Source organism: Lepeophtheirus salmonis, chromosome 4 (assembly GCF_016086655.4).
Source record: "Lepeophtheirus salmonis chromosome 4, UVic_Lsal_1.4, whole genome shotgun sequence".
In the NCBI taxonomy this organism is placed as follows: domain Eukaryota; kingdom Metazoa; phylum Arthropoda; class Copepoda; order Siphonostomatoida; family Caligidae; genus Lepeophtheirus; species Lepeophtheirus salmonis.
Genome location: NC_052134.2, coordinates 52,841,613 through 52,965,236, shown reverse-complemented (window position 1 = coordinate 52,965,236; position 123,624 = coordinate 52,841,613). Strand labels below are relative to the sequence as shown.

The window sequence follows — 123,624 nt, the reverse complement described above, 5'->3', positions numbered from 1 at the left end:
GAGGAAAATAGAATGCTCAGTGCACTTTACAAATACTATAATATCAGGGCCTTTGGAACCGGAGGTCCCCTTTCCCCAAAAAGCGTTAAACATATATTTTTTAAGGGAACAAATCGAAGGATGCAGCAGTCGCATCTCTAATTTTGAAGGCCGGGCAAGTCCCTTTCTAGATCTTCAGGACGCATCCAAATCGAACACAAAGGTCCTATCATTTATAAATATTTATTAAATATTATTAGCTAGTAACGTCATCAATCAATCACAATCATCAATGATTTACTTTTTATAAGGCAAACAAACTATCCACGTTTATCAAAGGTACTTAAAGAGTGTTGTAAATTTACTATCAGTGATGTCATCTTGCGGCTAAGGTATTGAAACAAAATTAAGTAACATTAGATTATTTACTTATTTGTTATTTATTATTGAAACTTTGTCAAGAACCGACTACAGGGATGGAACGATGTTAAATTACATATTATAGAAAGTTAACACATTAATGCATAAATGTAGAGGTCTTACATCTAGTAAATTCAGTCCAAATCTATACTTATCTTCAGGAGTTTTTATTTAACCTGTGACTGAATGTTACAAAGTAAACATAGAGATTGATTAATAAGGAGTTTTTGACGTCATCCATTGAAAAGTAAAAGTAAAAAATCACTTACTATATGTATTTTGACAATTTTTCTATCGATATTTCTCGTAGACTCACATCTGTAAAATCGATATAATGTCGTATAATTTGCAAAATTACTTTTATGGTGTAATTTTAATTGGAGGAATCTTTTACTATATTTTATATTAGGTGGGGGAAGAAGTAATTCCTTTTTTTTCGCTTTATTTCAATGATGTATAAGGAGTGTTAAAATAATCCGATTTTAGCCAAGTATTCCCTGTTCTGTTCGATAACTTGTTGCCAACGAGAATACAACTTCATAATACCTTTTTCCTAAAAGTCCTTCTCCCTATTGTCGGAAAACTAATTTTACAGTCACCCAAATGTTTTGGCCATAGAGAGAAACTGGTGGTAGTCACTTTGTGTCAGATCGGGAGCGTAGGGTGGATTCCTAAAAACTTCCCATCCGAGCTCCCAAAGCTTTTGTGTATCATCAAATATGTGTACAGCCTGGCGTTGTCTTGATGGATCATAATTCCTATTCTATTCCAGTTTATTTTTGCATCCAGTCTTCTGCAAACGATTTTATTATGTTCAGCTCCTGTTCAATCCTAAAACTGTTAACATGACGGTGTATCTCGATATTTTCCATGATTTTATCGACATCTTTGACGACTTGCCTGCCGGTGCATGGTGCATCATTCACCTCGAATTAACCAGAACAAAATATCTCGAACCCCTCTTGTGCAACACGAACCAAAGAGTATTAGCCTCCAAGCACATTGCAAATTTTCTTAGTCGCTTTCCACGCGTTTTCCCTTTCAATTAGTAAAAATGTCAGATATTGACGCAGGATAATTCACGACTGAACGGGCCAAGTGCCATATTCTTCAAAAAGCGTTTGTAATATACACTTACACTTTTACAACGCCTTATCGTATAATCCGACGTGACCAATAATGAGCAAGATATACTTATTAAAAAAAGGCCGAAAAATATTAAATTACTTTTTCCTCCAGCCTATTATTATTTTATTATGAGTATTTTTTAATTTCCTTATACTCAAAAATATATATTTCTTAATTTTTATTGTGAACGAGATGAATCATTAATTTTGTTAGCTTTTGAGTGGTTATGAAAACAATCTTTAAAAAATGCTTACTTTTAAAGCAAACTTGTAATTAATCATTAACACTCTTACTCAAAGCATCCTTTTTTAAGCAGTTTGACAATATTTTGATACAAAAACATTAGGATATGTGCAATTGCAAATATATAATCAATGGATCATTAAACAGAAAAAATGGACATTTATTACTGTTGATGACCTGCAATTGTTGCAGATGATTTGCCTCGAGAAAAAGTTGCTATAATCACGTGCTTTTTATTTAAATATCAAGAAGAAAAGTCAGTCAGCTACTTTAAATTTATTTTAAATTATCAATTTCTCACCAAAAACTTTATAATCTAGATTTTAAAATATCAGAATAACTTCGATTCTTACTGATTTTGCAAAAAAAAAAAAAAACACCTGAGCGTTCGTAGAGATAAACAAAGATTATATTTTCATAAAATTAGAAAACCATTTTACGTCATAAAAATCTGTATCATTTTTGGTATGTAAAAAAAATGGTAATGGTATCCGGAAAATTCCCCCCAGTAAACTCCCACCTATATTAACAAACCAATTTCAAATAAAAAGATAAACTAAGTCGATTTTTTGCATATCAATTTTTATTAACTTTTCACGATTTTCAAAATCATTTAAAATAATCACAATATATTGGTTACAATCATGTTATCGTTTTCTTTCAACAGGCAGAGGATGGCTTGCAAGCTGTTAAATGATCTCTATGCGATTAATATATGTTATTAATACATATACTTGTAATTGGAAGGATGACATCGTCGGTTTCCTCACAAGTTTCTTCTGGAAGTTTCCCAAACTTTTCAAGGATGAAGAAAAGTTGATGCGCATAGAGATCATTCAACAACTTGGAGATCATCTTCCGCCTTTCAAAGAAAACAATATCGTGATTGTAACCAAAATATTGTGACTATTTTAAATGATTATGAGGATCATGGAATTTTTGATTATTTACGAGCTATTCCTCATAATATTGGTTTTTGAATATTTATTTATTTTAAAATTGATAATATATGGTTATGTTTTTCTATTATCTCATGTTTAAATTTGCTGTTTATTTAGAAAATATATAGAAAATACACAGTTTATAGACAATAAATATGCAACAAAATCGACTTACTTTATTTTTTGTCTTTTTATTTGAAATTGGTTTATTAATATAGGTGGGAATTCTTCAGGGGGGAATTCTCCGAGAATCGGCAAGAATTATTCCCATCTTGATCCGAAATTCTACTCAGAATCACACACTTATAGCTCCACAATAAATCATCTGAGTCTTTCATGCACTAGTTATTATTTTATATTTATATGTTCACTCTTCAAGAACGTACCGAGTGGTCCATTAAAATCTGAATACGGAATTATAAACTTCAACAAGATATAATTTATTAATTAACAATAGAATTTCACCAAAAAAATTAATAGTAAAATGAATGTGTGTCTGAGCTCTCTTAATCATTAATGTAGCCGCCATTAGCAACAATGATGGCTGCTACCTGCGGTGGGGGGAAGGCCTGACACCCACTGGGGATATAGACTCTGTCATGGCGTTCCAGTGGGGACTGACTGTGGCTTTGAAGGTCTCAGTGTTTGGATGACTGACACTGCAGGTCTTCTCCTCGAAATGCAACCCAAATGTGTAGTCGAGGGGTTAGCATCAGGGTATGTAATCAAACTATACTAATAAATAGACAACACTCATGCCCCAAAAGCTCTTATTTGTGTTAGTAAGGTAATTTTTAAATTGTTAATATGGGTCATTCATAAGATATGCCAAAGAACACACTATACATGGAGAATGCAAACTTTATATTCATAACTATTTTACTAATTGAACAAATAGCCATGAGTTGGTCAAAAAAGGAAGGGGGGGAAACGAGTGTATGTGATCGAAAAAAAATCATTTAAATAATGAAACCAAAAAAAACAGTCCGCAGAGTTAATCAAAATATACAGGGTGTCCACGATAAATTGCAACTACTTTAAACTTCATCCAGATCCATAATGTGGATATTCGGGGTTAAATCATAGTAATATAAAAGGTTGCATGAACAATACACTATAACTTCCACCACAATCGTTTTGACAACAAGCAATAGTAATCATGGAACAAGCAAGGAGAGACGTCATCCTCGAATTGGCTTGCGCGGGACACAAGCCCTCTGCTATCCACAAGCTTCTTAACTACCCCAAGACCACGGTGTACCGGGTCTTCAATGCCTGGGAGGTTGAGGGGAAGGTCTGCCACAAGGCCCACAACATGAGAAGTGACCAAATCCGCACTCCCCGCTTCCTTGAAGGCCTCCGGAAGTCCATGAAGGCTTCATTAGTTTGATAACCCTGATAATTTAATCAACGTCTGTGAGAAGAGAAGTTTAACAGTCATTTCATTTACAAAGAGATATGAGAAGGCAAGAAAGTAAATAAACACAAATCCAACTCGGTGCTTTAGCAAGGATTTGGGCATAAATTACTCTAATGCTGATTTGAAATATAATTTAAAAATAAAAACTCAAATTTAACTGTATGTATTATTTACTAAATTGATCCCACTGAATGATAATTTCACAGAAAATAATACAGCCTAATAGCAATAATATAATCGCAGCTTTTAAAATTTCCAGTTCCATCCGAGTCCAAAGTATTTTCACGAAACCTATCCCTAGTTCATGACCGACATGATTTTTTAACGCCATTGTGAATAACATTTTATCTTACATGTCTGGATAAGAATATAAAAGTATTTGTATGACATAATTTGATAGTTATTAGATTTAGCCATGCTCAGTATTAATGTCTGGCTTTAACTTAACAAATGAATATCCCCATAGATGAAAATAATATTATCTGCTATTATATAACTCCCACGCAGTTCCTGAGCCTTACACGCCCTCGCTCATGAGCACAGGTACTTGTGTTTAGATTGTATACTTCAATGTTCTCTCCTCAAGAATGAAAAAGAAATATGTACATAGAGACAGCAAAAGGATTTTGATTGGCAGTTCAGTATAGTAAGGATGTAATAGATTAAAATCGTTTCTCTGATGCAATAAATATCAGTTATGGCAAAGGGTAGTATCTAATACCTTGAGATATGAGTGCCACAGCACTCACCCACAGCAAGGAACGAATTAAACTATTAATGTAAATTATTTTATAAACCATAAAGGTGTATCATAATTTCAACGTCTTCAGTTAAAGGAAAAAAGTTGGTTTTTTAACTTTTTATTACTCTATCGGCAGAGTTCCTCTACGTTAAACATCATTTCTCTATTTAAAATTGGCAATGATAATTGTTGTAAGAAAAACAAACCAATATGACGTCTTATTATATTTTATTTTAAATTTGTATTTCATTTTGTTTTAACCCCACCTTATTGGTTTAAAGAAAAGAAAAGTTTCCTTTGAAAATTAACATTATCGATTTGTATATTATATATTGTACATCCTTCCTTCTTTCCTCGTTCAGCGGTACACTTTTTGGCCCATGATAAGGAATGTCCCATATATACATATCCTATTCTACATAGTATTAAAATCATTTATGCGTGTGTGTGTGATGTACGTCCCGCTTACGAAAACAATGATAAAAACGCATTTATTTCAAAAACAGTGACAGATACAGACTTTAGACATAAAATAAAAGCTGTTTAGAATTTAAGTTGCGTACTCAAAGCTAAGTTTCATTACGATCAAACCAGATTCCTGGCCTCTGGAGGGAAAGTTTGATTTTTTCATAGAACAAGATTCATTCCCCATGCCTCTAAGTTTTTAAAAGGTATGGGTTGTTCAATTCGAAAGTGCATTAAAAAAAAATCCAAAATCCAAAAAACGAATTATTGTACTAACGGAAAGAGAGAGAACGCATATTAAATACGAATTAAAAAAAGGAATTAAGAAGAGGAGGAGAGAGTTAATCTTAGAATGTATCTTCAATCTTCATTATGGTTGAAGAAAAAACATGGGAAGTTAGCTATGTCAATGACAGTAAATGAATCACAAGGTCAAACATAGAAAAAATTACTTTATATGTACTAAAATCAGTATTTTCACATGGTCAATTATATATTGCACTTTCAAGAGTGTCGAAAGGGTGTGTAGGTTTGATTATATTTACATCAAATGGACAGAAAACAACAAAAAATGTTGTATACAAGGAGGTTTTACAACGAAATTTACCTATTATATAATGATATTTTATAGTAGATCGTTTTAGTTTATAATTTTAACATAAAAAAACAAATATAAATAAAATCTTTTTAATTTTTCATTGGGTAACTTAGAGATAACGTGTTCTTGCTAGTCTATTATTAATACTCTTTGATAAAAAAATCTCCCCTTCTTATTTTGATAAAATATTTTAATGTTTTTGCTAGTATATTATTAATATCCTTAGATCAAAAAATCTCCCCTTCTTATTTTGATAAAATATTTCAATTACATTTACAATATCAAACATTAGAGTATATGAAAGACCGAAGAAAGTTGTAGGACTTTTCATTTTTCCTTCAATTACTCCGAGTTGAGCCGCTACGACTCGTTAAATTATAGCACCACATACTTACATTTATCAGCCATTGTTGGAGCCTATTTATAAATTATAGTAGTCAGTAGATATGCAATATGAGGAAAGTGTTAATCCATGTTTCAGTTCTGACCCCTTTGTACTGAGCGTTACAATACCTAAAGATTTGCAAAATTGTTGAAATCCTCTTGAGCGTACTTTATTAACTATCTTTGGTTTAAATTGATTTAAAAATGAATAATTAACATAATTGAAATATAATTACAATATTTTCCATCCACTAATACTATTTTAAATGTAGATAATTCTCGTTTTTATAGCAGCAAATCATTTGTGCATGACGTTTCATTAGATCAGCTACAATCATCTGTGACTGTGCAGAAAGGCAATTTCTTATTTATACTACCAATGACAAATTAACGGGCCGGCTAAAAAACACACCGGATTTACATGTATGATTCTATCCCTCAGTCTATTATATATTTAAGCAATTATTATTATTAAGGATTTAATAAATCATTAAGACACCAAATGTTGGACCGTTTAACTTTATTAAATTACTAGTTTATACCTTTTGTCATGGCATATCCTTGTTTATAATTTAAACTCATATTTATCTAGATTCAAATATCAATTTGAACGTCTTTTTATGGAATTTTTTATTGTTTTCTCCATTAAGTAAATCATATGTTAATAAAAAGTTTGGAAACACTTTTTTTTTTACCATTAATAGAGTAATTTGTACGACTTTATATATTTATGTTTGAATGTTGTACCTGCATCTCAGGCCTCATAAATAATTGTATTCATTCTTTCATGTGGGATATGAAATCATAAAAATAATATGTACGGATATACAGTGTGCGTAACTGAAATCTTAAAGAGCATAAAAAGTTACAAGTTTGAAATTTCTACAGAGATTTTATGAAGAAAATTTGCAGGTCACTATTTTAATATTTTTGTTTTGATCGAAATCATGGAACAAAAAAAAACGATACAACATCTATAACTTGCTCCGGCCAGGATCGTTGCCAACAAGGTGGGCTGCTCCCGAACCAGTGTGTATGCAGTAACAGAGGTATCTACTGGGGCTAGGCTGGAGGGGAGTTTTTTTGTTTGAAAAAATTTAATATACATAACTAAGCTTAACTTTCTATTAATGGCTATGCATTTTGCAATATTTTTCTAAAAATTTTAATTTTTTGACATTCTTTTCGAAAAAAAAAAAATTAGAAATTTTAGAAAAAAAAATTCAACTTTGAATTTTTTTTACCAAAAAAATTGATATTCGAATTTTAGCTTTTGAATTTTTTTGTGAACAGTCTTTAATTTTTGAAATTTTTTCCAAAAAATTTAATTTTAGGTAAATAGCTTTGTTTGTTTTTTTTGTTTTTTTCTAAAAATTTTTCATGATTGAAATCTGATTTTTGAAATTTTTTTCCACAATTAAAAAATCCACGAAATCAGATGTTACCACTGACCGAGTTCTAATGTAAATTAAGTCTACTGAAAAGTTCGTATGCTGATGCATAGATTTCACCACTAAAATTAAATCATTTGATTTACATATTTATTTATTTTATAACAGACTTCCAAGGATTTTTATTCCTAAATAGCATCTACATTCTATGAGGAAAAAAATTAGCCCACTCTGAGATATGTGGTTAACTCCCTTGATTGTTTTGGCGTGGAGTTACTCTAAAGAAGATTTCTTTCATAGCGTGAGGCTTTGTCGGACTATTGAGATCAAATGTCGTTACCTCTATTGTAGATCTCAACCTTTCATCCAAAAAGAAATTCAAAAAAGCCCAAAATCAGTTGGTAGTAAGCCAATTCTTCTCAACTCTGTAATTATTAATCCGTAGCTCCCAAAAATACTTTACAACTTAACAATGGCCATTCAAATTTGGCTAATCAATGTTTTAAATACAGAAAGGAGGTAAAGAAATAAACACATCTGCAGTTCACAACTCTATGATGACCTCATTTTACTTTTATCCATATTTTAAGGTCAATTCCCTTTAAAGGAAACGTAATCACTCCCAAGAAATAGTACTTATTACCCATTTGCATACTAATATTTATGTACTCGATAGAGACTCAATTCATAAATACACGGCTATGTTCGACCTTAAAGACCTATTTAAGGTCATTCATTACTCACCTTGCAAAAAAAGGAGGGGGGGGGGAAATGATTATAATTAAAATGTCTGATTATACATTTTTGTTCTAATTTATTAATGAGTAACTAATTTCGTGCTCTATATTTTCAAGGCTCTAAGTACAACGTATCTAAAACTTTTAAGACCTACATGGATGCATATTCATAATGTACTTAAATAGTATATACATATGATGCTTTCATATAGGACTAATTTTAACCATTAATCACGATAAAGCATGATTTTTAGCATAGGTATTTGTTGGTTAGTCCAAAAAATATATATTTGTGAAGTTTGTTTACCAAATATTTGCATCTTTTATTTTTTAGAGGTATTACATTCGTGACTGGCTTCAGATATTTAAATGGATTAGCCTAGAGGTCACATCTGGCCGATACAATAAAATGATGGCTATAAAGTATACTCTAATTTACGCGTTTCCATGGAGTACGTTCAGACAGATCAGTCTGAAATTATATAAGTAGACGAATAAAATAACCCAGCATGCTCCTGTGATATTTTTTTGGGCCTCAGAGGTAATTAAGAGCCTGTTTTTGACCGCAATAAAACCTTCTAGTCTTTTATCTTTCCCATCTTCTCTTCTCCCACTCTCTCTTTCTACATCCCTCTCTCTGTCTCTTTTCTGCTACCTTCATTCTTTGTTTCTATTCCCTCTATTCAGCCCTACAACGCTGGCGTTCTTTGCTAGTATATTATATTGAAGGAAGTGATCCGTCTAAATAAAAAACTAAGTATAGCTATAAAAAAAATGAAAAACTGTTGATGCGTGTGATTATCTTTCTTCCGTTTTGTTCATTATTAATAAGTCGTGGGTGTGTTAACATCTCCCTCCAGAAGTCGATTTCTTATCTATCTTTGGTATAAATTGATTTTAAAATGCATAATAAAATAAATATATATGAATTTGAATATAATTACAATAATTTTCTTGCACTAATGTTAATTGTATTATAAATATACTAGGTTCTCTTCTTTATAGTAGTAATTCATTCTCACTTCATACCATCATACAACAAGGACCTGATATTAAGAAGGGTATTAATTCATTCATACCATATGTCTCACTCCCGCCTTCTCCTCGCCCTTTTATACAAATCCTATCTCTAATTATATTATAAAAAATATGTTTCGATATGTTTGTAATTATATAATAATAAATAACCGTTCCAGCGTCTTTCTATGACTGAAAGCACGCTGAACATGAGCAAGCATGGTAAAATATTTCACAATTCGAAAAAATTGTTCACTAAAATATAAACAGTTCTCGGAAATATTTTAAACTTAGAAAAAAAAAAAAAAATGGAATCGTGGACAATGCACTGGGGAGAAGTTATTTTCTTGAATTCAATGGGTGTACGTTCACGCCCAGGTGATTCCTCGACAAAGATATATTCTTTATGTATTTGGATGTCACCAAAATATTCCTAGGTTAGATGGAGTAAATCTAATACTATAATGTTAACTAATACTTAATCAGTGCAACTCCATCTAACCAATTAAAGGGACATTAAATAATAATATTAATGTTTACAAAAATTAGATGCTCTTTAAAAAGAATCTCACATATAATATATGTAATATGTCGTTCTTAATGGTTTAAGAACGAACTTCTTAACCTGAGAGTTTTTACAGATATAGTAGACACGGATAATTGAACTTGGGATTTAGCTAGAACTAGTGCTAATGTCTTGTAATACCTACAACTAAATTGTGGGTACATAAGATTGTGTTCATTACAGAATAATGAACTAAGGCAATAAAGTAAGACAAATATTGATGAAATGTTGAGTGATTATGTTGTTATCAATAATTGACATTATTTGTATGAAATGTTCGAATTGATTCTGTACAAAGCTATAAACCAAATGGCAAGACGCCTCTGTTACCTAGAAAGATTAATAGTCTTTGTAAAATGGCTTTTTATAGTACCAAAGATGACGTCACGTCATTTTATCTCATGAAGTATGTAACATTTTGCAGCAATCACCTTGTTAATTCAATGTGTCTACACAGATAGTTATAGATCAATATTTAAGCATACTCAGACAATCACTCAGAAATTGCTCACTTTGACATTTTTAGTGTGAAAGTGGTTCATCTTTCTAAGCTGGTATGAAATAAATATAGAAAATTTCGTTTCTAGTTGGATTATACAACAGCTTTTGATGATTATTCAGCCTCTCTTTTTGGCGATAAAATATGCATATATATGATGACATCAGGGTATAATTGTATGATCAGATATGCAAGGGAGCCAGATACCGACAACAGCCAATTAGGGGAAGGATACATTTGGCGCAAAATTTGTCTGTTGAATAATTCCCGTTGAATCTTGTTGCAAATGATGAATACATTTCCCCAACTTGATTTTCCATATATGTAAGAGGTTTGGCGTAATATCAGTGGTGGTGATGATAAAATGCCTCAATCTTACAAGACTCTGAAGATCTTGCAAGCTTTAAATTTTCTTCAACTGCTAATTTGGACGTATCTTAGTATGTTGAAAACTACCAATACTGATCGAAGGCAAAAATTAACGGAAGAAAACCTTTCTAAAATCTTGATTTGTCGATATAATATAACAAAATTTATGAATTTATTACTTTAAATTATTGTCATAAAAATATTTTTTCCTTTATATACAAATTAAGAAATTTTGAATCTTTGGTTGTTATTATTCAAAACCTTAGAGCTCTTTTTTTTCTCATTTAGGCCAAAAAATAGCTCAAAAATCTTAAATCGAATAATAAATATCCGGGGGAAGTTTATGAATTTTTTTTTTTTCTAAAAATTTAATTTTCTGTGAATAGCTAAAGGTTTTTGTATTTTTTTACAAAAATTTAATATTTGAAATTTTAATTTTTGAAAACGTTTTGTGAACAGCTCTGGAATTATAAGAAAGGTTATATGATAATTTTTTTTCTACAAAATTTAATTTTTCCATTTTTTTGTGAACATTTGTAGAAGTAAAAAAATTAAATTATATTATAATTATTTTTCTACAAAATTTAATTCTTGTAATTTTTTTGTGAACATCTGTGGATTTAAAAAAATGAATAATACTTGAATTTTTTTTCCAAAAAATTTAATTAGTATGCTAATTTTGGTCCAAAAAGTGGCTTAAGAATCTTAAGTTTAATAATATATATCCAGGGGAAAACCTACCAATAAATTAAGATCCCAAAACATGTCTAAAAATTTTACGTCCAAACGAGTAATTCACTGGTATTTTTTAGATTGATGTTCCGTATGCAAGTATTACCCGCCCCCATCCCACGTCAACAACATGGTAGTAAAAAATATGCAGTATATGAATGAATCCTTTGAGTTAATTAAGTCTCGAAATAATGGATCAATGTGTAATCAATTCAAACAAATGCCTTTGTTACACTTAGAACTACCATAAACGCGAACACGCTTAATAAAAATAATTATCATTCATTGATGAATACCATGAGCTATAATTACTCATAAAAATATGTAGGACTCTAAGGAATAGAATAATATCAATCACAAAGGTAGGTAGGTAGAGTAGACCGAGGCAATATAAATACCTATAAAAAAAAGTCAAGTAAAAAAATACCTATTTGTGATCACTTTAATAATGTACGAGGATAAACAATTAGTTACATTACAGAACAAATCTAGGCTCTCTAGCTTACGTACAAGTCGAGAAAATGACACTTGAACGTGATTGACGAATTTCCATTCGAGCACACCAAACAGTTGGGCGTCTCCAGGACCACCGTCTACCCTGCCAGCAAGTCCGAAACGTTGGAGAGGAAGAAGGGCCCTATCAAAAAGGCCAAAATTGATCTGGAGGAATGAAAGAAAACAGCCTAAGCCAATTCCCTTAAGTCCACGAGGCCCCATGGAAGAGATCTTCGGGTTTGAAACCAGACTCTCCAGAGAAGGAGCAAAAAATTGGTCGTAAAAAGCCTTGTGAGGGTTGACAGGCCACTTTTCACACTAGCAATGTAATAAACCATCTCCGTTGCAAGACTCTTTGAATGAGTCTTTTGAGCATTTTTGAAAACTTTTTGGACAATTTTGGCCACCCTATATCCCTGATGCCAATCTCCTCAACGACTCCTTTTAGTTACATGCTGAGGGGAAAACCTGCAGTGTCTGTCATCCAAACATTGAGTCCCTTGGTGCCACTGTCAGTCAGCACTTGGATAGATAACTACATCTGGAGCGGGTGACAGGCCTTCCACCACCACCTTGAATCCATAATTGTCGCTAAGGGCGGCTACATTAATTATTAAGAGAGCTCCGATGCACATCTATTAATAGTATTAATTTTGTAGAAATTCTATCATATCTTGTTGCAGTTTAAAATTCAAAGTGTTCAGATTTTAATGGACCACTACTAGGTATCTCTGGAATCTGAGGGCTCGGATTCTTGGTTGTAGTAGAACTTTACAAGAAAATCAAGAATTTGTAATTATTCTTTTTGTAGTAGGCCAGTTTCTCAATAATTTCCGGTATATGTTAACATTTTTCTATTATTTTTCTTGTTTTTTTTTAGAGGTTTGAGTTGTATTTTGAGTAAGGAAACTAAAAAGAAAAGGATATACTTTTAAAATAAGCATATTTTCTGCATAGTTTAATGCTCATTCCAAATATGGGTTTACCCATATATCATGTGGGAATATCCCATTCTGAGAAAAGGTAATGGGAAGGTCAAAGAAACTTCTTTTTGAAGCGGGTTTGTTTCAGAATCATTATCAATCATGGTTTTGATTCCACATATAAAAGAGTAGATTAAAGAAATTGTTGCAAGGGATATTAATAGGACATTATTTATGGGGCCAATGAGGCAACATTAGGAAAGCAGTGTCCTGGACCATCTATTGTCAAACCTCCTCATCAAAGCAATAAACCGTCGAATAAAAGTTTGGAAGCATATTTGAAGGCCTCTATAAAACTTTGTTTGAGACACGTGTAATAAAAAACCTATTTTAAAATGTCTGGTCTGTTGACTCGAGGTAGTAATCCTCCAGTCTAGTAAGCTGACATCCACCCCGTGTTCTTGTTTAATTTTTATCTCTAAGATAGTTTAGACTCTGAGAATCCTTGAACAGTCGTAGAAGAGTCTATACAACTCATTTCTTTTTCTACTTTACTAAGGGAACAACTTTGCCTAACCATTTCTGTTTTGAATTTGAAAAAAGCTTCCGTATGATGTTCTATGGATTATGGTCATTGACGTCCTCCCTGGGCCTGTCATACCCTAAGTAATATAAGGGGTATTCACAAATCACGTGCTCACTTAAGAGGAGGGAAATGCACCTTAAAACCACAACTATCCTTACTGGGGAGGGAAGAGGGCTGAATTAAAAGCCCATAGACTGGAATAACTTGCAAAAATGGAATAAATGATATCATAAGGGACAGAGGATAAATTTTTTAATAGAATATTTTCTAACAAAAAATCATTAAATACGAACTTTTTAAAAATACCATAAAAAACTTGCCCTTATTTCAAAAAGGTCACTATAAAAATAAAGAATAACAATTAAAAAATATATATATAAAAAAGTGTAATCCAAAGAAATATAGAAAAATATAATATTTGTAGGATTGGGTGGGATACCATAACTAAAGGACTCTAGGGAAAGAGTGGACACTCAGTAGAAGAAAAGCAGTGATGAAAATCCGGTGTGTCTTTTAGCTGGCCCGGTTATTTTTTATTGTTATTGAATTGGTAATCTGACGAATGAATTTTTTTCCCTTTGCATTTCTCATTATTATTTAATTCTTGAGTAGTGAAAATCATTTCCTAAATAGATTCAATTATATTCAAAACCGGTTTGAATATTCGGATGTGCTCATATAAGACGGAGCGTAACCCTGAGGATAAGTTGCAGAGTTATAATCGTAAGTCCACGTATTTTTTTTATATTGGCCATCAAGGCCTATCTATAATTCAGTTTAATAGTAGGACTATAAAAAACGAAAATCATTGAAATCAATAATATATATACATAAACATACACACGTCTACTAAAAGAAAAAGACACTACAATTTTATCAAAGACATAGAATAAAAACAAAAATTAACATATCAAGCAAAGATAAAGACAAAAACTTAAAAGACTGAACTCTAGAATTTGTTTATAAAAGGACTATCCGTTCTAAAACACGAAGGTGAAGTTTCACAACGGATAAAACACTGGAGATTTCATAGTCCGAGGAAGCACGTTTTGTTTACAAGATATGTTGATCCTTTGTAATAGTTCCATTAATAATCTTTTCCTTTTTTCCGGAGTAAAAGGCTAAAAAATCCTACTTTTTCATGTTATAAAAATCAAAATGTTTCTCTATAAGTTTGCCAATGACATTATAAATTGGAAGGAGCGTCTCGCATTCAAATAGAAAATGATTGCTTGTCTCGTCCTTGGTCCGACAAAAACCATATATTCTTGTATCTCCGTAAAAAAGCTTTGCTTACTTCTAGGTACCTGATAGTATTCTATACTTAAGCCATTTTTCTGATGATGATAGTTAGTAATTTTTTATAACGCTTATGCTTTTCTTTACAGGTTACTTTATTGTCCTTCTCTCCAAGTATTTAACAAAAGGCTCCCGTGTGGGATTTTCACTGGATTTTCTAAGATCCGACGTAGTAAGAAAAAACAATGAAAGACGGATCGGCAATGTAGGTCTTGGAACTGTTATATAACTCCAAAAAGCTACCTTGTACAGTTCAAATGTCATTTTATTTGCCAGCTCAACTGAATTTGCTGTTTCGCCTGCATAATTGACTCCACTTGTCCGGATCTTCAATTTTTATATCCTTTTCTCCTTCCTTCTTTGTCATAGCTGGTTGTAGCTGATCTAATGAAACGTCATGAGCATTATTCTCTCTCTCCTCCAAAATATTCTTTAAATTATCAGGGTTACCATATTGATTTCCGGTTTCTTTTTTTTTAAACATGCCAATTCTATACTGAATTTTCATCGTTTAAGGAGAACATGATTTTTCCTTCTTGTCGCTGATAAGCTTAAAATTGTAAGCTGCATAATATCTATTTGAAAGGTCTTAGAGTAGTTTGAATTACTCTTTTGGGGATTAATCTAATTATTTCTTATAAATAATAGTTTCCTTACGGTTTTTCAAATGTGGAGTGCAGCATACAATAGAAATAGATCAGTTTCAGATAACAAATGTCCAGACTTAACTAGTAGTTCATGAATTTCCCCTGGGAGAAAACTACTTAGGATTACTTTTGTGGGTTGAGCATTAGCTATACAGGTTCGTTGTTAAATCTAATCTATAGTCACAATAATTGTTTTTACTTTCTCTTTTCATTTAATATGAGGTTTACCAACAGACGCTCGTTATTAAATTTGAAGCCTCAGCTCATATTTAATAACATAGACTTGACCAATATGATGCAAGATTTCATGCAAGTGATGTAAATCGTTAGCATTGTGAATATGTTAAAAACTACAAAAATCATCATGGTAAACCTAACTATTTGAGGAAAGGTTTGTAGGACATGAGCTTAGATGTCATTTCTTGAAATTGAAAGAGCTACCAATATTGATTTTTTTTTTGTATTTAGAAAAACGGAAAAGATATGGAGAATAATGTCGTTGAAAAAATAAAACTCAATAACTTGTTCATTTTTGCAAAAATTGCAAAAATTATCTAATAAAATTTTCTGGAAATTGAAAATACATTAGTGCAAGTTTTAGAAACTTTATGACCAAAATGTATCGTTCTGTGGTATATCATCTTAAAAAATTGAAAATTGATGCAAAATGAAAAAAGGAATAAAATTGAAAAATTATTCAAAGAACAAGATATATTTCAGTTAACATCATTTTATGATTTAAATTTTTAAAAACTTTACTTTATCTACAAATTAAATATTCTATTGGAAATCCATTTTTGTGCAACTGAAGAAAAAAAAATAGTGCAATTTTCACAGATTTATCTTTCTTCCCCATAATCTTATTTGATTTTACCCCCCCCAAAAAAAAAAAATCCACATCCCCTTCTTAATATGACCAGTTTCAAAAGATGCACCCATGCAAAATTTCAAACTGCCGGGTCAAACGGTGTGGATACCCTTAAAGGACACAGACAAACTCCATTATAAGTACCATATATGAAGAATTACTAACCTAAACTTAATGTATTTCACCAAAGTTCTTAAATAACATATAAAAGGGATCTCCACCTGTCTTGTCTAAAAAGTCCTATATATACCCATTCATTTCTGTGCAAAATAATAACCCATAATTAAATGAGTTACCTACGAATAAATTACCGCTCTATTTTGTACCGGATGACCACGAGAGGTACACCAAAAACGTCCACAAGGTCCAAATCAAGGCCAAAGAGGCCAAATGAATTAGTTGAGGTAGTTAGAGGTACCATTGAAGGCAGAAGAGGCAAGGTTACCGTAAATGGACTTGTTTGTGAATTTGACAGTAGCAAGACCACCATGCACCGCTTGTTAAGGCAAGACTAAAACATTAATGCCTACAAGAGAACTCTTCGTCAATGTTTGAAGCCTTTGGATAGAGTTAAGCGTGTGATCCAGTGCAAATTCTCCTCAACAAGCTTGAAAAGAAAGAATCTTAACCTCCACACAGGCCCGGTTGTTCCCGCCTGGTCTTTGGTATTTTTGGGTTTCAGAAGTCCGATACCCAAAAAAGGACCAACTGAAGGCCACCATTATTACTGCTTGAGCCAATCTAGAGCCTAGCTTTGTAGTGAACTGCGGTTCAAAGGTCTGCAGCAGGCTGGAACTGGCCATTCAGGTCATTGATAATGTAAATAAGATTTCCCTTGATGGTTTTTATGAATTAAATTTTCAAAATTGTATGATGTTTTGACAAATGTAACAATCTTTGTCATTTTCAAAAAGTGTTGCATTTTAGACGGAAGAGTTTGTGTATATTTATTGAATGTGCGCTTTTTTGTGGGACAAGCAGTTGAAGATCGAAAGAGTGATTTAGTGAGATGATTTGAAAATTATATACGCGTCTTATACATACAAATTCCAATGCTGACTACCTTCAATTGATCATCATTCCTGGCTATATAATCATATATTTATTCTTTTCTTTTTTTATTTGAACCATCATAGTTTCCTTATCATCAAAGACAAATATATTGCAAAGCGTTGCAATTTAAATTGTAACTTGGATTTGAACTTCTACGCAAATATTTTTATATAGGAGTTGAAATAATTTTGCAACTTTGCAAATAGGACAACCATTCTTTTGCAAAATAAAGATAATTATGTATGTATACAGTGGAGGAAATATATAAATATTTGATCCCGTGCTGATTTTGTAGGTTTGCCAAACGATAAAGATTTCAAATGGGATTTAGGTCTGAATAATGGCTAAGAGGATGAGCACAGTCAATGTTTCACATTAGTTAGCTGAACGTTGATTAATGATTTTTCAAACTTGAATTGAATGTTAATAAGGAACGAACATATCCCTATTATTAAAAAAAGAACAATCCAGCAATTTTAAAATTTAAAAAAAAGTTGAATGACGTCATCAAAGATCGAACTTTATAAGTTTTGGGACTGATATTCACTACCACCCCGAGCACAACCACCTAAAAAAAGGAGGCTAGATTGCCCAGGTTTGATCTTAGGACCGTAACAAACTTCAAAATTTTAGGACTGCTATATCTCTAAAAGTACGTAAGTATATTCAATATTCATATAATTGAGATGGAGGAACAAATATGCCTCTTTTTTTTTTAATACACAGAGCAAAAATCAGAAGGACCCAGTATGATATGATTGATTAAAGTAATTATATTATAAATAATATGATTAGTATACGTCTTATCGTTGTATCTGTTTTGAACCTCACAAAAAATCTACCTATTTTATACTAAGTAGTATCTACGTGATCGATAGGTCTCAGATATATATTCATTCAATCTACCACTAACCAAGATCATAAAAAAATGAATTAGATGTATTTTTTTAATTATCTTAGGAGAGGGGTGTTAATTCAAAAAGAAAAGAAAACACCTCCGACATACATTGTAAATTATTCCAAAAATAATTTGTAATACCTTTATTTCCTAAAAATTTTTTAAAAATTTTTTTTTTTTTTTGAAAAAAACTTGTAGATCAGTTATGAACCATGTATTTAAAGTTTTAAAAGTAATGCAATCATAATTAATATTTTATTAATTAAAAAACTCGTTGAAATGTTTAAATATTTATTCTACTTGCAACCAAGGTATGAACATCCAACATATATAATAAGGACTGGGTAGTTAAAAAGAAAACAGTAATTTCTAATGACATCACTGGGGTATAAAATCATTAATATATAAGGGATGTAATAGTCCTAAAATTGTGACTCCACATGCCGTCTTAAATCTTAAAGACGTGTTCAAATTAGACGTAAATAAGTTTCATGGAACAATTTTTGCTGAATAATTTGAGAGGAACAGATTTTTGTCGGAGGTAAATTTAAAAAAAAGAGAGAATATGGAACTAGAAACAGAAAAATAGAAAATAGATGCTTGAGACGAGATTTTGTGGAAATGTCTTGTTAAATGGACTTCTTGGGCCAAATATCTAGGAAAATTGCAAAAGAGGAGATGAAATCACTACTACACAATTATGAATGATTATGGGGAGCGATTTGATTGATTTCTATCTACACTCGTTCAAGTACAGGGAAAATAGCATAGTTCAAAATAATACTATTCACTAGTACAATTTGGAGAATGTTTTGGATGAGTGTAGCTTAGCCGTCATAAAGTTTCATTAAATTAGCTGCAAGTAGCTCTGATGCCAAGAAATTAAACATAAACCCCACTCTGTATTTATCAATGATATAGGCAGGAAATACTCCGATGTCGATCCTCAATTCTACTCCGAGTCCATCAAGAACCTACTCTTATATCTCCTCAGCGTTACTCTCCGTATGTTCTTTAGAAAAATTAAAAAAACACATTTATTCAGCTAGTTACTACAAAAAACCTTCTTTTTGTTTATTATTTAATAGGTCGTTAACATATCCCTCTGATGTATGCATTATTGTCTATCTTTGGTGTAATTTTTTTAAATGCATAATGAAATATATTTTTATGAATTTTAATATAATTACGATATTTGTCCCTGCACTAATGCCATTTTATATGTAGAGGGTTCTCCACTTTATAGCAGTAATTCATTTTCTCCCCCTCCCCCTCCGAAATCATATAACAGGCAGCTGACAAGTGTACCATAGTTATCACCTTCTCCTCACATTCTTTTTTCATTACAAACTACTCAACTCTAAATATATCGATTTTGTAGGCTGAAGTATTTGCTCAGTCTAGTCCCTCCTATGCATTTCTTCATCTATGCTTCGACTTTACTATTTAACACGCTCTTACTTTTATCGTATAAAACAACCTATCCTTTGAAAAGAAACAGAATAAAATTCCCAAAAACAGTTTGTAGTTACCTCTATTCTTCTTGACTCACGAACTATTGTTCAATAATTGTTCGGAATTGTTCACAACTTAACAAGAGCCTATTCAAATTCAACCAATCAACGTTTAGTAGACTTATATGAGGATAAGAATCAGAGACATGTTTTTTTTATCTTTTTAATGTCCCTTCTATTGCATAGATGGAGTACCACTGATTAAGGCTAAGTACACATTATAGTATTACATTACTCCATTGGACCAAGGAATCTTCCTTGAAGTCCATATACATTAAGAATATTTTCTTCACTAGGAACGACAGACAACCCTACGCACATTGACTTCAACAAAATAATTACTCCCGAGTGCGTTGAGTTAGTTCGTTCCATTAAATGTTTGTGTTAGCGAAGTAACGCCGTTATAGACCCTGCTTGAAACAGTTGAAATTCCAAGGTTACAAAATGAATTTTGAATTGATGAAATAATTTGATTTTTTTAATCTCTATTGATTGAAAAATAGTTATAGCTTGTTTTGTCTTGACGGCCCACATATACCTAACAATAAGTTGTTATTTTTTTAAACTCGAAGACATTAGGTTATAACAATAGAATGGATGTACTACAGAAACCGAATCAGACATTACATATCCCCTTGGAGGAAATTGAGAACATGAAGGCCGAAGAGGAGACAAAAAGGAACGTCAAGTTTGCAAAAAAAATAATAATATTAAAATAAAAGGAATGTGCAATTTTATTTTTTTATCAGTTAAATGAAATTGTTGCTCAACGAATTTATTTTATTATTTTATCATGACTAAAGCAAAACTTGTGGCTAAATGAATATTCATGTATGTACTAGATAAAAAAGGACGGGCGTTAGGATATTCCAATCTGTGTTGGAATAAAGACCAAAGTTAATAACTGAGGAAGGACTAGTTCTAGTAATAAAGAGGCCTGGAGCAGTTGTGCGGGCCTCTTTTCTTTCTATCCCTTTTTGAAAAATTCACAGTTTTTTAAACAACCTTTTCCTGAGAAGAAATAATATTTGCCAGTGATGTCCTCATAAATCAATCTTCAAGAATTTTACACAGCATTACCTATATTGAGTCATGCAACCTTTCATTCGAAAAGAAATATATGCTTATTACTTCCACCATGTTTTTTAAATTAGTATGAGTGGTTGCGTGTATTGTCAAAATATTTCTTGACAATCCCACCTATCTGTAGTATACATCATATTGAAAATTCTACCAATAGTGACGTGATAGACCATGAGTGATTGTGTATTTTGTCAAAATCTGCCTGTCTTGTCCTGCAGTCAGTACAATACATCAGATTGAAATTTCAGGCAAGCCCGATTACATAATGATCTATCCTTGTATTTTTATTAACCTTGGTGTATCCCTACATCAGCTATTCAAATATGTATTTTGTGTTAATGGGATAACCCCGTGTTTAGTAAACTAAATTTAGACCTTAATCAGATCTATATTAAGAATAATGACAAATTATTTTCATACATGAAAGATGCTTAAAGCTTTACTAAATGAATGAGTCATGAGCGTTGTTTACTTATATTAAGCGAAGCGTCAGAGAGTGGCGCCATCTTGTGCCCCAATAATACAACTCCTTGAATGATAAATATTATTTTATATAAAATATAGGGATGTTACTGAAAAACTGTAAAATGTATGTTGTAATCTCTTTATTCACTCTGGCATACCACCTTGCGGATAATACTTTTTAATAGTTTGATCATACCCTATCCAAATGGTAAACTGATATATAATACTATAGTATTAGTGAGGCTCTATAAAGGGCTCTTTACAATTTAGGAAAAAATTTCAGGGACCAATAACAGTGAATAGACCTATTTTAAGTCCCATATTAAGGACCAATATAACCACAATGTTTTATGTAGGTGTACTATTAATGAGTTCGTAATTATTTGTTATACACCTCATTGAATATTTTATTCGAACAAAACATCATAAAGTATATTTCAAATAACTTTCAAATGATGTATTCAAGTAGACCTCATGACTCACCAAGGAAGAATTTTAGTTCCATCAAGGTACATGTGTAGTACAACTCGTACACAAATTCAAACGAACAGACTATTTATTTTCTACTTGGCTATTAAATATTACGCTTTATGAAGGAATGTAAGAGATCTGTTAGGAGGATATACATAGGTAAATAATATTATTAAATACTAGGACGTACCCGTAGTATATATTTTATTTTAAATTATTTTATTAATATTTTAAATAACTCCAGAATTTAGTAAAACTGGTCGATAGACAACTAAATAATTAGAAATATGTTCATCCTTGAACCAGAATGAAGATACAAACTAAGACTAACTCGCTATCCTCTTCCTAATTCCCTTTCTTCGTCAGTACAGTAATTCGTTTTTTGGATTTCTGATTTTTTTTTTTGTACATTTTCGAATCGACAACTCATTAAACAACCTTCAAAAAAACTTTGAGACACGGAGAATCGATTTTGTTTTTTTATATAAAATCAACTTATTGAGAAAAAAAGAAACTTGTCCTCAAGAGGCCAGGAATTTGATCCAATCAGAATGAAACATAAGTTCAAGTACGTAAATTATAATTCTGAACAACTTTTATTTCGTGTCTAAAGTCTGTTTCTGTCTCCATTTTTGGAAATAAATACCCTGGTTATGCGTTTTTATTCGAAGACGAACATACATCTACTATAATGTTACATTATAGTAGATGTATAGTATACAGAGTGGGAACCCAAAACTTGCAGGAACATGACTAAAATTACGAAAAACGTCATTTTTATTGAATCAAGAGAAGACAACTCAACACCAATTTGTAAAATGTTTAAATACTATATTTAGCAATACTTTTTATTCATTATGTCTCCCTTCATATGCAATAACAGCCTCGACACGCTGGTGAACAGATTAGCAGCCCTAGACAAGTCAGGGCGAGCCTATGGTTTAACCCACTGTCATGATGGTAGCTCGGAATGTATCCAAATTTTGATGAGAGCTGAGAGTGTTTCTTCAAAAAGAAACAAAACTACACTTCAAGCCTTAATCTCAAGTTGGTTAATACTTATGAATCATTTATGTCATTGTAATTTCAAATCTTAGTGAGTCTGGCTTACTAAATTGGTTATTATCATATTGAAATGTTACCAATGTCAAGACCTCCACACAAATAAATTAATGACAGATTTTAACTGAATTTATAATAGTTCTTTCTTTTAAATTGTATTATTATAACATATTAATATTCTAATATTTCTTGACAAAACAATTAACAATTAAGAACCTTAAAAATATTCTGCCTTTTGAAAATAAATTATTTACTTCCTATTTATTCTCCATTTAATTTTTTATTCGATTTAATTTTGCTGTTGCATCTTTTCTTATTTCTATGTTTATTATCATTCACCTCGGAACCAAAAATTTTGCCCATGCAATTAAACATTTTACATCTAATGAGAGACATGTATTGGTGAAAATGATGATCATCTTCACATTTTGATTCCAGAATTTCAAAAACTTACATTTTCATTAAAAAATGTATAAATATATTTTTTTTGGCATGTTTTGAGGAAGTGATATCTTTTAAAATTGACTTCTTTTTTTTTTTTTAATCTCCAAAAATATTTCAAATGCAACAGTGCAAGTTATGAGTAAACCTACACCAATCTTTATTGTTATGAGTCTGCCGTTCTTCATCACTTTCGTATGTCAATAAATATAATTAAAGTGTTTTCCCTTGATATGCTAAAATATTTTTACATGACTTAGACGACACTATTTTACATAGAAAATGGGTTATATACCATGAGCAAAAATAAATAATTGGTGCATCTTCCCTAGGCTTTTCAGATGTTTGTAACGTTAAGATTGTTAATTGTGAAAAAATATTGGAGGACACAGTTTCAACTTTTTCTTCATCCAAATAAAATTTATCATCTAATTCCTTTAGTGAGATGTCGACAAATTTTATAGCTTTCAAATATTGGCTCACACTTAAATCAATATTCGTTCCGCATTACCTCTTGTAAGGTTCGAAGCGAGCATCAATGGTATCATAATTAATATGTACAAGAAGAACATAGCTCCATAAGAACCATAAGAATATATATAGTTATGAGTACTTAATAATGCTCTCTTACCCACCTGTTACACCAAGGAGATACACGACAAGAATGAGTTTGCTGGGAGCCGCTATTGACATTTATATTCCAACAATTTTGTCAATTTTACCCAAACTGACATAAAATACCTTGTATATTGTTTTGTTTTTTTGGTTTTATTATAATTTTTGTAAATGCTTGAGCATTCTTTTTCAGGTTAATAATATATATTATTATATACTTGATCTAAGGAATAAGAATATAATCAAACTACGTCTCATATCTTCTTTTAAAAAAGGGAGTATGTATAGGGTTGTCTAATAAGGTATGTAAAAATTATTGAAAAATTACAGGCGTTTAGGTCAACTCATATTAAAAAAGAAAATAGAAAAGGAAGTACATTATATAAAATAAAAAATAATGAATGTGACTTGAATGAATCCTGCAATTAATCATTTTATAATAATTGCATTTAATTATATAAAATCCTCAAAGATTAGCTTGTTCATCATATACGATTCAGTTTCTTTTTTTTTTTTTTTTTTTTGTTACTGGTTTGATTGGTTTATGGAATTCAAAAAAGCAGGACACCTTGCTCAATAAAACAACCTGACTACTAATAGTAATAATGATAAAACTGAAGTACATGGGAATTAAGAATATACATGGTTGTTCAGGTAAATCTGGACCACCTTTAACTGCATCCTGATCAATATGGTAAGAAAATAGAGGTTTGAAATTTTATTTATAAGTTATAATAATACAAAAGAAAAAAAATCATTCAATATGTCTCCCATTTTTCCCTGTCATTCGCTCAATACGAGGCCTACAGAATTTGCAGGACTTGACCACGTCTGCGGGGAAACTTTGTTCCAGACCTTGATGACGGAGGCCTTCAAGGAGTCGATGGTGTAGTGTGAGGTGGCAGATACCTTCCTATTTAACTCCCCCTAAAAGGAGTAATACGTGGGATTCATATAAGGGGAGTTAGATAGCCAGGTGTGAGGCTGTCAAAATGAGATCTTCTCTTCTTTCAACAAGTATTGGAGCTTTGTGAGAGGGGACCGAGACTTGTTGAAAAAGGACATCGACGCCATAGGCCTCAGCTTTCATCCAAGCTATCATTTGGTACCTGTTGGCACCTACCCTCTCCTTTGGCTCAAAGAAGATTGGGGAATGCCACCCAAGGGTTATGATGCTTACCGGAAACTTGGATTTAATGACGTGTGGGAAAATAAATCTCTCTGTGGCAAACTATCTGTCGTTCTGGATCTTATGGGATCTGTCGACAGTCCATTGTTTCTCATTCGAATAAAGGATGATTCGCTTGCCATTGGTCTTTAAATCGTTCAGCAATTTTCTTCCGAGGGTAAGCCGGGTGGCCTTCATTTTGTCTGGAAGGATATATCTTTTTTAGAGGGGGTATAACTTCATCTTCATGTCAGTGTGTATGACCCTGGAGACTGTTGCAAGGATTACTTTTCGCTTTTTGGAAAGAAAGTTAATCCTGAGTATCATGAATATCTTCAAAGGAGCGTTTCAGGCCTACGAGGAATCTGGAAGTAGTGGGATTTTCTTATATATGTCCCTTCCTCCTTAAAGCCATTGTAGACGTCGTAGACTGTCCTCTTTGTATACCAGAGGATATTCTTGATGTAAGCTGGGATTTGTCCCGCGCAAGCAAATTAGATGATGATATTCCTCCGGAACTTCTCCATCGTAAATAATTGTTTTGAATTCAAAGTTAGGAAAATAACTTAAACTTAACTCTTAATATCTCATTTTAAAATTGAAATAACCAATTTAAATGGTTTCCTTATTGTTCAGGATGGTTTGGAATTTCCTGAACGACCCTGTACTGTGGTTTGAACACGCTTAAAATTTATTATTTCTCCTTCAAATATAAAAAAGGCTTGAATTTCACTGTATCTCTATACATTATTGACGAATCCTGATATTTTCCGGGGTCCCACTCAAGTATATAAAACTTCCCGGAATATGATGAACCTTTATATGATCTTTAGAGAAATATCTCATAAGAAGAAAAGGAAATATTAAGGATAAACATCAGACAAATGATGCCATAAATGGAGCAGAGAATCCCATTTCTCCTTTCATCCTCCATTAATGAATATGCTTTTGAAGGAGCCCATTTTATATTTTATAAGAATAATTGTTATTTATGTACTATATATTATTCAGTTCTAGTCAGATATTATAATAATCAAACGAATTTTGTTCCTCCTTATAAATGATGTCTAATTTTTGTATGTATATACTATATATATATATATTTCGTTCCAAATTAAAACAAAAGATGGCGAACATGTATGTACATAATCATTAATTTTGCATACTAGTGGCTGAATTAGATGCAAAATAAAATATTGCACGGATATAATTTATACCCATCAACGGTATGGTGGTAAATATTAGTGATGGGACGATTAATCGGAATCGAGATCGGCATTGGGAAAATGTTATTTAATTTGCGATTCCGATTCTTATTTATTACTGGTATTAAACCATTTATTGATTTTCTAAATTAAGGATTTTTACTAGACAATTTAATATTTGAAATTTCCTTTCATTTTTCAAATTTTTTTCCAAAGAAAAAATTATATTATTTTTTTTTTTGTAAATTCATATATTAGAAATTTATTTTTGCAAATTTTTAAAAAATACTTACTTTTTTGAGAATTGCTTTGGATTTTCGAAATTTTTTTGTAAACTACTGGGGATTTTTCAATATTTTTTGAAATTGTTTTATAAAAAATTTCATTTTTGTGAATAGTTGTGGATTTTTGAAAAAATTTAGAATATCAAATTGTATAAATGAATTTTTTTTTTCAAAAATTTTATATTTTAAATTTTTTTTCCAAAACATAAAATTTTTCCAATTTTTTTACTAAAAAATTTCAATTTTTCAAATTAAAAAAAAAAAAAACCTAAATAATAGGGTGTATTTTTTAACTATTACTTAAAATTTCAAAGAATTGGCATCGCCAATTTTACTGGAATTGCCTTGGTATCGAGATTTTTTATAATCGTCCCATTACTAGTATATATGTACCTATTAGTGTTGCAGTTCGGTCTGAGAACGTTATGATTTTTAGAGTGAGCAGAAATTATTTTGCCATTGTAAAGAAGATTGGTCTGAACCGGTCTTTAGGAAAATTCGCTCTATAACGGTCCAAATCGGTCTAAAAAAATCCCATAAGGCCGAACTGAAAAGAAATTTGATCTTAGATCGAGTCTCAACACTAATATCACAGCGATACTTCACAACCATAAAAATTTTGAACGTATTTTGTCGCCAGCTTTTTATTTTTCTATTGTTCTTAATGGTGATTGGTAGAAATGGAAGTAGCTATTGTTATTAAGCTATGAACAATTCCCAATAATTATTACCGGATGGTTCATTGAAATCTGAACAATTACTAATTTCATAATTAATTAAGGTTGAGTTATTCAAATTAATTCATATTTCGATATATGGAAGCATAAACAACAGCTTACAAAAAAAAACTTGAGCTCTCTAGCTTACATACAAGTCAAGAAAATGACATTTGAATGTGATTGACCAATTTCCATTCATGCACTCTTTGACAAAGGACATCTGCAGGACCACGATTTATACCGTCAGCAAGTCCGAAACATTGAAGAGGAAGAAGGACTCTGTCAAAAAGGTGTGACTGGATCCGGATGAGTTAAAGAAAACATCCCAGGCCAACCCTTTCAAGTCCATGGCGGTTCTTGCAAGAGATATCGTGGTTTCACGCCAGACTGTCTAGCTTTTGGAGAACAATGGATTTATTGTCACTCGGTTTTCTAAGAAGTTCTAGATTTTATTACATAAAATCTTCAATGTTTGATAATAAGATACTTTAACATATTCAAAAGTTTGAATAGTAAAAAACTAATCAACATTTTTCAAGCAGGAAAAATAATTCAGTACACGGCCATATAATTGTCGTTGCTTTGATAAAACAGAACTTTATTAATAATGCTAAAAACATTAATATTTAACATTGATTGGTGCCCATTCCTTTAGTTTTTGATCTAGATACGGGCTTATGGTAGCAGTGGGCCAATTCCTTCCAACTATGGAGATATTATAGAATTGAGAAACAGAGTAATTATTGCCAAAATCCTTGCTAGATACGGAGTACGATCCTTACGATCATTGCTCCTCTCAGGTAATCTAATAAAAAGTCATTAATGCCTAATCTGCTCCTCTCCCAAACAGTCTTCCCATTATTGGGTTACTATATCCTTTTTTCGGTTTTTCTTTCATCTTTACATACTGGCAGCACATATTTAATACAAATATATCTATCAACGAGGACGTAATGTAGCAAAAGATTGGCCATTAATGTATCGTCCTTTACGTTCAAACGGACGTGACGTTAAAATTTTGGAAAATATCTCATAAGTTCAGGTCCGATACATCCCTACCCGAACAATAATTTTGTAACTTCCTTGGACAATGTTGTCACGTCCCTGACTTTAATCACTGTTAAACTCCCTTAAATACAGTAGTGCGTCCCATCAAAACTTGATACTAAAACAAACAAATGTTTGTATATAATTATAATAATATCAATTTGTTCATTTGAACAAAAAAAAATGACATGGAATAGTAGAATTGATCATTTTTCATTGATTAAAGAATCAATAATTCAATGAGTCCTCCTTGACAACAGCTTAAATTATGGAAAACTATATCAATTTTGACATAGGCCATAGATGTGTTTTCAAACTGTCCCTCAGAACATCTAAATTAGCCTCATACAATCTTTGTCTAGAAGAGTGGTTCTCCAATGGGGGTACGCGTACCCCTTGGGGTACTCGGAGACACTCCAGGGGGTACTTGATATCTTGAAAGAATATTATAAAAATGGTACCAAACTCAGGTAACTTAATTTTCAAAAGAAAATTCAAAAATTTGATTTTTGAAAAGAAATGCAAAAATACATATCTATAAAAATTTGTAAAATTAAATAGTTTGGGAAAAAAAAATTGAAAAACTACATTTGCAAGGGAAAAAAATTTTTATACGTAATTATGACTAATTTTTTTTTTTTTACTGAATAGCTATGAATTTTTGAATTTTTTCCGAAAATTTAACATTAGAATTTTTTTCTCAAAACTTTAACTTTCAAATATTAAATTTTTGGGAATAATTCAAAAATCCATAACTATTCACAAAAAAAAAAAAAAATAGCCATAATTTCTCGTAAAAATTTTTCGTCTCAAGAAAAAAAAATTCTAGTAAGAAAGCAGAAGTTCCTTATTTTGTTTGGTGAAGGGGGCCTCCAGCCCACGCTCTACGGACTCCCCTGTAGAGGCATGTTATTTATTTCATATAACACTGGTAAGTAGTACTCACATTACTCCAAAAAATTTCTTAATTACCCCATTTGGGGTAAATTTTCCCCTTTTCCCAGACCACTGCTTAAGATCAATTAAGTCCTGCTTCCCCTAAACGATGAAATAAAATAATTCATATAACTATTATAATAATTGTTATAAAAGAGAGGTTATGTGATTTTAAATGATACATTTAGAGCAGATGTTAAGTAATCCATCATTTAAATGATACACCCAGAGAGTTACTATATTTCTTTTTTCCAAAAAAATCCAACAAATATTTTCTTTAAAAAGTATGAGATAAATTAAGTTTTCTATAAAATATGTATTTGCTAAAATGTTTGTGTTTACAAGCTCCAAACAAACATTGCTAGGTGCTCTTTGAATATATATATATATCATCGCTACAAAAGTATGTAGTATTCCTCAAAATTGATCGACTTTCAAATTAAAACACAGGAACAAAAGCTTTCACTTTCACCTTTTCATGAAAAAGGGCTTACCTTTTATAGGTAAGCTTTCTTTTTGTGATTCTTCACATACTAATTGATCGGTCAAATTGATTCCATTGGAAAAGTTACCGTACTACATTTTTGTCAGAGCACTTCACAGTACGCATGCCCATATGAATAGAGATGGGATTTGTGTAAAGAACGAGGAGAAGGCGGTAGCGAGACATATGGTAATACTGAATTATGACCTTTTTTAATAACAGCTGCCTCTTTCATGACTTTGGAGGGGGGAAATGTATAGAAAAGAACATTCCACATTAAAAAATAGTATTAGTGAAGGCAAAATATTATAATTATAATTAAATTCATATATTAGGTTAAGTAAAAAGTTCTGAGTGTTTTTTCCTAGATGACTTTAGTGAGCTATAACTCACAATTAATATATTGCATCAAAAAAAAAAATTAAATTATTCTTAAAGGTTAAGCGTACACTTAAATAAGTTAAGTTACAATTTTGTGTTTGGTGAAGCCAGTTGTGTGGCACAGTGGTCCAAAATGGAAGTAAAAAAAGAGGAAATTTGAGACATACGACTAAGGAAAAAATGCATAGCAGGCGGCCAAAAAATTATGCTGTTTATGGACCAAATACAGTATCGAATGCAACAGCAAAGCGTTGGTTCCAACGATTCTGGGAATACGGACATGGAAGATGTCGTTAAATTAATGGAAATCGTCAAGTTGTACCGGCATGTGAGCACTTATTCCATTGCCCAAGAGCTGAAGATAAGCCAGAAAACCATTTGGAACCATCTAAATCGAAAAATCCTAATTTTGTTGTTTAAAAAAAAAAGCAAAAACACGCTCAAAACTTTTTATTTCAACTACTATATTTATCTTATTATGCATCTGCAATACAATTTATACTAAAGATAGGTGAGAATGCTTACTTTCAAGGGTGGAGTTAACAGCCCGACAACCTAATAAATAATTTACAAAAAGAGCACAAGTGCTTCCTGCTATTCCATTTTTTTAATTTCTAAATCCCTTTTCTAGTCAATAGTCATATAAGTGATGCAAATCGTCTGTATTTTTAACACGCCCGTTTTTTTGTTTTTTTTTTGTTTTTTTTAGTTAACAAAAGATTGATTTTTCTTTTCCAATGCTGTTGTCATTATTATTTAATTCCTTTTCTACTACAAACAAGCTATCATTGATATGTCAGGACTGTCCACAGGATTATATAGATATGTTCTAGAATGTTTTGAAGAATTTGAAAAATTAAAAAAATTCCTCTGTTCAAGAATTTCATCGAATTCCTTTTTCTTTTGGAAAATAAATCAAAATTTACCTCTGTTTTTTCATTGTAAAACTTTCTTATAAAAAGATAATTTTTTCTCCACCAAGATTAAAATTCCTTCTCTTGCCCCCGCTTTGCGGATCGCCCAGTATATCCGAAACGGGATTGAATATTTGTGTGTGCTTATAAAAGACTTATAGAGTAACCACCATGATTTGTAAAAGAGTTATAATTTAAGTCTTTGTTGTACTCAGAGAAGAATTGAACAATTCTTGCGTATGTCTTTGTTTATTTCCTTCTACAACCTTCACATTTGGCACAGCTTCTTGCAGCTGATTAAATGAAACGTCATGATAGCTGAGCTACTCTCCTTCAAACAAAAAATTATATAAAAAAGGGCGCTCGAAAATATTCTTTTTTTTCTTTAAAAAGTCATTTATTTGGGGATTTTTATTTAGTCTCGTTATACATGAATACCTTCATAAAAACTCAATTTTTTTTAAAGGAAAGAACCCTACACATTTATCTTTGCCCAAGCTACGCTCACGCTAAAACCGGTCCTGTATAGAGAGTATTTACTCCGGCCCCAGCAGAGGATTAATCTTGTTTGCCTAGCAAATATTATTTTGTTATTTCGAAATAATAAGATTCGAAACAAAATTCACAAATTGGGCATAGTATAATTATCTTTTCTCTATGTCCTGTCCATCCAAAAATCAGCCTGGTCATATATGATGCAAAAGACATCGGATTTAGATGGGTTTAGGGCGAATTTACATAACTAGTATTTGCATTAGCTGGGCATATGGCTGTTATAAATGTGTGAGGTTTTTTTTCTTTTTATGAAATGTGATTATTTTGTTTTTAAATAATTCCAGAATTATAGAAAATAAATGCCCGAGACTCCACTTTCATTAAAACTGATCCTAAATCTAATACAACTACAGTTTTATTATCTTTGATAATTAATTATTACTGATTGAGTTATATATTTGATCTTATAAATCAAAAGGTGAGAGTTATTTTCTTATACTCAACCATATATTAGGCCGTGTTTGCAATAATGACTGGGAAATTGTCAAATGATGATTTATTTCAAATATAATTTATATGACGTGTGTATGTGTTTGTAGCTATTTGATAGAATATTGATTTTCAGACATGAATTATGCATATTCATAAAAGTTCAAAGAATAATAAGAGAAGTCAATAGTATAATAAATTATATTATGATTTATTCTCAAGTATCTATTATAAATGCCATGTACAACTTAAAATTCATATAAACAGATTCAAGAGAGTTCGCAGGGGGTGGACGGAAAGGGCTGTAGCCTCCCTCCTCCAATTAAGGAATTTTTGTTTTTTACGAGAAAACTTTTTATTCGAATTTTTTTTTTAAATTAAATATTTGAAACTTAATTTTTCTAACTCTTTTTCCAATATCTTTATATTTTGTGAACAGCCATGCAAGAAGATTTTTTTAGAAGAGAAACATATAATGTGAGCCTTCAACACATAAACAAATTTTTTATTTGAATTTGTTAGTGAACAGCCATGAATTTTGAATTTTTTTTTCCAAAAAAATAATTTTTTACATACTGCAATTCACTTTATAAATTTTTTTCCCAAATTTTTATAATAGCAGTGGATTTTTGAATGTGTTTTTCCCAAAAATTTAATCTTTCTAATTTTTTCCAAAAAAATTTAATATTAGAAATTTAATTTTTCCATTTTTTTCGAAAAATTTAATATTTGAAATTTAATTTTTCTAATTTTTTTTTTCAAAGGATTCATTTTAATTTTTTTTACAAAACATTTAATTTTTTCTTTTTCCAAAAAGTTTTTTTTTTAATTTTTTGTGAATAGCTGTGGATTTTTAAAATTTTTCTTCCAAAAATTTATTTTTTTGCAAAAAGCTTTGGAGCTTTTTAAACTTTTTTCCCAAAAATTTTCATTTTTGGATCGTTTTGGAAAAAAAATCCAAAAACCAAGACACCCTCCCCCCAAAAAAAAACAACAATATAATAATATATATATATAATTGAGCCCTTGAGATAGTACAAGCTACTATGTCTGATTATACTTTATTTAATCAAGCATCTATTATTTTAATAATCAATGATATATTAATACTATCATTTTCATCTATTAAAATTACTTATTCATAATGTATTTAAGAGTGAGAGTAAACTATGTGGGCTTTTGAGCCTAATATTGTGCCACAGAATATTTATTAAAAATTTGTAACCCTCATTAAAAAAATGATAAGTTACATTATTAATATGTCAACCATCTAAAGAATACTTAATTGTTGCATTATCTTTATCACAAATACTATAAATTATTCATTTAAAATGTTCCATTTCATTTTTTTGTAGAAATTAATATTCAAGATTCGAAACATTATTTGACAATGTATGACAACAGAACCTTTCAACTCATCGGCCTTTCCCCAATAATATTGAATAAATCTATAACAATGAATACATAATAATTGATTAATGAATATCCTTTCAATATTGATCATGAATTGATTACTCTCTCCTTTGTGCACACTTTGGTCCCACAAAGGGTCTAATTGTAATTAATAATGGGACATTTTCGATGGATAAAAAAATCAATACTCATATATAGAATAACAGCTCTATTATATTCCTGACAACTAAATCACATGATGAGTGACGTCACTTTAAAAAGTAAATAAATAATCTCACAACTACCAACTCAAGTGAAGATATTAATGAGAAATCCGAAATATCCAAATTCACAATGTCGAGTTCCGATAGGACATTTACGAAAGTGGCATTGTATTCAGCCGTAGTTGCTGGATTTGCTTACGTGGGATACAAAGTCGTCAAAGAAAGCATAAATAAATGGAAACCTCCTCAAGGAAATGGTAAATTGTATGTACGGAGACTTTCAGGTTCGGATATTCTTCTTGAGAATTTGGAAAATGCATTTTCAAACGGGAGAGGAGAATATCGAATTAGGTAATATCATATTAAAACGTCATTTTATTTCATTAATAGTTGACAATTGGTTTTTTTTCTCTCAAGACCTTTCAATGTGAAGGAACGAATTAAAGATTTGAATCTCCAAGCCCTTCAATTTGCAGACACTGTCATGGCACTTGAGAAACCCTCTCCTCCTGGAGTAACACGCAGTCTTAGTTCAACCCCTCTAGGATCACCAAAGCACGCTACTAGTCCTGTAGAATTTAGAGTTTCTTGTCCTGAAAGACTTTTACAACTTCGGGAAGAAGAATTGAAACATCGACTCCAGGATATGTTTCATAAGCCTCAAAAGTAAAATATTTGTTCAATTCATTATTACCGTATTTAATATATAATGTGACACTTCAACACAAAAACAAGCTAGAAATTTTTTTCTCAAAATTGAGTCTGGTTTGCGAGTACATTTGTACTCTTCGATGAATAATTGTATCCCATTTCTATCAACAAATTATTCTGATTAATCCTTTGGAGACGCTATAAATTTCAAATTAATGTAGTAAAAATTCATTGTCACAATATACATATTTCAAATGAGCCATATCGGTGTCAAATTAATTTTCATAAATCAATTGAAGACTCTTTAACCATAGTTAACATTTTTAAGTATGTCATCGCGTCCTAGAAATTTGAATTCAAATCTTATCATTCATCCAAATATGTCTATAAAATATTGAGCTGCATGCATTTACGATATAAAAAATGAATTGAGCATATTTACTCATTTATTTTAAATTTATGATGTAGATTATGTGTGTTAACTCAATACTATGTACTAATATATTCATTTATTTCTAGATTATTAACTCCATATGAAGCCAAATGTTTGGTAGCTTTATTACATACGGAAGAAGTGGATGTTTTGGAAAAGTCATTGGTTACACTCTTGAAATGCACTGCATTCTCTGACAATCAGGTTTGTAATACTACTTTATAATATGTATATAATTATTTTCGTGTTTTTATTTCTAGAAAACACTGAGAGATGTTAAAGTTCTCCGGCAATTGCAACGTTTGTTAATTCATCGAGAAACCAAAATAAAGATTGCATGTATTAAAGTCTTAGCAAACATGGCCTTAAATCTTGAAAACCAGCCACATATGGATGTAAAATAACCCTACAATATATTTTTATACAACTTCATTCAAATTCCTTTTTAGTTTGTCATTCCTTCGTTAGTGCCAATAGTTTTAAAAACCAGGAATGAAGACCTTCTCTTGAACGCTTTGATTGGTATTACTAATTTGATTGTTTTAGACACCTGGATAAAACAGATAGATGAACCTTTCCTAATATTGTAATATACATACATACATATATATATATATATATTATAGCAATGCTCAATTTAGTCCGGATTAGAGATGTTAATCAAAAAAAGAATATTGGAATTACAAAAATGACAAATGACTTTTTCTATAAAAAAAAATGAACCCCGTTTTTATTCGACTATCGTTCGACAAAACTTGAAATTTTTTAACATTCGATTAATTTTCGAATAGTTTAACATTTCTATTCCGGATTTGATCAGACGAGAATGTAATATATTTTTCAACACAGGCGCCAGAGAGGGGGGATGGGAAGTTGCTCTAATCACTCAGATGCTATACCCATTTTAAGTAGTGAAATAGTATAACATAGACCTAGGTATACAATCATATATAGTATTCCCTTCCACTCCCTTGGACATGGAATGCTGGCGCCAGACTTGTTTTTGTTTTTTTCTACTATATAAAACTGATCATTTACATGCAAAATGTAAACATTAGTTCGTAGTATTACATGGCATTCCCGAACAGTTGGGTATATTCTAGGATTTTCTCAGTAATTTAAGTAATCGAATGATATTTTTTTTTATAAAAAATATTGAATCACTCTCCTTTGCACAAAAAAGTACACATTTTGGCCAACATTACATATTAGTTCTTAGTAGCACATGGCATTCTTGAGCAGTCAAATATATTCTAGTATTTTCTTAGTAATCTCAGAAATGCAATATTTTTTTTATAAAAAATATCACTGTCCTTTGTGGAAAAAATAATATATATTTTTGTTTGCATTACATCAAATTTTCCGACTGATATCCCGTTGTGTCAGAATGACACGATTTTCAAAATTTCTATGAGTAATCCTCCCGATTTCTATTGTCATGTCTTGTCTAATCTACTTATTTATTTCAGTATAAGTGGACTAATTCTGAATGATAAAAAAGAGATTCGTCTACAAGCACTTAAACTTCTAGCTAATGTATCTTCATATGAGTGTATGATAAACTTATTGTTGAAGTCAATGGTATTCACATTTTATAATCTTAATAATACTATTTGCAAAATTCAATACTTATGTATCTATTTAAAAAACAAAAAGGTTTTGTTGTCTGTTGGTCGGAGGCTTTGTGAGGTTGAGAATGAAGATGAAATTCTACGAATGACAACGGTTATGGCCAATGCTTTACCCTTTATTATCGAACATTTAGATGAAAGCATGCATAAGTTATTGTAATGTCTCAATAATCATTCTAGAATTTAACTCTTTATTAATTCTTATTCTTTTGTTGATAGATTTGAAAAAGGGCACCTTCCAGAAATGAAGAAAAAGTTATATGATCTCATGAAAACACATCCACACGAAGATATTAAAAAGAATTCACGTATATGCTATATGGCATATAAACCCATGTAGGCGAGTTACACTAACAATATATTTCTCTATTATTCTCTGTAATATTGGAACATAGCCAGTGGTGGAGTAGCTCAAGGGGATAGGTAAATTTTAGCTCCCAGATTGACAATTTTTGTTTTAATTAGTTATTTGTTTGGGAATTTCAGATCTTTATTTTTTTTTAGAAAATCAATTTCAGATCTTCTTTCGATTTGGCGCCCTGGATCCAGAGTTAATTTTAAAGTGAGTGAGCCCGAGACGAATATAAGTATATGATGCCATTTTCTATCTTACCTTCTTACAAAATTGAATTTAATTTCGATATTTTTTTATTATTATTTAAGAGGAGGAATTTCCATTTCTTTCTTAAATGGAAGAAACTAAATAAGTAGATATGCAATTTTATTTCTACGCGGCAATGTAAAATGACTTTTTAAATATAATTTTGTTATATTTTAAACGATGAGTTTCTTAATTGAATAACTAAATTGGTGCCCTATAAATATTTATTGCTGGGGATAGGTCTGGTTTAATGAGGGCACTAGGGGCCAGTTTTTAAAAATAAATAACTTTAAAACTTAAATTAATTAAATACGGAACAATTTATTTAGAAAAGACATATAGCCTTTTCTAAAAAAAAAAAAGTTAGTTTAAAAATAAAAGAAAACATTATTTTCTAAAAAACGTCGATAAGTATGTCAAAAAATAATTAAAAATGGTCGCTTTTTCAAAAGGGCCCCACATTATATTTTATTTCTAAAAATTGAAAAATATTATTAAATTTTTCAATTATCTTTGCCCCACTGACACTAAAACTAGCCCTGTTTAGAATGTGTGCCCCCTACTACTTCGCCACATATGTTAATTAATCAATATTTGCATGTTAATTAAACAATATTAGTTCCTATGTTTTGTAAAGGATTGATAATTACTGTTGATTTTCTATGAACTTTTTCTAAATTCAATTATTTTATGACGTATCTTGTTCTTTCTCTCACCATTTGTCAGGTCAACAACTACTATATGCCAAAAAAAATGCATTTAAGCAATTAAATCTTACTTATTATAATATATTATATATATATGTTCATTTGATATTAATTTATAATTAATTATTTTGTATATATGCGTTTCCTGAAGCTTAAACGTCTTGCTGATATTAATAATACATTCATTATATAATTAAAAGTATGTTTTGATTATTTTATCTTTTGATCTTTGTTATATTTTTGTTTTTTACAAGTTTTGAAAATATAAATGTTGTTCACAGTTCTTAAAATATGTTCCTAATAATTAATTATTATGTAGTTAAGGGCTCACTAATAAATGGACTTAACTTTTAAGATTAATTCAAAAAGGAGCTTTATCCTTGAAATATTGTTATGGCCTTATCTCAAATTGACAACGATATACATGATCGTTATTTGAGGTTAATCTCATAGGTTTAGCTAGCAAATGAGATATTTTGACAATTTTTTGATTAAATATTCATTGAGTTTGGAGTCTCTAAAGAAAAATCCCCAATTTTCAACTTTAAACAAAGTTAACAAGTTCTGAATATGATGTTTAAAAATGGCTTTGAAATATTTCTACATTAAGCTTTGAAATATATTCATATCAATTATCTCTCTTACCAACGCCAAGATCTTAAAAATGCTTTGAATTTTAAAAATAGCGAAACATATTAAAAACTTTATACCTTTTTTTCTGAAAAATCAGAGGCTGATAGAGAAATACTAAGACCATATTTGGAATAAGGGTCTCAAATTCTATTAAGTTCAAACTCATGACAAAATAGGTCCCAAATCATTAATTAAAAGAAACAAATTTTCATGTAGAAATAATTGATGATTTTTTCGGTATAAGATATTTTGGCCTCTAACAGCCTCCCTAGGATTATTCGGAAGTACAATAGGGCTTCATTAAATTTACAATACTCACTCTTTTATGTTTAATTTATATTAAAATTTAAAAATTGGTTCATTAGAAAAAATTAATTTATATGGTTATTTTAAGTATGGGCAGAGTTTGTGGGAGGACCAAGGAAGGAGGCTTGGACCCGTTAATTCCTTCATTTTCTGAAATTTTTCCATTCGTCGTTCATTTTTAAACTGTACAAATTCTTTATGTGAGAACAGTGTAAATGAATCTTCCTACAACTACAATACAAAAAAATCCAGTAAATTCGGAGCTTGTATCGTGTGTTTTTTTTATGTTTTTTTTTCGTTTCCCATGTAGCGACGTAGCTTAAGGGACTTAATATTTATTTGTAGCTTTTCAGTGACAAGATTTTTATTAGGCTCTGGAATCTGACTGGTCATTTTAGAGTTATAATAATTTATGAACATGCGCACATTCATCTCATTTTAGCTCTTGTTGGTTAATGCTTTACATGATCGAAAAGTCTGGCTCGTGATAGACAAATTTATATGAATAAAAAATATTTGAGCTACTTATTAAGTACGGATTCATCAATTTTGCATCAGTTTTTGTAAAGTTAGCAAGATGATCGTTTAAAAAAAGAAAGCAATTTTAATGGAAGACGAAACTTGACAAGACTTGATAATAAATAAATATTATCTCTTAAGTTACTCTCATAACAGCATTTATCTAAGTGAGAGTACTCGGTTTATTAAGTACTCCATCTTTTTTTTTCTGATTGCATATAAAATATGTAAGACAATATCGAAATTTCTAAGAATTTATACAATGCCATGCAAATTTGGATATTTTCCCCAATATATTAGCCTAAGTCTAATGGGATTTGGAAGATCCAAAAATATTATATTACGTTATTTAAAAATGTCAAAACCTTATTTATTACACCTTAGTTTGTCCTAACATGACCGTTCTACTGATACATAATCTGAAACCAATCGGCAATCACTCTGGCACCAAGAAATTGTTACATTATATGTTTACATGCATTCCTATTTGGTTGATTTTGTACTACATTCATCTTATTCTCTTAAATGAAATCCAGACTTTAATAAAATATTCAGCATTAAAAATAAGAAATGAATTGGTATGTGGAAAATTGCACTCCTACCTAAATTAGAATACTTACTTCATCCACGATCATTCCGTAGTCCAGTGATTTGCAAATCATGTCCAGTGAGACATTTCATAGAAAATATTCAATGTGCACAGTAATTGATCGTTTTGCAATATATAATATTTTTTTATTTATTTTAAACACTCAAAGATACTCATACTTATACCCATAATAAAGAAAAAAAATGGTATTAATCTTGGAAAAAATAGTCATAAAACATCACCTTACAGATAATGAGGAAATGGACGACAAAATGAACGCTGTTCATATTTTTTCCCCGTTTCATCTGTTCAAAAAAGATACGGAAAGCGTAAACACCGTTCATTTTTCTGTTCAATAACCAAGCCACCCTATGTTTATAGTATAGTATATACTGACCCTAAAGATTTATTAAATAGGAACATGTATAAAATTTCAAAATACAACTATGATCTTAAGGATTTATTGACCAAAAAATAGGCACATTTTAATTAATCATGTTATTAAACATGCACTCAAGCATTCACTTGAAAATTTCAGGCTGATCAGGTTGTCTCATTGATTCCAAAGAGCGAAACTGTGATACATACAAAAACGGTTAATAATAATACAGCGTTAATTAATTATCCTGCAGCTTTTTTACCGCGAAAACAAATTTGAATAAAATTATCGCAACATTTGACCATTTATGTGTTAAGCAACCTTGTGTCTTGTTTCCTAGAGGCCAGACATAAAAAATGATTATTTTAAGTGATAATATAGTAAAATTAGATCATAAATTATACGTCCTACGGTGTATTTTGACTTAGTTATAGATAATACTTTAATTGCCAATGGGAACGTGGGATTGAATTTATCAATAGATATAGAAATAATATTACAGTTAGTATGATGAAGTCAATTGTAGGCAAATAAAAAAAAAGGATGAAAATATATTATAGCCTTTTTTTATTTATTTGTATTTTTCAAAATGATGTAAATATGTAATAGCCCTAATAAGTACTACATATTATTGATGCACACTTCTAATGAATGAAATAGGCGCTGAATAAGGTACCTTGATTCAAGAAGGATGGGATTTTAATAGAATATTATTAAGAAGTGGGAGTGAGTGAATGAATGAGGGAGGGGAGGGAGGGAGGGCAAGGAAGGAAAGGGCCGGAGGGAGGGCCGGAGAAGAAGAAAATGTTTGTGTGTATAGTATATTAGTTATTACTATTAGTATAATAATATGAAATGGATAGAAGGCGGAGGATGAGTACTTGTAGTATTAGTGTACGTAGTAAGGTATTATTGTATGGTACCCCTGATATAGTCTATGGCGGATCTGGCACGCTCACATACAAGTAGTTTTTCTCTTTCTTTCTTATTCTCTCTTTGTTTCTATTTCACAGATTTTTGCCGTGCTGTTGAGAAGAATAACAAATAAATATAATTTTGAAAGCGGTTTTCTTCTTTCCCAGACTTTTATAATATTTATTTTAATTTACTTCTACTCTTTTACATTAGTATATTATTACTAATTATTTTTTCTCGTTTGTTGGACTCATATAATTGTGTTAAAAATTCGTGAAAATATCGTGTGAGTGAAATTCGTTTTAAGTTAATTAAAGATGGAAGGAGAGGGATTGGAAATGGATTCCTTTCTAAACTATTTCTTAGCAAATCATCGTGATGATAATTTCTCTACTATTCGATACGGAAACTACGAAATTAGGAAACAGGATTTGGAAGGGGAAATCCTGGATTGGACTTTGCAGTACCTTCAATACATGTAAGATTCTTTGATCTCATACCCATTAGTAATTTATGATTATTCATGCAAGATTATTAACTGAACTAACTCATCCTTTGTAGGCTACATCCTTAGCCACTCTTCCCTTCATCTCATCCTCTTTCAGAGTTCATCCCTTGAATTACAACCTATTTCCATATTGGAGTCCATCCATCATTACGATTCAATAAGTCGTTAGTGAGCTCACAGAAGTAGAAGTATTACCTTAATAACCCCCCACCCAAATTCATCCTTCATCCATCATATCTCCCCACCTGATTCTTCTTCATAATTCATACTCAATGTACCTCGTCTTTCATCATTTCTTTCAATGTGGAAAGCGATTTACATAATAATCAAGTAATACATCTTTTATGTAGAAGGGATTGAAAGAATATCCACTTCCAACACGTGCGACAATGAGGCGTATAAGTAGTCTCTTTCTTGCACATGACTACAGAGTAATAGGAATGCTTCTTATATATTCAAATATTAAATAAAGGATGTACTTTAATATGTTGATGAGTAATGGAATTCAAAGTCTCAATGTTCGTCTCTGAATCACTATTTCTTAGGTTCCCCTTGTATAAATATTATATATAAGGGGAACTTAAAAATAAAATAAAAAGTCTTATGATAAGCATTTTTTCTTTTACATTTCCTATTATGGATGATCGAATATGATTTCGAAAAGGCATTGGCTTGTGTTCTTATTGTTTCGTTCATCTGTGATTAATGTATATGTTGTGTACATAGAAGTGGGAAACATACATAATTCTACATATTTGTGTATTATATACACCTTAAGTCGATGAAATATTTGATTTAGATTCATGATATTATTATTGATGACCTAGTATCTTTATAAAACTGCTTTGTTTTTTGTTTCTCCACCTTCGTTACATTTATCTAGTGCAATGGAAGCTATTTGTGTTGGATATAATAGGAGAATTTATTCGTTTATCCTAATATTAATCGAGCATTTACTTCTTTTTTTTTGAGGAAAAATAATCATTTATAGATGGAATATTTTAAATGACAATCAGATTTTTAATTTATTTTTTTCCTTGTCCAAATATAGATACATTGGTAACTTGACATGCCATTTTTCATTATTATTTTTTATGTGCTGTGTTCAAGTTATAACGTGTAGAAGCAACAGATTGTACAAGTTATAAGTCTCATAATGTCTTATTTAATTACAGCATCAATCATTTTAATTAACAACTATATATTGAAGCCCTCATTTTCTTGAGATTTGTTAAAGTTACTAAGGTATTACGTATTTACGAGTAATATGAGTGGGCATTTGAGCTTTATAGTCTGATACATAATACATCATATCAATTAGTAATTGTCACCAGAATAGTTGTAAAATGTACCATAAATATATCGGCAATCTAACGAATATTCAATTGTTGAATTATCTTCATCACATGTAGGACTCTAGATTATTCATCTTAATTATTATTTGCAACATGTACACTTTGCTTGTACGAGTTACAAATTGTACACAATTTCTATACAGTTTTTAGTATACATATGTGGCTCGTCATCATAACATCAAACTAAAGTTAAGTCTGAAATACACTTGTATTTTTGACGAATACTCGTAAATATCTGTCATTCATTTCCTTTTGATTTATTAAAATGACTTATTTATTATGGGCATTTGAACTTTATAATGCCCCAAAAAATACATCTGATCAATTAGTAATTACCATCAAAAAAGTTTAAAAAATCATCATCAATATTTTGATAATCTAAGGAATATTAATTATTGTATAATTATTATCGCAAGTATTCTAAATTCTTCATATAATTATTATTCTTCAAGGAGTATTGATTCTTTTATATAAAAGTAAGTGTATTTTTATGTTTTGGATCTTCGAGACTTATATCAATTAGTTTAATTGTATTTAGGATGATGAAGATTATGTGATTTTTTAGTGATGATTCTTCGTTTTTTTTTCTCTCCCTTCTTCTTTTAAAAAATAGTCTTTGAGAAGTAGTCTCTGTGCTTTTATGTATTATACTTAATCATGTTTTTCTCTTTTTCTTCTTGTTTGTTTTGTTTCTCATTCAAGTGGAAAATGATTGTTGCATCCATATCGCCTTTTATTCCATTGAGTGCGTAGTGTATTGTCATTTATATAATATTCTATTTAGTCAGTTAGAAATTATGTTTGATAATAATGTTGAAAGAATCAAGGAAGGAAAAGCCTTATTACTTTGTTCTATCCAGATGAGATTTTAAAATATCAAACACTTAAGTACTATTGATATTAATACTAATTACAGTAATAGTTTTAGAAATGTTTGCCCTTGGATCGCGATGTTAAGCCACTTATTGTATTTACCTTAAAAGGGCCTTTATAACACTACATTTCTGGTTTTGTAGCTTACAAGGAACAACATTTCATATATAATGTATATCAATAAACCTATTTTTTTCAAACAATAAATCTTAAATAACTTTTAAAATATTAATTTTTTTGAGGTGCTCTTTTTTTTAAGTAGCATATTGTATGTCTTGAATTTACGACAAACTATGATTTTTATCTTTGGGATAAAAAATGTAGAAATTTATTATATTTCCGTAGAAAGGGTACATTTTTCGTCATTTTTTTTCTATTTAAATGTTTTTATTTTATTTTGGAGACAAGTACAACATAAAATTATAGTCTATGCTTATTTATTTTATTTAGATCTTTCAAGGAAAAAAATAGCACTAAATCATGTAGATAGGGGAATAAATATTTAAAAAAAAGCACACTTTGTAAGCTACAAACGCAGAAATTTAGGGTTATAAAGGTCATTTTCATGTATCTTAAAAAGGTAAAAACAATAAATTGTACACCATCTCAATCCAGGGGCACAAAAAATGGAATTTGTATGACTGATGTTATTTTATTAATCTCGATATTCCAAATTTCAAAAATTTAGTTAAAAAGTAGGATATCAGCGTTCTTTTCTAGCAAACTACAAGTTGACTGTATAGTATAGAAATGGTTAATTAATTTGCTATGATATATTTTTAAGTGATCAAAATAATATCATTTTGTATAAATAGAATTCTGTGGATATCTTATTAATTTAAAATTGATATTATTTTTGTTAAAACAAAATAAAATATGTTATTATTTTTCGTTTTGGGTACTGACATAAGAAAAGAAAAATTTCAGAATGATTGATTCTTGCTTTTGTGAAAATTGTGGAGATGTTTTGATTAAATACTCGCTGGTTTAATTGAATCTGAAATGTTTAAGAGTTTGCCAAGGTTTTTTGTTCTTTTAAATGTTACCTTAAAATGTTAAAGTCTAAAATTGATGGAGGTTCCGCCCTTAATAGTAGAACTTCTAGCAGTAGTGCATTTAACAAATTACTTCAAAGGTAGTTAGTATCGTTATGTTTTGGTCTGGAAATCCTGGATCAGGTTGAGGAAGTTGTAATTTTTGAAATTTAGCCCTTGTTTGGTCTGAATCGGTCTCTAAAAAAATCGGTCTTGAATTGTCCCACAAATTAAAAATGACTGTCTAAGAGTTCAATTTCGGTCTGTGACCGAGTCTCAACAAAAGAGTTTTTTTATTGTACGAGTATATATATGGTGCTCATTGCTCCCTCTGTGATATCAACTCTGATATCCTTCATTCAATATCAATATAATATCGTTATTCGTCCCTATTCCAGATCCTTGATCTTTTTTAAAGAGGGAAATTAATGAAAAGGTATTATCTACATACTACTTATAGTTTATTAAAGTACATGGATTCCTGCAATATATAAATTGTTTAACTAAGAAACAAAGAAATGTCATTCTAGGCAGCACCTTCCTACCCTTCCCTTCTTTGCTATATATACAGTACATTTTTTCAATGACGATTTGATTCTTAAATATTTACTTTGCAAATGTGATTCCATAATCAAAATAACTATTATGTAGTTACAACAGTATGTGTATTATGTAGTATACATTTATTATAATAGTCATCACCATAAACATTTGCTTAGGATTCATCATAACCTTTTGATGTATGTACATAAAGTTTTAAACTTATCTGCCATTTGTGCTTTATAGTTCTTTGTTTATTCATTTTCCTATGGAGTGTATTGTACCAATTAATAAAATAAAAAGGAACTAAGGATATACATAGTATATTATTATATTTACGGATTTTATTTTCAAGTTTATCATATTTAAAGGATAATTCTCTCTGACCTTAAATCATAATTATTATGTAGATCTTTTAACTATGTACATAATTGGAGTTTCAACAGAAAATCAATCTTGTGTAAAAATTAAGAAAAGGAAAAAATCCCCATATATGCATTTTTTTCTTCATACTCTTATATCAATATTTAATTGATATATTTGGATCAATTATAGGATTACTATTCAAATTTATGAGATGAGTTCAGATACCCAATAATTGTAGCTATAGTTAAGAACTTTTATTTGAATTATGTCCCTGATATGACTACTTTCAAATAAAATCTATCAATTTATAATTATTTTATCGTCCTCAACGATCATTTTTTACAACTACAAGTTCAATTTGCGATGCAGCCAAAGAGTTAATAAGAACAATTTGTTCATACAAATGAACGATAATTCATCGAAGAATACGCATGTAATCTATGCTCCATTTTGAGAAAAATCATTCTTGCTTACTTTTGTGTTGACGGATTGCATATATATGTACGTTAAACTGTCCCCTTCTACAGTTACTATTTTATCCCTCTGCACAAAGATTTTTTTCTTTTTTTTGCTTCTTACAATTAAAAAAACTGACTTAGGCAAAGTTTGATGCCTCTCATGTGCTCTTTGGGTGTGGTGTAGGTTTTTTTTCTTTTTTCAAAGAGATATTTTTGTAGAAATTGCACCAATTCAGGGATCTTGAACCGTCCCTAATATGATGCTGTTGTTTTTACTCAACGACTATTACTTTAATCAGGGATTTATTTATTATGTTACTGAACTCTTTATCTTTAATAGGTAAAACAAGGAGTCTGCAAATCATTGAGCACATATTAGATTCCTAAAACTATTTCAAACAGGGTGGACAAGGTATTTTTGACTATTGAGTCAAATACTAAAAAATATGAAAATTACACTTTTGGTTTATAACGTTTGTTATGGATCAAGAGGCTTATAAATGTCCAATTTGATGCAAAAATCTTTTTCTTTTTTTTTCCACACCAAAAATGACTTTAGAGGCCTCTTACTTTGTGTAAGAGAAAAAAAAACAATCCGAAAACGGAACAGTCTAAAATACATCCATGTGTCTCACATTTTTGTACAATGCTGATGAAGAGTGATGTTTGTCTGATTATATTCCTATATAATAATGTTTAAGAACATAAGTATATTTATATACTCGTGTTCTTACTCAGTTGTCATTATTTATACAAATATTGATGAATCATGTGAGTGAGTCTATCCTTCTTACCTATTATTTATAGAAAATAGTTAATTAAGTTGTGTTTTTTCGTAAAGGAGCAGCATTTCTGTATATAATATTGTAGTCAGTTATTCATTGCTTTTGCTGTAACTTCTGTCATTTGAATAATTACACAGCTCAACAAAATTTCAACTTTTTCCCCATTTGATTAAAATGTTGTGGTCCTGATTGATTTTACCTTGAGAAACATGCAAATAAATTTTATAACCAAAATGCCACTTTTTCTTCCGTACAAAAAGTGCTTTCTGATAAATATTTTATCCCAACATTCCCAAATTATAGTAATATTTTTCGCCTTTGAAACTCCACAGGGAGATAATCCAAGATCCTTAGCATAATTTTTCATTGTCCTGGTTGGGTGTTTCTTAATGCGGTTTTGAGTATTTAAAAATTAGTTTATTAATAGAACCATCCTTACTTTCAAAGTTCCCATCACATTCCAACTTTTTTTTTAAAGGTAGACTTCTTCCTGGAGACTCCAATAAGCCTTGAAATTTAAATTCGAGTATGACCCACACAATTTAATGTTGATACCTTAAGCCTTGTTTCCCGATCTTATTATATAGAAACAATAAATATTCAAAACGTTTGTAGTTAGTCAATTCAAATCCTCTGAATTTTGCATAATTTGAGTCTGTAAATTTTTAAGTTTCTACCCGGTGTATATATATGTATGCTACCAATGTAACAAAATCCTTTCTATATATGTGACTGACTTGTTAATTAAATATTAGGAAATTTCTGTAACTAATTTTCTATATATCTTGTATGTCAGTGGTAGGCTAACTAATAGTGAAAGGTCCACATTAATGAAATTGTAATTTTTAAAGACTGCATTCAGAAAAAAACCCACATTATTTAATGTTTCACCAACTATTATCAAGAAAACGGTATCTGCAAAATTTTAGGTTCAAAATGCCATTCTGGTATAGCAATGACACTTGTACAATCTAGCGACTAAACAAATAATATATAGCCAGTTGTTAGTTTGATTCTAATACATTTTAGATTAGTGAAACATTTTTGTACTTATCGAGTACTATTACATGGTATTTTGACATATCAAAGTACAAAGAACGTGGAACTCATATTTTATTCAATATGTAACCCTTTGGCCTCAATAATGCATTTTAACCAACTTACCCTTCTACGTATTAATTTAGAATATTTAATTTCGTAAATAATTATAATAAAAATACAATAGGGCATGAGCTAACTAACAAAACATTCATAGTCACAAAATGGTACTGAGATTCCAGCTACCCTCCTACCTATATATGTACGTATTTTGTACATAGTCCCTAATAGTATGCCTAAAATATGAACAACTATTATATATGTAAGCTGTCAATTTTCTACTTTTTGTACACCTTATACCATAGTCTAGTATTCTAAAACATTGATCTAATGAACTTGAATCAACTGTTAAGTTGCTGTAAACAATTTCTTAGTATGAAATAAAGACAGTTATAATTGTTGGACCAGTTAATTCAGTTATTTTTTCTTCTCTTTGTTGAGAAGGAAATATTGTCATTGGGAAATAGAATAAAGATATTACAAGGTGAAGGCGAAAAAAATGCAAAATATATATTTATTTATTTTTCGGAAAAAAAAAATCAAAATCAAGAGAAAAGATTTTACAAAATTTCTAGCGGAGTATATTCATGATTGATTCATTCAATATAATTAATATTGGTCTGGTAAACCAAATATCGTTTTTGGGTATTGTTAGACATATTTTTGACCACTCCCCTTCAATAGTAGTCAAGGGAGTTAAGGTTAGAACTTGTGCTTGCACCTTTAACTTCTCCCATAAATTTGTAGAATGACAGCAGTAGAATTCATACATTTTATTAGCCGTTGACTTGCTACAAAAAATATTCTCCTCTGTGGTATTTGGGACGAATCCATACTATAACGACATGTCCAAGCACTCATATAATACATAACATTTCCATCCGACACCATTACTCCAAGAACCATTATTTGGGTTTAATATTTTGAATGGGACACCTTTTCTCGATTTTGAAAGATATGTAGTTAGTTTTCTCGGTCTACTTGTCGTCTTTGATGCTCCTGAGAAGACATTTTTTATATGCCTGATACAGTTAATCCCTTATATATCTTACTAGTAGATTCTGCATTTTGATTGGTTCCTATACAAATACTTCATGAATGATTTAAGTCTTAATTACTTTGCTTTTTTTTTCTCCCACTCTATATGTTTCATTGATTTTTATTGAAACTATTAAAATGTAGAAATTTCACTTGAATTACTTTATACTTATAGAATCGTTATGGCGGGTCACATGAAAGTTTGTGTTTGTCGTAGAGTTCCCCCCCATACCTGATGACTGTAAGTAATGTTTCTGGTAATTAAATAAACGCTGTTGTTTTTTCGCATGAAATGTTACAATATACCTACATATTTGTCATGGAAATTGTTAATCATAAGGGTGTTGAAGGCATTTACATAGTATATGTCGGTATGATGATGATGACAGGTGTATTCCGTAGCGACGTGCGGTTCATCAAAATTAGTAGTAAATAATGAACTTAATCCTCCTCTCGGTCTCTGTCTCTCAGTTTCGCTTTCCCCCCTTTGGTGGAAACCATAGAAATCCACTGGGTTCTATTCATTTCTTGTGGTCTCAATAGTAATATATATAATGTGTATGTATCTTTGGATAGATATTTGATCATTGTACCACGTTTAAACATTCATAGAAAGTTTATTTTACCTAAAATAATCCCCTCTACCACTACCATCCCCTATATCCATCCACTTGTGTTTGATATTAGTTACGAAAGTTGCATTAAATTAGGAGATTTGTATGGATATGAATAATTCAATTGCCTTCAAGCTCCTTACTAATTAACTCTTCATATGTAGGTATTGTGCAAGGTGAGGGAGTTAGGTATATATGTAGGTAGTAGAACTTCACCATTACCATCACTTTCTTCTAATTCATGAATTTGAACATGTTGATGTATTCTCGGATTATTCATATGTACTTAAATAGATAGATTTTGAGTAGTATGTAATATGACTATATATATTTCGATACATTTGACTCTCAATCTTTCTTTCTGTAAAAATAAAATAATAACAATATACACTGTCAAGTCAAATCTGGATAAAGGAAACTGCTATTTTTCATATGAAAAGTTTACTACAGGGTGGTCCAGATAAATTGAGAAAATATTTGTCTTATAAAGAATAAACAAGATGAGGTAGAACCATAAATGTTTTATTATGTGAAAGCTACATTTAAATGGCATTCAATTATTTATAATGAAATCACCTTCTCTTGATGACCTTGGTCACACAGTGCCGAAAGCTTTGGCAGGCCAGGGTAACCAATCAGGGATCCAGCTTTGCCATTGTACGGGAAATGAAATTCTTCAGTCCTCCCACAGATGAATGATACTTGGCACAGGCCTCATGCTTGACCCTCCCTCAGAGATGTAAATGGGTTCAGTTCTGAGGTGTTTGCAGGCCAAAAATTGGTGCTCCAAAAGTGAAGACATTTTATGGTCAATACATTCTGCAGTATCTTGTGGGGCAGTGCACTGTGTATTCAAAAAATGTAATTTCTTCCTTGGGATACTCCATCCATCCAGAGAGTGAATAAAAGTGCAAAACCAGAACCAATACAATGGTTAAGCTGGAACTGCACGAGGTCGAATTTGACTAGAAACCCGAAGTTGAACCTAAATACTTAAAATTATAACGGTCTCAGAGCGGTCTAGGCTTCCAGAACGAAATCCAACTCTACTATCCACCCATCTCAAGGCCTAGTGAATATAGAGTTTCCTAATGCTATATAGATAGATTGATTGATTTATAAAAAAGGAAAGTAAAATATTGTTATTTAAAATAAGTTTATATTTGCACACCAATAAGCACGATTAAAATAGTTATTTTTCCATTTTTTTGCTATTTTATATTTTATTTTACATAGTACATGTGACGCTTCTGCGTATCCTGTTAAAAGATTAAATAATTTTTCTGTTAGTTGTTCCTTTATATCTACTATTATAGACCTACACCTACCTACCTAGAGGAATGTAGGTAAATTCAACTGTTTACATACTCTTACAAAAGTTATTATTAAATATAGTGTTGATTTTTGAGTATTAATGCTGGAAAAAAAAAGCTCAGGTTGACTATTTCACTATCCATTTTTTGAAAATAACACTAACCCCCCAAAAAAATATATATATTATTTTTTTGAAAACTCTTCTTTTCTTGAACTCGAACTAGAAACATTCGAGAAATAAAGATTATTAGTCAAATTTATAAATACATACATAGTATCACACTCTTAAGGATAGTACCAAACTACATAAAAAGCTCCTTTCTTAAAAAAAAATAAAAAGATTTGATCATGTCTATTAAAAAGGAGAAACAACCACATTACATATATTATGGTGGTAAATAAGGATGTTTCGATCTCAAAATTTTGACATCTTGTCCAAAATCTGAAGGACTCTTCAGAATCGGATGCAAAATTCGTCCCACTGAACAATCTTTGCTAAATGACGTGTTCATATAGATCTTCGCCAATTTTTAAAGGAATAATTAATACTTTTATTAGGCTTAAATTAAGAATAATGACAAACTATTTTCTTGCATGAGAGATACTTAGAGTTTAAGTGAAATAATTCAATTGACTTTCAAACTTAAGTACTAATCTATAATATTAGTAAAATTGATACTTTGTAGAGGGTGCATTAAAATTTGGGATCTTTTTCAAGGACCGACAACAAGGACGAGACGAGGCCTTTATTAAAGACTGATTCCATTCTAGTGGAATTTCAAAAACTAGAGCTCGCCCAAACTCAAAAATTGGTATATTATTATCCTAACACGTCGATTTGAGCTAGAAATCTACTTATCTAGAAAATTCTTCGCTGAATATATATATAGCACTATATCGTTTTTCACTACTCTTGGGTGGTTTTGACCAGAGCACTTAAAAAAATAAGAGCTTCATGTACAAAAAATATACTCAAGTTTTTGACATTTTTTGCCGCCCAATGTTTGGATCTGGTACACATAATGTATGTACTTAATTATAGATTATATACCCAATTTCAATCCCCTTCCTCTCTCCTCCTACCTGTGTACGTATTTACATTACATATTATGGAGAAATTAAGAAATTATTGGTCTTAAAGTTTTGACTATCCGTCATAAATCTTAAGGACGTGTCCAAATCGAATGCAAAAGACGTTCCATAGGACAATTTTTGATAAATTAAGTAATCATATGTTGATATCAGCTAGTGACGTCATAATCAATCGATCTTCACCATTGTTTATACGAATAATAAATACTTAAGGAATTATGGCAAAATTAATAATAACTTTACTATAATATTAGTGAAAATGATGCCATGTAGAGACGTTTTCAAGGACCGATAACAGGGATGTACGATTTTACGTCCCGTATCAAGTACTTTAATACAACCTTAGTGTGGGAATATAGATAATATTCTCCAAACACGAAAACGTTTGTCGACTTGATACATAACTCAAAAGACTGAACTCGACTTAATTTATAATTTTGTCTCTACTCCAACACCATTATTAACTAAGATTTCTATTTGACTGACTTTTAACGGTCAGATTGTCAATAAACTCGTCATGTACTATATTTTTATTGTGCATGCATTGAGATACATTAAATATGTATAAAAATATGAACATACAATGTGGGTATGCAGTTCTACATAGTATGAAAACTGGACTCTCGTGACATTTACACTATCTATCTATCTAAAAGGAATGGAGAGGAGAAAGAGAGGTTAAAGGGGTTATTATTCTTAGATCGATTTTCTGAAAGAGATCATCATACAAAATAATACGTAGGGTTACAGGGGAGAGTTGTAGACTTTTTGTTTTTGACTCAATTATTCCAAGCTGGTTTGATAGTCTGTAACGTCTATTAAAGGATGCTGTATATACTTTATTTGAATTCAAAAGTTTCGTATCCATACGAAAAATAAATCTGCTTATTTTGTGCCGATTAGGAATTTTAATGTATCTAATGGGTAGTACAATGGTCTTAATATATATCTTATTTAGCTAAATAAACCAACCACATTTTTAAGAAAAATTGAAGGATTGGAGCGGACCGAACAAATAAGGACCGGCATAACACTACATAGTTGGTACTGTTATTCATTATTTAATAGATCGTTGGGGTGTTAACATCTCTTTTTCTCCCTCTCTGAATGAGGAATTCTCGCCCTCCTTTTGGTGTATTTAAAAAAAAATTAATAGTATATATTTAAATATGATTTTTCTATATTTTCTCTTCACTGATGCTATTTTAAATGTTGAAGACTCTCCTTTATAGCAATAATACATGTTTTCATTCCAATATCATCGAGTAGGCAGCTGGTGTTAAAAAAATGGCTTAATTCATGGTACCATAAGTCTCACTTCTACCTCTTCGCGCTCTAGAAAAATCTCATTTCTATTAATAGGAATCTTATTTTTACTTATTAGAGAAGGGGAAATGAGCGCATTCGGCTTGTAAAAATGAACTCATTCTCTTAATTAATGCAATCTATCTAACATCTATAGTACAGATGGTACAAGTTATTTTACGCGTAAATGGGGTTATCAGATTATTCCAGTCTAGTAGTCGCTTTCAAAAAATTTAGTGTTTGTGTAGATTCAAGCCCTAAACGGATAAATATTTTTTCTTTTTCCTTCAAAAAACGTTTCCCTATGGACAAACCTTTGACTCTTTAAATTTTAATACAACATACCTACATTTGTTTGCTATTGTATTAATATTTTTAAAGATTATACTAGCTTATAGTTTTTCCACAAATAGCATTTGAATACAACCCCTCAAATGTTGCAAACTAGCCCCTGTAAAAATATGGAATTCGATTTAGAAATACGGAAAATTAGACCAAATATTATTTTTTGATGAATAAGTAACTAGACTTTTCATGATTAACTTTAAATGTGTTTTAGCAGATTAAGATAAATATTATAGACCACTGATCAGTATCATAGATATGATAAATTTTAAAACACCCTTTTTGCCCTACTCTGGCAAAAAAAAACCATCCTTTCTATAATAAAATATTAAAAAATAATAAATAATACGAGGAAAATTGCAGCACTTGTTGCAACCAACTTTTTAATCTCTAAACTAGTGATTCTCAACCTTTTTCATCTCTTGCTGAGCCCCCTTTATTTAAAAAAGCATATCTTGAAACCTTTTGAATCCCCGGTTGGGATTCATTGTTCGAAGAGCGTAAATAATTCTTATTGTTTTTCTATGAGTGATTTTATAATTTTGATAAAATTATATCAACTGATAGAAAAATAAATTAAGAGGTAGAGAAAGAGACGTTAAAGGGTATTATTACTTCTACACCGATTTTCTGAGGAAAAAAAATCATCATTCTAGATAATATGATGTAGTAGTTATGATAATCCTTTGATCATCTAAAAGTATATAACTCCTTCATCTCTTTTTACAACTTCTTCCTCTCATTTTCTCCCTTACCTACTTTTGACCTATTTAATGCTGTACAAATGTACATATACCTTTATACATCCTTAGTCGTTACTTACTCATATAACAATGCATGTACTTCGGAGTATATATCACTCCAACTCTAGTTTCTGCTAGAGCATTATGGTGATGATAAAACATACATAGATCCTTTTTAATTATTTTTCATAGGACTCAAATGACATTAGATTTGTTCATTCAACCTTGTTTCCTTTAGGGGATATGCACATATTTATTTTCTTTCATGGTCTGGCACCACTAAATCAAGCTATAAGGATTTCCCTCTAAACTGAGTCTGAATTACATACATTTGGATTTCATCAATGAATGTTAAGCAATTAGTACTGTTAAAGAGGATTATATATGTAAATTTAGTGTTGTTTTCGGTCTGAAAATGTTATCATTTTTGCTAAATTCGGTCTACAAAAATAAAGAAACTGAAGATTTCGGTCTCAAACAAAGTTTGAGGTTTTTCAGTTCTGAAACTCTTGTACTTCTTTATTATACTCTAGACCAGGAATTTTCAAACTTTTTTTAATGATATACTACTTGTTGAATATTTATTTCACCCAAGTAACCCCTTAACACCAGTGATGTACCACTTATAAATTATTCTTTAAAAATCTCAAGTACCCCCTAGGTACGCGTACCCCCATTTGATAACCATTACTCTAGACGATTGTTACAGGGACATCACATGGCTTTGACATTGCCTTGTGTAACCCGTTCCTTCACTGTGGGGACAAATCTCCTTCTTTTGACCATGATGACCAGAAATTGAATATGACCATAAGACTTGTCCTCTATTTATACTCTTCTGAAAATATGTTATTTTATTTCATTGTTTAACATTTGGTCAACAATAAAGGTATTTATTCCATTTGGAGGTCATGAAGTAACTTAAGAGAAAGATTAACATTTTTTGGGCTATTTTTGTTGAGATATTGTCAGGGGTATGCATAATTTTGAACATAAAATCAGTCTTTGGTTAATCTTCGAAATACTACCCATGAAATTGAGTAATACTGTCATTCCTTCATTTGTTGAACACATAAGCAAAATTGACAAAAATGCGTTAGTTTCATCACAAAAATTAACAAGGACAACTGTAGCTAGCTAAAATACAGGACCGTAATCAACGTGGGGAAAGGCCAAGCCTTCGAATAACTTTTTAGACGTAATGTCTAATGCTAGACATCCATAGTCACTCAAATGAGATCTCCGCAGTTAACGAACCGTAATTACGGCTATCTAGTACACCGAGCTTTCGATAGGTAGTTTCTTGATTCCTAGTTTTTAGTGTTCAAATGCAAAACATGAAAACTAGCCACTGTCTATATTTTAGCAATGGAATGCTAAACATAAAACCATAAGAGTCAACTAATAGCAAAAAAGCACTGATAGATAGCTGTCAAAACTCTATGTAAACATGATAGCTCATAGACGAAATAGTGATATTATCTACTTGAATGTTCCTCCGGATTGTTTGTTGAATATATAATTTTTGGAGGGTACTTCAACTTATGCCATAATTTTGCCCCTTACTTGATGCTCGAAGATAACTAATGAAATACTGTGTTGTATGCATAAATTAAATTAGGAACGTATCCTTTTCTTTATATGTATTCGAATTTGTTTTTGTGTTGACACATCACATATATATGTTAGTTTTGACATAGGTATGCTTCTCTCTTTGAGTGGGTTCTACCGTCTCTCAAATTTATATATAAATTTCCCTTTTTGCTCACAATATATATTTTGCGATGTGATTATTACGAGTAAATATGTAGTACCTACCATTTGAAAGAGTATTTGAAGAGGAGGTCTACCTTCATTATTAAATATTAAGTATTATTTCATTGGCATCTTCCATTAAAAAATTACGAAACCCCTTTCAAATCCCTTCCTACCCGAATAATTTTTTTCATTTACTCTTTCTTTTATATTTTGAAGTAACTTGCGAAATTTACATCATGTCATTTACTTTGGCAATTCTGTTTCACGTATAATTTAATCTGAAGATTGATAGATCTTTCTTGTAATTAGTTACATAATTATTTTTAGAAAAAGGATTATGACAAGGTCCATAGCCTTCCTCGATTATTATGATGTTTATGAAAATGGCAAGCATGTTGTGTCTTCGTACATTTATGTGATGTGCCAATTAGGGTTTCTCATTTCCCAGGGAGTAATGTTTGAGCGGAATCCCTTTAATAAATACTATTAAATTTATGCATTTCATATTGTATTTTAAGAAGAAATAATAAACTATTTCTACCCAAAGATACTCTAAGGAAAGAGGACACAAGCTGGTTGAAATAATAATGAAACAAAACAAAAAAGGTATCTAAATGAAATTCACTCTTTCACAAACCCTCCTTCACAAAATGACTTATCAATGGGGCTTTTGTAGAGCGCGAGGAGAATAAAACTGTTATGTTTTATTCTTCAAAAATACCATCCCTAACAATAACGGGTGTCAAAAGAAGAACATAGCGCAGTTAGACAATTTTAAACCCATCAGAATTGAAGGTGATATTTTTCCCCCAGTGATATGTTTATTTTCTCTTTCCTACACATATATTCCCAATTTTCAAGTATTTTTTTTTATTTTTATCATTATCACTAATTGTGCATGGGATAATGGAGCTGTGTGTTGTAAAATTTGGAGGGAAAAAAACAACCCAAACCTCGGGTTTAAAGTCAAATAACTAATTACTAGGGGTGTCTGCATGGAAATTAAATTTCAAAGGGAAAAATGGATTAAAAAATAATAGATCTAGTTTTATTTTATGAGAAAGGTCTAAGAAGGTCATTTGTTAAAATCAGATTAGGGACAAAAATCTACCCCCCCCAATTAAATCATTAAAGCCCTGATTACTATGATCGATGTAAATCTTTTTTATAAAAATATGAGACATTTGAAATTACACATCTTATACTGATTCAAAAATACCTATTATATTCCAAATTTAGGTGCAGATATGGAATAGTTTAATTAATAATCTATAATTAAATTAGGTTTATATTATGAAATAATTAATCACTCTAGAATATCCAGATTATACCGATCAGTACTTTATCCAGCAATTGCATTTGAATGTGACCTGCCAGGCAAATATTGCAATCCTATAGCCGGTAATGATTGCAAAAATAACAAAAATATTGACTAAATATTTTTTTTGATTAGTAAATAACTAGAGATTTCATGATTTTGAATTATTAAATTTAATTGTATTATACCAGATTAAGATTATATTAAATTTGATTTAATCTGTGGACTGAAATTGCCCCCAAAATTTCCTTTTCTAAATAGAGGTCATAACTAACAATTTTATTTATTTAAAGTCTCTTTTTTTTTTTAGACCCAATTTTACAATGATAATGGTCCTGACCTAATTTGAACCAAATCAGTTCATTATTACTACAATTATAACGGTCTTAGACCGGTCAAGTATTTCCAGGCCGAACCCCAACCCTAGTTACTAGCTATAGAGTAAATCAACAACAGAGTGTACCTCCGATCTGTGAAGGCATAATTAATGACCAACGATACAAAATATTCTGCTTCGAAAAAATTAATTAACTATGTATTATAAATATTCTGTTGTCTCATTTGATCTGCCATACAAAACGTATGTGGCCCCATGTTTGCATTTGGTACACGTAATCCACATATGTTATTATAGCTCATGTTTGAAGTTTCAAACCCCCATTCTACTCTTGTGTGTACTTTGTACATAGTCCCAAATGATATCATGTTCCACTGCAAGAAAAGGTTATCCACCCCTGGACTAGGGCCTTCATTTGATTATCTACATCATATTTCATAAGCTTATTTGTTGTTATTTGATGCATGATTTCCTTGTTGTTTGTTTGTTTTTTCATGATTTCGACATCAGTGAGGCGTGTTTCTAACTTTTTATACAACTTATTTGTGTTCATGGTTAGGAATATCCGTAGATATTTCAATGCTTTGCTGATGAATGCATTTTACATATATTTAGGAGAATGTTGAATGTACATCATATTAAATGGTCATACTTGGTTGTGCAGTATGTAATATATGTATATTCTGTGTACAAGTTGTAACTTGTATAAGACAATCGTACAAGGTGTAATAGATATCATTTCATTTTGATCTAATATATATTTAAGAGTAATATAACTCTGTTGGCATTTGAACTTTATAATGTACTACAGGATAAAGTCTTATCAATTAGTATTTTGTAAAGATGTATCTGTTCAAAAATTGTGAGGACACTTCCAAACTGGACGTAAAATCTGTCCCATCGAACAATCTTTGATTAATGACGTGGTGATTAGTGTTCTGTCGATCCTTATTTATTCGGACAGGTCTTTGGAATTTTCCCTAAAAATGTCGATGGTTTATTAAGCAAATAAGGTGTATTAGATATGTATTAAGATATTGCGCATATCTTGCAAAAAATATTCATGTTTTCATTATAGTATGAATGTACATTATTTTTACTTAGTTATCTAATTTAAACTATCATATAACGGAATAATTAGAAAAAGGAAGAACACTCTCAATGACGTCAAGAGGGATGATTTTAACTTCTTTAAGGACATACGTGTGGTACTGAACTGAATACGACCGGACTGGACAGCAGTTTTAAATAAGGATTGGCACAAACTAGTGGTCCCCATACATATAAATCAGTTACGCCATCATTAATCACAGTTTTATGATGTTAATCATAGACTTTAATTAGTCCTAAATTATGAATAATGGTACAAGAGTAACAATTTTATAGATAATCAATTAAGGAACAGAGTTTAATTATTTAACGATTTTAAAGATACTTCCAAGTTTTACTAAACTAGTTCAAATGGTAAGCATAGATACTTAAGTATAATATTAGTGAAAATGATGTCTTGTAGAGGGCGCTTTAATATTTGGGACCAATAATAGGTGGAAAATTAAAAAAATACTGAGGACCGAAACAACCCTAGTATTTTTTTGATAAAAAAATTTATAAACTACACCATCAATATTTCGACCCTAGAAATAATATTCAATTATTGCATTATCCTTTTCGCAAGTCTTACTGTAAAATTTTCCGCTTATGCCAGTTACAACTTTTACAAAAATCGCAACTTGTATACGACAAATATATATATGTATATAATGCAAAGATATGTACCTAAATACATCATATCAACACAAAACAAACCTTGCAGAGGGCCTTTATATTAATATGTTATATGTACATAATATCACAATAATATGTAGGTACTATTTATTGTATGTAGTAACTTGGAATTCCTTCTCTTACTTTGGCATGAGGATTTTTTGTCCGTTTTCACTCGCACTCCTCCCTCTTCCAACACCTGTTTCTTTTACCGAATACATGTTATTTTATTTCATTTACATCCGACTCTATCCAATGCGCGCCGGATAAAAATGGATGGCAAAAAAAAAAAAAAGGAAAATAGTGAACGAAAAAACCCTTATAATCATCATTGGAGACAGTTTTTCCGTGGTGTTGATCAAGTTGCTGCTTTTGTGATACTTTTTAGTACTCTACTCTGTGAAAGATCCTTAACAATAAGTGTATTCAACATATCCTTACCTAGTTATACATATTTAATCATAATAGAGTATGCTTCGTCGCTTTCGTAATAAAAAAACCAACAAAGAAAGGGAGCCCCCCTCTCCTCCCAGCTCTTTACCTCCATCTCCTCTCAAAGAATCTCCTCCACCCCCCGGGGTACCCTTGAGGAAAACGAAAAAGTCCAGGAGCAAACTTCAGCTAAACAAATTATGGAGAAGGTAAATAATAATTGGTATACAATTTATTTACCATGTACATTAGACTGTACCGTGTTTGAGTTAATATTTTGTTCCCTTGTACAAAGCCATTTTCTGCCGAGAAAAATAATCAAAAAAATCACTTTGTCAATGTTTCTCAAGTCTGTTTTAAAATGAGTACAAGTCATTTTAATTCGAAAAAAATGCATTTTGGGATCTAGATTGACCATTTTTAGTCCTCTTTATACTTGTTCCCAAATATGCTAGTATAAATTGAACTTCTGTTTTTGATTAGTATTTGATCTGTCAATATAAAATAACTTGTGTTTCTCTTTTGAATCAATTAATGTTTTTAAGAATGTATCCTCAATGATTGGCAGTGTCTCTGTTTTATCAAACATAACAAAGCTAAGTTTAACCCTATAAGGTGAAGTGATAGTTGTATAACAAAATAGATGAATATTATCTTTGATTTAAAAGTATTAAATAGAAGGCGATAAATGCTAATTATATGGATCGGCATATTAATATAACTTTCTGGCTTAAAACAAATTTTTTAGAAAAAAAAATTATATTTAATTTTTGTGCTTTATTTAGCTGTTCTTCTTTTATACTTATCTATTTTGTACAGTAGAAATCCGATATTAATTTGTTCCAGAAGGAGTGTCATGAAACGAACCATACTGAAGTCGAGTTTCGAATCAATTTTCCTAATAAGAAATAACGGAAAGCTGATTATAATTAATTTGTTCTCAACCCTCAAGTTTTTACCGAATCGAATTCAGTGAAATGTGCTCGGAGTTGAATAATTACATAGTTGAAATAAGAAACACATAATTTAAACTGTAAATTTAACAACTACAAAATATAGTATGCCCTACGATTTTGCCAATTGGAATTCAAATTCGGTCTGACGAATGTATTTTTCATTCTTCTCCATGATCGCTTTTTTCAACTCTATTATTTTTCTTTTGTTTTTCTGCTGTCTTTGATGGGACCCATGTTTTTAGTCTAAAGAGTACAAAAAGCTAAATGAAAAAACTGCTAAAACTTGGTTGGATCAGTCTTATTATCATGAAAAAAAACCTCCTTAACAGCAGTATTTGATTGAAGCACGAATTGTATTTTGTTAAAAAAGTGCAATGAGTCTGGTAGGATTCCAAAGTTTTTTTTCGAACTCATCAGATGCAAAGTTTATTCGCTGTCATTTTGTGTCGTTGAACTCCAAATATGTCGAGTACTACTACAGTGGCGGTCGACCTTCGGGGTAGCTCTACTGTTGTCTGTTATTTGCTCTCTTTTTTTTTTTTTTTGAGTCTCGAGGATTTTTAAACTTCACTAGAGTTGTAAAAAAAAATGTGACCTTAGACGATTGCGATCCTATTTGTTGTTGCAACCTGATCAGCGTGTTTTTCAATTTCCCAAGCTGTTATCATTATTCTGTAAATCTTGAGGTGGAGTATTTAAGTATACAGTAATTACCCTTGTATGTGCTCTTGAACCTTAATGATTTGTTGGAGAGTTATAATTAGGTGTAAGCCCTTGTTGGACTCACTCAGAGTAGAATTGATGATCAACATCGGAGTAACTCCTGCCTATAATCTTTCTAGATATGGTGTGGTAGTTGTGTTATTTCCTTGCCCTCATAGCTGCTCGCAGCCAATCTAATGAAACGTAATTACAGCTAAGCTGCTCTCCTTTCGAATTGACTGGTATTTTTCGGATTTTATTTTTTTGCCTAATGGAAGGGCCAGACCCGTTTCTAGGATTTTTCTTTGGAAGGAGGACTTTTCCCCCTTTTTATAAATATGTATTGTTGTCATCACTGAGAAGGGCATATATATACTGCAAAGCTGTTTATTTGCTTATATATATTATTTTGAGTATAAGAGCGTTAAAAGACATGACATGGCATGGTATTATAATTGATTTTATAATATAATTGTTCATATTATTCATGGCTAAGGTCGTTTGCTATTAAAATCATGATATAATAATATATATGTAAGCAGTAAGCGATGGTTATGCATTAGGAAAGGTTTTTTTGTTTCATTTTGTTTTTCCTTTATTACATTTCTGCTTCTTTTAAATAAATAATTGCTTAATGTCAAAAGAGTAAAGATTAAGCAAAAGTCCGACAGAAGAGTCTACATACGGTAGAATCCGCTTTAGCAGAAGCTCAAGATACCAGCAAAATATGTGTGATATAAAAGAAATCTGACATAACGAATTTGTTATATACTATTAAATAACTAAATTGAGACTTTCATTGGAAATATTGGCAAGGACTTTTATGTTGAATGACAACACAGTGATTTAGAATGGATTTGAGAGGAAGTATCTAATGCACTCTACTTGCAAATACACATACTCTGACATTTCATTGTTTTGACTAGAAGAACGAATTGTCGTCGTCTGTGTCTTCTTCCTCTATCCCTACTTGTATTATAAGCAAGCTACCTTTGAATTTGTATTACCTGGTTCTTAGGTATATTGTCTCTCCCACGACTTAAAGTCATGTTATGTAAATGTTTGATGTGTATAAGTTACTATTTGTGCATCCTATAATACCATATTTATTCCATTACAACATCAATTATTTTAATTGTCATCAACAATTAATTGATGTTCATTGTCTATTAGAATTACTTATTCATTATTATGTATTGACGAGCAATATGTATATATTAGTGTTGTTCGGTATACTGCTATTATATTGATACAGGAGTACTTATGCATTATAAACAACACAATACTAAATTACTTTTGAAACCTGTACTGCAGTGACATTACATAATAGACATATTGTTCTGCCAATGACGTAACCATAACTAAAGCATGAAATTTGTTCTAGGGGCGCCCAAACAATATATTATATTATTAATAAGTATGCAAAGAAAAGAGGGTCAGAGGGGACTGGACATGTCGCAAACTCCGCCTATGAACCCTTCAAATTTTTGAGCTATACACCAAGCAAGAATAAAAATTCTTATAATATCATCAAATGTCAGGGCTAGCCCCTTCCAAACAAAAATTCCCTATAAGTGCATGTCAATTGCTCTTAACGTCATTTAAAAAAAATTTAAGTTGAATAATTATCGAAATATCGATACTAACTTTGGTACCAGAACCGGTACAAAAAAAATGGTATCGTGACAACACTAATATATCTGTGGACATTTGCACTGATTGCTTATCAATTAATAATAATTTTTGTGAAGATAATCAAAAAATACCCCATTCACATACCAACTACCGCTCATGGAATATTCAATTATTGCAAGTACCTTCTATAAATGATTCATTATTATTCCTTTCATTCTTTTGGTTACTTTGCAATTATTTATTTATGACTTATGAGTAATATAACTGATGATTTGAATTTTATAATGTTCCACGGAATACGTATTATTAATGAGTCATACTCATCCTAAAAGTCCAAGATTACACTATTAATATATTGACCATCTATGTCATTAATAATATTCAATTATTACACTATTCTCACTAAAAGTCCTACTCTCAAGTATTTATTTCATTTTTTGGTTGCTACATAACTACTTTGCTAATACAAGTAATTATAACTTCAACACGACATGTACACACTACATAGTATTATGTATTTAAAAGGACCAACGGTTTTTGTTTTGTTTTGTTTGAGAAATTGCAAAAGAAAGTATTGCGGCGTGACAAGGTAGAAATTTTTAAACATTTCATCTTTTTTTATTTTTGCAGGTCATGTCCAGCTTCGTTAGAGGCTGGTTTAGCGAAAGCTGTTTTAGACGAAACAAAACTTAGCTACCTCAACGAAGATCAACCTGATGGAGGGAAAGCTGTTTCTGGAAAGCAAGGTTTGTACTCTAATTGTTGTTTTATTCATAATTTATCTGTAGGTATATAATTAGTGTTGAGTTTCAGTTTACCAAAAAAAAAAAAAAAAAAAAAGAATCGGTCTTGATACGTCAATTATTTTTTTACAAAAGAAATTTGAGGGGGGAAATGACATGGGTTGTTTTTTTAAAGAAAAGAAAAGTTTATGAGCAACCTTTTTTTTTTAAAGGAAATTTTGGTCCACGGTTAGTAAAATCAGTCAGGCTCGCTCTAGGAACAAATAACTTAATACCGAATAGAAAATAAATATGCATATCTAAGTACTTCTGGTAGTGGTTTGTCAAACCTTTTTAGGACAGAAGACTGTAGTCTCTTTTTTTAGTCGTCTCCGTCCAGTTCAGTTCTCAAAACTAATAAAGTTTGGTCCTTGATGACGTCACTCCACTTTATTTATTATTATTTTAAATTAGTTCTAGTACTGACTGAACTGGACAGAGTAAATAAGGACCGACACAACACAAACTAATAATGGAGATTTTTGGTATAGAAATCCTAGACAGTAATAATTTGGTTAGACCGAACTAATTCGGTTCGTTCAAGTTCGGTCTACTATTACATCCGCAGGATTATGTATATATACTTGTTGTTTTTGAATTATTTTTATTAAATCCTAAAATTAAAATTTTTTGGAAAAAAAATTCAAACCCCCATAGCTGATCACAAAAAATTCGATTTTTTACAAAAAAAATATATTAAATTTCAGTTATCAAATTTTCTAGTAAAATGAAAAAATCCTTAATTTTGGGGGCTATATCCCCTCCACCCCACCCCCATGGACGCCCTTGACTACATAAAACTATAAAATATATCTTTTTTCTTTATTTTTGAAATTGTATATGATTTTTTTTTTTTTTTTTTTTTTTTTTTTGAAAATAAGAAACGGATCCACGTTTAAATTTTTTTTATCTACAATGTGAGACCGCGGTCCTAACCGAAATATCAGTCCAACTAGAAAATATAACATAAGATCGAACCTGATTTTCACACTAATATGTGCATACATAGTTTATAACTTTTTTAGTCATTTATATTATGATGATGTTGAATACACAAAATCTCTCTGATTGAAATATTTTCTTTCATAATTGTATACTTAATAATAATAATATGTATGTACATAGAATCTGTATCCATCTATTTGTTATTATGATAAAAGCGGGTGGTTTTTAAATGGATAGATTCCATTTTCAGGGCTATCCATATATGTACGCAAGTTCATTTTGGAGCTAAATAGTCAATTAAGCAGGAATTAAGTTGTTTTTATATTATTATTCATTTTAACTTTCCTTTCGGAAGAAAATAAATAAATAATTTTCAAGGAAGAGAAATAAGATATTCATATATATATATATATATGAATATGTGTATATAATATACAATTTAAAAAATAGTGATTAGCCATGCATGATAAATGATGAAGACAAAATATATACACGACATGTTAATTTCTACACACATTAATGTACACATAGATATCCCTTACTAAAACTTTTACTTCTTCTTCAACTTATTATTTTTAACTGCATACTATCCTAGGAAAATCCTGAAAAATATGTACATTGTACTGAATATCTTGTTTTGGGGCCAATATTTTTTTGACAGTATTTAAGGATGTGAATATTGGCTAAATTTGGAGGTACCATAAATTTTATTAAAGAGTAAAAATATAAATACTGGTAATACACGGCATTGTCGAGAGTTCTTAAGTGTTGTCGAGCAGACAAACTCCCCCAACAAATCCACAGTGCGTCTCTCAGTTTTTCATAATCACACTCAAACGTAGCTACTCATTATTTAGATGTTCTCTCATCAGGAAAAAAACAATATTGATGAAAAACTTTGTTCAGATTGCCAAAGCCAAAAGAGGGAGGCAAACTTTGCTGTTTACGTTATCCTTACGCACACTAAAATTTAGGGAATATTCGTATTAGTATACTATTCATTATTTATTAAAGCAGTTTCCTTTTTCAACTTTTTAAAAAATTATTTTCGATTATTTTGTTAGGGATTTTTCTAACCTATAAAAAGTACTGGAAATTGTCCGTTGGTGACATGCCAGAAAATCAATTTTTGAATTTCTAGATTCAGGGAAATTCAGGGAGATGGTAGTAAAAAAAAATAGTACTGTGTAATTTAAGCAATTTGTTTTATATTTTAAGGTATTTGTTAAAGATCCCAAATTAATCCATGAACTAAATATTCATTTGTTGGTTTGTTGTAACACGTGTTTCGTACTTGAGCATCATTTTTTGTCGATGCACATCATCGTTAAAACTTTATTGCAAGCGAATAGTCATAATATTTATTCAACTTTCCATTGAACAATTTACAGTATAAATGAATCCTATATTATGAAATGATTAAATACAAGAAATCATCTGCAATGATAAACCCTGGTACATAATGTGTGTCCTGTTTTTCATGTTAGACAGTATAAAGAAAACGATGTCACTCACCAAAATGTAATTTCCGGTATAGTAATGACACTTTACAGACGATAAATATAGCAATTATAATAACTATATATACACCGGCGTATGTTTAATTCTGATACACTTTAGATTAGTGATTTTTTTTTTGTTCTTATCTTGTAAAAATGTTACTATTATTATTACTAGGCACCCTGTACGAAGTACGTAAACTCATATCTTATTCCATATGAATCCCTTTGAACTCAATAACACCCTTCAACAGGCTTTAAAGTGACGAGCAGGCCTTTATAATATAGTCTGGTTCAAGTTTTGCTCATTCCTCAGTTATTCATTTCTTGGGGGGGCAATAAAAAACATTTTCATCCTAAAATTTATTGGGGATTTTAACAGTATAGAAGGCATCCCTAGCGGATTTCGTTTGGCATCTCGAACATGCTTGGAGACTTTTTTTTTTTTTTTTGTAAATACAATAATATTAAAAGATAGAATAATGATTATGTACATAACTTTTAAATTTTGATTAATCTCTAAAAAAATTGTATAAAAAGTGTCATAATGAAGATAACACGTGGTATTACACTTTGACTTCTAAAGTGAATCTAAGGTGTATCTTTAAAGCGTTCGATGGCGTTAAATATGATATTTCTATCTGTTTTCTCTTCCTTTTACATTTTCAACAAATTTGTGGTGTAAAAGAGGAAACTGTTTGTATTGAACACATCTTCAAGCACCTGAGATTTTTGAATTCAAAATAGATAATAGTATTTTGTTTATTTTGTAGATTAAATTTGCAAATATTTCATACCTAAGTAGTAGTGATGTAAACAATCCTTTATTTTTTTAGACCAAGCTCTCAGTTTTGTAGAAATGTTCACTCCCAACCTTGGAAGACCCAAGCTTATAATGATACATAATTGCTATTATTTGAATCCGGAAAGGATTCCTGCTCTAAGATACTTGAAAAAGTTAATCTTTCCAAGACCCTAATCCTTCACAAACTTACTTATTCCTTCTTCAAATAAGGATTATTAGAAATAATTAAAGGCAAATCATGTCAAATCTTCATCGTTGTGGGAACTCTTATTTGAATCCCTTACTACTATTTCCCTCCCTTTGGTTACATCGGAACCAAGATACTAAGAGCGGAACTAACTAGAATCAGTTAACAATATTAAGAATAATTGTTTAATGCATGACGTCACTATTGATCTAAAGTGGGGACATCTGGTCACACTACTATTAAATACTATTATTCAGAATAAGTTGTTTTTTTAAAACTATATTTTCAAGTCCCAGCCCTAAGCTTTTCAACTTATTTGACAAGCCAAGCCCAAACTTTTGAGGATTTTTAACAAGCCCTTCATAAGCCTAACTCAAGCATATCCTTGCTTACTACTCTACTGAGTAGTATCTACATCTTATGAAAATATAGCTAATTCTGTGTTAATATTTTTTTGAAATATATAGACGTCTTTGTGTGGAATGGCCCACCAGGCAGTATTATTAACATTACCAAAAGTGAATTTGATTTTCATTTCTCTCCAGGTATTTTTTTTTTTTTTGCATTAGAGGTCATAGTGACTATTAGTTACAACTTTCATTCAATAATATTACATACATTTTATTTTGTCACACTAGATTAAAGGTTTTTTTTATTATTTTTTTACGTTCTTTTTCAACTAAGTTATATATATATATATTATTTAATGAGTGAAAACCAATTAGGGTTTCTTCATCGACGACATCATTTTTACTTTAATAGCAAGTTAAAGTACATATATACATATTCCATAACTGGACATATTATTTTTCCACTCTTTAATGATTATTTGACATTCTCCTGATACTTATTATTCACTTTTTATGGAGATTCTGATAATAAATTATGTATGGATATTCACATCATCAGCATGGATTATATAGATACTACTACATACTTTGTTCATACTATTGATGTCACGGATCTCGGGTCCTTATCGGTTTGAGAATTGCTAAACTAAGAAAAGTGGTTTTCCTGAGAACAGTTTTTCAAACTACGTAAAATAACCGTGAATGTGTACTGACCAATGAGAGGGGAGGTGGGGAAAATTAGAAAACATAAAATAATTGTATTCACCTTCACCTATTCTCTAAAATAGAGTAAGAAAGAACTTAATCTCCAGCCTAATAAAAAATTGGATCAAAACCGCTAAAATTTAGATGAAGATGCATTAATAACAGAGAATAGTTAGAGGGAAGAACCGCAATTTAAGTATCCGTTACATCACTACTACATACCATAGATTACTTACGGACCTTTTTCTAATTATATTCATAATAATAATTATTATTATACACAATGTATCATAAAATATGACAGAATAAATCAATTTGATATAACTATAATTATGTATCTATGTATGTGTGCTTGTGAAACTCACTTCATGTATTCAAATAATTCCTGAATGGATCTATATAATTAGTAGCGTAGGTTTTTGTTTAACATACATAAGTAAGTACATTGTACACACTTGGGATTTAAGGGAAATTTCTTTTCATACATTTATTTTCTACATTCGTACATAATTTATTTCTTCGTACTTCCTAAGCCATAGATATTACCTACATTACATTAAACTATACATATAGTGGTACTGGTGTACTAACTTCTTTAAAACAATTTTATAAACCATTATTAAAAGCTCCACTAAGTCAAAAAAAAAAATTAGACCTCCGATGACGTAGCCCCTCCTATGTATTGCTCCCACTTTTAAAAAAATGACGTCACAATACACAAATCAATAAAAAATATTTTCTTTCTTGTAAAAAGTCATCGAATTTCTTAGCTAGCCCCACACAATATATAAATTTTACTAACACCCTTATAAGTGCTTGTCAATTGCCCTTAATTTCGTTTTTATTTTATATTTTTAGTCGAAAAAGTACCGAAATATAATAATATTGCACAAAGATGTTGTTTGCTGGGAGACAATAAAAAATCACCTATGCCAAGTTTGTGGTATCTCAGGTCAATTTTGGGGCGGTATAGGGCATTTTAATTTTTTTTTTTTTAAATTGAGTCGAAATTGGCCAATTATGTACTTGATACTTAGTCAATACTTTTTATATTAATTAGTATTTGGTGAATCATTAAAAAATACCTTGAGCACCTTCTTATTGATAATTTCTTTATTAGTTGAATATATAGTTGATTAACAAAAGGACAAACATATCTCATTTTATGTTAGATAAAACATGAAAATCATTGATCATATCTTCTTATACGTCTTAAATTATTCAAAATAAGGTTCACAGTTTATTTTCTGACTAAAAAACTTAAAGAATACAATTTTGCTGACTCATAGCATCATATTTGGGACGATACATGAGCCTATTTTGACCCAAAATTCTCCTTTCATAAAAAAATTAAAATGGCCTCAAGACAGTTGTTTAACTGTCCCCAGTAGAAAATATATATTTGTGCAGTAAGAGAGTGGGATAAATTAACCCTAATCGTCAAATATCGATGCATCAGTTTATAAAGATACTTAGTATGGGTTACAGTTTTATCATAATAGTATTTTCTACCCTAATAATGATTCTAATTGCACCACTTGCCTAAATGCACCATAATTGTTTTTCAAATTAACCCAAAAATCGGGACAGTCTTATGTACACACTTGGGATAGTATGTAGGAGAATATCGCCAGTTTTTCCCCTTTAATTTATTTTCGATGTAATTTGTTTCTTCTGTCTTCCCAAGCCATGAACAATGTATACATACAAATGTAACATCTTTAATTTTAATGGATTGTTCTAATTATAATCAATTAATCATTTATTATTTTCTGAATGACTTTTATATTAATTTTTTTTATTCCTATATTTCAGCATTTACGTCTCTGGCTCTATTGCAAAACGTTACTGTAACTGTAAGTGAAGTATGTAGGCGTTTGAAGAAAGAAGAAAAATTCCGTAAATCCTTTATGCGTTCCAAAAATTTGTATCCATGCTCAGTTTGCGCCATTCGCAATGGAAGAAAAAAGATGGAGGACCGACACATTGTCATTCACGACGTAAATGCATTATTTAAACAACAACAACGCAGTAATGACGACGTCTCTACGAAAAACAGAGTAAATAACCATTTGTCATATCTACATATGTCAGGCTGGGACATATTCGTTTATTTAAGCGAAACAACGACTATGTCATCAATTTTAGTCCAAACTTATTTGCCAACTAAAAAAGTTTTTTCCTCGCAAGATGTCCATTTTGATGTACCACATATGACATCACTTGCTCATATTTTACCATTACGTGTTTTTGTTTTTTTTGTGGAATTCCCATTGAATTCATGGAGGTTACACTAGTTATAGAGTAATTTATAATACCATCAGCACCTCTAGCGGATAAAAAATTATACTCTTATCCTCTTAAATTTGTACAAAAATTGATTATGTGGCCGTCGTTTCGTCACTTGCTTTTAACGTTGGCCCTGGAATAAAATATGTATTTAAAGGATAAGAAAAGAATAAAAGCTGTTCTTAGGGTATTTTTCCACTAAAGCACAGAAAGATGAACGGAAATATCTAAGCCTGCATTTAATCGATTTCCCGACTAACTTTTGTATTTTCTTATTAATTTTTTTTCTTATGTTAGGATGATTCAGACAATCGTGTTTCTTTTTATGGTGTATTTGACGGTCATGTGGGTAAGGATGCTTCAGCTTTCGCGGCTGCTCATTTACATCAGTTTTTACTTGGATCGGAACACTATCCCTCGGATCCAATTAAGGCTACCTATGAAGCCTTTCAAAAAACAAATTCCGTCTATGAAAAAAAGTCGGAAAAAGAAGATAAAGTAATTAACTAATTATTTACTAGTGTATGGTTGGATTCGAGTATTACTCAAACTTGAGTCGACTTTATTTTAAAGTCGACATTTTTTTTCTTTTTTTAAATTACTAAAACTTGTACAAAGATTTTTCTGTAAAATTCAACTTGCCTTAGCGTAGAAGATGGGTTAAGGAGGGGGGAGCTGCAATGACCTTTCCGTTTTATACCAACCAAACAATATTCGAGCAATCGATTTGTTTTAATATTTGAGAAAACCAGAAATAAATTTAATTCATTCAAATATTTTTTTCAAGCACAACTCATAAATAATAGGCTGTCCAAAATAAATGTATTTAATAAAAAAGGTCAATAAGATCTTCATTCAAGGACACGTCATTTATAAAACGTCATCCATCTTTTAAAAAACATAGTTCCAAATTTAAATTGAATTAGTTAATAATATTCTACCCTATAAGAAGTTGTCCCCTTAAAAAATTATCATTTTCTACAAATATAACTCGATTTAAATCAAAACTAGAAACATTCTAGTAATGATTTTAGAATATCACTAGAAAGAAAACTAAAAAAATACTATAGACGCGTTAATGTATTAAAAAGGATCTAAAACACATAAAATATTGTGTAAAAATTCTCAAAACTTGAAATTTATTATATTTTTGCCCTAAAAAGTTATTTCACTTAAATTAGTGTTCATGAGCTCAAATCTCGGTCGCTCCTAGAGAGGGAAATATACTTTTAAATTGTATTTTGAGTTCGAGGCAAATCCTATGTTAAATTAATCATGTAGTTTTAAATGTCTAATTATACGTAATCGATGCAACTCTATCTGACTAATAATGTGAAGTCAAACCGGGAAATTTGGACTCGAATCCAACACTACATTATCATCATTAATAATATTTCGGGAATTCATTATTTATTATATCTTAAATTCAGGCCCTCAAATGTGGATCAACGGTTGTCTTTACACTTATAATGGGAAGAAAAATGTACATATCTTGGTTAGGAGATTCTCAAGTGTTACTAGTCAGAAACGGTGTCCCTATTAAAGTAACTACTCCTCATAAGCCTGAACGAAAGGTAAGGAGTTGAATGACTGAATATATACTAACCATGTTGTACAAACATATTATGTATTCATTTAATAATAGGATGAACGAGAAAGAATATCCAAAGCCGGTGGGTCCGTAATTTTATACGGACAATGGCGTGTTAACGGTCTTTTAGCCGTTTCAAGATCCATAGGTAAGTTCATTCTAAAATGCCTATATATATATATATATAAATACATTTGATATACTATTGATATATTTACATTGAATTTACATACAAACTTTGACACTAAGAACAATTAGTTATGGTTTGGGTTTTTTTTAAACCTTTAAATGACATTTACTCTTGATGGGATTATCGTATATAAAATATATGCACATATTTAAATTACTAATAAATTTTGCAAAGAATAAATTAATTTTCAATCTCGATTATTGGTTTTTTTGCTCAAACCTACAAAAAAGGTAAAAATATTCAAAAGAATGCAAATCAAAAAATTATCGAAAAACAGATTATTAATTAGTGCGTCAATTACAAGTAGAATTGAATACGGAATTGAAAAGACTTTTGAAAAAGAAATATTTTGTAGACTTGTGTTATTAAAATTATTTTGAGAGAGTATTAAGACAATGGTGTGTAGTAGTTATGGGCTTTACATACATATTTAAAGACTTGAATAAAATTAACTGTGATTCTTGGGATTATTTTGTATCAACCATGTAGCAAGCCATATGACTGGGTTCTCTGGTTTCTTATCATACATTTCATTTAGACCTTTGAGTAAAGTTGGACAAACATATTTCATGAGGTATTCCTTGTTATCTAGTGTCTCTTCATTCACACTTTTTCGAAGTGTTTCATTCAAGTCCTCTTTGGTGTTTTCATCTGCAACAACGATTTCATCATATGCCTCATCTCCGTAAAGTATAGTCGGAAAGACTGTTCCAATTTCCCTCTCCGTACCTATTGCATCATCACTCACATGAATTGCATTCCGCAATTCATCTTTTCCATATAATGCTCGAATAGATCTAGGATAGTACATTTTGGCCTCGACACTATTTTTGGGTCCTGCTAACTTTTGAAGTTTTCGTATGCCATCTCTTCGTGCTAGGCATATACCTAGTACTTTTCCAGATGTCATAAAGTCAACAAAGTCCTCATGTCCTCGAAGGCTATTTAAACCTTAAAAGCAAAAGGTGACTGAAGATTCATCAAGAATTCCTTCAATTATTAGTTGGTGCATTTCATGTCATGTGTACTATAAATCTGCTACTTACGTCTAAGAATTAATTTTGTAAGGTTTAAAGACTAAAAAGTAACATTTTGACATTTTTTGCCCTCTTACCATTGATGGTCCACCCTAATTCCCCCCCTTAATTTTTAATACAAATATAATTCAATATTCTGGGAAATTTTTTAGCTCATTTACTGTTGTGTTAGTATCTTATTCAAGCTCAAAGGACAAGAGTTAAACTACCAAAAATGTTCTCTAACATAGCATTAGTATGCGATCCGATAATGTACTTCTTTTAGATGACTTGTCAAAATTTTAAAAATTGACCAAGATTGAGATGAGAAATGTAGCTTTTAAATGCTGTTATGAACCGAAAGGATTTATGCCAAAATTATTGTGTAAATAAAAACGTTTATCTATCATCCCATAGGCGTGGATAATTATGTAATTCTGAGACATGAGTGGCATATTCATAGCACAGCACTTGACATGGAATGCCTCACACGATTATTATTATTATATTTACCGAAACATTTGGCTAGAGTCAATTTGGAAAAAGTAAATACTCGGACTGCAACAAGAAGAAATCCTTCAGTTCGCAAAATTTGAACTATTTCTTCTCTTTTATGAAAGGCATCAGGTTTGATAATAGCAAACGTTCCTTCCAAAGATGATGACGATTTATTACCGCTTTTCTTATCCTCTCTCTTACCTTTTAGATTGGATTCAAAGAATTTGAACATTTTCAAACAATACACTAATTAACACACGCACACCAATGTCGTTTTTCCATCTAGTATTAATAGACTTATTATTCTAGTTGTTGAGTACGTAAAGTATGAATACTTAGAGTAGAGTCGTTTATCTCTGAATAATTAATAGGAACGAGAAAGCATTTTTTATCCTTTAATCAATATTTCATTATTATTATTACTCAAGCTATGGAAGCTCAAGACAAATGATTAAGAAATATTTAGTGTCATCAACATGAACAATAAAGGATTGATCAAATATATGACTGAATCCCGCATTATTTGAGTTGTTCTTTCATGATATGTATGTAAACACATCCTGGCGTACGCTGTGTACCCCCATTTTTGCATACATTTTCCGTATCAAACTTCTTTTTCAAATGATTAGATCGCTATGTTCCCACCCGGGGCTCAACAAGATATGACATAAATAAGACACTGGGTACATAATAAGTAATTGGGTCGAGCCTATTTTATAATGATATGGCAAAATATTAAAAACGGGAATGACAGTAGTAGATAGATGAGTTGTAGTGTTTTTTATTTAGTAGAATTACAGTAGAATAAATAATATTTATATTTAAAAGAAAAATCATTTTGCATCATACTAGTAAGGGGCAATGTATGGCTCTACTCATCGGCTCAGTCCTTATTATGAAGTAACAACTATGTTTGACTTCTTTTATTTATGCAAAATTAAGAGCTTGCAATTATTATCTTTTATGATAAATTGATCCATGTGGGTGATTTTTTTGGTGAAGTGAATGACAAGAGAGAGTCCTCCAGCTCAGCAGGAGAATTGAATTGATTAGGAACTGGGAGGAATTTGTCTAAGTAGGTGTAATGAGTGTACGTGACGTCAAGAGAAGGGGAGAGTTGAAATGTAAGAATGCCGTGTCCTATTGTGTTTTCTCCCTTTATTTCTTTTTTCTTCTCTTGTCTCTGATTGGTGAATGGCTTTGCCTTGGCTCGGTAGCACTCCTTCCTAGTGATTTTTCTTTTTGTTTGCGGACTGAGTCAGCAGCTCGAAAGAACTCTTGAGATCCCATCCCTAGGAATCGATTCCCACACAGTTGAAGATGAGCTTCATATCCAAGATGTTTGGCTCCGGCAAGAAGGGTGAAGAAGTGACGACCCCGAATCAGGCCATTGATCGGCTGAGGAGCATTGAGGAGCTCCTGAACAAGAAGCAATCTCATTTGGAGAAGAAGATAGAGGAAGAGATTGAGATAGCGCGGAAGAATGCGAAGACCAACAAAAGGTCTGCACTCCAGGCTCTTAAGGTCATTATTATTTCTCCCTACTCCTTGTGCGTCCTCTTGTTTGTTTTGTAGTTGGTAGGAGGAGATTGATCTGTGATGAGGCAAGAGGAAAAGGGAGAAATAATTAAACTCTTGCATTTTTACAGAGAAAAAAGCGGCACGAAAAGCAACTCCAGCAGATCGACGGCACACTCACAACCTTAGAACAACAGAGGGAAGCTCTGGAGGGCGCCTCCACAAACACTGCCGTGCTTCATGCCATGGGGGATGCAGCCAAGTCTCTGAAGAAGGCACACGCCGACATGGATGTGGACCAAGTGCATGACCTCATGGATGACATTGCCGAACAACAGGATGTGGCTAAAGAAATTTCAGACGCCATTTCCAATCCTGTTGCCTTTGGATCAGAGTTAGACGACGATGAGTTAGAAGCGGAGTTGAACGAACTCCAAGAAGAAGGAGACATTGAATTACAAAAAGAATTTGATAGACAACTACTGGATGTGGGACCCGCTGTTCCGGATAAATTACCCGACGTTCCTAGATCCGATCCATCTGCTAGTGTTGCATCCACCAAAGAGGATGACGACATGAAGGAACTTGCAGCTTGGGCATCGTAAATTTTTACCATTGCTATTTTCGAAAGAAAAACTGAAAATACTTTTGTAAATTAAGTGTGCATATTGGACATGAAGGGCAAAAAAATGAATAAAATATACATCCTTCTCACTTATAATTATCAGTCACATAACTCCCTTTTCCTCCATGAAAGAAATATTAAAAAGTGTTTAGTAAAATAAAATAGTTTATTAAATTCGGTATTATTAATGTTAGTATCTCTGTATTATTAAAACACGTTCATTTCCATGATGAATTAATGTTCGGGACTAATAGAATAATTATATTTTTTAGATATTATGTGTAACCTATGAACCGGATGATTGTTTACTCCTTTCTGTTCAAAATGTACACTTATTTATGGAAGACCCAACCCTCTAAGGGACTTCAGCGTTCCATATTTACATATTATACCTTTATAAATATTTATGGTTTTTTATGCTTGCTTTATTCAATTACAACTACTCAGATATCTTTTATTGTTAATAAAGGCCTTATAATTATATTGAAGATGAAAATAGTCATTACTAGCAAATACGTGTATATATATTTTTAATTTCCTATTAAATGTCCTAAGTTATGACTCAGTGGTCTGGTACCATCTAAATGACAATTTTAATTTCAAGGTTTTATTTCATTAATGATGTTTGTGTTATTTTGGATGCCTTAAGTTTTAAGCCTTTATCGACGACGTGTCGCATATGCGACATCGTCTTAAATTGCATCTAATTTGTTTATACTTCATTTTCTGTAAGTTTTTAAAATTTCTGAGTATACTCTATAACGAACCTTAGTTCCATTTTACAAGTACTATGCTTTCTTTTGCACAGACGCTGCTGCTTTTATTTTTTTCATTATATCATTCCAAATTTTTATCAACATATTTTGATAATATTTCAAATTAATAAAATTCACTGATGGATATAATTGTAATGCAAAAAGTCATTTTGATACTTCTATTATTTCTACCTTAGTCTTTAAAGTTACTTATTCATTTACTGTCCAAATTATATTTTTCGAAAGAATGAAGAACAAAATAAAAACAGGAACGTTACCTTTATTGCCTGTTTACCAAGGAATTTTAATAAAAAAGATATATCCTTTACTCGGAAGCCGATGCAATTGAACTAAAAAGTTCATATTGAAATTTAATTATGGATACATTTATGTATACAGAATTAAATGAGTATTTAACTTATAAGAGATTATAACTATGTGTATTGGGTTCTTTTTTTTAAACCATTTCAGTGTATTTAAATTTGCGTAGCGAAGTCGGTGTGTCAGGAATTATAGTGTTATAGAAATTTTTGATATTAATGAAATATAAAAGTACAATCTAATGCCAGAAGGGCATCTTAAATTCAATTTAAAAGAATAAATAAGTTAATGACATTTGTCCTTGACGGGAGTATTACAAGTTCAATATTTTGAGATATTATCCGCGATTAAAAATATCTCAATCAAGATAATTATAACTAAATAAGTTGTAAAAGGTGATTTTACTGAAGGTGTTGAAGATTTATTTGCAGTCAAATGTAAATAGTTATGTACAATAGTGTAAGCTTAAAAAAAAACATTGTCCCACAAACTTTATTTATGTTATTTAATGACTAATTTCATAATTAAGTTATTATCGTCATTCTTGGAGACAAATATCGTTATAATATATAAACAATCAAAAACAGATAAAGGAATCTTCTATTTTTCATTTGAAAAAATTATTATATTCAGATTTTTCTTATACCCGAGTAAATAAAAAAATCAAAATTTTTGGATACTTAAAATAAATAAGTCATTTCAAACTCCCATTTGAAGGCAACCGATGTTTGATTAGATACTGTTTTTAACTGAGCATCGAGGATTTTAGCTTATCCTTAAGCAAAAGTGTATTTCGGGGGGCACATGATGTTTATTGAAATGTGAAATGAATTTATAAAGAAACATACAGAACAAAAAGGTATCTATTAAAAATAATAAAATTCAATTCTAATGAGAATCCTTCATTCTCATGAATTTCTAAGAATTTGATTCCAAAAAATGGGAAGAAATAGTTGACTTTATGCGAAGTATTTTATGTAGTAAAAACTTGTAATTAAAAGAACGTTGACCATAAGTGTATTTTTATAATACCTGGATTTGAGTTTATAAGTCAATATCGATATTGTCTCTGAAGTGATGGGTTGCAGTTATATGTATGCAATGCATAATTACGGGTTTGTTATTGGGAGTAGGGATGGGACCAAGTAGATCTAAATGTACTTAATTTAAGTACAAATACTTCATTGACAGTTAAAATACAACATTTATTTATTCTTATTTTTTCCAGGTATTTAAGTATTTGCAATGTATTTAAGTACTATGAAGAATATATTTACTTAATGTTTTGTTTTTTCATAATTTTCTGTCAAAAGTACTTAATTATTCATAAGTACTATTTTTAAACTTGTGTTTTATGAACACTTAATTACAAATACCTATGTACTTGGCACCATCTCTTTCGAAGAGGCTGATTTTTTTATTAGGGGTTCCTGACTGAAGTGGCTATGGATGACTCACTATTAATTGGCAGATAATTACTACTGCTAAAAAAAAATATTACGACTCTATATTAATAATAAATTATCTTTGCAGTAATTTGTTTAAAACGCTACGACAGGAAGTTCCGCTCCAGTGATTTCAGACTTAAACATTAAGTTAACATTGCAAAGGGCAGAAAACCTTGATAAGCTCTTTAACGTTTTAGATACAATGAATCCCAAAAGTATTTAATCTTGAAAGTTTCTTTTTTTCAGCAGTGGTATATCTTGCAAAATTAAGATTTAATCTGTATAAAACTTATCTAAGTCGTCTATCTTTTCTAAAATCAGTAATTATTTATTTGTTTCAACAAAACAAATGATATCGATTCTGAATTTTCTTTCTATAAAATACTCATTTTTAATTTTTATATATTTTCACTATATAGTCAATTTTTAGTTTGAATAAAGTTATAGTAGAATGTGCACTTTAATTTAATTGGAATAGACGGATACATTTTTTATTATCATTTTGAAATTTATGTTTGGGGTTTTAAACTTTTCATGTTACCCCATATATTCACATTTATGGATGCTAATTACATTTAACATTAATATTAATTGATATAAATTAGGTATGTACCGACAAGCAATTTGGTTGGTAACAGATTAATCTGCAGTTAGTAATCGGCCCATTCCGATTATTGATTAAATACCAAATACAGTTCAAACAAGCTCAGTAAATAGCAATCATGCTTAAAACATTGTAAGATCCCACAGTCTCTCACGTAGTTATTTAATGGACGTTAATTTGCCCTGTTACATAATCTATATTTCAATTGAAGGAAATTATTCCCTATGTTTTTATTATTTCTATTATTTGTGAGTAATGACTATGTGGCATACAAGATGGTCAAGAATTTGAGTTGCATTAATTTTAATGTCATTGAATTAAGACCCGGTTGCTCTTATGGCGGGATACACTAACAAGGGATGGAACAGAAAAAATAAATATTATACACATTAGCGGTCATAATGCAATGTGCACTAAATAAATCATAAATTTTTCTACTAAATGAGATCATTGATTAGGTCGATAATGGTTTGTAATATATACGACTGAAAAAAACAACAACTGGGAAAACAACATTAATATCTATTTATATATATATATACTTATATTAGACTTAGCTTAAATATACTAAAACATATTTATAATTATCATTAAATTTGGATATGTTTCTTTGATCAGAAGTACGATTTTTCTTACCAAAGTTTTTCCGCTTTTTACATTTTCCAAGAGGGATATCCCTCTTTTCTGTAAAAAAAAATTTACAACGGGGCCCTAGAAGTACCTGATTACCCTTACAAAAAATGAATGACTAATGTAAAACAAACTTTGTTTCACACTGTTCTTAAGAAGTTCATAAGCCATAACAGATGCATTCATTCATCTAAGTGTGACTTCTTGGTGGATTAAGGATTCCCTGGCAAAAAAAAATTCATTCTCTCCTTTTTTTTTTCTGATGGCATCATAAATAATATCAGAGCAAATATCGAAATTTGTAAGATATTGAATATTTTGCCCGATACATCAGTTTTCCGATTTCGATCTCATATATCAAACCACGTCTAGCTCCAACTTGACTTAAATTTAAACTTGGAATTAGACTTCACTACATTTAAGCTGTCTTAAATTTAAGACAAGATGGTACAACTGGACTGAACAGTATTGTGTGTAGAGATTTCGTTTCCCAAGTCAAAAATATTACCACATCCAGCAGAATGTGTGTGGACACTGCAAATGAAGTGCAAGAATGGTTCAAAAACAATTATGATCACTTTTGGTCTCTCTTCACATGATTGTAACCCCCTTGACTTTGTAATGTAAGTTATGGTCGAGGGGAGGAAAATTCAATTTCTAGGTTCATCAAGGACTCCCTGATGGCAGCCGTGGGAGATGTTTTTCGTACTAGATGTAAGTCAGTCATTAGGCGTCTCCTTCAAGTTGTTTAGAATATGGACATGCAGATTGAATGGTATATTGACCAATTATATTTAGGATGATACTAATCTATTAAAAAGTATTAGTAGCTTTATTCTAATACAAGTCTTTATCTGTGAGATTCAAATTTTGGACTACCCTGTATATACTTATCCATCAATTTGTTCTATTTTTACAATGGACTAATTCAATGTATTGTCACATGAAAAAAAGGTTAACGACTTGCCATTTATTTAATCAATTTAGAGATGGCTTCTGCCTTAAATACATACATAATTTTTTGTGCATTTTTGGCCATCTAATAATGTTCTATACATACAAATGATATAAAGTTTCCTCGAATTCAATGATATAGTCGAGGACATTAATCATATCAAAAAGTTTTTGTAAAATTTGGTGCAAATATTCAATGCTTTTTCTTAATTATTATTTGTATTCCTTTTGTATTTCAAATAGTATACATAGAATAATTTGTTTTTACTAGATTTTTTTCAAACTTTATTAAAGATTAGTAGGGGGTTTCTAATTTTCTGGGAAATTGTGTTAAAACAAGATCCCTGGAAATAAATGCTTAAATTGTGGGATCCCCTTCGTTAATAATAATACTAAAAATTCAAGTATTTCTTAACATACTTTTCGAGTTTACATTTTTCTTACCCATAAATTCTGTATTCTCATTTTTATGATCATAAATAGTACTAAGGTTGGTTTTCTAGAACCTGTGGATTTTTTATTTATTTTGTTTTTTTAAATTCCACAATATGATCCGACATGCAACAAAAAAAAACTTCGATATTAAGTGATAAACGAGTTATTCATGGTGGAGCTGAGGGTTGTATAATTGTGAAATACACTACTTAACTTTAATTCGAGTGATTCGTCATTATATACATGATGTTTTATTTGATTAATTATGTATAATTAAATGAAGATTATACATGAAATACTTAAATGAAGATTATACATGAAATACTTAAATGAAGATTATACATGGAATAATTAAATGCAAAATATTTCCCAGGAATTTCTCGTTGGAGTAAAACCCTGACAAATTCCAGGAAAACAACCTACGGGGAGAGAAAACCTAATAACTAATAGGTATTATTTATCAATTGACTCTTTGCAAATATATTTTTTATATACTAACAGATAAATTGTTGGTTCGCTTTGGTCATGTATGAGATTTTATGCAAGTTTCATTTAGTCTGTTGACAATTAATGATTCGTAACTTTAAAAAAAAAAAAATCATGAAAGTAATGTCCCATACCTTGAATTACAAGATTTAAATAACTGCAGCATCGCCGAAGTTTGGGGTTTGAATGGCTAAGTAATTGTTGTTGGTATATGGGGTGGGGGAGAAAATGATTGAGTTTTTAATAAAAACACCAATTTTTCATGATTTTATAAATTAGTTGACTTCTAATTAACGGTTTAAACAAGATCTTATTTCCTTTCCAGGACATTAACAACCACTCTTGGAATACTGAATTCTCTTGATTAAGAACCATTGGTTCTTATTTTAGAGCTAAAGTGTAATATTAGATATTGTTTTGAGATATGGACAATTAAAAATGTCAAAACTATATCATTTTCAACAATCACTAGGGACTTCCAGGGCCGTTATACTAGTATTCTTCATTGGATGGAGGGGGGAGTTTTTCGACAAAAACAATAAAAATACCTTTTTTTAGAAAAAGGAAATTAAAAAATATACATTTGACAACAATAAATATTATTAATTTCAATTTTAAAGGTTGTCCTTTCGACTAATTTTGACATCATTTTAGTCAGGGGCGGTATAACATGCCTCCCTCTAGGGCCTGGTGACTTGTTATACCTAATTTAAGCTCGGTTGTAAAATTTCGACTTAAATTTAAACTAGGAATTAATGGCGTCACTTCATTTAAGTGGCGTTTATGGAACGGGGCTGATATGCACTTTACTATAAGTAATCTTAATGGTTATTAATTTAGTATTGAGGCTTTGTCCAAGATAGATTTTTATGTATCACTTTTGACCGAAATTTGATCGTTTTTAAACCGAGCACCGATTTTTTTATATCACTTTGTGGTTCAATTTTCTCTCTATCCCAGTTATACGAGTTGTACACACATACAAAGTACTTAAAACCTCATATGCCATCATTTTACCAAAATAACCAAATTTGTAAACGCTCATGACTTCATCAACAATTTATATATCAAATCGGTCTAGGATTTTCAGGCCGAACCCAATTCTAGTTAATGCATAAGCCCCATTATGTATCCCCTGTCTATGATATGATATATTATAATAATAACGTAACTGAATCCTACATTCATCACATGACATACAAGAAAAATTGACTCTTTTTTTTCGCACTGATACTTCCTACTTAAATCTTGAAATGTATTCTGCATTCTAACGCCTACATAATATTTAATATTTGTGTATATACATTGTACACTCATAAAGGGTGATATATGCTTATTGAGTAGGCATAGTACGTCTTGTACATATATATAAATATAATTTGAATCTTGATTTAGCAAAAAAAAATTAAAAAATGAAGAATTTACAATATATGAGAGTATGATAAGTATAGTAGTAAACAAATTTTTGCCCTTGGATTAAGATCCTGAGTTCCTGATTGCTTTTACCTCGAGAAACATGTAATTGACCTTTAAAACCCGAAATTTCTGCTTTTAAAGGCTAACATCTACATTATTTAGTATTATTTTTTATCTTGAAGGATCTAAATAAAAGAACAAAAATATAGTTTGTAGGTGCATGTTTCCAGATTTAAAAAAATGCAAAGTTTGGGGGGAAATCTTTATACTGAATTTCCATGTCTAGTCTTTGATCATAAGTATTTGAATATTTTCCTTGGGTCCACTTCAAGTCCTCAGAATGTAAAAGATACTCAACACGGTACTTCATAAAAAAAGTTAATATGATTTCCGAGTACAAGTGTAGTCTTTGATTGTGACATCAAGTCGAAACGTAAGTCTTCAATTTAAGGACTCTAGTTGAATTAATGCAGCACACAAAATACATTAACAATTAAATCGACTAATTATATTATGTGTCGAGTCGACAGAACACTACTATATGTATGTACAAAGGTCATAAATGCAGGGATGGCCATAAGTTTTAAACCTTTTTATTTATACATTGATAGGTTGATTACTGGGTGAAGTGTCAGAAATAGTTGTCTTCATACATAGGTCCTTCGAGATAAAAACTTAGGGGAGTTTTTCTTCTTAACTTGAAACCACTGCCAAAACCACGAGGGACCGAATATTAACATGCTTTTGAACAGTCCGACAATGCAAGGGGACATCTTTTGATGAGGGTCCAAACTTTGGTCGATTTGCTGGTTGAATCGTTGGTTCGTGTCCCATTTCTTCTCATCTGAAAAACTCTCCGCGTGGAAAATTCCAATAAACATTCATATTTTTCTAAACGCTTGGTTTGTGCATCATCTTTGAGATTCTGACTATAACAAAACTTAAGGGAAATCATTATTAGATCCTTATGGATTATTCAATTCATAAAATTCCTTGACAAACCGATCTCATTGGCCATTTTTGCTATCAATATATTGGGTTTTCTGTAAATTTTAGCTTTACTTTCTGGACGTTACTTGGAAACATCCGAACTTGGACGTCCACTTATCGACTTGACATAAATTCTTCCAGTCCCTTTAATCTTTTTGATATTGTATTTCTCAGAACTAAGGCTTGTTGAATCCCATAGAATCTGGAATATTTAAAGGGGGGGACTTACTGGCATGATATTGTTTTTCGGCTTCCCTTCTTAGACAATGCATCTCGTCTGATAAATTTTAAGTGTAACCCCTACTTTTTATATTAGAAAAGGGTATTGGACCCAGATTACTTCATAATCAATCAGATTGTAAATTGGAAGTTTTGGCGAAGAAATATTACGGCCAAAAATATGGAGCTATAAGAATTTTTGGACACCCTTGTTCATAATTATAAATAAGAGTAAAATAAATAGGTCTATAGGAAAATTATAGTATCAACTAATAGTTAGTAATTCAAATGCTTGTTTTCATTAATTATAATTAACTACGACGTGAAGGCTGCCATAAAATTGTAAGCTGTATACAGCATTTACATATGTTATGTGTGCAAAAAAAGGTACAAATATAATATTTTATAGTTATTTAAGATGTTATGTATGTATTAATTAATTAGAAATACTTATTTTCATTTATTTAATATATTTTTTGTTAACTCTATTTATTTTGTTGTTGCAATATAGGTGACTTTGAGCACAAATCCTTTATATCAGCTGAGCCTGACGTAACTTCGGTTGAAATGAATGACACAGAGGATTTTGTAATTCTTGCAAGTGATGGTCTTTGGGACTATGTATCCCATGCAAAAGTAACTTCAGCAGTATTTGAGCATTTGGTTGATAATGCTAAAGCGAACGGTAAGTGCATTTACATTTTCGTTATTTCCCTTCATTTATGGGCTGTCGTCAACATTTAAGAAGATAAAATCCTTTTTCTCAAAATATACTAACTATTTTACATTTTCATCAACAAAGTATTCTGATTAAAATCCTTTGGAGGTGCTGCCAAATAGCAAATTCAAAGTGTAAAAATTCAGTGTCTCTATTAAAGAATTATAAGATCGATTTATTAGAAATATATCGGTTCCAAAGTATTGACGCTCCGTTCTATATCTTAAGGATGCATAAGAATCGGACGTATAAGCTGTCCTATAGAACAACTTTTACAGAATAACGTCATAATATATATAGACTAGTGACGTCATCATCATTCACTCTTCCCCCATTTGTTTAAATAATAATGGCCCAATACTAGGGTAGGATTTTTCTTCAGTACTTGTGACAATTATGTCACTTTTAAGATTAGGGACTTTTTCAAGGTGCGTGACCGATTTTAAGATCCATATTAAGGACTTATACAGCCTTAGATTTCATGTATTTGTAAGGTCATTTGATGGTTGGGGCAAAATTAAGTATAATTAATCAAATGAAGGCTCTAAACTGTAATCAAAATTCTTCTTTGGTAATGTGTATCTCAACTCATCCCAAAAATTTAAATACAAATCCTAATATTGATAAAATATATTCATGAAAGGTTGGGCTATATGTATCTATAATAGCTTAAGACTCGGTTTGAGATCGATTTTTTTACCTGTTTGGTGATTAGTGATTTTTTCTAGACTGATCTGTACAGATATTTCTGTCCAGACTACGGTCTGCTAAATGTGGACCGAAATTTAAATCGTAGACCAATACGAAACTTGAACGGAATTAGTTAGTTCTTACGCCTCTACTTTCCAGACCAAACCCCAATATGATATTACATTGTACCAAAATGATTGGTAAATTTTGTCTATTCCTGATTTTTATTCAAGTGTGTTTTTGTGTAACTAACTACCAAACATTTTTCAAATGACTATTGTAGTTGTTATTGATTTTTTTTAATTGAAGTTAATTTTTTGTTTTCTTTGACCGAACGTTGCTTGCTTATTATTCATAAATATTGAATTATTGTACCTACGTATGTATTATTGTTTTATGCTGCTATTTTATACTACAGTAGTCACATCATTATCATCATAATATTGAGGAAATAGCGGTTTTCAATCATTTTTTTTTTTTTTTTTTTTTTTTTGCCTGCTCCTGTTGTTGCTGACTATATTGTTATTAATATTATTATTTACGCATATTAGCAGATCATAACAGAGTGTGTTGTGAGATTGTCTTCTTCTGAAGTAACTTTGTGGTTTGAGCCTTTGCAATGGTACATACATTAAAGTGGCTCTTAAAGGAAATGTTTTTTTGTTGTTGTTCTTTTGGAAAAGTAATGCTCTAATGTCTAAAACTGTTCCTATTGACCAAACATGATGAACAATATCTATGCATTCTTCAAACTCAGGGACATCCGCAAGATTTTTTAAAATTTTTTCTTTGGGGGAGGGGGTTGGCTTGGTTTTTTTGATTATTACATTTTTAGGGGAAAAAATATAAATATTTAATTTTTTGGGAAAAAATTTCAAAAATCCAAAGCTGTTCCAAAAAAATTCAAATATTAACTATTTAGGGAAAAATTTAAAATATTCATAGCTATTTACAAAAAATTTCAAAAATCCAAAGCTGTTAAGAAAAAGCTGCACTGAAAAAAATATCTAAAATTAAATTTGCAATATAAATTTTTTTGAAATATTACATTTCTTGAAAAAAATAAAAAATCTAGGTATTCACAGACAATTAATTTTTTTGGAAAAAAAAAATGAAAAATTCAATTCAATTTCAAATATTATTTCTATTTATATTAAATTTTCTAGTAAGAATAAAAAATGCCTTAATTTGGGGGGCTCCAGCCCTCCCCCTGCGGACACCCCTGAAACTATGTATGAAAACCAAGATTTTTTTCTAGATTTCCGCAAAATTCAACCCTCTTTTCAAAATTAAATACTTTTATTAATAGTCTTGAAAATTAAGAAATAATGCACTCCATTGACAGTAAATGTCAATGAAAAGGGTGCACGCTATACGCAGTACCCAAAAAAGTCCATATAGCTTATTATGCCTTTCGGATAGCGCGTTGTTGTTGATTTACTGTGATTTTTTTGTTTGTTTTTTAAGATCAAATCCGTTTCTAAAAAATATATTTCATTGTAAGTGCTGTTTTGTTCTGTACTTTGGATATTTAAAAGGAAATATACGAGCTTTATCCAAAAATCAGTAAATATGGAAACTTTATTGTCTTTGGGCTACCTCTAAATATTTTTTGATCAAACTCAAATTTTAAAGCACTCATTATTTTTTATCAAAAGAAGTATTTTGAGACCTTAGGAGCACTACTTTTCAAAAAAAAAAAAAAGTTTTATTTAGAACCAATCTAATGTACATATACAGATAGTATCGTTATTATTATGTATTTTTATTTAATTCAACATTATGTATGTTCAAGTATCGCCGTTATGCGTCGATGACTTTTCCTATAATTCTTTGCTTATTTTAGCTTTGAATGTATATCTACATAAAAAACCTACCTTGGTTGTGTTTTCGAAAAGCTTAACTATGTACAAAGTCATCATCTCATTCAATATCTATCCATACCATACAATACCTATATATGTGTGGAATTTTATTTTCATTCTGTAATGGTGGTTCTCGAATACAGTTTTGTATGTATTATATGTTCAATTTTTACATACATACAAGCTCCCGCTTATCTTTTGCATTAGGACTTACAGTTGTATACAGGGTTGTCCTGAATTGTGTAGATTACTTTAGTGTAATTAAATTGAGAGTATTGTGTGTATAAATGTAGAAAACTTGTTAATCAAGTTATTAATATTGTAACATCCAGTCAAATAAAGTACAAGAATGGTTCAAAGACAATTTTGATAAATTTTGGCCTCCCTTTTCATCTGATGTTAACTCCATTGACTTTGCTATGTAGGGTATGATGTGGGGGATGGCAAAAGTTATTTTTCAGACTATGTTAGAGCTCTCTGATGGTATCCACGTGGGCAAAATATTCCGGGAGACGTTGTGGTAATGTGTAAGGACACACTGTATACACTATACAGGGTGATCCAGAGTTATGTAGAGTCCATTAACAGGTGTGGAGGGAAATATTACGGAAGGCGTTGTGCATAATATATGTAAGTCAGTGAAAAGGTGTCTCCTCTAAGTGTTTCAGAACAAGAGCAATCACATTGAATGATATATTGGGCAATTGTACGTAGGAAAATATTTAATCTGTAAAGAAGTGTTAAAAAATATTGTCATTTTTCATGAAAATATGATATGGGTCTTTCCAATCAGTGCATTATAATTTTAGTTTTGTATTTCTCTCTATGCATATGCATTTTATGCTTCTAGGAAAATGGTCCTTGCCAGAGTATAAAATTGCTTGTCACATACAAAAAAAAATAAAAATGGGATAGTACTTCAATAAAGTATAAACCTCGATTAATTAGTTTCAAAAAGATCCGACATTGGATTTGCTGCTTTTGAGGGGAGTCTAAAATATCCTTTAATGTACACTTGGGTGCAATTTGAATATAAGCTTATATTTTTTCTTAAATAGTCGTAGGTGCATTTTATTATAAGACATATTTTGTTATTATGTATGTATCTTGTATGTTTTAGTTAGTATAATTGTAACGCATAAAACCTTAGATTTACAGAAATATTAAGTTTAATTCATTGAAGGGTATTTCCTTTGAGTAGGTATCTAACAAAGAAACAAAACATTTTGTATCTATTTTTGCGCTATCAAATTCGCCACTAAAGCTGTTGGATGTTGGATTCTTTTGAAACAAATTTAACCCATGTTTATATTATATTGAAGTATTTTCTAACCTGAAATGTTCTGCTTATATACATATTAAATCAAATATCCTTATATTGAAATATTTATATTATGAGAACCCCTTTCTCAAAATGTATATTACTCATAAACCCTTGATGAGGTCAAACATTGTTCACAGAGACATTGATATAGTGGCATTTGTAATCAAATAAAGGAGTAAGCATTATTTTTGGTAAATTAATAGGAAATGTGGAGTATTATACAATATACAACTTAATTTTTTTGTCTTTGCTATCATATTATATACGTAGTTACATCACGTGGTATTTTAATCAACCCTTTCCATTTTGTAGTAATATTTGAAATATTATATATAGCGGGTAAGTGTAAAAATTATTTACACTTTGTTTTAGCTACATAAATCAAGGTTTTGTGAATGCAGTAAAAATGTTCAGGTCAAATACTAAAAATGAAATAAACCAAAAAAAAACTAGAACTTCATAAGTGTCTTAGAAGCGGAGAATTCGCCATCTAGACGTGACCAAGGAATTTCGGTCCGCGCACTTTCGGACGCTGGCAAGAAACCAATGGAGGAGAAGTTGTTACCATGAGTCCCTACCAACTACCCGGACATGAACGTGGTGTTCCAGCAGGATGGTGTGCCTGAACACACGTCCAAAAAGGTCCAAAAGTGGTTGGAGGACAACTTGTCTTTCTGGCCAAAGAAATTTGCCCCCCTACTCACCAGATGCCAACCCATTGGACTTCACTTTTTTGGGTGCATGTTGAGTCCAAGGCCTGCACCATCCGTCACCCAAATATCAACAACCTCAGGGACACCGTCAACTAGCACTGGGATGCCATCTCTGAGGACTTCATCTGCAATGGGTGCAAGGTCTTCTGTTGCCCCTGGAAGCTATCATTGCTGCCAAGGGAGGCTACATCGATGTTTAGGGTGGCCAAGTCATCATAATAGTTATTTTTATTTTATTGACATACACTATTACAACTGGTTATTTAAATACATCTTGATAAAGTCCTAGATGAAAGTGTTAAGATTATTTCGCCACACCCGGTATATATTCAGGATGGATGGAGCCATGGCTGCTAAATACATACATTTTACAGAGACCCTGTTTTTATATAAAAAAGTAAAATATTAATGACACAATGATTACGCAACTTTTCATTGTTAAGGCTTTTTAAAAAGTGGGCGGCCAATATAATATATAATATTTCTCACCTCTGTCATATAATATTATATCATAGAATTAAGTAGGTACTAATACTGTTTTTGAGTGTCTCATTTAATTATTTAAACTACTAATACTTAATATAGTTAAGCCTAATTTTTTAGTTCTTGATGTTCCCATTTGGGTTTTTATATAGATAGTCATAGTTCATAATTCTAAATTCGTTAATTATATGAATAAAACATAAATTTTCAAAAAATGAATCCGAATTTAGTTTTCTACAATTCCGAATAGCTCGTTATATTATATTATTAGTGTTATTATTATATTTATTGGAAATATTGCCGTGATCATTGTTAATGCCGAGTGATCTGTAATAACGATACATATTTTTTGTGTTTGATTCATATTATATTATTGGCAAAATGCAAAATTGCCCGGGTTATATTTATAAAGAGAAAAAATGGCTCATAGTGCACCTTGAGAACTATTGTATTGAAAAATATTATAAATACCAAAAAAATCAAGGGTCTAGAGTAGTTGTTTTCAAATTGATACGTAAATTCCCTCTAGTGGAATGTAGAGGAACATAATCAAATATTCTTCTTCATTGTATATTCAGTTTGGCCATAATGCTGTTGATACTTGTATATCTCCATATAATGTGCACACTGTAAAAAGCTTAAGCTTAAGAACCTCTGGTCTAAATATTAGGAGGGTAAGTTATCATTTGGTAAATTGTACAGAAATTGATTTTTCCAAGGACGACCCTCCTTCAAATTCTTTATTTCGTCAATATAGGTTTTCAACTTTTTTGTTATAAAATATTACCTCAATTTGGATAGAAATTTAATTGTATAATTCACTGATATAATTAATCATTTTAAAATCTAGTTTTTTTTTTATTCTAAAAGTTTTTATGTATGGATACTTTAGGGTATTTTTATTTCAAAAATGAGTTTTTTCGTGATAATTGAACTTCATAAGCTCTAAAGAATATCGAGATGCCTTATCCGGTGGTATTTTGTTTTTGTTTGTTATTTTTCATAATATTTTGTTCTCTCAAGTTTCTAAAATATTTTTTGATGAGATATAGGCACAAGATTGAAGGTGCTTTCATAGTACGAAGTAAGTACGTCATATCTATTTTGATTGCTATCACGTCATAGCATTCCTTTACCGAGTACTAGATATTTATGTACAAAATAGATGTATGGCAAAGATGTGCAAATATCAAATTTATCAGTCTTCTTCACTCCATTTTTTATTATTGTTATAAATATGTATTTTACTCAAATATGTACTTTACAATTGTACATATTTGAATGTGCATCAAATCCTTATAATATTGGTTGTCAAATTTAATTACCTTAAAAGGACTTTTTTCCATCATTATTAAATTCTTTTTTAAATACATACATTATTTATTAGTAGTTCATAACATATACATTTAAGTGGCTCTTAAATTTGCTTTTTCTAAATGTGTTTACAGGTTTTTTTTATTATCTACCAGAGGTGAAAAAAAGTCTTTTTACTACACATTCAATTGAGTCTCAAGTATTTGAATAGTTTTATCGAGTCTTCAGATTTCTTTTGAGCTTGTTTCAAGTCAATAATTATAACAAATATAGGGACCCATATAGTTAAAGCTTTTCTTAAGTTCAGTATAAACCAAGTTTTGAATCTTAGATTGTGTGATCAAGCCAAGTTCAAGTCCCCAATAGTGGTACCTACAACCTCTGATTGTCTTGGGAGGTAGCGGCCCTGTAGCAATACACTATGCTCAGGGAATGTCTTTAAGTTTTTGAAACTTTTATGAAAAAAAATTACAAATATACAATTTGATATTTGAACATTTTTCAAAAATTCACAACTATTCATTTAAAAAATTCAAAAATTAAATTTCTAATATAAGTATTTTGAAAGAAAAAAATTTCAAATATTAAATTATCTAGTGAAAAGCAAAAATTCCTTAACTGGGGGTATATATTTTTTCATAACTTTTAAAAGTAATAAATAAGAATCGGAATCGCAAATTAAACGTGGTTTTCCCTATCCCGATTCCAGAAAAAACACCAAGTTATCCAATTCCCGATTCCGATTAATCGTCAATTTGCTAATAATTGAAATTGCAGGAATGTGCTCATTAGTTCCATCCACAGTTACAAAAAGGTATTGTTTTTTTGTTTTTTTAAACAAAGTTGTGGCATCAGCCTCACCCTAATGTGCACATTATTTAAAAGTATATTAATGGTAATAATTATGATTGGCTTTATAATTTATGCATGGATAGATGCTGTTGTTGAGTAACAAACCGGGCAAGTTGGACTAAGGATTTGCTCTGAATGAATATATATATACATATATTTATGTCATATTTTTTGCAAATATGACATAAATATGTACATATGTAGCAACCAACTACCTTCGTGGTGGGGATACAGTGGTAGTAATGTTAGTGGTGAACTACGTACTGTAGGAGGAGGAGTACCTACATAAATTCATGTATAATTATGTATTTGACTAGCATAGCACACTTAAATACGTAAATATTCATTTTTGTGTTATTCGTGCATAAATATGTATATTCATACACACTTTCATATACTAGACATATTTAACGGATGAGTCGAATCTGTATTAAGCGGTCAGGAAAGAGAAACTGAAAAAGCAGCCACTTAGTACAGGTGACCCGTTTCCTATTTCATAAAAATTCTAAATTTGAAAACTATAACCTGATTCTTTATGCAGTAATACGCTTAAAACAAGTGGCGGCTGTTAGATCAAGGGGTTAATTCTTTTTTTTTTTAAATATGCTTCTTCTAGATCACGGGTAGTCACACAAATAAGTTTTATTGTGACTCATTTTCATGTAAAATGAATGACCTACAAGATTTTCTTTGATACATGCTCATTAATAATTACGGTTTATGGGTTGAAGAACGATTAAATTTCGGTTTAACTATTAAATATGTCTACAAATATTGATCAAAATCGATATAAAAGGAAACATGCACTATGCATTCTATATTTATGATTCGCTCTAATGGCCAATCAAAGTCATTTCAAATGCATATGATGTCACCTTCACTTATTCATAGGTTATCGACATACATACTTGAATCTCTCAAGTAGAACAAATCTAATATACATAGGGATTCATTACTTTTGAAAATGGAGAAATAACTAAAACCAGACCCGTACTGGCATTTTTCTTCGAGGTGGGGGGGTTGGAGGATGTTGTTGGGTTACTTGTGACAAAACGTAAACAGAATAATCTTTCCTGAAAAACTTTTTCTTTATATAGAAGATATAATTTTTGACAACATATATACATTTTCTGATCAAAAAACGCTGCTATTTTTTTTGTTGACGGATTTGACAACAAAATTTAGTGTAATCATAGTTCCTGTCAAGAATATGTTGTATAATATATTTGTATAAAATATGATTTTGTACATGTTTTAACTTGTATAAGCAGATTGAATAAGTTGCAATTAAAAAATGAGATAAATAAACTATTGAAAAATGAAGAATACTTGTGATACAAATAGTGTAATGATTGTAGGCCCGTTACTAATAAGGGGGGTGTAACATCCCCTCATACTACCTCCCCTTTATAGTCACGGCTCTGAATGATTGAAATGCATTTGATGTTCGATATATTAAGGTGTTAATTTGCAGTTATGTCGTTTTTAAAAATTACTCATTGATAAGACGTATTCTGTGACACCCTACTAAGCTCAAATACTCACAGATGTATATATGCATAACTTTTAAATACTCATACGTAATAAATAAGTAATTTTAATTGAACAAAATGAAATATAACATCAATTAGTACCTAGTTCGCAATTAAAATGACTGATTATTATTATGTTATGAGACCTACACATTATAACTTACACAATTTGCTTATACAAGTTGAAAATTGTACATGACATTGATTACTACATAACAATAATCTAGTAGAGTGAGGTGATTGAATATCATTATAGTATCGGGATTATTACATATATAGCCTAGAGTACCACAAATATTGTACCATTTTTAGACTAGTAGAGGACTAGTATAGAAGTACTTTTGGTTTAAAATAAAGTAAGTCTTGGGAGTACAAAAATAAAGTAATATATTTTTGTTAAAAACAATTTATAATTAATAAAAAGTACAACTAAAGAATGAAATTTGTCTTTGAAAATATATTTTACTCGAAAATCTGCCATCATGTTTATTTTCAAAGTCTATTCAAGGTATGCAACGTTGATACAAAGTATTTAAGGTACGCATTACGTAGCCAAACAGGCTAGATACAGGCAACTCTGCATTAGCCCCACTGGTTTTTTCCTACCCCCGGGCTAGTATGTCTGTCGAGGCCTACATATTTCTTCAATATTAGTGTTGAGTTTTGTTCTGAAAGTTTGAGACTATTAGGATTTTTAGTGGATCGAACTAATTTGGTATTTTAAGAGAAGTTTGATCTGGATCCACAATTTAAAAACGATTAAATTTCGGTTTATGGTTTGAGTCTAAGTATCGATCCAAATTTGTCTTGGAAAAAATCTCTTAGGACCAAACTAAAAAAAATACGTTCTTGAACCGAGTATCAACACAAATATATATTATGATTTGGACTTTTGATTTCACAACGCTCTAATGACTTTCATTTTATGTTTTCAAGTATATGTATATGAATTTCATTTTTTTTCAAGTGCACTCACGTAGCAGCATTATTAAGTATTTATATACAGGGTGGTCCATATTTAGTCAGACTGAACTTTGATCCAATATCAAATGATAGTGGTCAATTTGAAAGGTTGAGTTATGTAATAGGTTATTTTCCCGAGATAAATTGTAGTTTATTTTGATTGTATTAGTTGTCCAAAAATATATATTTGCTTCGTTATGGAACAACAAGATAAATGTATCGTAATCATCAACCTTCTCAAGAGCGGAAAGACTACAATTGTCATCGTGTCTGCTAAAAAAAATCTTTGAAACAGGAATCATCTCTAGGAGTCGAGGACAAAGGAGAAATAAAACTATTTGTACAAGATTTCTACTCAGACAGTCCGAGCAAAATCCTTCAGGATCCATCCGAAAGCAGGAGTTCAATGATTAGGTTAATAATATTGACCACAAATTCCAGTCCTACTATCCCCCAAAAAAGCATCACTCAACTCAAGCTCAAAGAGTCAAGCGAGCAAAAGCTCTACTCAGTTGCTACGCAATTAATTCGAAGGTGATCGTGATTTTTTAGAACGAAAAACTTTTTAAAGCTTGTAAAAATAAAACACTCAAAAATCATCCCACAAAATAAATCAAAAAACTTATTTCAAGTTCCTGGAGACAAAATTTCTTCCCTAAGTCAACTGCACCTACTATGGGGTTTCAGTAGGTCGGAGCCAATAGCTCATACAGAAAAAATAGTTCAGAACTGGTGTCAAAAAACTGTGAGAAATCATGTTGGCCTTCCTTTTCATCTTATTTGACTCCCCTTGACTTGTTCATGTAAGGGAAGGTCGAAAAGGAGACCAACTCAATCTTCAGACACGCCATGGACATGCAAACGGTAGCTGCTGAAGCGTAATGGGAGAAAATCTCTGATAAATTAGTCGGTAAAAGCTGTGACTCTGTAAGAAAGAGACTTCGTACTCAAATTAATTGCAAAGAAAGACAATTTGAATAACATTTTGTGTATACTGTACATAATCTTAGTTTTTTTGGTTTTTTTTTTTTAAAGTAAAAAAAAAAAAGATTTGTATAACTTTTATTTTTGTCAGTAGAGGCGCATTTCTGAGTCCGACTAAATATGGACCACCCTATATTTATATATATTAAGAAAGAATTGCATTTTTTGACGTGTCTCTTTGTCCAGTTACTGTGCATATATACTGTTGGTCTCATAAAATAGAAATATAACATCATGAATGGATAGATTCACGAAGATTACCTACCTCTTCCTGATGTATCCCTTCGACCATTTTTAGCTATAGATTGCATAAAATATGCATAATATACTCAATGAATGATTGTTATTATTTGTGGGATGATTTGGGGTGTAGGGGAATACTGAGTTAGCACTTGGTGGTTGCTGTTTTTCTAGACCGAAAGCCATACCTTTATTTTTAATAATATTATAAATAAATAATTGCAAGTTTAACTAAAAAATAAAATACAATGATTAGAAGATAATATGTACATCTCACATAGGTAAAACACATTTTTTTAAGTTCAGTATAAAATAGATTTTAAGTCCAAGTTGAGTTGTGAGTCATAACTTACCAGTCCAAGCCAAATTGCAAGTCTTTGATTGTGATATGAAATCGAGTTTCAAGTCCAAGTTTGGTAAAAAAAAATCACAAAACAAAAATAAAATGATTATGCGATTAATCTATTCTCTTTAAAAATATTGAATAGATTAAGTCAAAGGCATAGTAGAATTATGGATCCCTATGAGCCCTTCCCAACTGCCCGTATAATTATTCGTTGAGTCTTTTGCTGCATTTTTTTTAGGATTATTTGACAAAGAGGTACTGTTGAACTATGAAATCATACTCCACAGAATCCATGTAAAACGATACGGACAATATGTAAGGATCAATAAGACAATGAGGCATAGTTCTATTTGCCCGTTGATCCACCAAAAATTGACCTATTATGTAATTTGTTAATATAATCATTTAAATTGCATTCCTATTTATTATCCTCTTTCATAGTTCACATCTTATCAATAGTGATAGTTGCATCCGAAGCTATGCACCAATTGGCGGAACGCTCATGTGAGCTTCATTGTAGAATCTTTTCCCATAAAACGCCCCTATTTTTTATACAAATTAAGATGAACACCCTAAATCCTTTTCTGTCAGTTTCCCTCAACGTATGCAACTACTTTTTCTTCCCTTCACAGAACCCACCCTTTTAAATTTAAAATAGGATCTCACAATCAAAGTACACACTTCATTGAATATAAATTAATAAATGGACAGTAGGCACTCGTAGCTACTATTTTCTTTTATTTGTTTTTCTAATTTATAGACTCAAGTTTACGTCATAACACTAAGCATTTCTGTGACTACATGGTAGAAGGTGAAACAGTTTTTCTGTTCACCCCGGAAGAATTTTCTAATTCCTTCGAGCGCTAGCTTCCCTTGAGTGAAGACGAAGCTTTTTGAACCACTTTTTATGAACATAGATAATAAATTGTTTTTGATTGATTAAATATGTGCTATCAATTACATTTTGTTGGATTCCCAGTCGTTGGTTAGTACTAGGTTGATTGGTTTGTTGGATATCCGTATTTACTCTACATACATGGGCATATAATTTGATCCGCTTTAACCCACATTTGAAGAGGGAATTGTTAAACATATATAGGTACAATGTTGTACAAACATATGTCATATATATACATATATTTTTGTATTGTTAACGCTTCAAAGTAATAAGATTTATTATGTAAAATGTATTTTAATTCTTCCATAGAGGAAGAAGGAACGAAGAAGTGGAGGTATGAAATGAAATCCCAAATCCAACATAAATTCATGCATATAATAAATACTTAGTTTTGTATATTGTACATACATACTTGTTCATATAATATATATGTTAAAGAGCTCTAACCTTTGAATTGTCTCGATTGATGTGTGTATGTTTTTTATATTAATCTACATACACATTTACATCATATCTAACATGAAAAGTCATAACAAGACTTTGCTTTAATGACATGCATGCATATTAGTATAATACATTGATGCGATGAAGGAATAATCAAACTTGATCCTCATGATTTCCCTTCTCCTCCTCTTTTTCTTTTAAATGAAGGATTGATGTTCTTGTCAACATGGGATCGATTATGTACATAATATGTAGTTTGTTGTTATTAGTAGTAAATACCCTAGGACTTCTCATTTCCAAGTCTCTGTCCTTCTATTTGTAACATAGGATCCTAGATAGTTGAGATTATTTGGTGAATCACGATGACGTCACAGGGTCGTCCGCAGAGTTACCTCCAAATTAAGTAATTTTTGCTTCTTACTAGATTTTTTTTAGCTCAGGATGAAAAAATTTTACGGGTTGAAAGGGGTAAAAATGATTTTCCAAGAAAATTAATAATTGAAATTTTGTATTTGTAATTCATTTTTTTCCCAAAAAATTTAATTGGTGAATTTTTTGTAAATATCTACGGATTTTCGCAAAAAAATCAAAAAACCAAGCTCCCCCCTCAAAAAAAAAAAAAAAAAAAATATATATAATCCTGCGGACACCCCTGCGTCATATAGCAGAGATTGTTCTGTGAAATGGTTTTTATGTTAATTTAGATTTAGAATGAGACGTCTAAATGTTAGGACTGCCACATTCCTACAATCACTAATGTAATATTTTAAGTGTATTACTAATACACCTAGAAGAATACCAATCATGTTACTTGATATTGAATACATAATATCTATGTACATTGTACATATTATTTATATATAAGTTGTAAATGCGCAAATATATACGTACTGGGTGGTCCAGAATTAGAGTCCCATCAACTTTAACGCCATTCAATTAAGAGTATTGAGTGAAAGGATTTTGTTATCCAAATCAAAAATATTGCAACAGAAGTTTGTCTCAAAAAATATTGTAACTGAATTACAAGAGGGGTGTCAAAGACAATTTGTTCTACTTTTGGCCTTTCTTCATCACTTGAACTTTACCTCCTTCTCGTTGCAATGTAGGGTGGTGTCGAGTAGGAAGCCAATGCAGTAAAGACCTTAAAGACAAGGTATATCATAGACACTGTTTTCAAGAAAACATATTGAAAAACACTCCCAATTTTGTGACGTAATAAGTATACATCTTACAAATATCAGAGAAACTCTATATCGTCTATCGAATGTGTTGAGTGCCTGTTTATGTATGGAGTGATTCTAATTGAGAACATTTTGAGTATGTTAAAAAAAAGAAAAGGAAAATGAACTTGGTATCCCTGACAATTTTAAGAATGCTTTAAAGGAGAGCAGAAAATGTATTTTTCAGTTTGCCCACTCCAAAAAAACGTCAAAAACTAAAAGATACACCCGATTTTCATCACTAGCGATATGCTATTGGGTCTTCGACTGATTTACCTTCCTTTTTTTGTCAGATATGCGGTTGAACTTTGTGTCTTGGAATCAGCAAGGACTCATTTCATGGCAGCTGTATAGGGTAACTATTCCAGAAGAGGTTCTGTGCTGTGTACCAGTTGTAAGGGCAATCACATTTAACAATATATTGATCCATTGTAGGTTGGACAATATTAAATGAGCTGTAAAAAAGTATAGTTTCTTTATTGTAATACAAACCATAATTTGTTTTGTGATTGAACTCTAATTAAGGACCACCCTATACATATATAGTGGATATTCTATACACAAACCCTGTTGCTGTACCTGAAGTGTACATAATATGTATACTAGAGTATATACATAATATAAATACACCGTCAAAGAATTGAAAAGTCATTATTACCAAAGGGTGAATGAAACATCATCATGCAGCAGCATGCTGCTGATGATGATATTAGTATTTACTATTACATACTATGTAATATGTAGTAGTAGTTATATTGTACATAGTAGAAGTGTGTTGACTCCTCACTAAATCTATCGTCATTCTATGACTGAGCTGTGATGCAGTTTTCTTTTTCTAACTTTTTCTTCATTTCATTACTAGCTATCATCATTATTATTTATTATTAATAGTTACTTGTGTTATGTACTATAGAATAAGTATAATAATAATAATACCTGAGTGACTGATAACTGATACTGAATGGATAATAGTGTGGATACATAATAATAAGAATCTCTCTTTCTCCAAAGTTCTTGTGGTCAATGTTTGTTGTTGTTGTCGTAGATGTTGATGGAGAAGTCCACTAATACATAAAAGTAGTACTTACACACATACAAGCACACGTGTGCAACATTATTTTGTTTTTACCATTATTATGAAATATTTCTTAGGAGAGTACATATTCATTATGTATGTAGGTATAGCAAGTCTCAGATAACTGCATATATACATCCCCCATCAAAAACTACATCATCAAGATCTGGCCAGAAAGTATACATACATTTGCAATCGGAGTCAAATATTAGGATATATATTTCAAATACTTAAAAAGAAAGGTTCCTAACTATAATCATTAAGAACTCAAATACGCCACTCTCAGCTTTCGTTATGACCTCCTAATGGGTCCTGGAGGACGTGCTGCAATTGAAAGATACACTCGGAGAATTGGTATGGAGGTGGTGTGTGCGACATAAATTGCTCTCAGCGTGTGCTTAGGAATAGTAGTCTAGTATGAATGGTAAAAATGTAGTAAAAATGGTACCCAAATGGTCTTGTACCTAAAGGACATGTGACCGCGAATAAATTGCTAGATGGTGACATTGGCAGAGGGACAACATTATCATCAGGGAAGCTGTACATAATCTCTCAATCAACAGCAATTCTGGGATTCTTCTCTGTGATTGTATTGAAATGTGTGTCAGTCGTGGTGGAATTGTTAAAAATATGGTATGGAGGAACTCGTGTTGGATCTTAAAATATAGGAATCCTGGACTGATCTAAAACTCCTATAATTTCAACCCATTCCGTATCTATTAGTAAAAATCGGTCTTGTTTTATTTTTAGAAAGATATTTGAGGGAGGGGGGGAAATTACGTGGTGTTTTTTGTCCATGGTCTAGAAAAATTACATATACCTTAACAGGGGAATATCGATCTCGGCCCAAGTCTCCACACTAGTAGAAACACCCTCTTCTGTGCTTTGTGCTATATTTTTTAGTTTTCTTCCTTCCTTCCTCTTTTCATAAGTTGTTTTCACATGAACTTTGAAAAAATAGGGCTTTATATTGCTATGAGAAAAAGATAAATAGAAAGATACTACATAGATAGGTATCCATTCAAAATATTATGGTCTTCCTATAACATTCATTTTAAATGCCGATTTCTTCTTCTTTTTCTTGGAAGGAAGGAAGGAAATTAAGAAAGAAAGGAAAAAACAAACTTGTGTAGTAGACCTCACCCTTATTATGAATGTGATTACCTCTCAGTAGTACATGTTATAGTACATATGCATACTGTAGGTAGGTACAGTAATACAGTAAGTAAGTAGCAAACATCACCGGATGGATGCCGCCTGTCCAAACTGCTACTTAGGTCTATCATACCACTGCTAATACTCCCTTACATATTCTACACATTGTTTTATGAACAGTAGTAGTAGTCTGTAGGTAGAATATTTAGTATACCGGGTGAACACTAAAGTTGTGTATACACTGCTTACGAACTCAAAATTCTGAGGTCGTAAGCAGTGCTGTGTCCGTAGCAATTCATTCGGTCCAGTCCATTTCATGAATTTGTCTTTAAAATGTCAATGTTTTATTAAACCAAATAAGAAATGCACATATATTGCAAAAAAAATATTAATTTTCTCTCTCTTCATTATAATGCAATATACTACGAACTAGTCATGGATCTCGGGTATTCCGGTTCTACATATTTGAGAATAACCATAAAAAAAACTAACACTGAGGATCAGAACTACGGTTTAGATCCAATATACCAGATATATTTATATCCGAAAAATGGCAAGAACAATAATATAAAAGCCTGTATCGAGTTTTGTGTGAAACTTGCATGTTTAAAAGACAACCTCCTCAAATCTTGTCGTAGGCAATTTGTTGATTCTTGACACGAGTCAATTTGAAAAGGGGACCTGAGAAGAAAAATAGAAATACAATTTTTTCTCAGTTGTACTACCGAGAACTGAAAAATTATGCAAATCACCCTAATATTTTTTTACAAAGAACCAAAACTACCTGAATATAAAATTAGGACCCAAATTCCATCATTACAACAAACATATTATATTTTTACTTAATCATATAATTAATTCTATTATTGTATATAACTGAATAATTAAACATGAAAAAAAAAAACACTCTCAATGACATCATGAGGGATCGATTTTACATTTTCTAAGGACATACACGTGGGACTGAGCCTCTGTCCTAGATCATAAAAATTTTGTATTTGATTTTTATATCTATGATATAACAGCTGTAAGCAAACTTATATTATTTTTTTTCTCAATTGAATTAATTAGTCCGAGTCTCACTGCAACTGTGATTCAAATGCTAATTGGATTAGTGAAAAGGAAAACGGAATATTGAAAGGTAGGATGGAATTGGTAGGAAACCCATTATCAATGCCGGTTTTAATGTGAGTGGGGTCTGGGGCAAAGATAACTGATAATTTTAAAAATAATTTCACTTTTTTATAAAATAAATGTGGGCATTTCCTTTTGTCCAATTGATATTTTTTTAGAAAATGGCAATCTTTTTTATTTTAGGACAGTTTTTTAATCATTTTTGTGCATTGAATGAATTTGTTTTGTTATTTTTTTATAACTTTTTTTATGATGTTTATTTAAAATAAAATCAAAAAGAACAATTTTGATGAATGAATATATACCCAGTGTTGGCCCCTAATCAAGAGTTATTATACAACCAGTAGTAACTGAATCGAGAAATAGCTGGCAGATAGATTGTAGATAGTTTAGTATAAAATAATATACTAAGAAATGTAGTATTTATTCAATAATAATATGATAACTGAGTCAATTTTTAGTTTCCAACCGGTATACATATATCAATATGTAAGAAGGAGCCATAATTTGAATTGTCATTCTACTTAGTTACTTATATATATATATGTATAATATACTATGTATCTATGTGTGACTTCAGTAGTTGGGAAATTTTTATTATTAGTTGTGTTTTTTTTTTTGCTAAAAGTATAAATATAAATATTGTATGTGTATTTTTATACCAAATCATCGTTTCGTCACACACACACATCTCACTCAGAGATTTTTTTCTATTCTTCTTCTCCATTATTATGTTATGTAGGTACATTAGTACAAGGAGAGAATATAATATGTAAAGTAATACAAAACACTATTATAAACGAAAGAGTGTGATCCATATTTGTACATAATATAGTTGGCTACAATAGCAATTTTTTGGCCGCTAGGTGCTGTGAGATGATCATGGATTTTACTACATAAATAACTATGCAACCTATGTACATGAGTAGAGATATGAAAAAGGTCGAGATCCAAGATAGTGAGGGAATGCCACAAAAAATATGTTTACTTTGTGAGACTACAAATCTGCTGATAGAGATAATTAACTAGTATAAACTATAGTGCTCCTTGTCTCCTAATACTTTTCAAATTAGGGAGGAAGTATCAATATGAGCTTTAATCCGGGGTGTCTGAAGGGGGTATGCCCAAATTAAAGAAATTTTACTTTTTTTTAAAATATTTTTTGGTCAGAATGGAAAAAATTAATGGGAAAATAGGGGTACAAAATTTAACATTTTAGAGAAACAACGCTGAATTTAAAAAAAATAATTTTCTTTAAAAAGCGATAGATTTTTGAAGTTTTTTACAAAAAAAAAATTAATATTTGAAAATATTTTTCCAAAAGCCAAGCTTTTGAGAGAGACATGATTCTTGATTGTGATACAGCAGAGCATCAGTGTATAGGGAGAAGACGTAATTTAAATGACCTTCTTATACTTGAATGATCAAGGTTTAATGAATATTATATCCTGACATTTTCATTACCCGTTCGTATCTAAATATTATAGTATTATTTTAATTAATATTTATTATTTTCTTACACTTATGTCAGTGAAACTGTCGTTGCTCACTTATTTTATGCCAGAGTGTGTATATTGTTTTGTCTCTGGGTACAATACAATGCATATTACTTATTAGCATTAATCACGTCATTATCATCCCAATTACATTTAAATGTATACTGCATCAGTGTTTCCCCTTTCTTCTACATACTCGACTCGGATCGTTCTTTAACAGTACCTAAGAGGAGTATTCTAAACTTTGATTGGTTGAACTCAGATGAGTATCTTTTGTCCAACTATTATGGCTAAATAGAGAATATTTCGACTTAAGACATTGGTCTTAATAGAGGGTCTGGATAATATCTAATTAGTCATAAATGCGCTCTTGGATAAATATGTTTGAGAAGCAGTACAGTATGCATTATGAATTATCTTTTTCATACTAAATTGATTGCATTCTATTCATATACATGCATTCATGACTTATCAACAATGGATATCGTCATTATTTTTGACTTGCTTAGAATATTGAGTAGTTATTTGATTATTTTAGATTCTCATCTATTAAATTATTCAGGGGGAGGGGGAGAGAAATAAAAAAAAATGACCATCCAAAATTTTTAATATTTGTCTAACGATAATAGAATAATTAAGTGTTTAAATAAGTTTGAATGAATGAAGAAAAATGCATGCAAGCATAAATATTGAATGAGTTCAGATTCAACATTAAACGGCAGTTGAGGCCTTTATGATAGAGTAGGATGCCTTCATTTGAAACACTGTGTTCTAAATAAGATACTTTGAATTGTTGATGATGGAATGTGTGGTGTGAAATTGAAATTGTAAATGCGTGAGAGCTTCATTCATTTCGAATTCTTCTTACAAAAGCTATGAAAGCATTTCATTGTCAAGGTGCTGTCTTTTTTTTTTTTTTTTTTTTAGAAAATATTTTTTTTGTCTCAAATGACCTTTATATTTAAGACAACATTTTGATAACCTTTTATTTAAGACATTTATTCAATTGACCTTATTTAAAGTAGATAATTCAAAATATCAAATTCAATATCCGAATAGAATATAAAGACCAGTACAATTCAAATATTCTTTATTTGATTAGTGGTGAATAATGGATAGTAATTTTTTCTCTCTTCTAAAAATGGAGGCCGTTCCACATGTGTTCTTAAACACATAAATACATTAGAGATATTACCGTATTGTCCCAATGTACGCATTTTTTAAGATACCAGAGGAATTCTGAACGAAAATTTGCATTGGCATACGAGTGTTATTTTTTTAATATGTAGATACGAGCTGCTTGAGATCTGATGATGGGGTGTAAGAGCCGCTTCATTGCATTAACTTATACGTTTTTGATTAATGAGCTCAGTCCAGGAATGAATTAAACTTAATGTGTAAAGTTATAAGTGCTACTGTAGTAGTAAATGAAAGAAAATATAATGTAGGTCCTATTATGGCTATGAATGATTCAATAGTATATGTGTGTGAGAGAGAGAGCCTCCTCTTTGTCACCTGTTGTCACACACACCTTAGTCCATGGCATATATACTCGAGTCACTAGAGGAATTATTATAGTACATAAATATAATACGATGTATTATTTAGTCACTAAAAGGAAAATTCATATTAGTCATATCCATATGAATATTATGTAGTACATATTATTATTGTAACTTACTATACACGTGGCTTTTTATATTCATGTTCCGGTTACACCCTCTCATCTTGTACATAGTACATGCATAGATTAATGAGTAATAATCATGTTGCAAAATTAAGCTAATTTATTATTATAATATATTTTGCTGTTGATTAATTAAATGACTCAATCTTCTTCCTTTTTTTTGGGGGGAGAGGAAGGAATTTTGCAAATATTAATGCATAAATAAGCCAAAAAGAGGCATAATTCCCTCTCTCATCGAAACAACTATGTACTTCCATGAATCAGCTTTCACTTTGTTCCCATACGAGTACTACCCTTCTTTCTTCCTCTTTTTTTTTTCATTCCCTCTCCTTCGTTCGTTCATCGTGTATGTTCTACAAATAATGTACCATGCAATGAATTCTGCATGATATAGTCGGCTTTTTCCTCTTTCTTTCTCTCTTTCATGGAACGACATAGTCATAGTTTATAGGAAATGATGATGACTGAGGAGGTGTAGACTGTCACATTTTCGGGTTAATATTTACCCCTCTCCCTGCACCTAGATCTTTTCTCTTGGGAACATTAAAAAATCTAACTGAATTTGAAAAATTTTGGGGCGGGTCTCTTAGGTCCTTTTTGCCTGAATGAAGTTTATTTTAATTTAAAAAATGGATTTTTCGATGAAAGTTGCCTACTTGCAAGCCTCTAGACCCGTTCCAAATATGATGTTAAAAGTCAAAAAGTGTAGTTTTTATATCCTTGTATTTCGTTCATCAGTAAAAAATACAGTGCGCACTTCGTTCTTAATATAATTTAAGGAGTCTAAGATGTTCTCAATGATTTGCAGATCTCGCAAAATTAAATGCTGGCTTCAAAAAAATATTTGATAAAAGAGGAAGTGTCCTGGCGAATGGATATTTCTCCTTCCTCCATTAGATTGGTCGTCATAGAATCCTCTGTGCTCCCCATGATGGTTCACGATAGGAGAAAAGGTGCATTTCCAAAGGGGGAGGGAACGGTCATGGATTTATCATAAGTGTAAATAACACATGAATCATGATGGATTCTCCTCCTGGCTCTATGATGACGATGCGGTTGATACCAATAGCCGGTATATGAAATTGATGGAAGTGTTGTATATCACGCGGATTCTATTCTGTACGTGTACGTACAAGTCAGGGAAGAAGGAAGAGAGAGAAAGAGAGAGAGGAACTACAACTAACAAATAGATAGAAAAGGAAAGAAAGAAAGAAAAAGGGAGAGAGAGAGAGCGTTGTTCATAGATGCGTATCGGTTTTTTTCTTCTTCTGTTTCTACTAAATAGTATGTAATTCCTTCCCTCCTCCCGTCCGACAAAAAATAAAAAGAATTGAAATAAAAAAAGAAGAAGTTAGAAAGAAGAAACCCCCGTGCCTTTTTTTAGTCCAGTTTGAAATCACTAGAAGATATTACGACTCTGAGTGGTAGTACTTTTGATAGAAACACTAATTCTATTATTTAGCTAGTCTCTTTTTATCCATGTTCATACAAACATAGACCCAGCAGTCTTATTATAAAGTAGCAATTCCTTTATAATAAATAATATATTTTGTGCAAGGGGAAGAAAGACGGACGAACGTACGTACGAGGAAGCTGCAAGTTTGAGTTATTGTTGTTGACGTCGTCCTCAAATATATTCTCCGGGAGGTGCTTTTTAAACTTAGATGTAGTTACTGTTAGTCATTCAGTCTTCCTCAAAATTTCCTTTCTTGACTTGTTTGATCGGAAAGTCTCATCTTCTCAGAACGACGACGACACGGGCCACACCCTTAATTCAAGATTTGATTATTACTACTCAAGACGAAGAAGGCATCTTCTCTAGGGGTAAGATATCCTTACATTCATTATCACGCAATAATATCCATGGCTTTCATACCATACATTTCAAAGGTAAAAGTCAAGACTCAACATCACCATCACATCTTCTTGATCCATATTTATATATTATTCAGTAATACATTCTAATACAAGTAGTGTCCCAATCTACCCCCTTTTTTAGATACGAGCTCGTCCAGTCTTGGCAATGGGGATTGTTTATTATTTTCTGTTTTTAGTCATTGATTTTGCTATAAATTGCTTTTACTTACGAGCTCCGTCCAGTAAGGAATATAACTCGTATGTCAAGGTATTATTACTGTATGTGGATAATATCAGTCTTACTCCATAATTAACATCCCATGTGGTTTCTTATTATATATTCATAGAAAGGAGTGGATGACTCATGATGATGTCGAGTCGAGTAGTGGGATATTATTGATTCTCCCCCCCCATCTTTGATTCATCGTCGTCGTCATTCCTTTCTTATTTCTGGGTATTACATTAAAACTACTACTGACAGAAAGATATGTAGTTACTAAGAAGTTGGAAGGGAGATTCATTTATGTATTTATTCATTATCTTCTTAATGATGATTCCTTCTTTAATTATATCCTGCTCATTATCTCTTCATTTTTATTTGTGTAGGGGGATGGGTTTTTTTAATGAGATTGTAGGCGAAGGAGCCACATAACATCACCACCCCTATATATAATATTTGTGAGTGATTACTCCCTCTCTTAAAATCTAACTACTTGTTACCTATATATTTCATACTTACTTGAATAGCCATTGGGTGTCAAACGATGAATGAATGGATGGGCATACATAATAATATGTGGTGTAGCCAGAGCTGTTTTAATGTAAATGCTAACCTAGGCTGAATCCTAGGTCCCACTGATTAACTTTAAATGTGCAACTTTGATTTAATAAGGATTATAAATCTTCTTAGCATTTTATTTGGTTAAGTTTCGTTCAAAAAATTAATTAAAGGTGTTTCGGTCCCAAAGATAAAACAATTTTGCTAAATTGCTTCCTTATTTATAAATATCAGCAAATGACGTGTTTTCATCAATATATCTCAGAACTATATTATTATTAAGATACAATGCTTATATGTATTAAGAATGGTAAATAATTTAATATTAAGCCTTAATTCTATAAGAATAATCTAAGGAAAACTATTATTATCGTAAATGATCGAAATATATTTGAGGTTTACTCAAACGAATATATATTGTATTTTTTGCTCAGCCCTCTCCCCATGTTCGCACTTGCTACACATTGTTATAAACACTTGTTCTAAAGTACGTAAAGTAGCTTGTGTTTGCAATTTCAAACCGCCTTCTTACCTGGATGCATACGTACTTTGTACATGGTCCCTTATAAGAACTCGTATAATTCTAGAATTTAACGTCGGTTTATTATTAAAAATCTCATTTTTCTTTTTTTACAAAAAAAAGAAAAAATACAAATTAGATCAACTTTTTCAATTCAAAAATCTACATTAAGTGTCAGAGAAAATGAATCAAATTTTCCAATTCGACAATTTTTTTTTTTTTCTAATTGCCTCCTGTTTTATTTGGTCTCAAAAAGTATATTTAATATATTAACCGAGGAGTTTCTCTGAGGGGGAAAAATTATACATAAACAATGATGTCATCATCAGTAGTACATAATGGGTTTATCTATAATTACAAATGGAAAATTATAGCTATGATTATAATTTTGCAAAATGCACAAATAGAGCATGAGCAAACCAAAAATCATCAATATATGGTTGATACCGTGGATGTATATAGTTGTCGCAATGTACAATTAAGTATACAAACTACTACAAAATCCAAAGTGGCACCATTATCCTCGGGAATGTAAACAAACTACTCCTTAGTGTTAAATAGTTCATTACCCATTGACGAGGTTTTTAGTTGTATATGAACTAGTACAATCTTCATAGTTTCATTAAGTATAAGAAATTTGATTTTTCTAAAATAACCACCGACCTTTATCTGCTGTTATATATATTATATACTGGTATCTCCTCTTTTTCATTTCCTCCTACTCTGCAATATATGTACTTGCATGGAGTTATTATGTAAATTGCATTTACTATATACAGTGAGCCCTCGTTATTTGTGGTTGATGGAAAACAAAATGTATTCTATAAGTACTTATAAATGAGCTTCATTGTTGATGAACACATTATCACAAATAGTAAATTGGGGTAATGAATTATAATTATTAGAATTTCGCGAAATGCTCAAATTCACGAGGACTTTTAGCTCTTATGTACTATTTACACAATCTTTATCCTTGCATTTTGTATATCAAAATTTTCATTTTTCCAAAAATAACCATCAACCTTCATATGCGTTGTTACTAGTCTTGGGTTCTGAAAACCATAGACCGTGTATAATTTGAGCTAATTCGAACAAGTTTGGTCTTGTAGTAAAGTTGCGTCTACAAAACTAAATCGGTCTTCATCCGTTCCCACGTTATTTTGATGTGGTTTTAAGAGATGGGAAAAATGTTTGGGCAATTTTTTTATATGAAGAAAATTTCGGTCTAGGAAAAATCCCTTTAGACCAATTTGAAAAAATAATCATTATCCGTCCAATTCTCAACATTAGTTTTTAGTTCTATTGTTATCTTTCATCTGTAAATAAAGAAAGGCCCAAAATCAGTTGGTAGTATTTGGCCAATTCTTGATAACTACAGAATTATTCTCCTATAATTGTTGGGAATTGCTTATCTTAACAAGGGGGAATTCGAATTTGCCCAATGAACGTTCACTATACTGAATTGGGAAAAAGAAGGAGAACCATTGACAACCAACAACAAAATACATGTTATATTTATGTGTTATTGATGTACAATCTTCATCCATTCATTCTATCTAATAAATTTGATTTATTTCCTTCAAAAATAGACACCGACCTTCATTTCTGTTATTACACCACTGTTATATTACTTTATTGATAACTGTGCCCTATCGATTTTTCTTACTCCACAATCCATGAATGTATATACTTGCATCCAGTTATTCTGTAAATTGCATTTTTTCCTCTCTCTATAAATATATACAAAGTATGTTTTAGTTTGTTTGTAAGTGTCTCACTCTCTTACATACATGGTACAATTTAATTTACCGTTACAACATCATTGTCAGGAAACAACAACAACATATTTATTATTTTTATTATCGTGATAATATTATGTCTTATTTTCTCTCTTGATCCAAAGGAAAAGGGAAAAGTTATGGAATAGTAGTTATATTTATAGAACAAGAGCCAAATTTGACTTATAGATCATCATCATACATTATGTATGTCTATATGCATCATACATGTATACTAGTGTTGCGCTGAAATTTTTTCTTTCCGAGTCCATTTTCAAATTGGGGGAAAAATACATCCCAAAGTCAGCTTGATTTTTTATCACTAAATTCCCACATCAAATTATGTTAAGGACTATTATTAGGATACAATCACACATGTATTAAGCAGTCAGTCGAGGAAACTGAAAAGGCGACCTCTTAAACAAGGTTTTTCTAAATTTGAAAACTGGATATGCCACTTAAAATAGATTGCGGTAAGAATGTACAATATTCAGGGGTTTAATAAATGTGTACGGAGCAAAAACAAGGAGAAGGAGGCAAAAAAATCAAAAAAATCAAGTGATTATTTACTAATTAGCCACAATTTAATCTACATATTTGTAGGAGCAAATTAGACTTTATATATTTTTCTCAAGGAGATACTGTAAGATATTTTCAAGTAATTTTAAGGATTCCAATTACTAATACACGTAGTAGTTATTTCATTAATTTAGCTTTATTATACTTCCTTCATTCGTCATAAAATATTATTGAAGAATATTAATGGAATTCTGCCACTTCTTCCCCGGCCAGGACACAGATTTTTCTCAAAGTGTTATATTGTATTAGACTATTACTACACTTATAACTGTAATAAAAAATATTTTAATTTAATTAAATATTTTAATGTAAAAAGTGTCGCTCTATATTATGGCTCCATTACTCGTCAATATTATAGAAGGACTTTCCCAACCAGGACCCTTACTCCATTTATTTAATGCTCCTCTCTTTAGAAATTAATTTCTATAATCTAAGATAAATAAATAGAAAATATTCCTCTTTTTTATTTATATATAAATATACCTATCCTCAGCCTATTAATTGAAGTCATTTTTTATCAATAAAAAATGCCAGAACAACAGTTAATAAATATTTGAAAATGAATACTTAATTTTGTATCTTTATTTATTTTTTATAATGAATCGATCAATAACAACTCAATTCAGTTCGAATCAAGTAGATACATCACTTATTTACACCATGTTCTCTCTTATCTGTCTTTTCTCCTCAAAAAACTTATTTAATGATTTTTATCCTTCGCCTTAAATTGTCGTCTTGATTATGCAATTGAGATTTGATCATGCCTATATTGTATATATATAATATTTTATGACTAGTCCATGCCCCTTTATTTTTAAACAAACGTTTGTATGAGTCATGAGTATTACTCATTTGCCTTTTTTCCTATTCCCCCCTTCATCTCCAAGAAATCCGTTGCTTCTTAACAACAGTAATCATCTAACGAATTATTGATTGTACGAATTGCTACTTATTTTTAACATACTGGTTGACGTCGTTATTATTTTTTCCTTAACCGGGTGTACATTTACATAATTCTAAAACACTTAAGATTCAAGTATTTTTTTGTACATAAATACCTCTTATAAACTTGTTAATTAGACACTTGATATTTTGACATAGCCAGCCTGCTCAAGTTTTGTCGATTTCGGTCAGTTATTCGTTCCGTAAGGGTACTCAAATTTGGTGCATGTTTAACACAGTGTTCTTGACCTCAATACGCGTACATATGATGTAATCAGGGAGATAGATGTCAGACGAGGAAAGGTGGAATAAAAAGTATTTACATCGAAAAACTTTGTATTTTATTAGATGTTAATATTGTTGGCATCTGAGCTTTGATTGTGGATTTCGTTTGTTGGCATCTTCAAAATAATGTGTTGGTATTTGAAATTTTTTTGGTGTCGATTCATCATACATTATCTAAAAAATCAACTGTAAAAATGTGTCATCACTTAATTTACTGGTTATCATTCCTGTTCGTTCGTTTATATTAATATTTATTTTAAATAAACTTGATTATATCTATCTTGTAAATACGTAATGTGCTACTAGGAGAATTGATCATGCATTGATTGATCGAAAAAAGAAGAGGTGTTGAGAAATATGTGTATATTATATTATTTGCTTTTTTCTCATTCATTATATATCTTTCTTTTTTTTAGTCAGAAAATAAAAATAAATTTTAATTACAACATTATTATATACACCATCCATGATACATACTACTATCTCAAAGGATTGGAGGAATCACGTTGATAGAGCTGGTTTATATACATATTTAAGAGTTAAATGAGACATTTTTTTTGTAGTCCAAAATGATATAAATATGTATAATAGGATCTATACTTATTAGGGATGAATAAACAATGGAAGTATATTTGATAATATGTACCTTCATATTAGTCACTTGATATTTAAAAAAAAACGAGAATTGAGTTGTATAACTGAATATTTGCGCGCGTAATACGCAGTACCAACATGTGTTTATTTGCAAAATGTGTATATATTGATGGCCAGTGTTCATTTTGTCTTATTTATTCTTGTCATTATTTGGTCAAGAAAACAAAATACAAATTAGTCGGACGAAACGCGGAAAAATATTGCTTTCGTCTTCGTTTCGTAATCCTCAATCAAAAAAACATGCATTGACGAATAACATTTTGTCTATTCACAGATCGCGAGATTGATACTGCTTGGGACTGAAATACTCATACAGGTTCTTTGCAACGTTTTTGAAAGTGGAGGTGATAATAAGGCAATTTCTGAAAAAAATTTATATTGACCAGTCATAGCATGAGACAAATTAAGTATCATAATAATAATATTTTAAGTCAAATCTACAACGGTTTATCGATTCCACAAGATAATTTTTAAGGACAGTCATTTTAAAAAAAATCATTCCCCCCTTTTTTTAAATCGAAAGGTATCGCCCATATGAAAGTTCTTTATTTCCAGATAATGTAGGGTTATTTTTCTTGTTTGGAAAATGCAAAATATTTTTAAATATCCTCTGACAGCACATTTTGAACTTATTGTCATATCCTTAATACACATACTCTCAATTAACGAACCGTGGCACACTTCTTCCAATATACATATATGATATATCTATATATTTCTTGTCGTATTATTTATTCCTTTAAATAATTAGAAGAAGGAAATAAAATAAGTCCTTAATTATCTCTAATTACTTGTCAAATTATTTTTCTCTCTCTCTTAATCTATCTACATTTATTAATTAACTTTTTCATTATGTCTATATATGTAATGATGGATCATAGAACCCTAATACATATGAGTAATTAGTAATACAGAGAGATACATTGGCAATAGTGTTGGGCTTGGGTCTGAAAATACTGGACCAATCTGAAAAAAACCAAGCAATCAAAACATAAAATTGACTAAATGAGTTTGTTAATTTTTTTTTTTAAATTTCCTTATAATCTTATGGTTTTGCAATGAGAGAGTTGGGAAGTATTTTATCTCTCTCCCAGCCATCGTCCAGGAATTGTCGAGTCCTAGGTAAGGCATCTTCAGTGATATACTGCATATCTTGCTACAGCTGCCAGTAAAATACTCCTCACTTTGTTGGGCTGTAGCGATTAAACGATTAAATTTTGGTCTAGGGTTTGTTATCACGGTTTGCATCGAAAAATGTGTCTAGAATAAATCAAACTTGAAAAAAAATTGTTCTTGGATTGAGTCTTAACACTAATGAATATATTAATGTCATATAATTTCCCTTTCCAAAGACAATAATAATATTTTATTAGCTTAAATCATCCATCAAGATAAATAATAAAAATAGTTTTTAAGGCACAAATTAGATGCAGGTCATCCTTCATATAATATGTGGTGTATCAACACAAAAACAATCTTAAATAAAATAAAGAAAAGGAGAAATGACAAATTTACTGTTTTAAATACTTCATAAATATATGTAAACGCCCTATTAGTACTCCATTGACTTATTTGGTCAATTATGTGCTTTATATTTTTTAAATTTTTGGGGGGGTATGGTTTGATATACCAAGGAATAATAGCTATTATAGTTAAGAGCCTTCATTTGATATGAGACTTAGTTGAACGATGATAGCATTCAGTAATCACGCAATTTTCAAAAAGTGAGAGCCACAGCTATTCCCTTCACTTATTATCGAGGGTGGGGCTCCCTCTCCCACACTTGGAAAATTTCTATTTTAGAGCTTTCATTTCATATATCCACGAGACTTCTTTAGTTCCGATAAGACCTTTCATCAAATATAAATTTGTCTATCTTTACGTATGTAATTTACGGTGCCTCCCAAAGGATCAATTAAAATAATGTAATAATATAAATGGGATTATAAATACAGAGTCGCTTTTGAGAAAGATCATTAGCTTGCTTTTGGGTTGACGAGTCTCACACATATATATGTTAAGTGCTCTACTGAGAGCACAATTATTGCCTATACCCTTCCCTTAATAAAGGCTTCGTGAGAGTGGGGGGAGTAAAATATTTTTTTCCCGCTATTTATGTATTTTAAATGTGGAGGCCTTTCAATATTTTAATGGATTCAAATATTACATATATCCGTGTAAATATATTTATGTGATTAAAGGTTTAAATGTTAATAAGTGAAATCTTTTTGTATAATTATTCATTCTTCTGCACGCCATTAATTATATATATTTTTTTCCTTTTTTTGTAAAAAAAAAAAAAAGGGAAACACACACACACACTAAACTCTTAAATGCCAAACACAAATAACATTAACTGAATAATTATATATATACAAGTGAAAGTTTGTAATCATCCGTAAAGTGAATGCACGTTTTAGTAAGAAAACACGTCATAATTCAAATGTAATTTTCTATTCCTATTAGTAATAATCTTCTTTTTTCTCATAAACAAATTATACCATCATATTCATTACTATATCTATTTTCTTACTTTTATAGGTGAAATCGAGAAATTATCCCAGGAATTAGCAAATCTAGCAAAGCAAAACGGCTCAGGGGATAACATTTCTGTTATCGTCATATTTCTGAAGCCAGTGCAACTACTTATACAGGAACAGCTACGCCGCTCAGAAGCTGCAAAGGAGGACAACAACGCCACCGCCACCACAGATTTTGCACAACATTATTTAGGAATATATTCAACTTGTAAATATTTGACTCATACCATGAGCACGGGGGAAGATACTCTTTTATCGACCAACGTTAAAGAAGCAGGAGCCTTCAGCTCCCCTGGGGGAGGTGGTATGACGTTTGGTGGAAACTTTTCTCCTGATGGTAATGGACGTATTAATGACTCGGATGAAAATGAAGAACAATTCCGACGTGCTTCAGACTCCATGTTTAAAGAAGGCAATGATTTTATGACTAACACGGACAATACTTGGATACAACCAAGTGGCAATAATTCTCTTAATAACCCCTTTCTCCCTGATATGAGTGTGACACATAAACCGGACTCTGGATTTATTTCTCCAGCATGTAATTCTTCAAACAAATCCTCTGATGAAGATAGAAAGGAAGATGAGGAGTTCCTTGAATCTCAAGAAGTTTCTAAATTGTTGGGTGGTCGGCCAATGGAAGAGTTATTGAGTCGGAATACACCTACTCCACCTGTTGATGAAACTGGTATGTGTATCTAACTTCTTTTTTTAATAAATATTTACTTTCGAATATGTACAGCAATCGTGAATTGCTGTGAATCTTTTGATCTGGCTTCTTGCCATTCATATCCTGCCTATTGTTTATACTTCTAAGTTCACACATACATATTTAAGCATTAGTATGAATAAGGAAAGTGAGTTGAATATGAAGGAGAGCATCATTTATATCCTAATGCAATAACTCCTGTTGTTCAAGAAGGTCCCCTTGTTTATCTACTACTCAATATGGAATTATCCCTTGTTTCTTGCGGAGTTAAAAGCTTACAGACCTTTGATGAAATTGTTTGTCTAATGAGATCTATAAATGAAAGTAAGAGAAGGAGAGATTGAGAAAATTAATATTATTTTCCGTATCTATTTTAAGTACACAATTCAATTCATGGAAATTCCCATTCTATGGCATGTTAATTAACTATTATTACTATGTATTATTATAATAATTCATAATCCAATTCCTAACATATTTGATTAATAAAAAGCCTTGTGCTTTCTAATTATATACGTACTAGGAGAGAGAGTTCTGGTTTTTACACATATTATGTAAGAGAGCTTTTCCCTTTTTGTTCTTCTATTTCTTATTTTTGCCGCTTTTTTGTGATGAAAAACCCGTAAGTCTTGTTTTTAGGGAGTGGCATCTCTTCTCTCCTCCATTGTAATTTGTATGTATGTGTTTTTTCTTACTCAGTGTTTCATTCATATTCATTAAGTTTTATTCTGTACATAGAATTGTTATTAATTTTCATACTTAATTCACTCACTTTAGGTTCATCATTGGAAGAAATCCTTGCCGCTGCTAGAGATAATCCGGACTCAGTTGGTGAAGTAGATGATGACGATTCTGACGAATCGTCAGCAGATGACTCTAAACCACCACCATCTCCTCTAAAGGACAATAACACAAATTCTGGTAATCAAGCTGCAAATCAGAATATATCTGACAGTGATGATAACGACGAAGGAGATTTTACTTTTGTGAAGGAAGAGTCCCAATCTAAGGTAATAATAAATATATTGGTATTTATTTGTTTAACTAATTAACTATCTTTATTTATCGTCACAGAATCTACTCGTAGATATTCATAGTGGTGAAGGAAATAATATAGATATTCATAAGTCGCCTATTCCATCTGAATTGTCCAACGGGCATAAAGAAGTGATCACCATCGAAGAAGAAGACGGAGAAGGTGGTCCGTCGTCCGTTATTATTGAAACTCAGGAAGCTCCCAATCCTGACTCTGCTTCCTTTATTTTAAAGACCACCAATTCAGAAGCTCCACAGCTTCCTTCTCCTCAAGAACCCGTATTTGAAGTTATCATGGAGTCAGAAGGTGTAGGGAATGCATCATCACCTATTTTAGAGGAGGTCGAAGAGGAAGATCGCAATTCTATAGCTTCTCCTCATAAAGATATTAAGGAATCTTCAGAATTGGAATGTGATAATATTAAGAGTGGTGATGAAGTCGTCACGGGAGGAACTGTTTCTTTTCAATATACTGATGATGAATCAAATTTCATGCTTAAGACTCCTAATCCTTCAGATATGTTAATATTGTCAGAAGACGAGGAAGGAGGGCCTCAACCAGTTAATTTATCAAAAACTGAGGAATCTGTGAATATTCAGTCAGATAATTATAATATTGAGAATGATTCGAAGGAAATTACTAATAGTAAGGACGAACGGATTGAAAATTCTTCAGATCTTACTGGGAAAGAGAAGCAATTTGAGAATGGAATAATGAATACTACCACTAATGATGCTCATGTTGAAACCTCCACAAAGGAGACGGATACTACTTCCAATGAGCCTATTGAGAATGATGCAAAGAAAACTAGTGATGTCCATGTTGATAGTTCGACAAAGGAAGATACTTCTTCTTCTGATAATGAGCCTTTTGAGAATGATTCAAGGGAAAGGAGCAAAGAAGAAAAAAATGAAGTAATGGAAGAGGTAGTTGAAGAGGAAATAATTGATGTACATGTCAACCGTCAAATAGGCATACATTCAATACCTCCTCCTACTATTCATATACAAGAAGACGAAGAACCAAGCACTGATAATACACAGCTTGAAGCGGAAAATGACAATTCTCTGCAAAAGTCTGAGGACAAAAAACTTGCTGAAAACCAACAGCCCCAAATGCCTGAGGCTAAAAACGATGTTATTATAGATGAAAAATTTACATCTGATGATGATAATGTTGTTGTCTCAAACTCCGAAATAGTGGATGAATTGTCAGGTGGTAGTAACGTCTTAAAAGAGCAGGATCAGGCTTCTTCTGATGAAGCTGTTAAAGTAGTCGATTTGTCAGGAGGATCTGATGCAGAACAAGAACTTATTCAGATTGAAACAACGAAAGATAATGAAGTTCAAGAAGAAATTTTGAAAGAAGAGCCAATCGTGAAGAGTGAATCTACAACAGTCGCCGCCGCCACTTCTCCATTAGTTGAGGTTTCAGAAGAGTTGATACAGGTTACTCCACCAAAGTCAGAGAACTTGGAAGCTCCAAGGAAAGAAACTATAGATAATGCCTTAGAAGCTAAAGGAACAATCCAGATAGAAGAAGTCATTCAGAATGAAGACGACAAGAATACTCCTAAAAAAGAGGAAGATAAAAAAGCTGTTACTCCCCAATCCAAGATAACGGAAGTTAATGTTTCCACCTCCCCATCTAAAACTTCTCCCAAGAAAGACGTGAAACCACCCGGCGGAGCGGCGACAGTTAAAAAAGCGTCAACTCCATCCAATGCGAGATCTGCAACAAGTTCTCCCAAGAAAACTGCAGCTGGGTCTAGTTTAGCTAGTTCTGTTAAGTCAACAATCAACAAAAGGCCTGCATCATCCTCTGGAAAAACCACAACATCTGCTTCCAAAAGTACTCCAAAGACAACATCACAAACTACTAAACCTAGTTCAGCCTCAAAGGTCACATCTGCTACTAGAAACCCTATGTCAGTCCCTTCAAGAGTATCTTCTACTCGACCATTATCTTCTGCTAGGTCTAATCATAGCTCTGCATTAACAAAGAAACCCATGTCCTCAACAACATCGAGATCTACTACTTCGACCACAACCACCGCCACCACCACTTCAAGACTCGCATCTAGCCGCACATCCTCTGGCGATGCTAAGTCACGAATGGATACTGCATCAAAAAGAGAAGTAGGATCTAAAGTGGGGGGACCTTTAGCTTCTTCAAAACCTTCCTCTCGTCTAGGAGGAACTACTTCAAAAATATCTTCAAGTCTTGCAGCTTCAAATAAGTCTAATGGAACGTCATCCACCACCACCACCACCACAACAACTACGACAACTCGAAGACCTTTAGCTCCAAGATCCACCGCAACGTCGTCAACTTTATCGAAGAGTAAACCTTCTTCAGAGAGTGTGTCATCCAAAGTTGGTGGTACTGCTAAACCAGGGTCTGCAACTAACCGCCTTCAGGGTAGGTCGGCTACAACTTCCCATAGCAGCACTAAAGGTGGACCTGGAGGAGTTGGACTTAAAAAACCAACCAACATCTCTGCCAAAGTGTCAACTGGCCTCACCCGGCCAAAATCATCATCACTCAAAACTGCTAAACCTACAGAAAATGGAGCATCTTCAACAACTACTTCTAATACTACTACTGCGACTTCTTCCCCCAAAGTGGTTGTCTTGCCTGTAAATGGCAATGCTGAAATCACAATAACAGCTCCTCCTCTTAAGGAAATTGAGCCCTAGTTAGTTAAAATGTTAATCATGAGTCTTAATGATCCATTTAATATTAATATTATTACCCAGTCGTGTGATACATTAACTCTGCTGCAGAAATGATACTTTTTAACGGTTATTTCATATATTTGTCATTATTTTTTATAATAATAAGAATAACTCAGTGTGTAGGATGTGGTGATGACTTAATTAGATTTGACTGCTAAAAAAAAGATACTCTCTCCAAATACCCAAGATATCCACCCCAATTTCAATCCCAACGCCTCTTTGTTATTAGACTATTTTATTAGATTCTTTTTATGGTGAATTCGGTCTTTTCTCTCATTTAGTATTTTATATCTCCCTTTATAAGCATCCCTACAAATATGAATTATATTTCATGATTAATAATAATCTCTATTTGTATAAGAACTTTTGTAGATAACAACAATATTATACTACTACTACTTATTTGTGCTGCACTTTGACTTTATTATTCGCAAAATCCTTATTATTCTACAGTCCCCCCTTCCTCTCCCTACTCACTCCTCTCTCTCTCTCTCTGACCCCTTCCTTTTCATCACAATAAATATATTAATATTTCTGGTTTATGTTTTAAACAAATTTACACGTATGTCGCAGCACTAATTGTGGTGTGGTGAGCCGCTTGGAAATTGTTTTTAATATTAAGTAACCATTTTTTCAGTATTGTAATAAGAAAAATGATGTCCCATGTTGACGCGGACTCAAGTTGTTCTGGCACTTCATTTATATAACTATTATCATTATAATTACTATTATTGTCATTATTTGGATATTATTGTAAATTTATTTAAAAAATAAATATAACTTTTTTACACAAATACAAGATTCTTGGTTGTGAAGTACGTGTTGTGTCTTTTCTGGGAGTATTTAAAATTTTTTTTTTACATTAATTATGCTTATGATTCATTTTTAGATCACTGTAGTTATGGTTTATTATAATATTTAGGTAATCTGCTTATTTTTCTGATCTCGGTGCTAGAACCGGTAAAAATAATACTTGTATTCTTAATTTCCCTTTTCTAGTGGACTCGTGGTAAAGATCAACAAATTGGCTGGGACTAGACTTGAAGTTGTTTTTAATGCAATGAATTTAATGAATTAATGTTCATGACGTTTCATTAGATCAGCTACAATCAGCTGTGACAAGAGAGGACGGAGAAAAGGATATAGACAAGGACATGTCGATCCTCAATTCTACTTGGAGTCCAACAAGGACTTACAATAATAACTCCACAAAAAATCCGCAGAGTTATGTTCCGCCTTTTATGAGTACACACGAACGTTCAAACAGGTTTTGAATATAATTGAATCTATTTAGGATAGGATGTTTACTACTCAGAAATTAAGTATGAATGACAACTGCTAAAGAAAAAGACAATTCATTCTTCAGATTAACAACTCCAAAAGAAAACCGGGTCATCTAAAAAGTACACCGGATTTTTATCACTGATCTGTAATTATTATTCTCATTCATATTACTCCAACTTTAAAGGATAAAAGTGTGGATTTAGTGTTTGTTCATTAATAAGTGATTCATTTAATTATGACTATGATTCAAAAGTTGAAACAAAAATCATGAATACTGCTAAATCATATATAAATTAGAAAGATAAGATTTTTTTAAAGAAGAGATATGAATCAATAATTAACTCATGAACACTTGATGATTCCAGTTTGTGGCAAAGGATTAAACATTTTATCTTTAAGATTGAATAATCTCCAATTATAAGTGTTGGATCGGTACCCGGGATTGTATTTCCTCATAGAGGAAGAAATATTTAGGGGTGCCAAGGATTTTAGCTCAGTTAGGTCATAGGTCCAGGTGGAATAATCCGTGTCTTGCTTTAAACTCCTTCAGTCGATGTTGTAGGTGTTAGTGGATCAGTCTGATTGGAATATTTAGGAATCGACTTTAGGAGAATTGGGGACCGTCCTTAGATGATGAATTTGATTGAGTCTTTGGGTACCTTCAAAGGTTCTCATCATGGGGGTACAAAGTTCGATTTTTTCGTTATGATATGTAATATGCATCTATGTCAGTTTTTGAAACTTTCCATTACGAATATACCGTTGATATTATATGAAAAGATTTGTGGTGATTATATTTGACTTTTGTAATGTTGAAATTATACATACATTTACTAAAAATGAGATATAATTAACCTATTTAAATATTTATATTTGATATTCATGACCCTATTTCACCGTATCTAAGGAGTTATCCGAAAATCCCTTCACAGATATTTATATAACACCATCTACATACTCTTTTAGAAATCGATCCCTAAATTAATCGTATAAATAACCTACTAAAACTCAATATTTTTGGAATTAAGTAGAAATATTTATATGTCATGTCTACGACTAAATAATCAGCTCAAATATCTATTTTAATTGAAAAATGTTTTTATTTTATTATTAAAATTTTGATGATTTATAAAGCTCATAATTACATTACGATTCAAACTTGAAAGTAGTATTGTCAACAACACCTCCAAACAGCCCAAACCTTCTCATTAATAATGATAAATAAGGATGGGGAGGAGATCACTAGCGGAATTAAATGGTTAGGGGTAAAAAGGGAAGGTGTAGGCGTCCTGTTCCCGGTTAAAATATCGAAGATTACGAGGAAATTTTTCCCTTTTGGATAGGTCTATCGAAGAAAGGATTTGCTTATTCTTTGGGAATAATAAAGATACTTCTAAACACTTTTCATTTGAGTGCCAAACTATGAATAATACCCCAATTCCCCCCCCCCCAAAATTCAACGTGATACTCAAATATTTATGTATTCTTGAGTCGGAAAAAATCAATTTTATCGCAACAAAAATTGGGCATACTTTATATAAATTAAGAAGTGCAAGAAGCTTGTATTGATAATAGGTTTATTATAATTATCTTGAAATATTTTTGTACTGTTGTACAAAAAAAAAACTATGAAAATATTTTCTACACAAAATATATAATATTCAAATAAAAACAAATTTAATCCAAGATCTTCATTTTATATGATAAGTTATTATTTTCCATTTATAGGTTATCCGTATTAAATTCCCGATGCATAAACAAATGTACTTAATTAGTTCATTGATTTCCAAAGATGTGAGATTTCAAAATATGTGGCTATAATTAAAATCTCTGAAAGACAAATGCTAGATGTTCCCAATGGGTGGGCTTTAGGGCTGTATACCCCCCTCAAATTAAGTCATTTTTGCTTTTTACACAAAGATTTTGTCGTCATTTGGTGCAAATTATGCAGCAGAGCAAAAAATTTAATACTTGATTTTTTTTCCAAAAAATGTAATATATTGAGAATAAC

The 123,624-nt window shown here is 31.0% G+C and overlaps 4 protein-coding genes across 7 annotated transcripts; 3 read left to right on the top strand and 1 right to left on the bottom strand.

Annotated features, from left to right (window-relative positions):
- The first annotated feature begins 33,836 nt into the window (after positions 1-33,836).
- Positions 33,837-38,101, top strand: LOC121116207 (uncharacterized). 2 transcript variants are annotated; one of them, XR_005863787.2, is made up of 9 exons: positions 33,837-34,139; positions 34,206-34,454; positions 34,959-35,076; positions 35,133-35,267; positions 35,322-35,458; positions 36,342-36,453; positions 36,529-36,659; positions 36,723-36,926; positions 36,990-37,912. XR_005863787.2 is itself a non-coding variant. In XM_040710455.2 (8 exons), the coding sequence occupies exons 1-8, from the start codon at positions 33,919-33,921 to the stop codon at positions 36,841-36,843; spliced, it is 1,224 nt and encodes a 407-aa protein (XP_040566389.1). In that variant the 5' UTR covers positions 33,837-33,918; the 3' UTR covers positions 36,844-38,101. The 2 variants fall into 2 exon arrangements, 1 of the variants encoding a protein (XP_040566389.1); XM_040710455.2 differs by having other exon boundaries at positions 36,723-38,101.
- Positions 38,102-41,055: 2,954 nt separating this feature from the next.
- LOC121116203 (uncharacterized) lies at positions 41,056-121,144 on the top strand. 3 transcript variants are annotated; one of them, XM_040710452.2, is made up of 10 exons: positions 41,056-41,630; positions 64,153-64,268; positions 70,611-70,855; positions 71,382-71,582; positions 72,515-72,658; positions 72,730-72,823; positions 85,292-85,465; positions 115,848-116,534; positions 117,333-117,565; positions 117,630-121,144. In XM_040710452.2, exons 1-10 carry the CDS (start codon positions 41,470-41,472, stop codon positions 120,288-120,290), a joined length of 4,716 nt encoding a protein of 1,571 aa, XP_040566386.1. In that variant the 5' UTR covers positions 41,056-41,469; the 3' UTR covers positions 120,291-121,144. The 3 variants fall into 3 exon arrangements, with proteins under 3 accessions (XP_040566386.1, XP_071744142.1, XP_040566385.1); XM_071888041.1 differs by lacking the exon at positions 41,056-41,630 and adding an exon at positions 43,695-43,903; XM_040710451.2 differs by lacking the exon at positions 41,056-41,630 and adding an exon at positions 59,160-60,438.
- On the bottom strand, positions 72,865-74,855 carry LOC121116205 (nucleoside diphosphate kinase homolog 5). Its single transcript, XM_040710453.2, has 3 exons — positions 74,715-74,855; positions 74,395-74,661; positions 72,865-73,816 (listed from the first exon to the last, which is right to left on the bottom strand). Exons 2-3 carry the CDS (start codon positions 74,609-74,611, stop codon positions 73,314-73,316), a joined length of 720 nt encoding a protein of 239 aa, XP_040566387.1. The 5' UTR covers positions 74,612-74,661; positions 74,715-74,855; the 3' UTR covers positions 72,865-73,313.
- shrb (charged multivesicular body protein shrub) lies at positions 75,215-77,005 on the top strand. The gene is made up of 2 exons (XM_040710454.2): positions 75,215-75,903; positions 76,029-77,005. The coding sequence occupies exons 1-2, from the start codon at positions 75,700-75,702 to the stop codon at positions 76,500-76,502; spliced, it is 678 nt and encodes a 225-aa protein (XP_040566388.1). The 5' UTR covers positions 75,215-75,699; the 3' UTR covers positions 76,503-77,005.
- Positions 121,145-123,624: the final 2,480 nt, after the last annotated feature.

Bases quoted from the DNA above. Each gene is read 5' to 3' on its own strand.
- LOC121116207 (XM_040710455.2), top strand. From the start codon at position 33,919: ATGTCGAGTTCCGATAGGACATTTACGAAAGTGGCATTGTATTCAGCC. The intron at 35,268-35,321 runs GTAAAATAACCC...ATTCCTTTTTAG, and splicing joins AAAACCAGCCACATATGGAT to TTTGTCATTCCTTCGTTAGT. The intron at 36,454-36,528 runs GTATTCACATTT...AAAAACAAAAAG, and splicing joins ACTTATTGTTGAAGTCAATG to GTTTTGTTGTCTGTTGGTCG.
- LOC121116203 (XM_040710451.2), top strand. From the start codon at position 60,269: ATGCTTCGTCGCTTTCGTAATAAAAAAACCAACAAAGAAAGGGAGCCC. The intron at 85,466-115,847 runs GTAAGTGCATTT...TTACTTTTATAG, and splicing joins TGATAATGCTAAAGCGAACG to GTGAAATCGAGAAATTATCC. The intron at 117,566-117,629 runs GTAATAATAAAT...TTATCGTCACAG, and splicing joins AGGAAGAGTCCCAATCTAAG to AATCTACTCGTAGATATTCA.
- LOC121116205 (XM_040710453.2), bottom strand. From the start codon at position 74,611: ATGTTCAAATTCTTTGAATCCAATCTAAAAGGTAAGAGAGAGGATAAG. The intron at 73,817-74,394 runs GTAAATATAATA...TTTGCTTTTAAG, and splicing joins GACTCTAGCCAAATGTTTCG to GTTTAAATAGCCTTCGAGGA.
- shrb (XM_040710454.2), top strand. From the start codon at position 75,700: ATGAGCTTCATATCCAAGATGTTTGGCTCCGGCAAGAAGGGTGAAGAA. The intron at 75,904-76,028 runs GTCATTATTATT...GCATTTTTACAG, and splicing joins CTGCACTCCAGGCTCTTAAG to AGAAAAAAGCGGCACGAAAA.